This window comes from Bubalus bubalis, chromosome 4 (assembly GCF_019923935.1).
Source record: "Bubalus bubalis isolate 160015118507 breed Murrah chromosome 4, NDDB_SH_1, whole genome shotgun sequence".
Taxonomy (NCBI): Eukaryota; Metazoa; Chordata; class Mammalia; order Artiodactyla; family Bovidae; genus Bubalus; species Bubalus bubalis.
In genome coordinates this window covers 128,460,486-128,595,496 of record NC_059160.1, presented here as the reverse complement: position 1 = coordinate 128,595,496, position 135,011 = coordinate 128,460,486, and the positions used below count along the sequence as shown (strand labels likewise).

Genomic DNA, 135,011 nt, shown 5'->3' with positions numbered 1-135,011 from the left:
GCCCTGGACCTTCTCCTCGGTATCCTTGGGCTTTATTATTTTTTATTTAAATTGAGGCATTCATTACACACTCCATACCATCGAACTCACATTCTGATTCCCTATTACATTTCTCTCCTCCTATTCATTTTCCAAGTTTGCTTCACTCTTCAGGATTCAACTTCAGTAGCTGAATTTAACCTTTAAGATACACTACCTGGAATTTGTACTTAGCCTTGTTGGATCTATTCAACACGGATTTAAATGAGAAGAGGAAAATGTCCTGTATATTCCCCAATGCCTAATGTAATAATGCTTTGCATGAAGTTGACACTCTAAATGTTAGGTTAAAATGACAGGTTATTGATTAAGTGAGGAGCAACTGAATGTCTTCACAACTTTGCCTGGGTTGATTACCTTTCTCCACAAAGTTGAAATAAATATACATCAATGCTCTATTTCTTTGGTAAATGGAATTTAGGTGTAAATGGGACTGTGTAAATGGGCTTCCCCTGTGGCTTTGGCCATCTGATGAAAGAGCTGACTCACTGGAAAAGACCCTAATGCTGGGAAAGATTGAGAGCAGGAGGAGAAGGGGACGACAGAGGATGAGATGGTTGGATGGCATCAATCACTCAATGGACTGAGTTTGAGCAAACTCCTGGAGATAGTGAAGGACAGGGAAGCCTGGCTGCTGTCGTCCATGGGGTCTCAAAGAGTCGGATGCGACTGAGCGACTAAATAACAGTGGCTTAGCAACAGTAAAAAAACATCTGCCCACAGTGCAGGAGACTCGGGTTCGATCCCTGGGTGGGGAAGATCTAGGAGGGCATGGCAACCCACTCCAGTATTCTTGCCTGAAAAATCCCATGGACAGAGGAGCCTAGTGGGCTCTGGGGTCTCCAAGAGTCCAACAAGACTGAAGCATGACACAGGACTGTGAAAGGGCCAGAAATCCTGGGTTGGTGCAGTAGTGTTGGACTAAAAGGTGTGCAAATCCAAAAAATTTATTCTTAAAAAAACTTTGGTCCCTGTTTTGTTCAGTGAGCTCAGTATGTTTTTTATATCTTTAAAAATCAACAAATATATACTCAGTGCCCACCATGACAAGGCACAGTGGTGAGGAACACAAGTAGACAAAGAGCTTTGTAGTATTTGCCTTTCAGGGCCCTTCTAAATGCAGAGAAGAGATATAATATATGGAAGTCCCACCTCTTTTCCTTGGATTATTACAATAGCTTCTTCATTGATTTCCCTGCTTTTGCCCTTCCCCCCTGCAGTCTGTTCTCAACACAACAGCCAGAGAAATCATGACAACACACGATCCAAACAGTGTTACTCCTCTCTCAAACCTTCCGCTGCTGCTGCTGCTGCTAAGTCACTTCAGTCGTGTCCGACTCTGTGTGACCCCATAGACGGCAGCCCACCAGGCTCCCCCGTCTACTTTTTGCTTATTCTTTGAGTGCAAGTCTGTTACACTTCATGTTCTGGCCCCACCCCTGTGCGCTCTGACTTTTCACTTCCTACCATGCTCCTCCTCCCTTTTTCTGTCCTGACCACACTGGCCTTTGTGGTGTTCTCACCACACCTGTGTCCTTGTCACACTCCCAGATCAGAACCTTTCCTTGTGATGTTTCCTTTACCTCCTTAAAAGTCTACTCAGTGTCAATTCTCAGTGAGGTCCTTCCTGACCATTGTATTTAAAATTGTAGACACCCTCCCAAAACACACACACACAATCCCCTATCACTCTTTCTTGCTTTGTTACTCTCTAGCATTTACCATATTCTATCTAGTATGCTGTATTATTTACTTTTTTATTTTACTTCATCCACAAGACTACAAGCTCCATGAGGACAGGAGCAGTTTTGACTTCTCTTGTTTATGGCAAGTAGCAATTTTTTTTTTCTTTTAGACCTCATTGTGCAGCATGGGGACATTAGTTTCCCAACCAGGGATCGAACCACATGCCCCCTGCATTGGGAGCACGTAGTCTAACCCCTGAGCCACCAGTCTTTACCCTGACTGTTCTTGTTTCAGTGGCTCTGCATTCCAGTGGGGGACACAGGGAGTGATGCATTTTGGAGAAGATTAAGATGATATAATTGGGAGCACTTGGGTGATTACTTTAGTTGCATGCCTGGGAAAGTCTCTCCAAAAAGATGAAGTTTAAGCTACTGGTAAATCAAAGAAAGGAGATAGCTAAACAAAACGAAATGACAACTTATGGACTGGGAGAAAATATTTGCAAGCTTGCGGCTGACAAGGGCTTAAAGTCCAAGATATATTAACAGCTCATGCAGCTCAATACTAAAAAAAACAGCCCAATAGTAAATTGGCAGAAGACCTTAATAGACACTTCTCTAAAGAAGATATACAAATAGCTGACAGGCACGTGGAAAGATGCTCAGTGTTCCTAATTATTAGAGAAATGCAAATAAAATCAAATGCAATCAAATAAAAATAAATGCAAATCAAATCAAAATATAATATGCTATCATCTCTCACTGGTCAGAATGGCCATCATCAAAAAGTCTACAAATAATAAGTGCTGGAGAGGGTGTGGATAAAAGGGAACCCTCGTACACTGTTGGTGGGAATGTAAGTTGGTGCAGTCACTGTGGAAAACAGAATGGAGAGTCCTTTAAAAACTAAAAATAGACTTGCCATATGACCCACCAGTCCCACCCCTGGGCTTATATCCACAAAAGACAAAAACTAATTTGAAAAGAAACATGCACCCCAATGTTCACAGCAGCACTATTTACAATAGCCAACACGTGGGCGCAACCTAAGTGTCTACTGACACATGATGAATGGATAAAGAAGGTGTAGTGTATATATGCACATACATATGTACAACAGAACATTACTCAGCCGTAAAAAAGAATGAAATAATGCCATTTGCAGCATTGCATGGACCTAGAGATTATTGTACTAAGGGAATAATGTCAGAGAAAAACAAATATCTATGATATCCCTTCTCTGTGAAACTTAAAAAAAAAAAGGTTACAAATGGTCTGATTTACAAAACAGAAATAGACTCAGACATAGAAAACAAAGTTTTGGCTTCCAAAAAGGAAAAGGAGAGGAGGGATAAATTAGGAGTTTCAGGTTAACAGATATACAGCAATGTGTATAAAATGGATAAAGTTTCTACTGTGTAGCACAGGAAATTATATTCAATAACCTATGATGGAAAATAATCTCTCTATATATATTATACACACACACACACACACACACATATATATATATATATACACACACACACACACATGCCCTCTCCAGCACTTCTTATTTGTAGACTTTTTGATGATGGTCATTCTGACCAGTGAGAGATGACAGCATATTGTAGTTTTGATTTGCATTTCTCTAATAATTAGGTATGTTGAGCATCTTTCCATGTGCCTGTCAGTCATCTGTATATCTTCTTTAGAGAAATGTCTGTTTAGATCATCTGCCAATTTTTTATTGGGTTTTTCTTTAATATTGAGCTGCATGAGCTGTTTATATATATATATATATATATACACACACACACACACACACACACACACACACACACACACACAGGTTTTTTTGGTGGCTCAGTGGTAAAGAATTCACTTGCAAGGCAGGAGACAAAGAAGATGTGGTTTCAATCCCTGGGTCAGGAAGATCCCCTGGAGAAGGGAATGGCAAATTACTCCAGTATTCTTGCCTGGAGAATCCCATGGACAGAGACGGGCTACACAAGGTTGAAAAGAGTCAGACACAACTGAAGCAACTTGGCACATATATATATATATTATATATATCACTTTGCTGTATACCTGAAACACAACATTGTAAATCAACTATATTTCAATTAAAAAAAAAAGAGTAAAGTAATTATACTCCAATAAAAATTTTACAAAATAAAAAAGTAAAAAAGATGGGAGGCAGTCGCATGAAGATCTTGGGGAAGAGCACTGTTGACTGAAGGAATAGATAATGCAGTCTTTTGGGCTCTTGAGAACACATTGAAGGTTTTCAGGCAGAGACCACCAGCACGGCTAAGCAGAGTAAATGGGGGAGAAATGATATGTGATGAAGTCATGGACTTTGATGAGGTCACATGGGAGGGTAGATAGATGGAGAAGTTGACCTGGACAGAGCCCTTGGGAGAAAAAAAGAAGAAAAAACAATAAGAGAGACTTGAGAAGGGGTGGCCGTGGAGACCTACTGCACATATGTCATAGCAGCCAAAGGAACGAAGTGTTTTAAGAGCGTTGAACAACCAGTTGTGCTGTTAAGAGGTCAAGGAACACAGAAGTGACCGATGAATTTAGCAAATAGAGTCACTGGTGACTGACCCTGAAGTGGATTGAGGCATGTGAGGTGGTGGAAACAATGACTATAAATATCTTAAGAAGTTTTGCTGTGAAGAGGAACAAAAAGTGCTAAGGCTAAGGAAGCAGTGAGGTAAAGGGAATATTTTTATTTTCCTGTTTTGTTTCTATTTTTGTTTTTTAAGCAGAAGATACTACAGTGGTGCCTTTTATCAAGTAAGCCACAATAAGAAATACATTTACTTTGTGACTTGTTACATACCCATTTAAAAGCGTGGAAACAAAAATTTCCCAAAACCGTACTCTTGAATGAAGCACTCTCATTTTTCATTTTAAAATACTGCTTATAACTCTCTAAAATGTTCACAAGACCAAATGTTACAAATTGTAGACAATTGCCTTGGACTTCCAAAGATGAGGGATCATTTCTGGTTGGATCAATTTTTTTTTTCATCTATCTTTATTGTCCTCTTCCCTTACTCAAGAAGCCACATTCATAAAGTACAAATTTAAGAATAGTGTGATATAAAAATACTAAATACACACACAATACTATATATAAAATAAACAAGGACCAAGGACCTACTGTATAGCATGGGGAACTATATTCAATATCCTGATAATGGGAAAGTATTTGAAAAAGAATATATATTGGGTTGACCAGAAAGTTTTTCAGGTTTTTCCATGAGATGTTACAGAAAAACCCATATGAACTTTTTGGCCAACCCAATCCTATATATATATCCTATATGTATGTGTGTATATATCTATATGTATATATCACATACGGCACTGAATGGCTGAGTGCCAAAGAGATGCCTTTATATTGTGGTGCTGAAGAAGACTCTTGAGAGCCCCTTGGACTGGAAGGAGATAAAACCATTCAATCCTAAAAAGAAAATCAACCCTGAATATTCATCGGAAGGACTGATGCTGAAGCTGAAGCTCCAATACTTTAGCCACCTGATGCAAAGAGCTGACTCATTAGAAAAGACCCTTATGCTGGGAAAGACCAAAGGCAAAAGGAGAAGCAGGCAGCAGAGGATGAGATTGTTAGACAGCATCACTGACTCAGTGGACATGAATTTGAGCAAACTCTGGGAGATAGTGGAGGACAAGGAAGCCTGGCGTGCTACAGTCCACGGTATCGCAGAGTTAGACACGATTAGTGACTGAGCAACAATATATGGCACTGAATCACTTTGATATAAACCTGAAACTAATGTTAACATTGTAAATCAACTATAATTAAAGAATTAAAATATGAAGTAATATATGTTGCCCCAATTTAAAAAAAAAATCACATGATTTTAGACTTATGAATTTAAACTGTATATACCGTTCACAGGATTAATTGACTAAACAAACACCTGCCATATTTTGTCAATGATGTGAACTATGTTGTTTCAAGCCAGGAAACATTTCTGGTAGTGATTTTGCTTATTATTGTGCTGCTGTGTTATCTTTGTTATTATAGTAATTTTTGAAATGTTGGCCCTCCATTCATTAAATGGTGGTGCCACTCCTGGGAAAATATGCTCCCATATCAATAATTACGGAATACAAGTTACGTGTGATAAAACATTATAAAGAAATCTAAATAATTACTTTTTTTTTCCACCATTAATTTAGGAGCCAGAACTCTAGAACCTTTAGCAATAATGATGATAAATAAAAGCAGTATTAAAAAGTTGCCACAATACATATAGATTTATGAACTCTGAGAACACATACACTGGTTTCCATTTATTCTTGTGAGAAAATTAGTCTTGAATTTTGCAGGCTTTAAATTATGCAGTCTCTAGGAATGCATTCTTCACACTATCATAGCACTCATATTTCTTATACGTGTGTCTCCTTTCCAAGGAAATTTTTATGGTTGGTGTCATCTACTTCTTCTGACTCTCCCCACCCCCATTCTACATGGACTCATGTCCTCTTTGAATCCTCTAGCTTTGAACTAATGTCTCCCACACCCCAATACTGGTACCACGCATAGAACTCAAAGTCTTTTCTCACCCCCTAGACCCCCTGTGTTGATTGATTAGGCTTACCTCTTATGTTCTACAGGATCATGTCCCAAATCTAGTCTTTTCAGGTCTGAGAAACAAGCTTCTAGAACTATGGCTTTGTCATAAAATAAAAGAATCTTGGAGACAGGAGAGCTCCTCAGAGGACTGTGGATTAATTTATCCCAGTGGCTCCAAGAATGAGATGCTGTCCCATATTCAAAATACTTTTCTTGAATGCCTTGGCAGGCTATGGTATGTTAACTAGAACATGTTGTACTGTTATTTGATATAAGAATATATCTGAAATTGTTTAAAAGTCAAAACAAAATAGAACCCTTTAAAACTTTAAGTATACACACACACGTATATAAATTGAACAAAATGCTACACACTGGAGATACAGTGGGTAAAAAATATAGCTTTCCCAAGGACTTCCCTGGTGGTCCAATGGCCCAGTGGCTAAGACTCTGCATTTCCAATGCCAGGGGCAAGGTTCAATCCCAAGTTGGGGAAATAAGATCCTACATGTTGCACAGTGTGGCCAAAAAAAAAATTATATATATATATATATGTTTGTGTGTGTGTATGTGTGTGCATGTGTCCTCAGTTGCTCAGTCTTTGTGACCCCATGGGCTGTAGCCTGCCAGGCTTCTCTGTCCATGGAACTTTCCAAGCAAGAATACTGGAGCGGGTTGCATTTCCTTCTCCAGGGTGTCTCCTACATTGGCAGATGGATTCTTTACCACTGCGCAACCTGGGAAGATGAAATGAAGTGAAAGTCACTCAGTTGTGTCCAACTCTTTGCAACTCCATGGACTATACAGTCCATGGCAATCTTCAGGCCAGAATACTGGAATGGGTAGCCTTTTCCTTCTCCAGAGGATCTTCCCAACCCAGGGATCAAACCCAAGTCTCCCACACTGCAGGCAGATTCTTTACCATCTGAGCCACAAGGAAAGCCCAATCTTTCCTTAAATCTAGTGGGAGTTAGACATTCAGTAATCACATATATGAATTTTTTAAAAGTGCAAAAGAGTGATATTAGTAACTGTTAATCTTCATTGTGATCTTTGTTCCTTCATAGTTGCTGCAATACATAAAATCGTTAAAAGGCCTCCCCCAGTCTCCCTCTCTCAATATTTAACCAACCCCTCCTGCACACAGCTAATCTCCTTCCAGCTTGTATTTACATAGCTCATTATAAAATAAAGTGACAAGCAAAAGATCAAGGGAAGAATTTTTGTGACAGGTTGGAGCAAGTAAGAAATCCAGGTGGTTTTTCCAAATAGAAAAATGTTATTGAGTCCAAATACTTAGAAAATAAAAAAAAATTATTTTGAAAATTTCAAAACATACACATAAGAGAGAGTGGGATGAATTCACATCCACTCACAGTCTAGGTCCAGCATGGACATATCTTATCAGCAAGTCCTATCTTGTTTCATCTGCTCCTAACCCACTCTCTCCCCACCCCCAGATCACTTTGAAGTGAATCTCAGACTCCATTAATCTGAAAAAACTTCAAAACTCCTTGTTAGACTTTAATGTTAATAAGATCAGGTTCAGTTTCTTGCCCAGATGACTTCATAGTGGAATGTATTTCCAATTACAAGTCAGCAGAAGAAGCTTCAAGTCTGGTTGTTCTTCTTTTCTTTTTAAATATTTATTTATTTGACTGCACCAGGTCTTAGCTGTGGCACGCAGGATCTCTGATCTTAGTTGCTGCAGGCAGGATCTTTAGCTATGGCATGCTAACTCTTAGTTGTGGCTTTCAGGATCTAGTTCCCTGACCAGGGATTGAACCCGGGCCCCTGCACTGGGAACACGGAGTCTCAGCTGTTGAACCATTGGGGAAGTCCTCTGGTTGCTTTCCTATTAGCAATAACCACACCTCAGGGAAACCTCCTGTGAAGGCAATGGCAACCCACTCCAGTACTCTTGCCTGGAAAACCCCATGGACAGAGGAGCCTGGTAGGCTGCAGTCCATGGGGCCACTGAGTCAGACATGACTGAGAGACTTCACTTTCATGCATTGGAGAAGGAAATGGCAACCCACTCCAGTGTTCTTGCCTGGAGAATCCCAGGGACGGCGGAGCCTTGTAGGCTGGCATCTATGGGGTCGCACAGAGTTGGACACGACTGAAGCGACGCAGCAGCAGCAGCAGGGAAACCTCACTGGCTAGTGATACTTCACCTGTACAGCACTGGTGGGTTTTCTCTGTATGAAATCAAGACTGGTCAGGGGTTTGAGATGTTCTCAGCCTGATCCATCGATCTAGTACAAAGTTCCCATCAGTTATTTTTCTCCCCACCACTGCCTGGATCCATTATTTCATGAAAAACTGAAAAGTGATATATCAGTGATAACATTATCCTGCATTTATGAGCTGGATTTCTTTTATAAGGAAATATTGTTTCCTATTTGGTAACCCCAAGCTGAAGTTTATGCCAGAAAGGCAGGTCGTTTGCTTGATTCCTCCCCTTTACTTAGTTTTCTTAATAATAAGTTGGTTTCCTAGCCTCCACAAAAGGTAACCAATGAGTTAGTTTTCTAAAATATCATTATGAATTCATGAATATTAATATATTTGATATGTTTCTATTTTTCCTGATACTTAAGTTATCCCATCTTTAACCAACCCTTTGAGTTGGCTTCTGACTTCTTTTGACTCATCATAGTGATCTTAGCTTCCTTGCTTTCTGGTATGACAAGATGTCGCAAGCAACCATTTTCATTTCCTGCCAAACTTAGATGTAGTAGTTTCTCCAAGGAAATTTGTAGTGGGAAATGGCATATAGAGACTACAGTTTTGATGAGGGGTACTCATGGCATCTGGGTTGGTTTCTAGATTTCCTAGTGAATAGAGCTAGAAGAAAAGTTTTATTTTTTAAATATCTGAGTTTATACTGATTTCTTTCAGTTTAGTATTACAGTGTTTTCACTGAGCTTTTTTTATATTTATACCTCACTTTTCTTATAAAAAAGTTTCTAACAAAATTATATAATTACTTATTTGCTTTATCTTATATAATAGTTTCAGGGTAAAAGGATAAATATTATCATAACCATATGATTACAAAACCAAACCAACGTTTATTTGCAATCTTTTTCTATCCTTAGGCTATATCTCATAAGATATGGAGATATATATATATATATATATATACACACACACACACATATATTAATAATTACATTTCTGTGTTTTAAAGTAATTTGATAATACTACCCAAAGTGATCTATAAGTTCACTGCAAGCACTATCAAAATCCCAACAATGTTTTTGCAGAACAAAAAAAATCCAAAAATTTATATGGAATCTCGAGGGACCCTGAAAAACCAAAACAGTCTTGAAGAACACAAAGTTGAAGATCTCACACTTCCTGATTTCAGAAAGTAAGTTAGTAGGCAAAATAGTGTAGTACTGGCATAAAGACAGACACCTAGACCAACATAACAGAATAGAGAACCTTGAAATGAACCCTCATGTGTGTGGTCAAATGATCTTTAGCAAGGGTGCCAAGACCACTCAATGGGGGAACAACAGTCCCTTCAATGAATGATACTGGGAAAATTGCATATCCACATGCCAAAGAATGAATTTGGATGCTTATCTTACTCTCTCTATAAAAATTAACTCAAAATGGATTAAAGAACTAAACACAAAAGCTGAAACCATAAAATTCCTTGAAGAAAACTTCATAACATTGGATTTTAGCAATGATTTCTTAAATATAACACCAAAAGCACAGATAATAAATTTAAAAATACACAAATAGGACATCAAACCTAAAGATTCTGTGTATAAAGGACTCAACCTACAGAATGTAAAGGCAACCCGTGGAATGGCAGAAGGTGTTTGTAAATTACATCTGACAAGGGGTTAATATCCAGAATATATAAAGAACTCCTACAACTCAACAGCAAAAAGACAAATAATCCAGTTCAAAAATGTGCATAGGACTTTAAAAGACATTTCTCCAAAGATAATATACAAATGACCAACAAACATAAGAAAAGGTGCTCAACATCATTAGTAGTTAGATAAATGCACATCAAAACCACAGTGAGATACCACCTCACACTCATTAGGATGGCTATAATAAAATGATAATAATAATGTGTTGGCAAGGATATGGAAAATCAGAATTCTTTTGCACTGTTGGGAGTACCAAGTTGTGCAACCCCTATGGAAACCAGGATGGAAGTTCCTCAAAAAATTAAAAATAGAATTACCATATGATCCAGCAATCCCACTTCTGCGTATATATCCAGAAGAACTAAGAACAGGCTCTTAAAGAGATATTTGCATACCCATGTTCATAGCAGCATGATTCGCAATAGCCCAGAGGTGGAAGCAACCCAAATGCCCACTGACAGTTGAATGGTAAACCAAATGTCACATATTCATATGATACAGTATTACTCAGCCTTAAAAAAGGAAGGAAGCTTGGTCACATGCTACAACATAGATGAGCCTTGAGGACATTATGCAAAGTGAAATAACCCGGTCACAAGAAGACAAATACTGTGTGATTCTGTTTATATGAGGCATCTAAAGTAGTCAAATTCATAGATAGTAAAATAGTAGTTGCCATTGGCTGGGGGAAGAGGAAATGGGAAGTTGTTTAATGGGTAGAGAGTTTCAATTTTGAAAGATGACAAAGTTCTAGAGATTGGTTGTGCAACAGTGTGAATGTACTTAACACCACTGAACTGTACACTTAGAATGGTTACAATGCTAAATTTTATGTGTTAAACACAATTTTTTTTAAGTAATTGAAATACTGTATCTCTGTGAATAAGCCACCACCTTAATATACTATTTACACTCATTTGTTTCATTGTGCTTTCAATTCTTGGGGCTTGCTTTGTATTTATTTAACTTTGGTTTAATTCTGGTTTATAATTTTGTGACGTATTTACATGAATTCAAAGCCAAATTTACAAACAAGATACATTCAAGGAATTCTAACTTCTCCCCCTGTGCTCTCCATCCTAGTTCCTCCCTCTTTCTGCAGGTAACATTTGTGGATGGTTACCTCTACCTATTCATATTCTCATCTTGGACAAAAAGTAGCGCACCATGAATAGTTCTGTACGTTCCTCTTTTTACTTCACATATAGCTTGAAGATCACTCCACAGTAGTACACAGAGACACCCCTCATTTCATTTCTATAGCTGCACATTACTCCATTGTGTCAACATTGCATAGTTTACTTAACCTGTGGATACCTGGGTTGTTTCTCATCTGTCATAAGTAATGCTTCAGTGATAACTTTGGGTACGTGTCTTTGTATATAGCCACACTATCTCTTTGGGATTGATTCCTAGAAGTGGCACATTTAATATTATCAAGATGTCAGTTCTTCCCTAATTGATTGATAGACTCAATGTAATCGAAATCAAATATAATCCAAGTATTTGATGGATATCAACAAACTAATTATAAAGTTTATATGGAGAGGTAAAAGACCTAGAATAGCCCACACACTATTGAAAGAACAAAACAGAAGCGCTGACACTCCCTAGCTTCAAGACTTGCTGTAGAGGTACAGTAATCAAGAATCCCATAGTATTCTTGAAAGAATAAACAGACAGATCAACAGAACTGAGAGCCCAGAAGCAAAGCCACATAAATAGAAGCAACTGGTCTTTGACAAAGGAGCAAAGGGAATAAAATGGAGTAAAGATATCCTTTTCAGCATGTGGTTCCGGAACAATCAGACATCTACATTCAAAAAAATGAATCTAGATACAGACCTTACCTCCTTCACAAAAATTAGCTCCAAATGGATCTTACACCTAACAGTTAAATGGAAAACTATAAAACTCCTAGAAGGTAATACAGGAGAAAACCTAGATGACCTTGGGTACAGTGATGACTTTTTTGATACAACACTAAAGACAGGGTTCATGAAATAATTAACTGATAATCTGAACTTGGGTAAAATTAAAGACTTCTGCTAGCAAAAGACAGTATCAAGAGAATGAGAGGAGAAGCCCCAGATTGGGACAGCATGCTAGCAAAGAACACCTCTATTAAAGGATTTATACAGAATATATCAAGAACTCTTAAAGCTAAACAAAAGCAATAACAGACACCCAACTTAAAAATAGATCAAAGACCTTAACAAACACCAAAATACTTTTACCGTGTGTTCCAGCAATTGCACTCCCTGGTATTTGCTCAAATAAGCACAAAACTTTATGTCTACACAAAAAACTGCACATAGATGTTTACATAGCAATATAACGAAACTATAACTGCCAAAACTTGGAAGCAACCAAGATCTCCTTCAGTAAGCTGAGTGATAAACTGTGTCATAATAAAATAATCAGTGCTAAAAACATGAGCTACCATCTGTGTTCCCAGTGACCTCTCCCTCGACTTGCTCCTTTAAACCTAAAGATGCCTACATCTGTTAGTTCCTCCTTGGGTTCCTTTCACTCTTGTGATTAGTTCCTTTATTAAATTGCCCTGATGGAACTTACCATTTGTTCCCCCACAAAAATATGGACTGAATTCGAAATTCTAGCTATCAAAGATAAACTTTGGCTTCCTAACACAACAGATGCCTGTTTTCTTGTCTGTCTTCATCCCTGGATTTGTTGGTCCCTTGAGGGTTGGGGTCTATCATTGTATTCTCAGAACCCAGTTGAGGGCTTGCCCATAGTAAATGCTCGGTAAATGTTTGCTGACTGACTTACTGTGATTTCCCCTATTAGTTTCTGTTTAAAACTAGAAACAGAAATCATCTATAAGAGGTATAAGCAGCTCTTCCAAATCTGTCACTCCAGAAGAATAACCCTTTTTTGATCTGGCTTTTTTCAGAGACATACACATAGAGAAAGAACCAATTCTTGCCATTTATTTCTCTTTGTTTCCCTTTTCCAGTCAGTTCTCCCATGTTGCTACTTTATTGAGTCTACAGCAAACATGATGATTTTCTGTACCCTGGACAAATCCAACTGCTACTGCCCTGATCACTTGGCTGTCTTGGTGTTTTGGTCTGTATCTTCCTGGGAAAGAGGCTGAGGGGCCTGAAGGTAAAGAGGTGGGATAATTGGTGGTATTTGGAGCAGGGTCCTTCGCTCCACAGCCCCTCTGAGAAGCAGGATCTTCAGCTCTGCAGAGGACAGCAGGGTCCAGAGCGCTTTCAGCATCCTGGCTGTCAGGGAGCCGGAAGGCACCCTGTTTGGTTGGACTCACAGAGCAATCTTCACTGGCTTCAAGTCCAGCCTCCTCCTCACTTTCCCCTCCGCCTTCTCCCGGCTTCCCTCAGCTGCTCGGAGCTGCTGTTTTTGCCTCACTCTCCCCTGTGGGGACAGCTTTATTTTTTAAGTTTGTTTTTTTTCCTATTGGGATACATTTCACATAACATAAACTTCACCATGTGAAAAAGCACTTTAAAGCCCACAATTCAGGGGCTTTGTAGTAGGTTCACAACTCTGTGAAAGATTGATTGCCATCTAATTCCAGGAGATTTTTGCTTTGATCTTTGAAGCAGAAAATGAATGGAAGGGGATGAATCTCATTAAAATAAAAGTGTCCTGTGTCCCAGAGGCATTCACGGTTTGGTATGTAAAACCCCTCATTTGGGGTATTTTCTATTTGTAACATTTTTCCTCCTCAAGAACCATGATACTGTTTGAAATATTTTTTTAAGCTTTCACTTTATTTAAAGTATTACTTTCTTAGTTCCATTTCATTTCTTCAGCATATTTCGAATCACTCCAGGCCAGTTAGTGCTAATGATAATAGTGAACCATAAACAAGGCCCCATCTGTGGTTTGCAGCCCAGCGGGCTTGACACCAGTAATCAGGTTATTACGGCGATGAGGCTGTGGGGTAAATATAACAGGAAGACAACCAAGTCTGAGAGGCAGGGGTACTTTCCTGGTAATAGCGGTGTTAGAGGCAAGACATGGGGCCTGAAGAGGCTGGGCTAGGGAAGGGCGGCGGGACCAGGTCTGAGTGTAGCTGCAGTGTGGGGAGCTGAGGACCTCAGTCTAGTGCGGCTAAAGCTTCAGGCGCTGTGGGAGAGTGGACACGATGACAAGCCACACACGCAAGTCACGGGGCCTTAGAGGCCATGCTGCAAATTTGGGATTTTATCTTCAGTGGGAGCCCATCAAAGGAGTTAATGTGGGGGTGGCAGGATTCGTCCAGTGGTTGGAGACCACTTGGGAGGCTGTTGCAGGATGAGAAAGGGTGCTGTCTGGCTTGGGACGGTTGTGAGGATGGAGTAGAGGGAAGAGATTTAGGAGACATTTGGGAGGGGGTCTTGAGAGTGATGTACCAGCAAGGTAGATGGTCAGATAGGGAACTCTGGTGAAGAGGAAGTGTGGACGGGGGAGCCATGGGTTCTCTTCAGGACGGGTTTGATTTGAGGTACCTGGGAAGCAGCTGCATGGAGATGTCAAGCTGGTAGTTGGGGCGTATGGCAGCTCAGTAGACCAGCCTGGGCCAGAGAGAGAAAGTTAGGAGAGGCAGAAAGTGACTGTGAAAACACTCTTCACGTGCAGGTATTACAACATCCAAAACACTTCATCAGACTACTTATTCACCCGAGTTTCCTCCTACCTCGGCGATTCTCACTTAGTTCTGCCCGTTCCTGGGTGTGTGTGGCACCCTCTCCAGGAATGTCTCTCGTCATGTACAATGACTCTCCCTCATCTAAAACTCCCGGAGGGTAGGAAGGTCTTGCTTATCTTTGCATCCCTGGGACGTATTATAGAAAGTCACTAGGTTTCTGACTGATGACTGACCAAGAGAACAAAGGAATCAACGATTGTGTTAGAATCTGCATAAAAGCACCAATTAGAGTTATGGTGGACATCCATTTAATTTTGTAGCACCCATTATGATAGTTTAATTTCTATTTATAAAGGAACATATAAAATCATGCAAGACATCAAAATGAAGGCATCTTCAAAAGTACAGCATGAAGACATATAAAGGATCACAAAAATTCAGTCATATAAAGGCATTGCTGAAGAAGTCCTCCATGGGGCTTTCGAGGGTATGTCTCAAAGGAAAATGGTCATTGGAGGTCACATCAAGCAGAAGAGCTCAGCTCAGCTCAGGGACCATGAGAAGCTATAATTTTTACATTTCCAAAAGGGTTGATAAACTCAATCATTTCATTTCGAGTTGCACTGTTGACTGCTTTGATCTCTTCAACTGTGGAGTTGATTTCAGGGGTTTCCTTGGCTAAGATGGCCATGGGGACAAAGAGAACAGCCTCCCCTCCTCTGGGTCTTCCTCTAGGCGATGGGACCCCCAGGTGCAGCGCCCACTTGCCCGGCACTTGGCTCAGCATCACGGCCGCAACCCTCCAAACAAATGGGAAGCAAGATTTGCCCTTGTCCGTTTATACACAAGTGCACACATTTCAGAAGGTGGAGCTGGAACTCCCAGGCAAGAAATCACAGAATCAGGAGGGAGACTGTTTCTCAGTCACTTCCTCTAGTACACGCAGTTGCAGATGTTTTGGTTACAAGGGTAGAAAACAGTTTCAATGTTCTTAGGTCCAAAGTGTCATTAAATATGAAAGACAATCCCCTATATGTATAAGCCAAAAAAAGGAAGCCAATGTTATCAGGTCACCGGGATTAAGAAGGCCACAGGCATATCTGATTCAAAGACTGAGGAACTGGCCCTAAAACAAGCAATAAAGAGAGCAGAAACATGAACCCAGAGGAGAGGAAGATTCTAGAACAGGGAGGACAGAAGTGGAAAAATGTTATTAATATAAGGAGGATAGTCTTGCCTCGAAACTAAATGCAATATATTCACTCATCTGAAAGAAAGAAAATTTGCTAGATCTTAGTTATTAGGATTGTATTTAAAATACCGTGTTTCTTTTATGTATCACAGAGGCAGACACAAGTAGCACTCTGCCCTGAGGTCTGCTGTAACTGAGGGAGATCAATCCCTTTGCCTTTTTACACAGAAGCCACTATTCTTGTGATGTTCAAGACGAAGCATCATTAAACTGAAAACAAAAGATACCACAGACAGCTAATCTTAAATCTCCACTGAGGAAAAGTCCTACTGAGTGTTTAGGGAGAATTCCCAGAGTGAGGAACTGTAACTAGGGTTGACTGTTCCACATTTCATCTGAGTGATGGATGTTGTCATGATGGGGATACTTTCAGGGGACAGGAACCCTTATCTCAATTATGCCAGCCTCATTCCATTAATATTTGTCCGTCTGTAAAATGATTGCACTCTTCCGATTTTTTAGTGGGCTACTTCTAAGGGTTCTAACATACAACCAATAATCAAAAGAAGGTTGGTTCTAGGCTGGTCTTAGGGCTAGGTGGTCCCAGGTGGCTCAGAAGGCAAAGAATCTGCCTGCCAGTACAGGAGACGCAAGAGACAGGGGTTTGATCCCTGGGTCAGGAAGACCCCTGGAGAAGACCCCTGGAGAAGACTCTAGTATTCTTGCCATGGAGAATTCCATGGACAGAGGAGCTGGAGCCTGGTGGGCTATAGTCCATGGGGTCACAGCTTAGTGACTGACACGCACATAGGCTGGTCTTAACCAAGCCTGAAAGGATGCAAATAAGTTTCATTCTCCAGCAGAGGGCAGCACCACATAAAAATTACCCTACAAGGTAACAGGCGCAGCATCTTTGTCTATGACCATGCATTTTTTATATATTTTATGGCCATGTAGCTTGTGGGATCTTAGTTTCCCAACCAGGAGTTGATCCTGGGTCCCCTGCAGTGGAAGCACAGAGTCTGACCACTGGATCACCAGGGAAGTCCCTCTATATTATTGAATATTTATTATTTAGTGTCACAAAAATGGAAGACTTGTTCATACAAGTTATCTTGAATACTGATGGGCAATCCAGGCAAACAATTTAAGCCCTATTTATTTATTTTTTAATTTTATTTTATTTTTAAACTTTACATAATTGTATTCGTTTTGCCAAATATCAAAATGAATCCGCCACAGGTATACATGTGTTTCCCATCCTGAACCCTCTTCCCTCCTCCCTCCCCATTCCATCCCTCTGGGTCGTCCCAGTGCACCAGCCCCAAGCATCCAGAATCGTGCATTGAACCCGGACTGGCAACTCGTTTCATACATGATATTTTACATGTTTCAATGCCATTCTCCCAAATCTTCCCACCCTCTCCCTCTCTCGCAGAGTCCATAAGACTGTTCTATACATCAGTGTCTCTTTTGCTGTCTCGTACACAGGGTTATTGTTACCATCTTTCTAAATTCCATATATATGCGTTAGTATACTGTATTGGTGTTTTTCTTTCTGGCTGACTTCACTCTGTATAATAGGCTCCAGTTTCATCCACCTCTTTAGAACTGATTCAAATGTATTCTTTTTAATGGCTGAGTAATACTCCATTGTGTATATGTACCACAGCTTTCTTATCCATTCATCTGCTGATGGACATCTAGGTTGCTTCCATGTCCTGGCTATTATAAACAGTGCTGCGATGAACATTGGGGTACACGTGTCTCTTTCCCTTCTGGTTTCCTCAGTGTGTATGCCCAGCAGTGGGATTGCTGGATCATAAGGCAGTTCTATTTCCAGTTTTTTAAGGAATCTCCACACTGTTCTCCATAGTGGCTGTACTAGTTTGCATTCCCACCAACAGTGTAAGAGGGTTCCCTTTTCTCCACACCCTCTCCAGCATTTATTGCTTGTAGACTTTTGGATCGCAGCCATTCTGACTGGTGTGAAATGGTACCTCATAGTGGTTTTGATTTGCATTTCTCTGATAATGAGTGATGTTGAGCATCTTTTCATGTGTTTGTTAGCCATCTGTATGTCTTCTTTGGAGAAATGTCTATTTAGTTCTTTGGCCCATTTTTTGATTGGGTCATTTATTTTTCTGGAGTTGAGCTGTAGGAGTTGCTTGTATATTCTCGAGATTAGTTGTTTGTCAGTTGCTTCATTTGCTATTATCTTCTCCCATTCTGAAGGCTGTCTTTTCACCTTGCTAATAGTTTCCTTTGATGTGCAGAAGCTTTTAAGGTTAATTAGGTCCCATTTGTTTATTTTTGCTTTTATTTCCAATATTCTGGGAGGTGGGTCATAGAGGATCCTGCTGTGATGTATGTCAGAGAGTGTTTTGCCTATGTTCTCCTCTAGGAGTTTTATAGTTTCTGGTCTTACATTTAGATCTTTAATCCATTTTGAGTTTATTTTTGTGTATGGTGTTAGAAAGTGTTCTAGTTTCATTCTTTTACAAGTGGTTGACCAGATTTCCCAGCACCACTTGTTAAAGAGATTGTCTTTAATCCATTGTATATTCTTGCCTCCTTTGTCAAAGATAAGGTGTCCATATGTGCATGGATTTATCTCTGGGCTTTCTATTTTGTTCCATTGATATATATTTCTGTCTTTGTGCCAGTACCATACTGTCTTGATAACTGTGGCTTTGTAGTAGAGCCTGAAGTCAGGTAGGTTGATTCCTCCAGTTCCCTTCTTCTTTCTCAAGATCGCTTTGGCTATTCGAGGTTTTTTGTATTTCCATACAAATTGTGAAATTATTTGTTCTAGCTCTGTGAAGAATACTGCTGGTAGCTTGATAGGGATTGCATTGAATCTATAGATTGCTTTGGGTAGTATACTCATTTTCACTATATTGATTCTTCCAATCCATGAACATGGTATATTTCTCCATCTGTTAGTGTCCTCTTTGATTTCTTTCACCAGTGTTTTATAGTTTTCTATATATAGGTCTTTAGATTCTTTAGGTAGATATATTCCTAAGTATTTTATTCTTTCCGTTGCAATGGTGAATGGAATTGTTTCCTTAATTTCTCTTTCTGTTTTCTCATTATTAGTGTATAGGAATGCAAGGGATTTCTGTGTGTTGATTCTATATCCTGAAACTTTACTATAGTCATTGATTAGTTCTAGTAATTTTCTGGTGGAGTCTTTAGGGTTTTCTATGTAGAGGATCATGTCATCTGCAAACAGTGAGAGCTTTACTTCTTCTTTTCCAATTTGGATTCCTTTTATTTCTTTTTCTGCTCTGATTGCTGTGGCCAAAACTTCCAAAACTATGTTGAATAGTAATGGTGAAAGTGGGCACCCTTGTCTTGTTCCTGACTTTAGAGGAAATTAAGCCCTATTTAAAATCTTATAATTTTAAGATTAAGTCATTTAAATTTAACTTAATTTAAATTAAGTTATTTAATAATTTAAATAACTCTGTGCTTTATTTGTCACTCAGTCGTGTCTGACTCTTTGCGACCCCATGGACGGTAGCCTACCAGGCTCCGCGGTCCACGGGATTTTCCAGGCGAGCATACTGGAGTGGCTGCCATTTCTTCCTTCCACGTGAGTCTTCCTCTGTGTGCATACATCCTGGGTGTGTGTGTGGTGTCTACTTTGCTTTCCATTCCCTTGCAAGTAGTAATTTTCTACTGCAACCAACTAAAATGCATATTGCCACACATAACACCATGACATTTCAGGTGAGAGTTTTGTTTAAGAGAGTGTACCTTGGAACTTAGCTAAAAAGAATTCATCCTTCTAATAGAAAAAGGACCTCATCAAAAGCAGATTGGTTCATAGTGTGGTCAATTCAACATGGATTCCTCCAGAACAAAGCTTTTAAGTATTAATGAATGCAGTTTAACAATTATTTGATCAATCAGGCATAAAGTAATTCTCTTCCTTTCCACTTTGACCTTTGTAAAGTATCAGCATAGTCAGGCTAATACAGTATTTATCTACTAAAAATAAACTTTAAAGAAAATTATTTGGGATTATTACAGAATTGTGTTATAGTTCTATTTCAGTTGAGATTTACTTTTGCTATTTCTGTATGTAACACAGATGAAAGTCATCCTTCATTTGGTCAAAGTCTAGAATCTGAATGAACTTTAATTAAAAACAATTTTTGGTTAAATCTCTCTCTGCTAATATCATACTGTTAATAATTACAACTTTTCCTAAGGTAAATGCCAATGAATGTAGATGTCGATGTGTGCAAATAATGATAGAGTGAAATTAAAACAACATACTTATATCAACTCCTATTTTTTTTAATCCCTTCTACCCTGGAACTTCCGCTATGCAATTATAAAAGAAACTTAAGCTTTTATAGCCAGTGATGGAAATTATTAGCCATTAGGGCTTTGGAACTAATGCTGCCAAATGGAGAGATGAGTGGGTGGTGCTCTGTGGTCTCGTGGTTTCTCTGTAATTCCTGAACATAAAGATAAAGGAGCATTCTTAGCTCTGGCCATAGCTGAACCATCTGCACTCTTGTGTCTTAACATTTCTGATCCAACTCAAAGGTAATTTCAGCTGACATTTATGAACCATAGCCACATTCAGGTATCTATGAGGGTAAGTTCTGTCTAAGCTTGGGGGGAATTCCCTGGTGGTCCAGTGGTTGAGACTTTGCCTTCCAATGCAGGGAGTACGGGTTCAATCCCTGATCAGGGAACTAAGATCCCACACACTTCTTGGCCAAGAAACCAAAACATAAAACAGTACAATATCATAACAAATTCAATAAAACCAAATTTTAAATTCAAAATGCTTTAAAAATGGTTCACATTAAAAAAAAAAAAACTTGAAAAAAATGTCAGCTTTGAGATTGAAATCTGCAGTTTGGAAATTTGGAAACATGTCCCACAGGACATTTGTCATGCTGGGACCCCCTCCTTCTATCACAAAGGGGTGTCAGGATCCAAGGAGAGATGACCCTCTGACTTGAGGGTCTGGAACCACAAAACACTAAATAAGCACACGCTGTGGGTTCCATTTCCCTAAATGTCCATAATAAATGTGGAAGGCTCATCTGCACTTTCCCATAGTATATTTGGGCTAACGTATGAGAGCACATCACACACAGCCTCACGAATGAGAGCACGTCACATGCAGCCTCACGAAAACACCACACGTACGTGCTTGTGCACGCTCAGTCGTGTCTGACTCTTTGTCACACTATGGCCTGTAGTTCACCAGGCTCCTCTGTCCATGGGATTCTCCAGGCAAGAATACTGGAGGGGGCTGCCATTTCGTACTCCAGGGGATCTTCCCAACACAGGGATAGAACCCGAGTTCTTGCATCTCCGGCACTGGCAGGCAGATTCTTTACCATTGCTCCACCTGGGATCCCGAACATGGTACAAAATCAAATGTTCTGTACAGTGCCGAGAACACAGCAGACAATCAATGTGTAACAACCACCCCATTGGACATCAAGTTGCAAAAGAACCCAGTTTTTAAAACTTACCTTTTATTTCTGACTGCTGCTTTGGGTACCTCTTTTGATAAACGTGGCATTTATCTGCTAAATCTGGCGAGCTAGGTGTGACTAACACTGACTAAATCAGAAGAGATCAGTAGGTCTCTACAGTAATTTTGCAAGTTTAGAGATAACATTTAATGACTACATACCAGCAACCTCTGTAACTGCTGTAAACAGTGGGGAAAAAAATGTCAGTGGTTTAGAAAATAACTTTTTGAATTAATTCTAATCTTTCTTGAACTCCTATCAATGTTAGTCATCATTTTTGATTCTTTTAGTCAGGGATTTATACAGAATCCTCCCAAACTAGATGAAGTACCTTAATTTTCTAAGCCTGCAGCCAAAACCAAATAGCACTTTTATGAAACTGTCAAGTAAACCAAGGCTCCCATCCTCCACACCTTCCACAGTAAACCATCAAACAAGAATTCTGGATATTCTTTGGATCTAATCTTTCATTTGGTTTTAAATCCTCTAAAATTTGGATTTTAAAGCACAGCTCCCCTTACAATATCATCATTAAAGATTTCTCTTTCTTGGCTAATGTGCTGGGTAATACTGAGGCTCTGTCTTAAACTGAGATAGTAGGTTTTAGAGGGGGTTGCCTTTCAGCCATGGGCTGAATTGTGATGTACAATCTCTGAACTGTACAATATTGAGATGGATTTTGCCATACATCAATATGAACTGGCCACAGGCATACATGTGTCCCCTCTATCCTGAACCCCTCCCCACTCCTCCCTCCCCAGATTTTTATTTCTCAACTGAGCTTTCTCTCTGGGGCAAAACACTTGACCCGACAGAAAAGACATAAATATTAAATTAACTTTAGAAAAGTCAAGAATACTGGAAGGGCCAACTCTTTGTCAATACCTTTCCCATGGTGGTCCTTATTACCCTGCTAACTCCTGACTTTGTCTTCCCAATAACCAATTGTTTTTATAAACATTTCTTTCGAAAACACTCGAGCAAAGACCTCTTTGACAGCGCCCAGATTATGCAAGTGTTTGAATAAGAAAGACGGCACCTGTGTCCTAGAGTGTATCACTACATAATGCCAGTAACCTGTAAATTCAGTTGAGCACTTTATAACAAAAAGAGTAATAGACTAAAGGGTGACTGCTCTCTGTGGTTTTCTTCTAAGCTGTGGGAGTGTCATTACTCATCAGGGATCTTGTGGATGATGACTTTTGGGGGCCGTCAACCACCTTAGTTCCAATCTCAATCTTCAGTATTTAAAGGAGGGGAACTTTTATTTTCATCATGGCATGAATCCATTCTGATTATAGATTTGGCCCTGGTCCCTGTAGGAGCTTACAATGCATTTTCCCCAATTCCAGATTCAAATATTAAATTAAAACAGATGTGCAAAACTAAAGGAAATTCCACCACCAAAAACATACCCAACCCCTCCACAAAACTGCCAGCTCTGCGGAAAACCAATGTCCATGATTCTGGGCCCTTCTCCTAAACCTGAAAAAGAATAGAGTCAGGACTTCCCCAGCGGTCCAGCGGTTAAGACTCCACGTTCCCAGTGCAGGCGCCATGGGTTCAATCCCTGGTTAGGGAACTAACATCCTGCGTGCAGCACAATGTGGGGAAAGAGAAAAAAAAGAACAGATTCACATTGCTCCTTAACTTGTGCTTGTTTCAATGTCCGAGAGGCCAATGAGAAGAAGCGGAGGTCTAGAAGTTCCTGGGGTGCTCTCCACGCCCCCGCTTGGGCCACTCCTCGTCCACCCACCTGCGCAGCACCTTCTCCACATCGGCGCGGTGGTACAGCCGGCAGAGCTCCATCAGCTGGCCCACCGTCCTCTGACTGTTCCGGAGCAAGAACTCCAGGGTGGGGCTCTGCGGTCGCTGCTCCAGGAAGCACAGCTCGTCGTAGGGCATGCCCCACTTGCTTGCAAAATTCCTCCAGTTTTTGACTGTTGGGTGACAGGGATCCAGCTTTATCCTGATCACATCTAGTAAGTCCTGGTCATTGAGCAAGTCGCTGATGGTGGGGACTCCGAGCGAACAGGAGGGACAGGAACAGGTCTCCGTGCAGGATGCGTCTTTGCTCACATCTGCAGGGTAAACCACAGGGTGCATATGTCAGCAAGAGGCCCCAGACACGTGCTTATCTCTTCGGCCCTTTATTCTCCTACTGAATTGCTCATAGCATCAGGGTAAGCACAGCACCTATTTCAGGATACTCACTTCTACATATTCACCAATAATGCCTTGTTCTTTGCAGTCAAGAAGAGCTGCTCTGCTGGCAGCCGTGGCAAGACTTTATAAAGCCAGTGTTCCTTTCTGAGACTCGCTGTCCCCCAGGCTGCGCGTTTGTGAGCCTGTCAGCCAGATGAGGGCTCCAAAGAGCAGAGGTCTCTCCATGGGCAGATAGCCAGTGGAGGGGGGGTGGACTCAGCCATCCCAGGAGAAACCAGCCCATTCTCACCTGCTCCTCAACCCGCTCGCCCCTTCCATATTACAAGTCAGCCTTGTCAGCTTTTTAAAGTCAAGCACAGCATGTCAGAGTGTAAAGTATTACACAATTCTTCAAAAGGTCTTTATTAAAAAAAAAAAAAAAATACACGCACAATCCCAAACTGGAATATCCACTCCAAACACATATTTGAAAATAAGTGATAACTGATAATGCCAGACTTTTCAGATTTATGGCTACCTTATCATGGCTTTGCCTTTATTTATGTTTTGTTTTGTTTTGTTTTTTTTTAACACAGAGGGCTGCCTTTGAAGTGGAGCCAATACCCTGAGGTGTGTGCAGTGGGCTGGGTGAGTGGTTGGCTTTGAGCTCAGCCTCCCCAAGAAGGGGGCTTCCTTGGTGGCTCAGATGATAAAGAATCTGCCTGCAATCCTGGAGACCCAGGTTCAATCCCTGGGTTGGGAAGATCCTCTGGAGAAGGGAATGGCTACCCACTCCAGTATTCTTGCCTGGAGAATTCCATGGACAGAGGAGCCTGGCAGGTTGCAGTCTATGGGGTCGCAAAGGGTCGGACATGACTGAGCAACTAACACTTTTGCTTTCACCAAGAAGGGCAGCCTCAGCACAGAGGAAGGGCCACCTTCCCATCCATCATCTCTGGCCTCCCTGCAGTATCTGCCAGCATGTTAGCAGAGGATGAAGCTAGTAGCTAAGCAATAAATAGGTTAGAGGGAAGAGGTTAGTAGGCAAGAGACAACTCAGAGTACAGGTGTAAGCGGGTGAAGCAACCCAAGTGAATTAAAACTCTGCAACTGCACTAAATCTCCTAGCCCCTCTCACTGGGGATATTTAACCACCAAAGGTCACACTAAAGATCACTGGCTTGGGAAATTCTGGGACGTTATGATGCCTTTTTCTACACTGAACTGTGTGGACTGCCCAACTTAGGAAAGTAAAAAATTTGGAGGAAAAAAAAAAAAAGGAGTCACTCGGGTTATTATAAAATTGAGAACTAGAAAATTTGAGGCAAATACAAAGTAAAAGATAACAAAAGCCATGAAAATTATGCTCATACTCTGACCTACTAATATAACTTCTGAGAATCCAGCCAAAGGAGATCATTTAAAATATGTATGTACTTGAGCATTTTTAATTTTACTCTTATTATACATTAAAAAAAAACGTAAAATCAAAGGGGACTAATGAAATAAATTAGTGTACTATTTGAAGGAATATTATTTAAGAAATTATGAAGACTATATAGCAACCTAGAAAATGTGTGTGCTGGCATGTTAAGTGAAAAATGCAAGAAGTAAGGAATTTATGTACTCTGATTAAAACTATGGGAAAAGTCTCTGTTAATATTACCATGGAAGGAAATGTACAAAAATAATCATAGCTTCTGTGGTTAATGTAGGATTATGTTTTTATTTTCCAAACTTTCTCAGTGTGCATGTCGGGGTGTGCTCAGGTGTGAGCTGTGTGCTCAGTCGTGTCCGACTCTTTGTGACCCCATGGACGGTAGCCCACCAGGCTCCTCTGTCCATGGGATTCTCCAGGTAAGAATACTGGCGTGTGTTACCATGCCCTCCTCCAGGGGATCTTCCTGATCCAGGGATGGAACTTGTGTCTCTTGCATTGGCAGGCAGAGTGTTTACCACTGCACCACCTGGGATTATGCTTCTATTTTCCAAACTTTCTCTAGTGGTGTTTATATTTCTACAATAATGAAAACCATGTATTACATTAACAAACATATTGTTCAGCACTGAGCCGACGTATCAATGCAGCATCCCTCCTCTTTGCCAAGCTTCACTTACCCCTTTGAGGCCACCTCTTCCCACCTTCCCCATGATTTGTTTCATCAAATACCTCCTTTCTTTCCCCTCACCTCCAGACACCCATCTCTACTGATTCTCTTTCCTTTATCCACAGATAGGTATATAGCTCCTCTATCATAAAAAATAAGAACCTCAAACTGCCACTCTCTGGTTTATAGTTCATTGAAGGCCTTTCTCTTACTCTTCATTTCCTTACTGTTTTAAAAATATTTGTTATTATTTTTGGGCTACACTACATGGGATGTGGGATCTTAGTTCCCCAACAAGGATGGAACCCATACAACCTGCAGTGAAAGCTCAGAGTCTTAACCACTGGACTGCTGGGCAAGTTGCAATTTACTATTAAACTTCTAAAAGGAGAAATCAAAACCTGTTGCCTACAATGCCTCACCATGTTATTAACCTTCACCTTCTTTGGCTTTGAGCAGCATCTGACCAGCCCCATTCTTGCCAGCCCTGTAGAGACCAGACCCAGGTCCCCATGCCCCACCTGCAGACCAGAGTACAGTTCTGATGGGATAGATAAATCCAGAGAAGCAGATACCCACCTGGCTTGGAAGATCACCTGGACCCCCTGCTGCTGCTAATGCCCCCATCACACCACTCCCCTTGGGCCTGCCTGCCTCTAGAACTGAGCCCAAGACTCTTGTGCCCCTTTGAACACTGTCTATTGCACTGAAGACTCTTTTCCCAGAACTCAAGCCCCTTATCCCCAGGCACATCCTACCTTGTCCTGGCCACATCCCTTTTCTTGTCTGCCTGAGACACTGCGATCCCAGCCTGTCTCATGCCAAGTCCCTGGGAGTTACAAGGAGGTGCTTTAGTCCTGTTCTTAGCCCAAAGCTTTCCTCTTCTGCACTGCGTCCCTTTGGTCTTCTCTGCTCCCAACAGCCTCTACAAAGATCTCCCACTAGAATGGAAGACCCTTTCTTTTTGTATCTGCAGGATCTAATACAGCCCTTGACACACAGCAAACACTTAACTAATGTGGATTGAGTGAATAAATGAATGGCCAACCCTGCCAGCTCACCTGGGCCCCAGAACTGACTACGAGAAAGCGTCTCTTGATGTTCAGATGACATCTCCAACTCAAAGGGCCCAATACAGTACTTATATATTTCTTATATACTGTGCACCCAAAGCACCTCAAGTTCCCTAATGGCACCTGCAATTCTTCAGCATCCTTACAGACTTTTTTTCTCTATCCAACCAGTTACCAGGGTCCCAATCTCCCCTGGAAGTTCTCCATACCTCTCTTCCCATCTTATTTCCCATGACTTCCTCGAATATAATCTGGGCTCCAGAGAAGGGGGACTACTCACTTCCTGAATAGACAACCTGTATTTTCTTTGTTTCAAAGTTTAATAAAATGAAAAGGAAAAAATATAAGCTCAGTGTAGAACATTTAAAAATTATATTCAGTTATGAATTTTGTGTAAACTTGAACATCTAGGGTTTCCCCATAGTTGCATGACTATGAGTAATAATTTGATGCAGACACTTACATCTAAATTTTTGGCCACCTCTTTAATTATCTCTCCAGTAATGGGACTATTAGGCTGAAAAGTATGACCATTTTAAGGCTATCAGTGCATATATCCTAAATTGCTTTCCAGAAATAAATGTTGTACCAATTTACACTCCAAACAGAGAATAGTGATGGTGTATATCTCAGCTGACCTTTGTTAGCACCAAGTAACACTTTTAAAAAGATCTTTGTCAATTGCATAGGTGGAAAATAAAGATTTCCTCCATGACTTTTCTGATGTTTTCTCTCTGATCAGTTCTCTCTCTTCTTTCTCTCTCCCTCTCACTGAATTCCTCTTATTGAAATTCCCCTCAGCTACTGAACTTATCTATCCTATGAAACCCATCTCAGAAACACCTCTTCATGAAATCCCCCGCCTCTGCCTGCAATGCCGTCTCACCCACAGTCTCATCATTGTGTTTGCATCTCCTGACTTTGCCTTGCAGTGAGATATTCCATATGATCTTTGTTGTTGCACCTTCAGGGCCCTGAGAAAAGATCCATATCCTTCTTCAATGTGTACACATCTTAGAGTTCTAAAATGTCGAATTACATTTCTGTGTAATATAGTGAGAGTTATTCTTCCGCTCCATTAATAATGGTGTGGTGTATCTGGAAGTAAGACTTTAGCTCCATGATGGGACAGAAATTTATTTATAAAGAGCTTTCTAACATTGAAGGTGGCTTTTTCAGTACAAGGGGGAAACTGCGCAATTTTCTTTGCCCTTATTTAAAAGTAGAGTCAAAATCCAGGGAACTCAAATTGGGGCTCTGTAAAAACCTAGAGAGGTGGGAGGGAGGTGGGAAGTGGGACAGAGGTTCAAGAGAGAGGGGACATATGTACACCTATGGCTGATTCATGTTGATGTGGGGCAGAAACCAACATTAATACTGTAAAGCAATTATCCTTCAATTAAAAATAAATAAATTTAAAAAATAAAGGTGGGTATATGGAAAAAAGTAGAGTCAAAATAATAATCTGTCACGTAGAAAAACAAGCAGTTTACCAAAGGGTATGTATAATTCAGTTTTTGTAAAAACAAAATAATACAGTCATTTTTATCCACATAAAGCATATATTATACACACATTCATGGGCATAGGAAAAATCTAGAAGTATGCATAAAAACATTAACAATGAATGGTCCTAATTTTCTATAGTTACAATGTTTATTTGGATACCTAAAATATATTTTTAAATGTCACAAAAAAATAAACGATTTATATCTCTAAGTCCAGAATGAAATGTATTGCTTTCTGAAGGTCTGCCCTGTATTAACTCCGTAAGACTCAGGGTTTTAGCAATGTTTTCTCCTTTAGCGTCAAGAAGAATGAAAATCGTTAAGGTTTCTGTGAAGCTCCTCTAAGCCTTCTAGTATATGAGAAGCTTCTAGTTCTTTGAACACCACCACCACCCATTTATCAGTTTGTTTTAAAACACATGATGTGTCAAAAGTCTATTGTTTCCTTTTTTATTTTCAGTGACACACACGCTAAGCCATTCTCCCAACTGGAATCTACACAAACTGCCAACAGTCGTGAATTTAAAGTCGCCTTTTGAATCATAAACTATAATTAGTTCTCTGAGGACTTAAGCAGACAAACTTTTTTTTCCCCTATGAAATATATTTTGTCCTGCCCTCCTGTAAACACCTATCATGTATTCGTGTGCATGCAAGGAAAGATGGCTGATGCTTTGGGGTAAGAAAAATCATGAGAAGAGAAACATTTAGAACCGAAGACGTTTTCCTAAGAAATGGGGAGGGGGGGGAATGGGATGATTATTGGATGCTACTCAGTGGCAAGCTCAGGATATCTGTATAGGAGAAACTCAAAAACTGTTTACTAAATGAATGAATGAGAATTGTTCTTTCTCCTCTGGAGACAAGGTAGGTTTCTTATTTCTGTGTGATGCATTTTAGGATGTGAAGAGAGAATTACTAGCAAAGGAAAGAGAAATTTACTGGTGTCTGTTGGCTATTAACAGAAAAAATACAAAAGACAGATTGATTCTAGATTTGGGGGAAGGAAAAGACAGTGTTACTGAGGAAGAGAAGTCAGTTATGTACAAAAATTCACTTAGATTCTCTAACAAGTAGGGTCTTTGCTTGTCATATTTTGAGACTTGCGTATTTTCCACTGATGAAAAACAAGAACGGATTGCACCATTAAATCATAATAACTTCTTAGAGGCCAAAACCCTGGAAGGACTTGCCTTCTGTAAGTTTAGTCTGAGTCCTGGCTTGAACTAAGGAAGAATTTATCAGTGGAGGAAGGGCCAAATTTCTCAGTGGTTTTTATCATCACAGTAACTGTCATTTATCAAACGCTTAATATATAACCAGCCCTGCACTGTGCCCTTTTATATCAGGAGTCCCAAATTCTGGGATCTAATGCCTGGTGATCTGAGGTGGAGCTGATGGAATAATAATAGAAATAAAGCGCACAATAAATGTAACGCACTTGAATCATCCTGATACCATCCCCCACTCCCACCCCCGGAGGGTGGAAAAACTCTTTCACAAAACCAGTCCCTGGTGCCAAAAAGGTTGGGGACAGTTGCTTCACATGCATAATCCTGAATCAGCTGCATCAGATGCGGCTCCTCAAACCCTGGTGCCCCAGCTTTCCAGGGCTTGACTGCTAAATGGCATTTAACATCCCTGGACTTCAGATTCCTCATCTATCAAGTGGAGATGATAATATATAATAATTCCTATATCTCATGAATTAAATGAGGTGAATGATGTGAAAGCATTTTTGTCAAGTCTTATGTAAATGTTATTTAAGGGTGTTAGGTTTTACAACTTTTTTTAAGTAGAATGGGGGGGAAAAAAAGAGTGTGTCATTGTGTTATCTGGCCTCTGCTGGCACCTCCCAGCTCATTGCCTTTTCAAGTGCCCTTCACTGCCCACCATTGTCCCGAAAACATATACTCAACCCTGCCTCAGGACCTTTGCACCAGCTGGGTCTTCCCTCTGAAGTCCTCCTTTCTCAGATCTCCACATGGCTGGCTCCTTTGCATTGTTTAGATCTTGGTGCACCTTCATAGCTAACACAGCATCCTTTCCTTGCAGGCAAACCCCACTGTACACTCATTTATTTTCCTCAAGGCACCTACCACCACATGTAACTACTTGTGTTTATTGTCTGTCACTCCCAACTAGTATATAAGGTCCAAGAGGAAAGGGACTTAGATGTCTAATGTCCCCACTTAATTCCAGGCACACAGTAGGCACTCAATAATGTCTGCTGAGTAAATCTATTTAATGAAGAACATGACACAGAGAAATAATCAAATCAGAAACTTCTGGGCAGCATATGAAGAGTTATCTAGAAAGTTTCAGACAAACTGAAAGGTTTCTTGTGCTGAGTATATACAAGGCAGAAGAAGGATGACTGGTTGCTATGGAGAAGGAGTACACCATGTACCACAGAGAGAGCCACATGAGCTTTAGAGGCATGCTGACCAAGTATCGATACAAGCTGACATTGTGCCGGTATGCAGCTTGGACAGGTTACTCAGCTTGCTACGGCCATGTCCTCCCTCTCTGAACAATTGACAGGACTGAATTTCATAAAGGTGTGGAGAGGATTAAGTGAGACCATCCCTTAAAGTGTTATCCTAGTGCATGGTAGTTGGAGAAGGCAGTGGCACCCCACTCCAGTACTCTTGCCTGGAAAATCCCATGGACGGAGGAGCCTGGTAGGCTGCAGTCCACGGGGTGGCGAAGAGTCGGACATGACTGAGCGACTTCACTTTCACTTTTCACTTTCATGCATTGGAGAAGGAAATGGCAACCCACTCCAGTGTTCTTGCCTGGAGAATCCCAGGGATGGGGGAGCCTGGTGGGCTGCCATCTATGGGGTTGCACAGAGTCGGACACGACTGAAGCGACTTGGCAGCAGCAGCCGTGCATGGTAAGTATGCAACAAAGCATTAGTAGCTGTGGGTAAGGAGCCGTAACAGCAGTAGTTCTCAGGACTTTCCTGGTGGTTCAGTGGTTAAGATTCTGAGTTTTCAATGCAGGGGGTACGGGTTTGATCTCTGGTTGAAGAACTAAGATCCCATGCATGACAGGCATGAATAAACAAATAAAGCAGTAGTTCTCAAACCTTGGCTAAAAATGGAACTCTCTGCCCCCTTCCCACCCCACTCTCCCCTGGGGAGATTACAAAATCCTGATGTCTGGTTCCACCACCAAGATCCTTATTTAATTGGTCTGGGGTACAGGCCAGACACGGGAAGTTTTCTAAGCTCTCTTGGAAATTCTCATGTGCAGCAGGGTTGAAAACCATTGCCTTAAACCATATCTACTGAGGAAGTTCTCAATCAGATGGGCCAGCAAAAGTAGGTTTTGGAATGCCAGCTACTTCTCTTTGAAGAATACAGTGTGTACTTGGTGATTGGGAGTTTGTGGATAATATTTCCGCACACTCACAAGCAGAAGAATGGATTTTCCTAGGTTTTTTTTTCCTCTTCTTCCCCTATTCTTCATCTCACACACCTTTTACATCATACCTTAAAGAAGAGTTCAGAAATCAAGCATGCTCAGTGACAAGGTATGTCCATGTCATTTCAAACAAAGTAAGAAAGAGTTCACGTCCAAAGATGCAGTGCCTAACGCTCAAGCTGGCGGCTGGCAGATCATGAAATGCTGGTCAATTAACAGTTAATTGTGAATTGGAACAAGATGCAGAGCTCACAGGGTCGTGATTGGCTGAGCCTGGAAAATGGCTCCAGTCAGGGTGCTGGCAGGGGATCACAGATTGACTTAATGTGTCTCCCTGCAGGGGAGGTGCCGTTTTATCTTGTACACCCTGGCTTTTCGGGAGCTATTACCACACGAGTGTTTCCCTCCACAGCGCTCAGTGCCACTGAGGGCTCTCAAATCATTTACAATAATGTTCCCCGTGATAACCAGGTCTTCAGTTGGCAAGAACAATTAAATAGTAAACATTTTATATTGGCAGCTTCGCAAATAGCAAAACATGTTCTATTCTAAAATAACTAAAATAACTCCTCAGTTGGGATTTCTTTGGAAGGAATGATGCTAAAGCTGAAACTCCAGTACTTTGGCCACCTCATGCGAAGAGTTGACTCATTGGAAAAAATAACTCCTAGGTGTCTGTAAATTATGAGATTTGGAAAATACCAGCAAGTGTCAAAGTAGTGTCAAATACTTCCACAGTTGTGTTTGTTAATGGTGTAAATTCAGGCTTTTTCCTGCGTGTGGTTTCTAACATGGCTGGAAATAAATATATTTAAAATGCCAGTTACGGCTTTGAGAGATCAGTGGGGTGCGTGCATACCACATGACTCATCAGAGGTAGTTATTTGCTCTGAGCTCAAAAATGGTGAAGAATTATTTTTATCTACTAAGAAACTGACCCCAGGGCTTTCGGTGGGTGTTTGATCTCTTAACCAAAGGGGAAAACAATATGATTTCATTTTCCCTCTCTGAAACACCCTTTTAAGAAGACATCAAGTTGGCAGCAGCACTAGGAAATCTAACTGACAAATTGGATGGATCTTGGCAAGTAAATCACACTGGGCCACTCTGTCATCTCACAAAACTGAGGCATAGAAGGTATGTTTAAAAAAAAAAAAAAAACACACATATAAGAAAGGACCCAGGTTAAAATTTAGCAGAGAATTTTATGTGAGCTTGCATTCTGAATTACGTGACACAACGTATTTACTAAGTGTCACTGTATAGACCTCAGTTGAAAAAAAAGAAAATCTTTTTGCACATTCATTTCTACAGGGAAATTAGGTTTGGAAGAGGCAAGTGCTGAATTATGCAAGGTGGTCAGAAAGTCAAGTCTTGCAAAGCTGGCAACTGTGAAGAGGTAGGGAGGGAGTCATGGTCCAAGTGATAAATAGCGCCACCAGAGAGGAGAACAAGAGGTTATTATTTGTTTTTTTAGTTTTTAAAATTATTTATTTGTTTTAATTTCTGTAGTTTACAGAATTGACATATCTTTTTTGTATCATCTTCCCCTTGCAGCATGTGGGATCTTAGTTCTCCAACCAGGAATCGAACCTGTGCCCCTTGCATTAGGAGCGCAGAGTCTTAACCACTAGATTGCTAGGTAAGTCCCTAGAAAAGGTTTCTAACTTTCCAATTTGTGAGGAGTTTTTTGTTTGTCTGGTTTTTATAACTGAGTCATACTCTTTTAATGCCCAAATGTTTTCATTTTGAAAAACTGCATGAAAACACTGTAAAATTTTATGACTCCTGGGGTCTGGTTTCTGCATTCAATGGTTCCACAAGGGGGCTTTATTTTTCTGGTAGTAGCTGATTCTGAATTGTATTCTTATTCTTCCCTTGATTACACACTGTCAGCTGTCATTTCTCACTCTGGTTGAATCCCTCCTTTTATCTTAGAGCCCTCCATCCTCCGCACATTGCTTACTTTTACCAGATATAAACTGGATGGCAGATAACTAAGGTTTTCAGATTTTAAGAATTAAATAAAAGCCAGGCTCTGAGTTAAGTAAGGCTACACCAAGGGCCTGATTAGGGGAAAGTAGCAAGCATCTGCAAAAAGTGTTTCAGTGGCTCAAAGACTGACTCTGGGGGAAGGGGGTGGACTTTGGCTTTGTTCCAGCCTGCGACTCTGAGCTGGAAGTCTGACCTTCACCCCCCGGGTATGACACTCAAGCATCTGACATGTGTGCTACACAGGCGATGGGTCTGACCAGTAGGGAGACAGCATGGTGTGGTGCTGGTGCTGGCGGTGGGGTGGTGGTCAGGCCAGGCCTGGGGCTTGAATCCCACTCAGGACCTATGCAATGGAGCACCAGTCACATGACCAGCGCCAGTCATGTGACCCAATGGTACTTCTGTTGTATCCACCTGGTGAATAACTGAACCCACAGAGTTGTCATTAACACTTTTTTCTAAGGGCATCTCTAAAAAGAGCAGACTCATTGGAAAAGACCTTGATGCTGGAAAAGATTGAGGGCAAGAGTAGAAGCGGCAAGTAGTAGAGGATGAGACGGTTGGATGGCATTACCGACTCAATGGACAAGAGTTTGAGCAAACTCCGGGAGATGGTTAAGGACAGGGAAACCTGGCTGCTGAAGTCCATGGGGTCGCAAAGAGTCAGACATGAATTAGCGACTAAACAACAACAAAAGTACTTGAAGGAGATCTGGTTCGTGGCAAATGCTAAATTTGTGCAAGTACAACAGTAAGTAAACCTTACTTAGGTGGCTGCTCTCATTCAAAGGGGAAATATGGCAGGACTTACCTGGTGGTCCAGTGGCTAAGACTCCCAACGCTGGGGTCCTGGGTTCGATCAAGGAACTAGATCCCACATGCCACAACAAAGAGTTTGTGTGCCACAACTAAGTATCCCCATGCACTGCAACTAAGACCCGTTGGGGCCAAATAAATAGATATTTAGGAAAAAAAAAAAAGAGGAAATAATGGGGATTTGCTTTTGCCCCTTCTTCCAAGAGCAAAGCCCTGAAGTCACTGTTTCTCATTTGCTTGTTTATTGAAATAAAACACACACACACACACACACACACACACACCCCCAACCAAACATCTGAACATTCCTCTGGGCAAAGCATCATGCTGGATGGCAAAGATGCTGACTTCGGCAGCACGGGTTCTGCTCTAGGTAATGCTACCTGCTATCACCGTGAAAAGTTTGTTCTCTCTGAAAATCTTTCATTTCATTGACACAGGTAAAGACATCTAGAGACAAACTGTAATTTGAGTAATCTAGTAATGACCTGACCTCATAAGAGTCTTGGAAGGGTTTACAGATATTACTAACCAACTTACTTGATTCATTCTCATTTTAGCTGATGTTTCACATTGGTAGGCAGGATGTTAGTCTTTAAAAAGTTTAACTGTAGATTTTTTTTTAATTAGAAAAGAAATATGTGCTTGTCACAGAAAATCTAAAAACTCAGATGAGTATAGGAAAAAAATTTTCACATTCTCACCACTCAGGCTTATCACAGTTCACCTTTTAGGTTATTTTACTACTCATTATATGTATGTGCCTACACCAGATCATTGGTTATATATAGGTTTGAATATACAGATTAAAGTTTTGCAGGCAGGTTTTTCTGATACCCAATCATGCTAGAAATTTTTTAAATACAGGGGAGTGAAAAAAAAATTAAAACTGCCTCTGCTTGTATGAAAAGATACTTTCCGTTCCTCCACCTCACTCAGCAAGGTGCTTCTAATGTGAGCCTGTGTCCACTGGAGCATTTGTGGAAGAGGATAATTCTTAGCCGTGGTCTTAGCCTCCAGCAGGGGAGGACTGTGGTCCAAGGAAGACGAGTTCCATGGGTTCCTGGTTGGGACCCCAGATGTTGGGCCTGTCCCATGAAAGCTGGTGGGTAGGTGCCACCGGATGTTCTCCTGGCCCAGTTTCTCCCTGATTTCTCTAATCACAGTAGGACAGTGGCTGAGCAGGATAGTGGCTGAACTGGAACCAGCATCCCAACTTTGGTCTTTCAGAACTGTACCTTTGCCACTTGGCCTCCTCAGAGAGCCTGGCACACAGTGGGTCTTTAAGAAATGAAAATCAGTTGAATGAAAAAACAAACAAAAAAAAAACACCTGGAATCTCACCACCCAGAGATAAAACTGCTCCTAACATCATGTATCAAGAGTTGATTATGCATCGCAAGTTCTGATTTTCAGCATGGTTACCTGGGCACAGCTTGGGATTGATAATAGAATATCCTAAGACTTTTATGAGTACCCCTATCCTTCTTTAAAAAAGAAATGAACAAACCCCTGATGATTTGGGTCATTCAATATGTGTTTTAAAAGATATTTTAAAATGTTGGTGAGGTTTTTTTTTTTTTCCCTAATTATTATTTTCATAGCTTATTTTAGTGCTCGCTCCATATTTTCACCATGATTAATTAATGAGAAATCTAAATATTGTAATTTTTTTTTGTTTTTGTTTTTTCATTTTTTTGGCCATGCCACATGGCACATGGGGATCTAAATTCTCTGACCAGGGATCAAACCAGCAACCCTGCACTAAAGTGTGAAGTGCCAACCCCTGGACTACCAAGGAAGACCCTTAATACTGCCAGAGTTTCTGTCTTACAATGAAGAAACAAAAAAAGGTGGTGGGGGACGAGGCAGTGGAGACAAATGAAATGTTTCTTGTATATTAATGCATATATGTGGAATCTAGAAAAATGGTATAGATGATCTTATTTGCAGAAATAGAGACACAGACATAGAGAACACATGTATGGACATCAAGGAGGGGAAGGGGAGAGGTGGGAGGAATTGGGAGATTGGGGTTGATTTATATACATTATTGATACCACATATAAAATAGATAACTAATGAGAACCTATTGTATGCTCAGGGAACTCTACTCAGTGCTCTGGGGTGACCTACATATACATATGTATATGTATATGTGTATATACATGTATATGTATATGTGTATATACATGTATATGTATATGTGTATATACATGTATATGTATAACTGATTCACTTTGTTGTGCAGTAGAAACTAATGCAACATTGTAAAGCAACTATACTCCAATAAAAATTAATTTTAAAATGTTTTTTGGTGAAACACATTAGAAGCAGAAAACGGTGGGGACCAGCACATAGCCTGGCTCCCTAAGGTGCGGAGACGGAAGGGAGGCAGTGGGTGTCTGAGCGGCCCTTCTTACCATGACTGGGTTTGCCTGCATCCCATCATTTGCTTCCTCCTGGCAAAGTTCTCTACCAACACTGTGGCCCCTGGAACTTGGAGGGAGGGTCAGTTCTGACCCTCATCTGATCCTAAAGCCATCCAGTTAAAACCCCTGCTGTGCCTTACACAAGCAAAGGGGGGTTAAGATGAGAAAATACTCCTTGTAGGCTTTTGTGAAATCCTGCAAGATTTCTTTGCAGTTCACCATGGCGTGTGGTTGGAAAGTTTCTCTAGTCGGTAATACAGATTTTGAAAGTTAATGATAAACACCTTCTCAAATGATCTTGAATTTAGCCATGCTAGCTAGCACTGATGCCCGGATACCTTTAAAGTCAATCATTTACCTGAAAGGGGGTCTCCAGTACTGTCTCGAAAGCCATTTTCTTCTCCCTTAAAAAACAAAAATGCAATCTTCATTAAAACGGTACCCATATGTGATTAGAGATGTTATCAATTTTCCAATGTAGTTAAATTTCCACCAGATCCTGGGAGGGGGGTATGGATCTTAAGAATGGTACTTTACTGAGTACTAAGTCAGACAGAGAAAGACAAATATTATATGATATTGCTTGTATGTGGTATAAAAAAAATGGTACAAATGAACTTATTTACAAAACAGAAAGAGAGTCGGAGACATAGAAAACAAACTTACAGTTACTGGGGGGAAAGAGAGAGGGGACAAATTAGAAGATTGGAATTGACATGTTTACACTACTAAATATAAAATGGATAATTGATAAGGACCTACTGTATAGCACAGGGAACTCGACTCAATACTTGGTAATGATTTATATGGGAAAAGAATTTTAAAAAGAGTGGATATATGTATATGTGTAACTGTTCACTTTGCTGTACAGTAGAAACTAACATAATGTTGTAAATCAACTATCCTCCAATTAAAAAAAAAATGGGTAGTAAATGATGTGTCTCTCCCTAGAATATAAACTCCCAGAGGGCAGGAACCCTTGTCTATTTCTTCTCCGTGCTGGGTCCTCAGCGGTCAGAACAATGCCCAGCACACAGCAGACACTCAACAGATGTTTGTTAAATTACTGTCATTTTTTAAAAGTAGAAATGCATACAAGATGCCATTTCTTTTTTTTTTAAATTTTACACTATAGACTATTTCTCTTATTTTATTCTCTATCTGCTTTTTGTCGGGCTTGTTGTTTGTCAGTCCAAGTTATAATTCTTGCCTGTATCTATTATACTTTTTTTATTGTTGTTGTTCAGTTGCTAAGTCACAGAAGCAAAGAAAAACTGTTAAAAACAGTGACTAATTCCCTTTAGAAGCAATGTATTTCTGCCCATCTACTTGAGGTTCTATTTTTACCAAGGCCGTGCTACCTGGAGGGAGTTACCTGATCTCCTCGTAGGGTATGTGTGGGTGTGTGTTTTCAGTGCAGTCAGCAGAGGAGAATGACCCCACTGTATATCTGTTCATGTTAACTCTATGTTATTTTTTAAATTTTTATTTATTTATTTATTTTGGCTGTGCTATGCAGCATGTGGGATCTTAGTTCCCTGATCAGGGATCGAACCTGCATCCCCTGCAGTGGAAGTGCAGAGTCTTAACTACTGAACCCCCAGGGAAAGCCCACATTAACTCTATCTACATACAACTAAATCTCTCTCAGCAGCTAACGGTACCCCCTCCATCCACAGTACTTCAGAAAAAGCACTAGGAGTTGGGTCAAGGCCCCGGGTGTGAGTCCACCTGCGTTCATAACCACAGGGACCTCACTCACCTGGAGTCAGAGCACTGGCCTCTGATTTCTCATTTGCATGCTGAGGGGGCTGATAGATGACCTTATCCCTAAGAGGCTCTACATTCTCAGGTCTCTGAGAGTTTCACTTAAAGATGTGCTAGCTCCCTAGTGTCAAACATTTTAAACAGTCTTTTCCTCTTAATCCCCTAAGAATTCTTGCTCCTTGCTCTTGAGTTCATAAATTCCCATGTTTCAGGGTTTTCTTGGTGGTCCAGCAGTTAAGACTCCTAGCTTCTACTGCAAGGGTCATGGGTTCAATCTCTGGTCTGGGAACTAAGATCCCACATGCCACAGGGTGTGGCCAGAAACAAATTTTATCCAAAAATAAATGCCCATGTTTCTGCAGAATACAGACAGTGGTCTAATTACAAGCCTATTTTTTTTTCTTTTACACAGAAGCACCCGTGTGTCTTACCAGCTAGATTTTGTCCCCTAACTCATCTATTTCTCGCTTTGTTTGAATCCTATTCTTTCTCACTGTCCTCACTAGAACAAAAAGCAACCTGTTCACCATACCGTACATACAGTTTATAAGAGTTAGGGGCAGTCTCTGAAAGAACAAAAATTCCTCTCTCTGCAACTTTTAACTTCTACAAGACAAAACCCAGGAGCCCCGCAACGTTAAGGCCACTATTCAGTGTTCACCGGGTCGTGTGGGGACCTGCCTTTTCCCATCTGTGCAGCTCCAGCAGGACCGGGCAGGCTCGCCCTCCCACCGGCACAGTCACGGTTCTGCTCACTGAATTGGAAACTTTCGTGGGGGAAGCAGAAACCGGACCTTCAGGTAGTGTCAAGAGACACAAACATTAGCACCGGACAGATTTTTGTGGTACTGCCGAGTCCTGCTAAAGCATGGGCTGTTCTTTAAGTAAAGATGATGTTACGTGGCATAGCTGATTTGATTTCTCATCATCTGGAGAAAATGTTACCAAAATCAGTGTCCGGCTAGCCTCACCCCACTGATGTAGATGAGGGACAAGACTCGGAATTACTTGTGACAGTCAATGGGGACACAATTTAGATTTTTGTTCTTGGCCTTGATTAATATGTTGTGCTACTTTTAAAGATGGTTTCCTAAGAGTGAAGTCAGAAGAGACTTATATTTGGTGGTTTCCAGGGTCTTACTGAAACCTCATTTGGCACCTCTTTTCTGAGTAACTAATAGGTACCAGCTCCTGTGGGGGAACCCATCTACAAAGGTAAAGGGGCCTGAACCCTGACCGCAAGGCTCAGAGATGCTGGGGAAATAGAGGCACACCAGGCTAACTAAAACGTAAGGCAGAAGATGGTGTGTTCTGATATGGAGGAAAAGGTCAAGTCAGAGGGGAGAGGTTTCTTCCAACCAAAACACATTCTGATTCTTCAAATCAGAGATGTCTGAGATAAGCCTTTTTGAGGGCCTGGAGAGGAGGAAAGGGCATTGAGCTAGAGGTCCATGGGAGCCCAAAAGGAAGTGAAAACACACGGGGCCCCTGCAGGGCATTTTGTCTGAAGCAAAGGCGTTGAGGGTGTGATGGAAGGAGATGAGATGGGAAAATGGGCTGAGGTCTGAGACCTGGTTTCAGGCAATGGGAGTCACTAAGAGGCTGTCATCAGAACCCGGGCATCCTTGGAGCTGTCAAGGATCAGAGCGGGAACACCTACCCGACTGTAGGAGGTAGGGACACATGGGTGGCCAGGGAGAATGGGGCAGCCAGGCAATCTGATGAGGGGAAGCATGACTGGCTCAAAGGCAAGGATTAGGAAGTCTCCATACCACTGCTTTGGGAGAGGAAGGATAAAGCTAGAGCCATGGCAAGGATACAGCCTGCATGGGGGCAGGTGAGCGGAAGTGAGACGAAGAGTGAGTCCAGAAGATGATGGATGAGACCACAAGAGCTTGGCGGAAACTGAAGACAGTGCTGGTCCTCGGGAGAGGCTGGGTTAGGAGACTAAGACACGGACGCTGGGAGAAAAGTCAGGCAGTGGTGGGCATGTGGTGAAGTCTCAACTTTGAGGAACACCCAGGGCCTGCATTTCAGTAGCAAGGGAGGGAATGAGAAAGGAGGGAAGTCAGAGGGGAGGAGTGAAAAGGTCAAGGGCCACATGAAGATGTGGTCTGGCAAGGAAAGGAGCAGGTTCTGAGAGCAGCTCTAGTAGCTTCTGCCAGGCGGGCGGTGAGGATGTGGGGAATCCTCTCCCCCACCCCTCCTTGCTACTTCGCTTTCTCTTCCCTTTAAGGCCTCAGCTTAGGCATCACCAGCTCTGGGAAGCTGTCCAAGCTCACAATCAGGGTGATGTGCCCTGGGTGCTCCTACAGCCTTCTGGACCTGCATGACACTTGGTGACACGTAAGGTCAGTACCAATAATCCTCAGTGGGGAGCCTGGTGGTGGGAACCTAACCAAAGTGCAGCTCTGGGGACAGGAGTCCAGGGCCGAGGAGCTGTGACTCGGGCACGGAGGCCAGCCCTGCAGCGTCCTGGGGGCGCTGAATCCAGGTCGGAGGGTATGAGTGTGATTGAGCACTTGCTGCTCCATTAAAACTGATCCAGGAACAGAGGACAGAGTCACGGGTCAGAGCAGCAGTGGGCTTAGCTGTGAGCCACACAGGATGGCAGGGGACATGACACAAAGGCTAATCCTCTCCTTTTCATGTCTGTCCCTTCCCCTCCACCCCTGGGTCTTTTCTGAACCAACTCCCAAAACCAGTTCCTCCATCCTGCTCCTTCCTCCTTCCGAACTTCTCGATGGCTGACTTTTGCCGAGTGCATACTATGTCCCAGGCAGATGACACTTTTTTTGGGGTGGGGTGGGAGCATGAGGCATGCGGGACTGTAGTTCCCTGACCAGGGATCGAACTCATGCTGTCTGCATTCAGACTGTGGAGTCTTAACCACTGCACCACCAGGGAAGTCATCCCCAGGCCGATAATCTTTATTGGGTTAGCTCATTTCCTCCTCGAGATGCCAAGGAGCTGAGAACCACCACACACAAATGATGAAACACTGCAGATTTCTGTTGGGAGGACTTGTTTTAATTCTGAGTGAAGTTCAAGTGCAATGCATTGGTTTCGTGGAAGAGAATAGTTTCTGGATACCATTGGGTCTGTGTGCCAAAGGGAAATAGTCTAGATAAGAAAAAAGGTAGAAATGACCTAAATGTCCATTGACAGATGACTGGATTAACAAAATGCGGAATATTATTCAGCCTTAAAAAGGAAGGGAATTCTGACATGCTAGAATAAAGATGAACCTTTACTGCATGCTAAGTGAAATAAGCCAGTCACAGGTGGACAATACTATATGGTTCCATTTATATGGGTCACCTAGAGGAGTTAAATTCAAAGAGACAGAAAGTAAAATAATGATTACCAGAGGGTGGAGCAAGGTGGATGGAGAGTTAGTGTTTTTAAAATATCTCCTTAGGAAATCTGAAGGTAACCACAAAACTGAACACCAGTGTTGTACAAATTTAAGCCGGCTAAAGAAAACACCCATTTTGCAAACCCTTTCCATTGTGAATATGTGGAAATTACCTTACATTTGGGCAAATGTGTTAACTGCTGCCAAGAATTCTTTGAGTAGAAAGAAAGTTGGCTAGGTGACATCAATTTTGCATTTGGGTGAGTTTATAACCTAGTCGTTGGGTCCCATGTCTGCTTAGGGAGCTGCAGGAATCAGGTAATGAACAAGAGTCTGCCCTGGGGACTTACACGTGGTGACTTCACACCAGGCTCCAAGCAGCAGCAACCCCGGGGCCAAGAAGACACTGGGGGGAAGGAGAGATGAACACACGATCCATGCGCCATCCACACATGGGGATGGACAGACGGGCTGAAGATGCTGACAGATTGATGAGGAAGATACAAACCCACACCTAGGAGCTAGGTACCAGTTTTCAGGGAAACACTATCTGTTGGACTCTTTCGTCCATCTTTCTTCCTTTCCTTTCTTTCTTTTCTTTCCTTTCCTTCCTTATTTCCTTCCACAGCACTGCACAGCATGTGGAATCTTAGTTCCCTGGCCAAGGATTCAACCCGAGCCCCCTGCACTGGAAGCAAGGAGTCTAAACCACTTGACTGTCTGGGAAATCCCAGTTTGGCCCATCTTTATGTGTCTATGCTTAGCTCACTAATAGAGAGTCTCATCTTTATGACTTGTAAAACTAAGAAGATAACTGAGTGGGAAAGCCCTCAACAGGTTGGTTAATCCAGTTGTAGCCTTAGTCTGATTGGAAACCACCATAAAGACCAAAGTAGTCATTGTCCACCTGTTGGCAGCAACCTACACTACAGGCAAAGAACCTAAGAAACGCCTCCTTTGAATTAACTAACTTCTTTGGGAGAACAGCCAATGCTAAAGCTAGATGTCTCTGCTTCATGAAAGTATTTTAGTAAATGGCTTTGAAAATGTGATTTTAAATGCCTGAGTGTGCCAGTGAAATAGGGCTTATATAGCATGGGTTTAGACTGTTCTAAATTTTCTCCCATCACTTGCCACTGCAAGCAAGCACCTTTTGGTGCTATAAATTCCCAAGATAGACCTGTGTTCTGTGTAACTCTTCAAATGCATTTACTGATTATTCACTTCTAAACATTAGGACTAGACTATCAGAGTCTCCTGTTGGCTTTTTCTAAAGCAGTTTATACTCAATTCTTTTTCTGCAAATTAATTACAACTGTAATAACTGTTTAGATTTATTTTTATTTCTTACTGAAGTATAATATACATATGGAAAGCTGGACATATCTATTTGAAAGTATACAAGCACAGTCTGAAGATATTGCAGGTTTAGTTCTGCTGCTGCTGCTAAGTTGCTTCAGTCGTGTCCGACTCTGTGCGACCCCATAGACAGCAGCCCACCAGGCTCCCCTGTCCCTGGGGTTCTCCAGGCAAGAGCACTGGAGTGGGTTGCCATTTCCTTCTCCTAGGCCACCACAATAAATTGAATAACTCAGTAAGGTGGTTGTTATTGTTTAGTCACTAAGTCCTGCCTGACTCTTGGCAACCCCATGGACTGTAGCCCACCAAGCTCCTCTGTTCACAGGATTTCCCAGGCAAGAATACTGGAGTGGGTTGCCATTTCCTTCTCTAGGGGATCTTCTAGACCCAGGGATCAAACCCACATCTCCTGCACTGGCAGGCGGATTCTTTACAACTAAAAGCCACCAAGGACACGCCCTCAATAAGGTAAGTCACATGAATTTTTTGGTTTCCCAGTGCATATAAAAGTTATGTCTATACCATCCTGTAGTCTATTAAATATGCATTCTATCTAAAAAACAATCTACATACCTTAATTCAAAAATACTTTATTGCTAGGGAATTCCCTGGTCCAGTGGTTAAGACTCTGCACTTCCAAATGCAGGAGGTGTGGGTTCGATCCCTGGTTGGGGAACAAGATCCCATGTGCCTCATGGTGTGCCAGAATGTAAAAATAAAAATTTTGTAAATACTTTATTGCTAAAAAATACTAAACATTATCGGAGCCTTCAGCAAGTCATATTCTTTTTATATCAGTGGCATCAAAGATCACTGCTTCCAGATCATCATAACACATATAATAAAAATGAAAAAGTTTGAAATATTGCAAGAATTACAGAACATGACACAGAAACATGAAGCGAGTAAATGCAGTAGGGAAAATGGTGGCAACAGACTTCCTGGACACAGGGTTGCCCCAATTTGTAAAAAATGCAATCTCTGCAAAGGCAAAGAGGCAATAAAGGCAAAGCACAATAAAATGAGGTTCGCCTGTATTTCAGAACCGGCTTTTAGAAATGGGTTTCAGTCGATATGTTCATCAAGCACCTACTCAGTGCTGGAAACAAATCCCTGATGCTGCTGGTTACGATCCAGTAATGGGACCAAGACACACATAAACATCCAAACCACAAGGAAAAATGTGTGAAAAATGTACATGCAGAGTGAGTGCCAAGGGAACACAAAGGTGGGCAGGAACCCAAGTGAGACCTCCAGGAACAGGGCAAGTTTTGCTAAGGATGAAAGAACTGAATCTGGAAGGAAGGGGTTTTGAAATGAACGTTACAACGCTTCGCTAGGATGAGAGCAAATCTGTGGGTTTGTGTACATTTAGTTCTTTCTTCTCTTTAAGGAGATCTCTATCGAATGACAAGGAAGACCTGCTACTTGTGGAGTTGAAGTGAAGGTCAAAGACTGCGGGGGCTCTTTCCATGACTTCAAGGCGGGGATACTCAGGTGTAATTTCATACCTCGGCTCTGGTTTCAGAGATAAAGAGGAAGGGGTTTTCCCTTTGTGTATAAAGCATTAGATGATTATCGTTGAGAAATATCACGAAGTATTTTACAGGAGATTATGGCTTGCATGTGCAAATGCCAGCGGACAATGAAGATATGGATATTACTTCGAGGCAGGGAGGTTCTGCCTGTGTTTCTTTCATTCACAAATCCTGGGTTGGAGGATACAAGCGATGCTAGAGCACAGACCAGTTGAAGGTTCGAGACAAGGAAGTGCATTTGAGAACTCCTCATTTCAGTCTCTGATTTTCCTCTCCTGCATAATTACATTGCTAGCTGAAGAAAGACTGCTTGGCTTCATATGCAGGGCCAAATATGAAAAGGTTACTGAACCAAAATACCATCTAAATGCGTATGTGATTTAACCCATCACTTTTCTTTGAAGAAAATTCCAAAAACATGAATAACAAGTATTCAAAACTATATTATTTTTCAAAACAGCAACAAGTGAAACGAAAATTTTTTGTTCCCTAATCTCTCATCCCAGCTCCTTGCCCAGAGACCATTAGTTACAATCTGGAGTGCCTCCTTCCTCATTCCTTATTGATAGCCACACTCAAAACCTACCTAGAGATGTTGTTTAGCCCAAAACCATATTAGTCTACAATTTCATTTATTTAACATTATATTGTGAATATCTTTTAAGGCCAGTGGTCTTTCCTCTTTCCAATGGCTTAGTATTACTCTGTGTCAAAGTATACCATCATTCATCAAACACCTCCTACCTATGTGCATGTAAGCTACCAGCAACTCTTCTCTGCTTCAAACACACTCTGCAAAGATGTCTCCAGTATCAAGTCCTTAAAGGGGGATCACTGGATCAATGAGTAACAGACGCTGCCAAATAATTTCCTGAAAATTCTATCAGTTTACACTCTCAACTGTGTATGAGGGCAGCCTCCATACCAACCGGAAGTTTAAGTGAAATTTAGCACACTTGTGAGATTTAAAGTCATTATAGTTCACAGAGCACTGAATGATAATGAGAATAGAAGCCACTAAGTCAATTAGAGCGGATAAAGTAAAGAACTAGGGACTTCCCTGGTGGTTGAGTGGTTAAGATGCCATGTTCCCAATGCAGGGGGCACAAGTTCCTAAGATCCTACATGCTGTGTAGCACAGCCAAAAGATAAAAATAAATAAAAAATAAATTAAGAAAAGTAAAGGGCTGTACAATTTTAATGGTTAGTAAACTCTTTATGCTGCTCTCAGGATAATAACTATGAAGCTAGAAAGTAGGCATGTTTGCTCTTTAGCAAGTACCTGTCTTATCACAAATATTTTCTTTTGACTTGGTACCAAAGTATAAATAAATCAAAGACACAGATATTCATAGGTTCTATCAAATTAGAGTACTATGATTTTTCTTTTAAAATGTCATATCTGGAATATTCACTAGAGACAAAAGGACTCAAGGTTCTGAGATGATGACTGTGGCTGGGTGGCATGGGTTTGTGGTGGGAGGAATAGTTCACATTTCATCATTTTCCAGGAATCAAAGACAGAGAGAGGAGGTGGTCCTGGTTCAGCCAACCTAGGACTGGGCCAGACAGGTTCCACCCCAAATTAGCAAGAGCATCACCAAAATGCCTGATGAGTTGAGACTGTTGCCAGCTAAGTTGATGGATAGAAGCAGCAAGGAGGAGGTAAAAAGAAAAGAGACCAGGCTGGGTCAGAGACGTGGGAGGGATTATCCTCGGGGATAATCCACCACAGACGCAATGGTTCCCATGGATGGCCGAGCACAGTGAGGAGGCAAGCAGGTCACCATCCAGGATAAATAAATTACTGGTTCAAGAAAGTGCAATCTGTTTGAACTGGGAGATGGTGATTGTAAAGCTAAAGGGAGTCCCTCTCATGAGAGTTAAAAACACCAAGTGTAAGGGTCCTCCTGGGCAGTCCAGTGGTTGCAACTCCGTGCTTCTACTGCCAAGGGCCCAGGTTCAATCCCTGGTCAGGGAAATAAGACCCTGAAAGCTGAGCAGCACAGCCAAAAATAAAACAAAGGAACTAAAAAAAAAAAAAAAAGAAAATCCAGATCAATAATGCAAAATTCACAGTGTTTGTGATCCAATAAAAAAGTTAGTAAACAAACAGGGGACTTCTCTGGTAGTCCAGTGGTTAGGATTCCCTTTCAATGCAGCGGGGTGCAGCTTTGATCTCTGGTCCGGGAGTAAGATCTCATATGCCTCCAGGCCAACAAATCAACACATAAAACAAACAACATTGTAATAAATTCAATAAAGACTTTAAAAATGGTCTACATAAAAAAAAATCTTTAAAAGAATTTAAAAATCATACAAAGAAGTAGGAAAATCTGATTAATAACCAGGAGACAATATCGGACAATTTAAAAAAAAAACCTGAAAAATGCCAAATGTAGGTTCTGGGCAAAGTTCTCTAGTTTTTTCTGGTTCCACATCTCTACACTTCACATCAGGGTGAAGTAAGGAACTGAATATTTTCTAAATGCAGAATGATCTGATTTTCCCCTAAAGAACAAACAAAAGGACTCGCCAATCGATCAAACAGATCTTGTTGGAGCTTGAAAGGATTGCTGCGTATCAAGGAGGGCAGGTAGGGGCCTGCTGGGCTGACTCACAGAAGACACCATCCGCAGCAAGTGCTGGTGGGCCCGTTCCCTGTTATTAAAACACATGTAATTGCTTCAGGTTTGCAGATGGTCGGATGGTCTGCTACCTCTGCCAAGGCAATGAGGCTGCTGGATGGGATTCTGCCAGCCACCTCTCAGGCTAATTTCAAGAAAAGAGCAACTCCTCCATTTACCAATTTTGTTTCCGAAGTTTTTCACTAGCGGTCTGCCAGACTGACAGCATTGAGAACTGTGGAAAAGCCTAAAATCTCCCCTGGTTTAAGCCAGGAAGGAGGCCCAGTAACAACTGATAACACCAACCGCTGCTGATCAGAAATGCTAGGCATAGGGACACTGATGAGGAAGGCTCCAGGTCCCAACTCTGCCACTCAGCCGCTGGCTCAAGTCCCCTCTGTGAAGCGATGTGATTTCTATGCCCCCTTTAGCTCTAACAATGCCAAGTTGTCAAGCTGGGCATCTAAGTCCAAACCCGCTATCTAAATGGTCAGGATTAGCAAGGCCAAGCCTTCTCTCTGATTTAGTATCAGGTGGCAAAAAGCTCAGGACATAAGGTACAACATAGACAGGACTCCAGCCTCTGTCACAGTGGAGGGTGTGTGGAAGGCCTGGGAGGAAGGGGGGAGTCCAGAGGGTATTATGAAGGGTCAAGGCTATGGGGTGGGGGGAGAGTCCTGCCTAAGATAACAAAGCATGTGTCCTTAGAAATAAAAGACTTTTGTTTGGTTAGTAAATTAATAAGATACAAAATTAATCATCATCTCTAGGGGTGGCTATTCTAGCATCAGTCAATAACTGAGAGTTTTTAGGCTTCAGTGTCTTGGCCATCGTATTGTACTCTGTGTAACACTATCAGCGGGCTAGCATGCTTGGAGTTTCTGTGCTTTAAAACTGGGTGGATGTTCCCTGTGCCCCCACCCCCTCCACTGACTCTGAGTAACATAACGAGGAACATTAACTTTGAAAGGCTTGTTTAATTTTGAAGAAATCAGTTAGCTGTTGTTAGGCTTTCCATAGAGAAGACAGCATGTTTTTTAAAATTTGGTGGTATTTATGACTAGAAATAGACTTCGAGCCCTTATAGCTTGCTTAGTGGAAGAACTGGCAGTGTGGTCTATTAGGTCTAACCTAACAGAGATGTAAATGGAGTCTAAGGAAATATATAGCCTTCAAGGTGGGGACCACCATAGCAGTACTGAGAAGAGTAAAACAACCTCAAAGTACCATAATCAGGAAACTCAAGTAGCTCTATGGCATGGAATATAACAGGATGGAGGATGGGAAGCACCTCCCACAGAGAGGGGTCCAGTTAATCCCGAAGGACCAGCCTTCAGCTGATAGAAGAGGGAGAGGTTTCTTTGAAGGAATCAGTAGAAGAACTGAGAGCTGGGGCTGCTTTCCTTCCTCTTTCTGTACGGCTCTCTGTCCCACCCTCAAGCCAGGTGAAGGGGGCCTCAAGATCACCGCTTGTCAGGGGTGCTTGCCAAAAGGAGGAAATGTTCTCTCACTCTTAGCCTGATGCTTGTTGATCGGTAGATGCTCACAGTCCCAACCACTCTGCCACTGGGAGACCTACCCTGTGTGGGACCTTTTGCCCAAGGTAAGAGGTGCAGAACATACTCCTGAGACAGAAGGCCCTGGGGTGAGCTGTTGGAGGCAAATGTGAACATTCAGCTGGGGATGGTTTGCCCATATCAGGTAACTGCAGGGTTGAGTTCCCACTTGCTGCAGACGGGGAGGAGAACCAAGGCCACTCGCCCCTCTTTGGGGACCTCAACATTTCAAATCAGGCTTGAGTTGGAAGTGAAGAGAAAAGGTTTGAATTGGATGAGAGATTTAACTACTGTATGGAGTTCACTTCATTTAAATATACTAACCAGACATTTAAATATACTAACCAGACCACTGGATGCTAGGAGACATATTACTATACTCATTTTTCAGAGGTGGTAACTAACAGAGAGGTGAACTAACTGTTAGAGGTTAGAGGTGAACTAACTGTTCAAAGTGATATAGCTCAGTGGCAGAGTTAGGGACCTGGTAGGTCTGTCTAGCTCCAAAGACCATGGTAAGGCTGGTTACAGTTCCAAATATGGATGCTAGAGTCACACTACCTAAGGCTCTACTATGCAATAGCTGTGTGATCGTAAACAAATGATTTAACCTCTCTGTGCCACAGTAAAATGGGCAGAATAACAGTATATCCCACATAGGGTCATTTTGAAAATGAAAGTTCACATTGCTGTGTTTAACATAGATAACCAACAAGGTCCTATGTATAGTGCAGAGAACTCTGCTCAACGTTATGTGGCAGCCTGGACGGGAGGAGCGTCTGGGGGAGACTGGATACACGTACACGCATGGCTGAGCCCCTTAGCTGCGCACATGAAAGCATCACAATGTTGTTAATCGGCTGGACTCCACGATAAAAAGTTAAAAAAAGAGATATTCCCCTCTCCAGCTGTCAGAATTTTTTTAATTATTAATATAAAAAAAGAAAAAGAGTTCATGTGAGTGCTTAGAACAACACTTGACCTTAAAAATGTTAATGGTGATGCTTCTTTAAGGCAAAGAATGCTGAAGATGGTGTCACCCACCAGAAGCTAAGGGAGACAGCTGGGACAGATTCTGCCTTTCGGCCTAGAAGGAGCCAATCCTGATGACACATGGACTTCTGCCTCCAGGCTGACAGATCACAAATTTCTGTTTAAGCCACTCAGTCTGCAGGATTTTGTTACGACAGCCCTAGGACACTAATACACATGTGATATGTTCATTGCTTCTGAAATGGAAAAAAACAACTTTTGGGACCTCTGTTTTCTGATAGCAGCAAAGTGAGAAATGGATCCCAGATACAGCTTCTTCCATCTCTGTCAGGAACATCTGCATAATCTCTCCATCAGAAACACATGTATTTAGGTGAAGAATACATCTAAAATAACCTAAACTCTTATTCATAAATACAGCACATCAGCATTTCCAATGTGTGTTTCTTGGATTATTGGGCCTAAGAGTTGGAGAACAGGCTTCAACAGTCAAAGAACCCTCTTCCTCATGCCCTCCACATGCAGCGAGCTGTCCCCTTCCAGCTGCGCTGACCAGCCACTGTGAGGGGACCAACTCACGGATCAGCACCACCCCCACCCCCTCAGGCTGCCCCAATTCTACCTCAGCTAACCAGCCACACCTGCTGGCAGGAAGGAGCAGTCTGCATCTGTGCCAAATGCAGAGGTGATGCTGAAGATGTGTCTGGGTTATTTTACCCTGTGGACACATGGTCTACCCCAGCCCTTCTCACCCCAGTTACACAAAGTCCTGGAACACTGAGAAATATCAGAGGTTGGAGCCCATTCCAGACCACTTCAGCAAGATTCTGCAAGATAAGAGCCAGCCATCGATATTCTGTAAACGTTCTCCAAGTGATTCTGATGTGCAGTCAGGGTCCAGGACCATTGTCTATGCAGATCACAGGTGGGCACTAATAACTTTTGGGCTTCCCAGGTGGTGGTAGTGATAAAGAACCCACCTGCCAATGCAGGAGACACAGGAGATGCAAGTTTGATCCCTGGGTCAGAAAGATCGCCTGGAGGAGGCCGTGGCAACCCCCTCCAGTATTCTCGCCTGGAGAATCCCATGCACAGAGGAGCCTGGTGGGCTACAGTCCATAGGGTCAAAAAGTGCCAGACGTGGCTGAAGTGACAGCATGCACGCTATAGATAGCTTTTAGTGAGAAAAGTAAATTTAAATCTGTTTTTTGTGGGAGCTTTCTTCTAAGTTGTTTGTTTGTTTTAATTTTTTGGTCTTGCAGCATGTGGGATCTTAGTTTCCCAACAAGGAATCAAACCCATGCCCCCTGCACTGGAACACCGCCCCCCCCCCCCCCCACCACCCCCGCCACACTGGGCCACCAGGGAAGTCCCTCTTCTAAGTTTTAAAATCTGTCCTCAAGGATTCTCACTGCTGCCTATAGTGCTGGATCAAATAGCAGCCAATGGACGGTATAAGACCCTGCTCCTCTCCAGAGCCAATGTTTGAAGTACTTTCTATGTGCAAAGTGATGTGCCATGCTCATGTGACGTCGCTCAGTCATGTCCGACTCTTTGTGACCCTATGGACTATAGCCTACCAGGTTCCTCTGTCCCTGAGATTTTCCAGGCAAGAGTACTGGAGTGGGTTGCCATTTCCTTCTCCAGGGGATCTTCCTGACCCAGGGATCGAACCTGGGCCTCCCGCATTGCAGCCAGACGCTTTACCATCTGAGCCACCAGGGAAGCTCCATGCCATGCTCATAGGTTACCCACAAATGGCCAAGAAGGGTAGGGTGGTGAGAGAATATACCAAATGAAGGATAAGAGGGTCATTTGAGACTAATCTCATGATAACTGTAACTACAGATTTGTGTTACGTAAATTAAAATTATTCAGACATCAACCTAGCTGTGCAATAGGTGAGCTTAACCCATGGCCAGACACTTTCTCCCTTCCATTCAATGATTTCATTTGGATGGAGGCAGTTGGCACATCAGAATCACCTATGAGGCTTGTAGAAACTACTTCTGGGTTTGGGAAGGTTCTGCTCTTCCTCGTGCTGTTTTGGAAGCTCAGAGCTCCTGCAACACGGCCCAGTTCCCTTCCTTCGCTCACCTGCCTCTCTATTTCATGATGGCTGGCAGGATGGTCTTGCTGCTGCTGCTAAGTCGCTTCAGTCGTGTCCGACTCTGTGCGACCCCATAGACGGCAGCCCACAAGGCTCCGCCATCCCTGGGATTCTCCAGGCAAGAACACTGGAGTGGGTTGCCATTGCCTTCTCCGATGGTCTTGCTAATGCCCCCCAAATAAGAGGACTGATTTTATACAGAAGAGAGTCCTGGGAACCCCCAACAGCCTAGATGCCCATGCGCATGTCCAGCCCGCTCAGCCCGTATGTGGTTTCTGGAGGGAGGAACCTTGCTGGAGAGGCCTCTGTAGATCACATGGATACACCGTGGCCTCTGGGGCTGTGGAGGAGGGCAGGCCATGAACCTGGACTAGCACATGCTCTCCGTCCCTGGGGACTTCACATCTACAGCCTTTCATGCTGCTTCCTGTAACACTTTTCAAAAATCCACCATGTGCTCTGGCACCCTGAACACAACACAGCTTGTTTCTGATTCCCTGTTACAAATGGCAACTCCCACCCAATCTGGACACTCTCCTTCCAGTGATTTTCTTTCCCTGTGTGATTTTTTTCTCAGCCACACTATTACCAGTAGAAAGATTCTGTATTGTATAGATTCATTCACAGTAAATCTTATTTATTTGTTACATACCCATAAAGCATTTATGATGTGCTTGATGGCATCTTTTAAAGATTTTTTTAAAAGTCTTTATTGAATTTGTTACAACATTGTTTCTGTTTTAAGTTTTGGCTTTTTGGCTGCAAGGCAAGTGGGATCTTCACTCTGGACCAAGGATAGAACGCATACCCCCTGCATTGGAAGGCAAAGTCTTAACCACTGGACTGCTAGGGAAGTCCCTTGGGGATATTTTAAGAGCTTAAAAAAATACGAATTCACTTTTTTTCCTAGTTCCCAGAGAAGCTGTTTTCTTAGTTTTCAACAGTGGCCCTACTAGGCACTGCTCACCTGCTGGGACTCTCTGAAGCAGATCTATAATCCTTTCCTCCTCTGCAGTCTCAAGTCCTATCAGACACTGAACCCCTGACATCTCCAAAATGTATTATTTTGTTCTTTCTTCCCCCAAGGATTCTTAGAGGTTGAATGATGTCCCTTAAAAGATATACAGTGGAGTCCGAACTCCAGCACCTCAGAGTGTGATTGTATTTGGAGACAACTCTTCATAGAGGTAATTAAGTCAAATGAGGTCATGAAAGTAAGTGCTAAATCAGTATGACTGGTGTCATTCCCCATTTACCAAATGGGGAAATGTGAAAGGAGAGAGCCACACTCAGAGGGAAGACATGGAACAGACAACTGGCTACAAACCCAGGAGACAGACCTGGCACGTCCTCATGGCTCTCAGAAGGAACCAACCCTGCCCACAGCTTGATTTCAGACTTACAGGTTCCACACGGTGAAACATTTCTGCTGTTACTGCCACTGTCTCTGTGGTGCTTCACGACAGCAGCCCCAGCAAGCGAACACGGATGTCTTGGAATTACACTCCCCACTCTCCATTCTTCCCTCCACAACCACACCCAGGCCCTTGGGCAAATGATCTTCCTGGGTGACTGCGATAGCCCCTTGGTGTCTCCTGGCCTCAGTCTTTCTTCCTACTAACCCCTTGGACAAGCCACTTATGAGAATAACATTTCTAAGAGTCTATTTCCATCCCATCATTTCACAGGAAGACTCTTCCGGGACCTTCCAAGTGCCTGGGAGATCTGGGCCCTCCAGACCTCCTCTGGAGCAGCACCTCCTATGGTAGCAGTTAGAGAAAACATGGACCGTGGAGAGACAGGTATGCTAAAGTGGGAGAAACAAGTCTGTCCCTCTTGAACAGGTAAGAAGCTTGCTTACCTATTGAACGAGTTCAATCAGTGTCTTCTCTCTGTTCTTTTCTCTCTATATTCCTGTGCTGAGACGCTCTGAGAATCTAAGGGAGAGGCTCTTAGCTTAAACATTCTGATTCAGCTTTCCATGGGGGAGATTTAAAAATGCTCAATTTCACTGAAAGCTCTAAGTGTGCATCACTGCACACCCCTAGCACTTAACAGTAGTGCTCATACATTCTTGGACTCAAATACTGGATGGATGGGTGGGTGGATGGGTGGATGGAAGTGTCATCATCTATCCTCTTGCAATCTATTTCCCATTTATCAAACACTGTCACACCACTACCAAGTTCAAGAAGGCCTATGGCCTCAGTGCTGTATCAGTGGAACAAACTCTTTAGTCCCCTGATATCTTTGCTGGATTTCCTTTCTTCCTGCTCCACCCACATGTCATCATTCAAGGCACAACTCAAATTTGACACTGACTAAAAAGCAGAGGAACCAGAGATCAAATTGCCAACATCTGTTGGATTATCGAAAAAGCAAGAGAATTCCAGAAAAACATCTATTTCTGCTTTATTGACTATGCCAAAGCCTTTGACTGTGTGGATCACAATCAACTGTGGAAAATTCTGAAAGAGATGGGAATACCAGACCACCTGACCTGCCTCTTGAGAAACCTATATGCAGGTCAGGAAGCAACAGTTAGAACTGGACATGGAACAACAGACTGGTTCCAAATAGGAAAAGGAGTACATCAAGGCTGTATATTGTCACCCTGCTTATTTAACTTCTATGCTGAGTACATCATGAGAAACGCAAGGCTGGAAGAAGCACAAGCTGGAATCAAGATTGCTGGGAGAAATATCAATAACCTCAGATATGCAGATGACACCACCCTTATGGCAGAAAGTGAAGAGGAACTAAAAAGCCTTCTGATGAAAGTGAAAGAGGAGAGTGAAAAAGTTGGCTTAAAGCTCAACATTCAGAAAACGAAGATCATGGCATCCGGTCCCATCACTTCATGGGAAATAGATGGGGAAACAGTGGAAACAGTGTCAGACTTTATTTTTGGGGGCTCCAAGATCACTGCAGATGGTGACTGCAGACATGAAATTAAAAAACGCTTACTCCTTGTAAGAAAAGTTATGACCAACCTAGATAGCATATTGAAAAGCAGAGACATTGCTTTGCCAACAAAGGTCCGTCTAGTCAAGGCTATGGTTTTTCCTGTGGTCATGTATGGATGTGAGAGTTGGACTGTGAAGAAGGCTGAGCACCGAAGAATTGATGCTTTTGCACTGTGGTGTTGGAGAAGACTCTTGAGAGTCCCTTGGACTGCAAGGAGATCCAACCAGTCCATTCTAAAGGAGATCAGTCCTGGGTGTTCTTTGGAAGGAATGATGCTAATGCTGAAACTCCAATACTTTGGCCACCTCATGCGAAGAGTTGACTCATTGGAAAAGACCCTGATGCTGGGAGGGATTGGGGGCAGGAGGGGATGACAGAGGATGAGATGGCTGGGTGGCATCACCGATTTGATGGACGTGAATTTGAGTGAACTCAGGGAGATGGTGATGGACAGGGAGGCGTGGCATGCTGCGATTCATGGGGTTGCAAAGAGTTGGACACGACTGAGTGTCAGAACTGAACTGAACTGAACTCAACTCAACTCAACTCAACTACTTGCCTTTACATCTAAAAAATAAGTTTCTATCTTTCTCCCATCTAATCCTTCTTTTCATCTTACCTCTGAAAAAGAGCTGAAGTTCTTACTTTTAAAATACAACTCCTCTCTCTGTGTTTTTGGTATCTTTATTTATCTAACATTGGTGTACATATATCTCATTTGCCAGATTACAGATTCCTTGAGGGAAATCAATGTGCTGTGTCTTCTCCAATAGAAAATGCTAAGGACTTATTGGTAGATAGTTGCTAAGAAAATTAATTCTCTCTGCCTTCTCAGGGAAAACAAATCCCATTAATTATTCCACTTCTCTCTCTTTTCCCTCTTAACATTTAATCTCTACACTCCTGGTGACACCATATCCTTTAAAATCTGTTGTTTCCCATCCTTAGAAAAAGAAACTTTTGCCATGTTTTCCAACAGCTTTAAATAAAAGCTTACTACTTTTCCTTGCTACCTTAGTAAATCTGACACTTTATCACCTACTCACTCCTCAAGCCTTTTGTAATTATGTTTTTGTCCCTATAACTGAGTTCCTTCCTAAAAGGTCCTTCCTGAAAGTAAGGACAAATGCAAAGGTGTCTTTGTAGGGCCTGCCCTTGATTACAAGATGCTGCTGACAGTACTTTCCTTGGCACTTGAAGCAACACCCAACCCTGACCTTTTTCTGTCTTTATTCAGTGTACATACATTGAGACTTACTATGTGCTCACACAGGACTGGAAAAGGTCAGTTTTCATTCCAATCCCAAAGAAAGGCAATGCCAAAGAACGCTCAAACTACTGCACAATTGCACTCATCTCACATGCTAGTAAAGTCATGCTCAAAATTCTCCAAGCCAGGCTTCAGCAATATATGAACCGTGAACTTCCAGATGTTCAAGCTGGTTTTAGAAAAGGCAGAGGAACCAGAGATCAAATTGCCAACATCCGCTGGATCATTGAAAAAGCAAGAGAGTTCCAGAAAAGCATCTATTTCTGCTTTATTGACTATGCCAAAGCCTTTGACTGTGTGGATCACAATCAACTGTGGAAAATTCTGAAAGAGATGGGAATACCAGACCACCTGATCTGCCTCTTGAGAAATCTGTATGCAGGTCAGGAAGCAACAGTTAGAACTGGACATGGAACAACAGACTGGTTCCAAATAGGAAAAGGAGTACGTCAAGGCTGTATATTGTCACCTGGCTTATTTAACTTATAGGCAGAGTATATCATGAGAAACACTGGACTGGAAGAAACACAAGCTGGAATCAAGATTGCCGGGAGAAATATCAATAACCTCAGATATGCAGATAATACCACCCTTATGGCAGAAAGTGAAGAGGAACTAAAAAGCCTCTTGATGAAAGTGAAAGTGGAGAGTGAAAAAGTTGGCTTAAAGCTCAACATTCAGAAAACGAAGATCATGGCATCCGGTCCCAACACTTCATGGGAAATAGATGGGGAAACAGTGGAAACAGTATCAGACTTTATTTTTATGGGCTCCAAAATCACTACAGATGGTGACTGCAGACATGAAATTAAAAAACGCTTACTCCTTGGAAGGAAAGTTATGACCAACCTAGATAGCATATTGAAAAGCAGAGACATTGCTTTGCCAACAAAGGTCCGTCTAGTCAAGGCTATGGTTTTTCCTGTGGTCATGTATGGATGTGAGAGTTGGACTGTGAAGAAGGCTGAGCACCGAAGAATTGATGCTTTTGCACTGTGGTGTTGGAGAAGACTCTTGAGAGTCCCTTGGACTGCAAGGAGATCCAACCAGTCCATTCTGAAGGAGATCAGCCCTGGGATTTCTTTGGAAGGAATGATGCTAAAGCTGAAACTCCAGTACTTTGGTCACCTCATGCAAAGAGTTGACTCATTGGAAAAGACTCTGATGCTGGGAGGGATTGGGGGCAAGAGGAGAAGGGGACGATAGAGGATGAGATGGCTGGACGGCATCACTGACTCAATGGACGTGAGTCTGAGTGAACTCCGGGAGTTGGTGATGGACAGGGAGGCCTGGCATGCTGCGATTCATGGGGTCGCAAAGAGTCGGACATGACTGAGCGACTGATCTGATCTGATCTGACTATATGCTAAGCATTGAGGATACACTTATGAGCCAAAAGACATAGGAGTCCCTGGCTTGTGGGGAGAGACAACGAGACCATCAGCAAACATTTAAGTATAAACTGGGAAAGTGTTACAAAGTACAGATGCCTCCACCAAAGACAGCGTTCTTCTCTGGCCACTCCTCTTTCTGCCTCTCAGCTCCTTTTCTTCCTCTGGACTCCAGATGGAAGTGTTCCTCAAGGCTCCATCCTTGGCACCTCTTTTTGCTTTTCAATAAGGACTCTCTCCTTGACAGTCCCATCCTCCTCTCGGGCTTCAACTGTAACCTCCTGAAGCAGGCATCTTAAACCAATCACTTCCTGCCACACATCTCAACTCTACAGACTTCAATCTCCGTTTTCTGCAGTCCATAAACAGACAACTCTCAATCCTGAAAAGTGAAAGTTGCTCAATCATTTCCAACTCTTTGTGACCCCATGCACTGTAGCCGGCCAGGCTCCTCTGTAGATGGGATTCTCCAGGCAAGCATACTGGAGTGGGTAGCCATTCCCTTCTTCAAGGGATCCTGATTCTGAGATCAAACCCAGGTCTCCTGCATTGCAGGCAGATTCTTTACCATCTGACCCATCTCCCACTCTCAATCCTAACAAAACACAAATCTTATCTTCCCCCTTAATCCTCTACTGAAATTGTTAGTAGCATACCTCTCTGCTCACAGGCCAAGTCTCATCTCTCTCCAGTTCCCCAGGGTCCCAGATTTGGTCACAGAACAGTCCCTGAAAGCCACCAATACTTTCCATCTGCCTCCTTCTGGCATTTAAGGTTCTAGGGTCCTGGATCCAAATGATCTTCCAGCCTCACTGCCTCAATCTGCCAATACTTCAGCTCCAGGCAAAGTTAGTTGTCGCTGACTCTCCTCAGAGCATTCCTTCTATGAGGCCTGCTCTCAACCTTCCCCTAGGCACACATCCTCAAGTCTATTTCTGTGATCAGTAAATATCAGAGGTGACAGTATCCTGCAGCCATTGATGGACGGTAAGGCTGTGCAGCAAACTGGATGAAATGAGATCCAGTTTTCAAACTGGATGAAAACTTGTGAGATCATATTATACAACAAAAGCAAGATGCAAAATTGTCTGCAAACAGGTTTTTTAAAAAATAATTATCCAGATAAAAATATATAAGGAATACATCAAAATGACAAAAATAATTATATTAGAGTGGTGGAATGTTGGATGAGTTTTTTCATTTTTCTAGATTCTAAATTCTATTTAGTTTGGTTTTTAAAATATGTGTATGTTTCAGGACTTCCCTGGAGGTCCAGTGGTTAAGATTCTGTACTTTCCCTGCAAGGGGTGGGGTTTCCATCCCTCATCAGGGGAATAAGATACCACATGCTGTACAGCACAGCCAAAACAGAAAAATAAATTAAAAAAAAAATTATATGTGTGTGTGTATGTATGTTTCAAAATAACTTTAGATTTACAGAAAATTTGAGAAGATAATATAGAGCATTCCTATATACCTTACAGTGGTTTTCCTTATTAGCAACATCATATATTAGTATCACACTAATAATACCATATCAATATGGTATGGTATCAATATAATATCCATAATACCCTACCAATATCAATAATTTAATGTGGTTTTTAAAACTTAAAAAAAATTACAGTTTGGTAAAACCAAATAACCAGCATAAACAGAGGAAAAAGTCATTTTTTCATAACCTCTAACTCCAACTTAGCATCCTCATAGTTACTATTTTTCTTATTATCTTGGTCTCCTTTTGGCATGGATTCTTAACTAAAAACTGAAACAAATTTTGCTCTGCTATCATTTGCCACACATGTGTGCATGTAGTTAAAATTTTATTATTTGATTTAAAGGTTCTGGGAAATATTTTCTATAAACATAAAGAACCATGAAATTTTTTTTAAACAGCTGAACCAGAGCCACATCTAGAATCTAAGCTGTGTACACTGCTGTTCAACAAGTCTAGAAGCTCTGCTTGGGTCTGGTCTCCTCCTTATTCCCCCCACTGCCTCAACCCCTACCCTGAGTATTACACATCTAAGAATATCCAAGCTCAGGACACAGACTTGGTAAGTACCAGCTATAACAAACTGGACAAGTAGGATAATTCTAATTGATGGGGTATTGATTTCAAATTACTAAAAGAAAAGGATTCTTTATGAAATTTTATGAGATGTCAGTTTTCCATTTTTGATAAAAAAGACATCACAATGTTTTCCCTTGACATCATTCAAAAAACCTGGTTAAAATTAGATCTTACATAGAAATGGATTTTAGTTTATAAATTAGAAAAATCAAAGAAACAGCAAATGATAAATATTCTAAAGAATGCATTTTCAACTTGCTTTTAAAGTCTGAGCAGAAAATGAAGTGTTGTGTTGTTGTTTTTTTTTAACATTTCTCCCCTAGTGAGTTTTCTTTGTTCTAACTGCCAAGTTGGTTTCAAAGATTCTTTCTGGATACCTAGCGGTTAGAACAAGTCCTACAGATTATTCAAAGAAATAACCAACTGAAGTAGTACTTTCTATAGGAAATAAAAAGTGCTACTTTTTATAGGAATATATGACATCCTGTTTTAAAACAGAACTTAAATAAAAATCTCAAATAGGTCCCCCTATTTGGGATGGGGGACCTTCCCATGTGGTTCAATGGGTAAAGAATTTGCCTGCAATCCAGGAGACGCAGGCAGATATGAGTTTGATCCTCAGGTCAGGAAGATCCCCTGAAGGAGTGCATGGCAACCCACTCCAGTATTCTTGACCGGAAAATCTCATGGAGAGAGGAGCCTGGTGGGCTACAGTCCACAGGGTTGCAAAGAATCAGACACGACTGAAGTGACTGAGCACACACCCTGCTTTTTTAGTTGAAAAATCTTTTTTCCATCTTTGAAGATAGTCTATACTTGATCAAACCAGAACTATAATACTAAAATTAGAAAATATACTGAACAGTGTCCTAAAACATATTCTGTATCTAATCTTATATGATTTTGGAAAATCCCTAAAGCTAAACAAACAACATAACATTCTTGTATCTTGTCGCAAAAAAATGTGAGGAGCAAAACTTTGTTAAACAAATTAAGGATTGTAAGAAAGGAAAAACTTATACTAAGTTTTCAGTGAACCTGCTGCTAAGTCGCTTCAGTCGTGTCCGACTCTGTACAACCCCATAAACGGCAGCCCACCAGGCTCCCCCATCCCTGGAATTCTCAAGGCAAGAACACTGGAATGGGTTGCCATTTAAGTTCACTAAAAGAGTTAAAATTCAGTCACTGTCGAAGTCCAGCATCAGGTTATAATTCCAAGGAAAATGCTGAGTATCAGGATTAATAAATAAGAAAATGGTATTCCCAATTGGTGACTAAAGACTGCCAAGTTAAAGTTAGAAGTTAGCACCATTGACAATTTTCAAGAGAACTGTGTTTATGGTTAAATTGCTTATCTTATCAACTACTGTATAAGTCTACGACAAAAGTGACTTGATTATCTAAGAATATCACTATTATTGATTTATTACTGGCTGATGCTTTAACAGCAAGACTAAAAAAAAAAAAGTTAATCACTCAGTCGTGTTCAACTCTTTGCGACCCCATGGACCACAGCCTGCCAGGCTCCTCTGTCCATAGGATTCTCCAGGCAAGGCAAGTTTCATATCAGTCTTGTTAATAATTAACTTGGTATTACAGAGAGAGCAGAACCCAGCCAGTCTGTCTTGAGGCAAGACATCATTTTGGAGACTTTTAATGTCCTAACTATAGTTAGGCAGATGTGAGGAATTGTGTAGTTTTGCCAATGAGCTTTGAATGAGTAAACAGAGATAGACTGGAAAGTATCAGAAGTAACTGAAGCACATGGTGAGCCAAAGAAGCTTCTGGAAGGATGTACAGTACGTCCCCTCCATATAAACCTTCACGTTGAGAACTTTCAAAGATGTGAATGTGCGTTCACATGTCCAATCACATAAATTAGTGCACGTGTCTGACGTACATGGTCACGTGTGTGCATCTTCTACAATGGGCTGTGCTTTTGTGTGCTTTACTGTACGGGACTGTATGCAGTCAGGAGTACAGTACCTTTATTTCAAGCCCAGGATGTCGGAAGCCAACGTAAAAGCAGCAGTGACATAGCTGGTAGTGCTAAGAAGCGTCAGCTGTTGTACTATATACTGCAGTACTTTTCAAAGTACTATACTGTAAGGTTAAAAATGTTTTATTTTTCGTGTTTGCTTTGTTATATATTATTTGCGTGAAAAGTATTATAAAACTATTACAGTACAGTACTATACAGCCGATTATGTTATTTGGGTACGTAGGCTAACTTTGCTGGACTTATGAACAAATCACTTACAAATTGCTCTCAGAACAGATCTCATTCCTATGTAGGGGACTTACTGTCCCTCGCAAGCTGAATAGTAGAAGGTGCCAAGTGATTCTCAACATTTTGGTACATTTTTGTCTGATCTGAAGTTTCAAAAAACAAGCACTCTTCTAAAAGCAGAAAACAACAGCTGTATTTTGTAAAAGGACAATTAAATAATATGTTAAAACTTGGTATATGAATGAAGTAAAAGTTTTATAAAACATTACAAAAATGTCTTGAAACTACCCAGTTTTGTTGAGGCTTTAAGAAAAAGTTCCCATCCACTGCATACCAACGACAGGCAAAAGAAAGCAACTTTCCTTTCTAACTCAATAACACTGATGGTCTGTTGTTGGCATATGGATAATATTTATTTCAAAGAGTAGAGTAAAGCTACCCAGTTACTAAAAGTCACAGAAGCTATATAGATACACCACATTACTGGGATGCTTAAAGATCATTTCCAAACTTATTATCCAAAAATCCTGTTCTTTATTTTTAAAGCTCTAGAAGATAATTACTAAATAAATTCTAGTTGGATTACCATGTGCCTAGGGGTAAAAATATAACTGACATTATTCTTACCTGGTGCTGCACATCAGAATTTGCTGGGCAGTTCAAAGTAATTGGATCGCACTCCTCTTCTATGGATTTAAAAAAAAAAAAAAAAAGATGCTCAGCTTGATGAAGAAAGCACATGCTCTGTAGTATAAGGCCTAAAATGAAGACTTAATATTACGTTCTCTTTACATCTGGTAAAACCAGGAGGACCTTGAGCAACCCGGTTACAAGTTCCCCTCCTCGCTCTGCTCCTGTGGACAAGACCCCAGCTAAACAATTCTCCTTCTCAAGGGGATCAGGCACAACCCTTGCTTATTCCTGAGCTGTGGGTTTCGGTTCCCTGCCAGACCACTGAATTATTCAGACAATTCCATCCTTCCCCAGGAGCCCTGGGGCACACACCCATTTATAGGACAGCCTTGTCACCTGCAACCCCTGGTTGTTCACTCTGTTCCCAAGCGCAGCCCCTGTATGACCCTGCATGGCGTGCGGCATCGTCCTCCCCCAGGCCATGAGGCTCCGTGACTCATAAGCTGCTGTCAGTCTCACCTGCCAGATGTCCTGTGCGTGGCCATCCTCATAACCCCATGGCAGGATCCCTCCCTGGCCAACGCAGTGAACAGGAGGTGATTCAAACTTTCCCCTCTGATCATCTTACATCAGACTCCATAGTGTTTGCTCTTTGACTGACAGTTTACTAAGCCCTTTAGAGATCAGGGAGTGGGATTATACTTATCTTGATAGCTCAGCCTCCTAAAAGTCAAACTGAAACCATTTCAGTTCTAAAGTGGGGATTGCCAGTGAAAGTCAAAGGAACATGATAGATATGTGAAACATCTAATACTTGCCATAATTAATTGTGAGGAAGGAAATTCCATTCTTACGCTGTCTTACATATGTGTTAACTTCACAGTTCCCCAATTTGTGGTGAAGACAAATACATTAAAAGCTTATCTGGGGGACTTCCCTGGTCGTTCAGTGATTAAGATTCTGCACTTTCACTACAGGGGGAACAGGTTCCTTCCCTGGTCAGGGAACTAAGATCCCACATGTCATGTGGTATGGCAAAAAAAAAAAAAAAAAAAAAAAAGCTGAATTTTTCCATTAGATTTTATTCTTTAACCATAGAATTCAGTATCACACTAACCTTGAAAGCTGACAGAAATACAGTATACTATGAAACAAAAGTTTAGTGGCATGTAAAATTTTAGAGTTATAAAGCCTTACATAGAAAATCACTTAACTCAAGGTTCAAAAGTTAGGACTGAATGACAGATTGATTGATTCATCCGTTATTTATTTTCACATTCTGTAACATGCATTGACTTACTACAGATGGTATCTTTTTCTTTTTTAAATTTATTTGGCTACACTGGTTCTTAGCTGCAGTATGCAGGATCTTTGGTTGCAGCATGAGAGATCTAGTTCCCTGATCAGGCATAGCACTCAGCCCCTGTGCGTTGGGAGGGCAGAGACTTAGCCACTGGGCCACCAGGGAAATCCCTACACCATATCTTTCTAAGCTGGAGCAATGGAGATCTCACCTAGGCTTGTGTTCCTCATGATACAGTTCCAGTTCTCTTGCATGGGAATCACTTGACTGTTAACAATACAGATTCCTGGGCTCTACCTCCAGACTTTCTGGTTTGGAACTTCAGGGAGTCCAGAAATCTGACACCTAACAAGCACCCCATAGAATTCAGATGCATCCTACTAAAGTGATTTTTCACAGTGACAGACATTTGATTTCAGTCATATTAATTCTCACAATGGCCGTGCGTGCTGGGCATGCTCAGTTGCTTCAGTCGTGTCCAACTCTACGTGACCCTATGCACTGTAGCCTGCCAGGTCCATGGGATTCTCCAGGCAAGAATACTGGAGTGGATTGCCATGCCCTTCTCCAGGAGATCTTCCCAACCAGGGATGGAACCCAGGTCTCTTATGTCTCCTGCATTGGCAGGTGGGCTCTCTTCCACTAGCACCTGGGGAGCTCCTCACAACGGCCAGTGTCAACAATGTTACCCGAGCACTTTTGAAAAGGCAGGGCTTTTTATTTCCCAACACAATGTTAACTTGAAATTAAAAGGCAACTTTTCTTACATGGCCTCCCAAACACTCCTGTGGTCATATCCTTCTCACTCCCATCCACCCTCCAGTAAAGAAAAGTCTCGTAGAATGGTCACCTTTCTACTGGGGGAGGGGATTATAAATTGGGGGAGGGGATTTAACTGTTGGTTTAATTTGGGGGAGGGGCTTTAACTGTTGGTTTGCTGTAACAGGAGACTGCCAAGAGTCTGGGTCAAGGTTGGGTGGGAGGCAGTGAGCCGGTGGGATGAGTGGGACCAGGCAACATCATATCACGCAGACGAGAGAGGTTTTCAGTTTCATTTTAAAACAAACTTAATAGCAAAATACCATCAATTAATTGGCATAATGAGAAATCATAAAATACAATACATTGGCTTACTAGTTTGGGGGCAGACATTTTTATTGGGTTGGCCATAAAGTTCGTTTGGGTTTTTTTGTTACCGGCTATGGACAAACCCAAACAAACTTACTGGCCAACCCAACACTTCCAAATTATTTTAATGATTTCCTCAGTACTTGTTTATTTTCTCCTAACTTTTCCAAACTGAACTACTATATTTTGTTAACAAAATTTTCCAAACACCACACATGTTGAAGTTCAAATTACACAAAATTATTAACAATAAAATCAGTCTATTTCTTTCACTTTACATTCGCTATATAATTTTTTTGAACAATGAAACTCAGAGAAAAATGAAGGTGATAAAATTTTGATTAAATCAAATAAATTTTTGTGCAATTTCCCTTCACTAGGAATAGCAGCTGAAATATCAGAATTCTTCTTCAAAAGACATTTTTCTCTCAAAATGTGAAGAGCCACATTCCCTCTAGAATCCTCAAGCCAGTAGTTTCTACAAGATATAGGAATTCATGAAATAAAGTGAACCCCAATCTTAAATGAGTCCTGAATTTAGTGCCTAAAGACTCTCATGCTGCTAAGTCACTTTAGTCGTGTCTGACTCTGTGCAACCCCATAGATGGCAGCCCACCAGGCTCCCCCGTCCCTGGGATTCCCCAGGCAAGAACACTGGAGTGGGTTGCCATTTCCTTCTCCAATGCATGAAAGTGAAAAGTGAAAGTCAAGTCACTCAGTCGTGTCCGACCCTCAGCGACCCCATGGACTGCAGCCTACCAGGCTCCTCCGTCCATAGGATTTTCCAGGCAAGAGTACTGGAGTGGGGTGCCATTGCCTTCTCCAAAGACTCTCACAGAGAACCTATAGCAGACACTTGACATAATGAACCGCCTGAAATCTCTAAAATCAGGGGAGGCAGAAGCTACACATTTGTTCCCAAGAAAACAAGTATTATAACATGTTTTACCTCAAAAATATGCTGATCATTGAAATTACACTGGATGCCTACAGTTGATTTATGGTAAAAAGCACAAAATTCAGACCCTTTTTTGTTTGGACCATGTTGAGGAACAGTATTATATTGTCCGTAGGGAAACTAGGAATATACTAGAATTAGGATGAAGATTTTGTGAAACATGCTTCTTTTCTTAAGAAAATATATTTTGAGGACTTTTTAATCATACGAAAATGGTTCAAGCTAATTACAAACAACTCCTCTATTAAATATAGTTCAGTTCAGTCACTCAGTCGTGTCCGACTCTTTGTGACCCCATGAATCGCAGCACACCAGGCCTCCCTGTCTATCACCAACTCCCGGAATTCACTCAAACTCATGTCCATCGGGTTGGTGATGCCATCCAGCCATCTCATCCTCTGTTGTCCCCTTCTCCTCCTGCCCCCAATCCCTCCCAGCATCAGAGTCTTTTCCAATGAGTCAACTCTTCGCATGAGGTGGCCAAAGTATTGGAGTTTCAGCTTTAGCATCAGTCCTTCCAATGAACACCCAGGACTGATTTCCTTTAGAATGTACTGGTTGGATCTCTTTAAATATAGTAGCCCCCTAGAATTCACTTATGTGTCAGAATCTGAATCTGTACTTAATATAATTTGATTACATTTACTTTTAATCTATAAATCAGCCTCTTCACTAATTTATGTGGGCTTTGTGTTCCTAAAAACAACATTACCATAATCATTTAACACTGATATTGGCTCCATTATCTTTAATAAAAGATATCTTTAACAAAATACTGCAGACATTAAATTGTTGTATTATCAAATGCAAATGTCGGAGTAAGTTTTCAAACTTCCGGACATGGTTCATTACATTTAAGATCATGTATTTCTTGGAGAAAAATTATGTGCTTCATAATGCTCTTTGACCCCATGAATAAAGACAGAGGAAAGGTCTAGAGTATGGTTTTTAATAGTCATGTTACTTGTCAACTCACCATTGTTTTAACTGAGGTTTTGTAAAACTTAAATTATTGAAGAAACAGTTACAGTACAGTTACTATATTATCAGGTTTCTAAGCAACAATCTTTTTCTCTTAAAACAGGAAATCACACTCAAGATGATAAAAAAAAAAAAAAAGATTTCAGACGGATCAAACCATGGCAATGTATTCCCAGAGTCACTGTGGCTCGGTTTGTGCTTAAAACAATGGGTCCACTCTCACCTCTGCTATGAGAGCTTTCCACAGTCCTCAACCCTGATTGATCACAGTCCTCTTGCCAGACTTCCCTCCACCCTGCCTGAAGCTCCTAGGTGCCAGGCGCTACTCTTGTGTTTGACTCTCACGAGCACCCTGGGAGGTGGGATCTACCTTGTTCTAAGCTGTGAAGTCATCTGCTGAGTCCTCTCAGAGCTGGCGAGGTTTGTCAGCCAGTTCTCTCCTACATGTCCCATTGGAGGGTACACCACATTCTTGAAGCTTCTTAGGCAGGCTCCCAAAGGGAGGTCTGAGACCCACTCACTCAGGTATGCATTAAAACACAGGTTTTAATCCTAATCTCCCATGTGTCTCACCCTCCCCTACCCCACACCCATGTGTAAAATAGCTAGCTAGTGGGGAAGCTGCAGTATAGCATAGGGAACTCAGCTCAGTGCTTTGTGATGACCTAGATGGATGGGATTGGGGTGGTTTGGGAGGGAGGTTCAAGAGGGAGAGGATATATGTATACACATAGCTGATTTGATTCGTTGTACAGCAGAAACTAATCCAGCATTGTAAAGCAATTATCCTCCAATTAAAAAAACAACAAACTCATGAAAAACAAAAAAAAACCTACAGGTTTCTGGGCCTGATCCTAGACCCACCACATGATGATTTTGGAGAAGCAGGGCCCAGAATCTGCATTTTAAACTAGGTCCCCAGATAATTCTTCACTGCACCCTCCCTGAAGTCCAGTGGATACTTACTGCCCAGGACAGTTTCCTATCTATGCTGATGTCTTGGCCTGAACCTCTCACTTTCTTGCTGAACTAGACAGTCACAGGGTGGGGAACTCAGGATGCTGAGAAGTCATTCAGGGAGAAGAGGAAGGGAAAGGAAACAGGCAGGGAGCCAGCCTCCCCTAGAACAACCAGGAATTGGGCTCAAAGGTGGCCTTCAGGCTCTTTTCCTTATAATACTGCCATTCCTGGGTGAAATTGTGTTGATGTCATTTCAGGAAGCAGGGGGAGGAGTCTGGTGAGTAAAGAATGAGAGAGGGGGACTCAGCAGAACCACAGACTTGACCACAGATGGGCCCTGGCAGGGAATTCCCTTCCGACCTGCAATCTGGCGGTCCTGTGATACCCATCACCGCAAGGAGGCTGCGGAAACCCACAGCAGGCTGTGCTGGGAAGTCCTCTCTCTCCAGGAAGCTGGGGAGGCCCTGCCAACTCTGACGCTGGTCAGATCTGCTTGCTCCCAACCCCACCCCTTCACCCTGGGTCGTCAGCAGAACATAAGGTAAGTGCTCCAGTGTGATAGCCACCAGCTAGTTCTCCTTACTGGATACAGCCTTGCAGACTATAGCCTTGGACAGGCTCAGGCGCCTTTCAGATGCGTCTGCACCACATCTGAGATGTTAATCTGTGGATCATGAAAGAAAGCTCTTTTTGCTTTGGGACCTGACAAGCATCCCATTCCCCTTGTCTGGCAATGGAACCTGTGGTTTGAGTAGAACTGTCTCCATGCCCTCCACACACACCATCTAACCTCAAGGCTCAGACCTGGTCAGCCCTCCATCCTCTTGGACCACAATCAATATGATCGCCACATGATGAAACTGCTCCTGCCTCAACTGCCCCTAAAACTGAGCCACGTGTGCTGGGGGAAAGGCTCCCTCTTGTTCCACTGTCGTAAGCAGCACCAGGTGAAGCTGGAGGTGGCAGAGACCATCTTTCCCACCACGTGGGGAAAACTGGCCCGAGAACTGAGTCAACACAGAAGACTGAGCCATGAGAGTCAGTGAGAGGGGTGGGGAGAGAAAGAAGAAGAAGAAGGAGATGAGGAAACGAAAAAGAGAGAGAGGCAGAGAGAGAGCCTGAGACACCATTTTAAACGTTTGGATTTAACAGACTCAAAGACGCTAAACCACCAAATCCTTCCTCTCCCCTTTTTTGTTTTTATTGGTTTGGGGCCGCACCATGCAGCATGCAGAACCTTAGTTCCCCTACCAGGGATCAAACCTGTGTCCCCTGCATTGGAAATTCAGGGTCTTAACCACCGGACTGCCAGGGAAGTCCCTGCTCTGCCACCTTTTTAAACTAATTTGAGTTATATTTCTGTCACTTGCAACCCACAGTCCTGGTTGTCTCCATTTTAAGCATGCTAAAAACACCATAGGAACTTGAGGTATCATTTGATCTAAAATCACTTCTAGATTTTAATAAAAAAATCCATACTACAGATGATCAAATCAGGCACTAAATTATCAGTATGTTTCTGTTCCACAATTTTAACAAATGAAAACTTAACTCTGACTAGCGCTTTGTTCAGGACAGGAGAATAATCACAAGCACAAGTTGTTGCATTCACTATACATACCTTTAGGGAGTCCTGTGTCTTGAATGGGATACTTGTCTGACTGTAGAAAACCAACAAAAGGGGAAAGTTATTTTTTTAAACACCATAGTCAATTATAAGATCAAAGTGAAAAGAAAGCTTTGTCTTGGGAAAATCATGATTTTCCTTTAAAACCTTGCAAGTTTTTAGCCTTGAATTTATCCATAGGCCTGACCCATGACTTGTTTTTATTCTCAATTTTATAGAAATGAAATCAAATTTGATGAGATGTCAATGGTAGAACATGGAACAGAATAAGCCTTCAGCTCTGACCACTAAACCACACTTCCTCTCTTGTCTGCAGTGTTATTTTACTTCCTGCAGCTCAAAATTGAAGGACTGTCATATCTTTTCTCACCATTTGTGTGACATGCATTTGGGTCAACAAGCATGTATTCTGGGCAGCTCTCACAGCTGGAGAGCTCTGTCCTGGGTTGACAGGATTGAAAAGGTAACTATCCCGTAAGTTGCACAAAGATCAGTCACCTATTATGCACAATTATGCACAGTTCCTCAATGCTTTCGTTGAGGGCAGTACTGTCTCAGGGAATTCAAAAGAGCAAATGCTCTTGCAATCACGTATTTCTTTGTTGGTACTGATAAATATGCAGGTATCTAAGCTTCTGGAAACTTCTACTTCAGATTACACAATGTAGTTGTTTTCCGTAGATTTCTATGAGAGAAGCTTGAATGTGCCCAGTTTCCCTAGCCTGCCCCTGACCCTGCCTCAGTTCCACCATCATCTCCTCTGGGCCTTTGAGTCCATGGCTCTCCAGCTTAAACAAAGCTGCCCCTCCCAACTCTCCTGTAGGTCTCACCACGGTCTTCCCTGGACAGAGGAAGAAAAGAAATGCAGAACCAGGGATTCTTTTTTTAATGGGAAAAAAAAAAACCCTGAGTTTATTAACATTATTAAGCTTTAAAATTAACATGACTTCCTTAACATAGTCCAATATTCTATGGATGTTCAAGTTTACATGGTTGTCATCTATGTATTTAATTTTGCTTATTGATCAGGAGTTAAAGGAAGGCTGACATGCAGTCGTCACTCAGTATCCTTGAGGGGCTGATTCTAAGATCTTCCCATGGATACCAAACTTTGGATGCCCGAGTGGGATTTTAGTTCCCCGACCAGGGATGGAACCTGTGCCCCTCGCATTGGGATCATGTAGTCTTAACCATGGAGAAGGCAATGGCACCCACTCCAGTACTTTTGCCTGGAAAATCCCATGGATGGAGTAGCCTTGTAGGCTGCAGTCTATAGGGTCGCTAAGAGTCGGATATGACTGAACGACTTCACTTTCACTTTTCACTTTCATGCATTGGAAAAGGAAATGGCAACCCACTCCAGTGTTCTTGCCTGGAGAATCCCAGGGATGGGGGAGCCTGGTGGGCTGCCATCTATGGGGTTGCACAGAGTCGGACACAACTGAAGTGACTTAGCAGTAGCAGTCTTAACTACTGGACCACCAGAGAAGTCCTATGCCATTTTATGGAAGGGACTTGGGCATCCAGAGATTCTGTTTTCAATGCCTTTCTTTGGAGTTTCTTTGGAGCAGAAGCCTCCAACCTCTTTCCACAAAAGAAATTAATCTTCTTTATGTTATCAATTCAACCTTTGAAGGGCCTGGGGTTTAAGGTCAGACACACTGGTGGTCAAGCATGTCTATACAACTGAGCCCCAAGAACACTTTGGACACCAAAGGCAGGATGAGCTTCCCTGGCTGTCAGTACTCTGTGTATCATCACACACCCTTACTGAGACCAGTAAACACTGTCCACACAGCTGAGAGGGTAACTGAAAGCCACCCGCTTACAACTCTCCTGGGCCCTGACCTACGCTCCTCCTCCTTTGGCTGACTTTAATCTGAATCCTTTTGCTATAATACACCACAATCTTGAGTCGAGAAAAAATAAACATCAATCAGAAAGAACTTAAAAGTCAAATACTTTCCCCCCAGACTAAATCCTTCCCCGTACTCTGCCCCCTACAACGTGGAAAACACACCTATACTGTAGTACTTCTCAGACTCTTTTCAAAGTATCTGTCTCAGACTGTGAGTGTTTCAAGAGAAGGGACCATCCCAAGGTTTTGACTAAGTTCAGTCTACAAGAACGAACAAGTGTGGGTTCCCCGGACAGACTGACAGTTGAGCGGGCCTAGAGGGTGCCCAGGACTCAGCATGGCCATTGCAGATGGTGGACACAGAGGATCAAGGCCAGGTGGCTGGAAGACTGGTCAGCCTGCAGCAGAGACAAGGCTGGGGGTGGAAAAGGAAGACACAGTTGGATATGAAATAATGGAGCCGGTTTCCATGGAAGACCCTGGAGGTGAGGTGAAGGGACTGAGGTGCCATTCTAGGATCTCAGGAAGCTTGGCTCACCAAACACTGCTGCCTGCTTGGTGCCCACCTCTGCATACAAGAGCATGGTCGGCATAGCCTCGCAGAAAGCCAGGCAAGCAAATCATCCCCACACAATAGCATAAAAAAATAGAGAAGACAACAGCTGAAGGCCCCAGGATAAGGCAGAGAAGGCTTTCCAGGTAAGGAATGCTTAAGTTGAGTAGCAGGGTGCATAGGAGCTCACTACATAAGGAAGTGGGCAAGGGCCAGCATTAGGGGTATCCCAGGATGGCGAGAGGACGTGGGGCATCCGAGGAGCAGCAAATAGCTGCACACGACTGGGACGCTGAGACAAGAGGACCTCATGTGCCATGTCAAGGACTATAAATTTAATCCTGAGAGTGGCAGGAATGTTATGGCTGAAATCTGTGCACACCCCGTATACGTCAAAGTCCTAACCCCTAGTCCCTCAGACTGTGACCTTATTGGAAATAGAGTCAATGTAGACAGAATTAGTTAAGATGAGGTCACACTGGTGTAGGGTGGACCCTTCATCTAACAGGACAGACATTCTCGTAAGAAGAGAAGAGACACAGACATACAGGGAGAAGACGGCCACATGCCACTGAAGGAAGAAAGAGGAGGGGAGCATATACAAGCCCAGGGACACCATGAACTGCCGACAACCACCAGAAGCCAGAAGACACAAGGCAGGATTCTTCCCTGCAGGTTTCAGAGGGAGCACAGCCCTTGATTTTTAGTCCATTTGCAGGACCTTGTCAGGCAGCCCCAACAAACGAATACAGGGAAGCTGCAGTAAAGGCAATTTGTCTTGGAGTCAAAGAGGAGTGAGGAGAGGCAGCCAGGACTCAAGGTGAGCCATAAGGAGGGGGCCCCCAAGGAAGGCAGACCCTGGTGTCAGGGGATCGAGTGGACAGCAAGACAATCACATGTCAGGCAGTGTGAAGGGTGGATTAAGTAACCCGTTGGCGGGTCCCCAACCTCTGGGATCTGATGCCTGATGATCTGAAGTGCAGCTGGTATAATAATAACAGAAATAAAGTGCACAATAAATATAATGCACTTAAGTCATCCCCAAACCACCCATCCCCACCTGGTCTGTGGAAAATTTGTCTGCAATGAAACTGATCCCTGGTGCCAAAAAAGTTGGGGACCGCTGCTCTATAGAACCCATGGCTTTAGTAACAGGCTATGCCTGAGAGGATCATAAGACCTGGCCACGGGGTCATTGTGTACTCTGCTTTTACAGGAGTTCATAATTGCAGTGTCTCAAAGTTTGATTCCCTATGCTGTCCACACTTGTTAAACTGTGCTGTAGTTATAAGGCCATGAAAACAAACATTTCAGGTTTTGAAGACATTAAGGTGCCTTGTGAATCACCCCTTTTTTTTGGCTGTGCTGGGTCTTAGTAGAGGAGTGCAGGATCTAGTTCCCTGATCAGGGCTTGAACCCAGGCCCCGTGCATTGGCAGCACGGAGTCTTAGCCGCTGGACCACCAGGGAAGTCTCCACCAAAGACTTAAAGACATTGAACTGAAATATCTTGAGAGCATTTTATGCCATTCTAACTAAATTAATACAAATTCTTCATGACTCAACAGATCGCATCCTCCGGATACTTTGAAAAACAGGAATGTATCTCACACTGCATGCACAGTCACACACGCGATGCTATCAAAGGCATTTATTTGGTCATAAGTAGGAGGCTGAATCGAGTAGGGGAGCAGGGCTTCTTCAGTCTGGCTGACTTTCTACAAATCAGCTAATTGCCATATCCTCATCTCCAGTAGAATAATAAAATCTTTTATCACAGTAGACACACCACAGAGTGGTTACGGGATGGTGGGGCAGGGATCCGAAGCCAGCTGACGGGTTCGAATCCCACCTGGCCTGCTTCCAAGTTTGGCAGCTCGCCTCACCCCTTGTGTCTGTTTTTCATCTGTGAAGCAGGCAATGCCTACCTTTCAGGACTGTTTCAGGGGTAAAAGAGGTAATTGACAATGTATGCCCACCTACACATGGCCAAGCCCTCCAATACTGTAAGGTGTTCATATTTTTTCTTTCAATCTCAAGCTATATATTTTGATTTCTGAAGAAGGAGGTCATTAAAAATAGATAGTATTAAAATTAGACAAGCAGAGACTTCTCTGGTGGTCCAGTGGTTAAGAACTCGCCTTCCATTGCAGGGGACACAGGTTCCATCCCTGGTGGGGGAACTAAGATTCCACATGCCACATGGTGTGGCCAAAAAAAATGATAAATTTAAAATAAATAAAAATACATATTTAAAAAGACAAGTAGATAAAGACCTCACATAATCTAAGAAGAACACTCCTGACATATGCAAAACAAGAACAGAGTCTAACACCAAAAACAAAGGAGGGGAAAAAAAACTCAAGTCATCACTATTAATGTAAAATGCGTAACCTACCGTATTAAGGGATATCGTGCTAGGGTCTGTGTCTTCCACTGGTTCCTTTGCCAAATGATCTGTAAACAAAACACAAGGAGAGAATTTTCTTTAACTTAAAAGCACAAATGTATCCTTTGATAACTATCTTCATATAAATGCAAGCTACCCCCATCAGTTTGGAGAGAAACTTACTTTCGATCATTAGTAGAGACAAAATAAGAAAGAATGGGTTCAGTCTGCATCAAGAAAGTGATTAAGACAAACTACATTAAAAAATATATATATATATATGTATATATATATTTGGACTTTGCTGGTGGTCCAGTGGTGAAGAGTCCATCTGCCAATGCAGAGAACACAGGTTTGATTGCTGGTCCTGGAAGATCTCACATGCCGCAGGGCAACTAAGCTTGTGAGCCACAACTGCTGAGCCCACATGCCCTAGAGCCTGTGCTCTAGAACAAGAGAGGCCACTGCAATGAGAAGCCCGGACACCGAAACTAGAGAGTATCCACTGCTTGCCACAATCCACTGTATCCACTGAAAGTCCACCAGCAGCAGTGAAGATCCAGCACAGCCAAAAATAAATAATAGTAAAAAAATATATATTTTGTAACAGTTTACTTACAAACGTCTACAAACAGAGGTACAAATAACTACAAATAATGCAAACATGATATTAATTAATGACTCTTTTACACTTCGGATTTTGAGACAGACTGGGACCTGGGACTCTTTACTGCAGGGCTCACACCTGACAAATATCTCCTTGAGCAACAGATACAAAGAAACTATAAGGGACTGAAAATAACTGTGTGTATGTGTAGTTGGGGCAAATTATGAACAGCATACAAAAAGGAACACAAAAAGGGCACAAACCAACTGCTATTTCTGAGGCGCTGGGAACAAGGCAGGGACCTGCATATGATCCCTGCACACAGCACCAAAACGGGGGTGGGCAGATCACTTAAGCCAGCCCTCTGGTCCATCCCCACCCTCACCCCACTTAAGGAACTAGCCTGCCCTCTGTAGAGAGCAAGGGCACCTGTTTTCTTGTTTTCACTCCAAGTAAAGCCTTGCCTGAATTCCTCATCTGGTCTCTTATCAGTTTCTATTGATTAAAAGACAGGGAAGCCTTGCGTGCTGCAGTCCATGTGGTCCCAAAGACTCCAGACACGACTGAGTGGCTGAATAACAACAATTGATTAAAGAGTCCAAGGACCCAGGTCAGCAGCGATTTGATTATGACTTTGAGAAAGAAAATGAGAGAGAGAAAAGCTCCCCCTTTACTAGACACTTGAGGAAACATCTGCTGGAAACTATCTTGCTCAACAACCATATCTGAGTGGGATCCTCAGTACTTCTGCAGTCAGCACACAAGCTGCAAAACCCTAAGTGGCAGCCTTAGACCAGTCCAGATTCAACTTTCACTTTTCTCCCAAATCATCATGAAGTACATAATGTGGCCCAGGTCCTAGGTCCTGGGAATGCCTTGGGACATCCGAACAAACAGGACAGGACAACCTGTGGAGGTTTGCTCCTTCTCCCTAGATATCTTTCATTGAGAATGTGTCCGGACTTTTCACATTCTTCTCCCTGTGGGTGTTGACAATGCCCATAGTCATGTGGAGGGAACATCTCTTTACCTGTTTTATGATAGGCTACAGTCAATGAAGAGATTAAAGGAGGTGGCCCAGAGGAGTGGGTGCAGACGGAGAGAGCTTTTGCCAGTGTCCCCCCATGGAGCAGGGGACAGACCCCTGCAACTCCACAAGTAGGGACTGTGCCCTTGTCCCTGGCAGAGCCCACAGGTGGCAAGATCACATCACAGAATGCACAGAGGGGGCTAGCCCCTGGGTCCCAGGGTTTCCAGCCCCAGCAAAGAAATCTCATGATGTGGGTCTGGCACAGAAACAGAGGGCTCCTAGATCTCAGTCTTCTCAGGCTTAGACTCTGATGCACAAAAAATTCAAGGCCCCTCCTTTTCCAAGCGCCGTATCATCCTCTTAGACTCCTGTGTTACACTAAGGAAGGAGCCCAGTTCAGACTGAAATGGAATTTCCTGCCAGCCCAGCAGACAGACTCAGACTTGAGTTTAAATCAATATAAAGACAGTAAGAAGAAACTGTGTTGCTAACTCCATTCTGAGTTTACAGAACTCCTGCTGCCCAAATAACAGACAATTATAACACAGAGCACATGGTATGAAGACAGTAGAAATGCAGAATGACATGGAAACACATGGGAGGAACACAAGCCTGACCTGGGGTGCCTGGTGGAGAGAGAAGAGCCTGCACAGGAAGTGATTCCAGAATCTGGAAGGTTGAGTTGAAGCTAGCCAGGAGAAAGAGTCAGGGAGGGGAAAGCATTCTAGACAGAGGGAACAGCATAGGCGAAGGCTTAGAGATGAAACAGAACATGACACATTAGTGGACTTCAACTAGGTCTAGCCAGACACTTGCATTTGCTTTTCCAGTTTTGTTTTTCCATCCTTCCCATGTTCTGGTTCTTGGATAGGGAGTGGGTAGCAGAAGACACACTGAGGAGTCTCAAGTCCCTTCTTCCCTCCTCCAACTACAGCCTAGTCTCAACCATTTCATTTTCCCTAAAGTGTATCTGAATGACAATACTTTTTTTTTTTTTTTTTGGCTGAGTGGCTTGTGGGATCTTAATTCCCCGATCAGAGATCAAACCTTTGCCCCCTGCAGTGGAAGCACAGAGTCTCAACCACTGGATGGCCAGGGAAGCCCTTGGATGATAATACTTTAAATGATTATCTCCACCATGGGTGTGGAATTTTAGCAGGTATCCTGTGCAGGTATCCTATGACACGTAGGGTTTCTTTCCTATAGAGACATTAATGTGAGAGAAAGTAAAAGGAAAAAAATAAAGAAGAAAATGGAGGAGACAGCTGGGAAAAGGCAGAAATACCCGCAAAGCAGCAGTGAGGATGCAAGTAGAAGCAGTTAAAGGGAAGGTGCACAGAGATCTGGGAGAAGGCGTGGGTCTCGCCACCACACCACTGAGACCTAGTGGTCTGAGTAACACCATGAACCTGCATGACTCGCATAATTGTTCTCAGCCTCAGGCTCTTCCCCTGTAACACGAGGGGGTCCAGGTGGCTGGTTTCCACACCCAGCTGATCAGTGTTACTCTGGTCCAGGTTTGGGAATGACTCCCTTTGAGAATCTGCGCCTCAGAGGGTGATGGGATGAACAGGAAAATACGGGCTGCCAACAACAAGTGTTTGGAAGCCCAAAGGCTCTTGCTTTGGTCTGAAATCTCTGAGAATAAATGAAATTTAAGATGAGAAGGGCAAGGAGAATTTAATTTTTGTCGTTGTTGTTTTCGGAAGGACAACAGCAGAGCGAGAGGGCAATCCAGCAAGGCAATGGGTTTCAGTTCAGTTCAGTTCAGTCACTCAGTCATGTCCGACTCTTTGCGACCCCATGAACCGCTGCACGCCAGGCCTCCCTGTCCATCACCAACTCCCGGAGTTTACCCAAACCCATGTCCATTGCCTCGGTGATACCATCCAACCATCTCATCCTCTGTCGTCCCCTTCTCTTCCCTCAATCTTTCCCAGCATCAGTCTTTTCCAATGAGTCAGCTCTTCCCATGAGGGGGCCAAAGTATTGGAGTTTCAGCTTCAACATCAATCCTTCCAATGAACACCCAGGACTGATCTCCTTTAAGATGGACTGGTTGGATCTCCTTGCAGTCCAAGGGACTCTCAAGAGTCTTCTCCAACACCACAGTTCAAAAGCATCAATTCTTCAGTGCTGACCTTTCTTTACAGTCCAACTCTCACATCCATACATGACTACTGGAAAAACCATAGCCTTGACTAGATGGACCTTTGTTGGCAAAGTAATGTCTCTGCTTTTTAATATGCTATCTAGGTTGGTCATAACTTTCCTGTCAAGGAACAAGCATCTTTTAATTTCATGGCTGCAATCACCATCTGCAGTGATTTTGGAGCCCAAAAATATAAAGTCAGCCACTGTTTCCACTGTCTCCCCATCTATTTCCCATGAAGTGATGGGACTGGATGCTGTGATCTTAGTTTTCTGAATGTTGAGCTTTAAGCCAACTTTTTCACTCTCCTCTTTCACTTTCATCAAGAGGCTCTTTAGTTCTTCTTCACCTTCTGTCATAAGGGTGGTGTCATCTGCATACCTGAGGCTATTGATATTTCTCCCAGCAATCTTGATTATACCTTGTGCTTCCTCCAGCCCAGCGTTTCTCATGATGTACTCAGCATAGAAGTTAAATAAGCAGGGTGACAATATACAGCCTTGACATACTCCTTTTCCTACTTGGAACCAGTCTGTTGTTCCATGTCCAGTTCTAACTGTTGCTTCCTGACCTGCATACAGATTTCTCAAGAGGCAGGTCAGGTGGTCTGGTATTCCCATCTCTTTCAGAATTTTCCACAGTTTATTGTGATCCACACAGTCAAAGGCTTTGGCATAGTCAATAAAGCAGAAATAGATGTTTTTCTGGAACTCTCTTGCTTTGTCCATTATCCACCGGATGTTGGCCATTTGATCTCTGGTTCCTCTGCCTTTTCTAACATCAGCTTGAACATCTGGAAGTTCACGGTTCACGTATTACTGAAGCTTGGCTTGGAGAATTTTGAGCATTACTTTGCTAGCATGTGAGCTGAGTGCAAATGTGCAGTAGTTTGAGCATTCTTTGGCTTTGCCTTTCTTTGGGATTGGAATGAAAACTGACTTTTCCAGTCAGATGGTGAATGCTGAGTTTTCCAAATTTGCTGGCATATTGAGTGCAACACTTTCACAGCATCATCTTTTAGGATCTGAAATAGCTCAGCTGGAATTCCATCACCTCCACTAGCTTTGTTCGTAGTGATGCTTTCTAAGGCCCTCTTGACTTCACATTCCAGGATGTTTGGCTCTAGGTGAGTGATCACACTATCATGATTATTTGGATCATGAAGATCTTTTTTGTATAGTTCTCCTGTGTATTCTTGCCACCTCTTCTTAATATCTTCTGCTTCTGTTAGGTCCTTACCATTTCTGTCCTTTATTGAGCCCATCTGTGCAAGAAGTGTTCCCTTGGTATCTCTAATAGTCTTAAAGAGATCTCTAGTCTTTCATATTCTATTATTTTCCTCTATTTCTTTGCATTGATCGCTGCTGCTGCTGCGTCGCTTCAGTCGTGTCCAACTCTGTGCGACCCCATAGACCGCAGCCCACCAGGCTCCCCCGTCCCTGGGATTCTCCAAGTAAGAACACTGGAGTGGGTTGCCATTTCCTTCTCCAATGCATGAAAGTGAAAAGTGAAAGTGAAGTCGCTCAGTCATGTCCGACTCTTAGTGACCCCATGGACTATAGCCCACCAGGCTCCTCCACCCATGGGATTTTTCGCATTGATCACTGAGGAAGGCTTTCTTATCTCTCCTTGCTATTCTTTGGAACTCTGCATTCAAATGGGTATATCTTTCCTTTTCTTCTTTGCTTTTCCCTTCTCTTCTTTTCACAGCTATTTGTAAGGCCTCCCCAGACAGCCATTTTGCTTTTTTGTATTTCTTTTTCTTGGGGATGGTCTTGCTCCTTGTCTCCTGTACAATGTCACGAACCTCCATCCATAGTTCATCAAGCACTCTGTCTATCAGATCTAGTCCCTTAAATCTATCTCTCACTTCCACTGTATAATCATAAGGGATTTGATTTAGGTCATACCTGAATGGTCTAGTGGTTTTCCCCACTTTCTTCAATTTAAGTCTGAATTTGGCAATAAAGAGTTCATGATCTGAGCCACAGTCAGCTCCTGGTCTTGTTTTTGCTAACTGTATAGAGCTTCTCCATCTTTGGCTGCAAAGAATATAATCAATCTGATTTCAGTGTTGACCATCTGGTGATGTCCATGTGTAGAGTCTTCTCTTGTGTTGTTGGAAGAGGGTGTTTGCTATGACCAGTGCGTTCTCTTGGCAAAACTCTATTAGCCTTTGTCCTGCTTCATTCTGTACTCCAAGGCCAAATTTGCCTGTTACTCCAGGTGTTTCTTGACTTCCTACTTTTGCATTCCAGTCTCCTACAATGAAAAGGACATCTTTTTCAGGTGTTAGTTCTAAATGGTCTTGTAGGTCTTCATAGAACCATTCAACTTCAGCTTCTTCAGCATAACTGGTTGGGGCACAGACTTGGATTACTGTGATACTGAATGGTTTGCCTTGGAAACAGAGATCATTCTGTCGTTTTTGAGATTGCACCCAAGTACTGCATTTTGGACTCTTGTTCAGTATGATGGCTACTCTATTTCTTCTAAGGGATTCCTGCCCGCAGTAGTAGATATAATGGTCATCTGAGTTAAATTCACCCATTCCAGTCCATTTTAGTTTGCTGAATGTCGACATTCACTCTTGCCATCTCCTGTTTGACCACTTCCAATTTGCCTTGATATATGGACCTAACATTCCAGGTTCCTTTGCAATATTGCTCTTTATAGCATCGGAACTTGCTTCTATCACCAGTCACATCCACAATGGGTTTAGAACTAGTCTTTGAAGCACTTTGAGGTCTTTTATTATTATTATTATTATTATTTTAATTTACTTATTTGGCTGCATCAGGTCTTAGTTGTGGCACACGGGATCTTTCATTGTGGGGTGGGGGTTCTCCAGTTGCAGCTCATGGGCTCAATAGTTACAGCAAGTGGGCTTAAGTGCCTCTTGGCATGTGGGATCTTAGTTCCCCAGCCAGGGATCAAACTTGCACCCCCTACATTGGAAAGCAGATTCTTAACCACTGGACCACCAGGGAAGTTCTATTTTTGTTTCTGTTTTTTATTATTTTCATTCAAATGGTTGGAACTGTATCAGCCTCTGACTTGGACCAGGCTAGGGATGATGTTCTTCCTCACATGTTAGGGTCAAATCCACCCACAGACCCAGAACCAGGCCCGAGGTGGCCCCCTTCGTGTTTGTTCTCCCAGGCTCATGTTGTGTACCCAAAGATTATCTGGAGGAGGGCTGATCCTGGTTATCTGAGACCAGTCTAGCAGTAAGCATTTGTCCTAAAGTATTTTCTTAGAGCTCTTGGACCCACATGTTGACAATATTATTAAGTATAAAATAAAATTATTATTTTGAAGCTTTAAAATGTTTATTTTTACAGGCCCCAGGTAACAGCAGGCTGGGCCCCCAGACACGGTTCTGATATCAGACAAGACAAGGGCACAAAGGAGCTGACACAAAAGGAAGGACCACGTGAGCTCCAAGGTGGCAAGGCCAGCAGGTCAGTGAGGGGCCAGTGGGGCCCAAAACTCTCCCAAAACTGCCTCCACTCTCCTGGATCAGTGACTCTACACGAGGCAGTGAATGCTAAATTGCTTCAGTCATGTCCAATTCTTTGCAACCCTTATGGACCATAGCCCATGAGGCTCCTTTGTCAATGGGATTCTTCAGGCAAGAATACTGCAGTGGGTTGCCATTTCCTCCTCCAGGGGATCTTCCCAACCTAGGGATCGAACCCCATCTCTTACATCTCCTGCACTGGCAGGCAGGTTCTTTACCACTAGCACCCCACACAAAGCAGAGATCACCCCAAATGAGCTGGTAACTGACCAAAGTGGATTTCACTGCTGGCAGCGAGAAGATGTTTCATGCATATGAGCATCTCCTGGGGAGCTCCTCAAAAGGCATGAGTGGAACCCAATGGTGAACTGATGCCACTGGGCAGCTGGAGGGACGCCCAGCCTGGCTCCCAGAGCCCCAGGGGGGAGCAAGCGAGGCTGTCACTTACTTCTCTGAGCCTCAAAATCCCAATCTTCACTATTCAGGGGTGAACAGAGAGCCTCCACATGCTCTTCCAGCTTTGTAAGTCCATGAGTGGGGACTTCCCTGGTGGTCCAGGGGTTAAGACTCCACATTCCCAATGTAGGGGGCATGGGTTCGATCTCTAGTTGGGGAACTAGGATCCTGCATGGCACAGACAAAATAAATAAATATTCTACATATATGTATATAATTTTTTTTAAGTCCATGAGTAGTGAGAAGTACAGGCCCCACAGGGAAAGGAGCATCTTCAGGTGAAGGTCACAGGAAGCCCAGTTACAATTACACCTCCCTCTTATACAGTGCCCCCCGGGGCTGCCTGGTTTACACAGAGTCCCAGTTCATTCTCAGAGCTACTCTGAGAAAGGACCATGCCTCTCCTTTATCCATACTGAGTGCCCAAAATCACAGGGCAAAGGAAGAGCCAGAATTTGGATCTGGGACTTTCTGACTTCAAAAATCTGCCTGTTTTCCACTACCTTCAGGGTGCCAGAAGTGGTCCATGCACTGACCACCTGATGACACGCTTTCCTGGGGGGAGGGGGAGGGGGAATCTCTGTGCCCAGAATTTCCCTTCTTATAAGGGTACCAGTCACATTGCATGAGAGCCCACTCTAATGACTTCATTTTGACTGCTTCTGTAAAGACTCTATTCCCAAATAAAGTCACATTCTAAGTTATTGGGGGTTCAGATGCCAAGAAAATTTGCGGGGTGCAGGGAAGAGTTCAACCTGTAACGATTCACTCTCAGGCCCTCAAATTCATGTCCTTCCCATGTGCAAAATACACTCACCCAACATTCCCCAAAGCAGTCATCATTCCAGCATCAACTCTAAATGCAAAATCCCATCTACCCACCATCCACTCAAAGACCCAGCTCTCATCAGCTTCCAGATGAGAATTCCCAGGAGCCCTGGAGCCTGTGGACTGCAGCCGGCAGCCTCTCCACCAGGAATGACGGAGGAGAGCTGCCCAACACAGAAACACAGACACGGGTGAGTTGCCCAAGAGGGGCCTGGTCATGTCCAGACATCTCCCCTTATGAATCACATTAGATAAGGGCCAAAAGTTCCTCGAGACAGTTTTTCAGAGGAAGTTCAAAGATCTCCCCTAAAGATGTTCTTTCAGGGAAACAAAGAGGAAAGCGTGTCACAGCTTACTGGCTTTCTCAGTTCTCAGGAGCCAAGAGAGTGAGGCCTCTTATGCTTCTTAGGGAAGAATTAAAGGCAATTCTTTGAACCTGTGATATCAGAGTTAATTTATTTTTCCTTTGTTATTATTTTCGTACCTAAGCTTTTCTTTTGACCTACATCTGTTTTCACTCCTGAGTCTAAAGAAGCCCTAGAGCCCTAACCGTATTCGGGATTACAGAAGCTCTCAGGGTAGGAGAGCTGTGTAATCTTCTTCCCCGTCTTAGGCAGCAGCCCTGCTCTGTCATCCTTGGACCTCAGAGCAGGGGCTGAACAAGCTGAGAAAGAGCCAGGGATCAAGAAGGTGTGCCTCTGGATGGTGGCCAAGCTGAGGGGGTCCAATCGAAGAGGGCAAGGGAAGCGAGAGGAGAGGAAGAGATGAACCAAGGGACGGAAGAGGAGACACAGACAAGGGGAAAACACTTGGGTAGAGAGAAGAAAACTTAGAGGCACGGTGAGAAAGGGAAAGAAATGAAGTGGGCATTGGAAAAACCCCTAGGAAGGGTAAGGGGAAAAGGAAGAAGGAAGGAAAACCGCAGCCTGTCACCACTTTCTGGTGGATGTGGAGGAACCAGCCCTGGTTTAGTGCTACTGGTGTTTGCCAGAAGGACAGGGTGCCACCTCAGACCCATCCAAGCCAGGAAGGCTCAGAGGGGTGCAAGAGAGGTGGGAGGCCACCCAAGGGGCTGTGCTGAGCCAGTCTCTAGGGCCAGGGCTCCCAGAGAGCAGCTCCACTGTGCAGTACAAACAAGATCCAGAGAACGAGCAAAGGCAGAATGTAAACTGATGTGCTGTGGCCCAGGGCACTTAACTCACTGCAACGAAGCAATGAACTCTTCTACCTCCCCAACTCCCTTGACTTTCAAAGCCTCCTTCTTTCTCTCCTTAATATCTGTATGAACGCAAACCAGATTTTATTCACATTCGGCAGGCAATTCTGACTCATTCCATGTTGGACGGTTTATTAGTGGTAGAGATAGAGACTGACTACACTGTAACCAGCATGACTATTTTCCTTCCACTATAAATTTTTTTAGTGTAAAGAGTTGTTTTTTAAATTAAGATCATACAGTATAATACTATTCACCTTTGTTATATGCATGTGGATATACAAAGATTTTTATTATTTTTCAACTTTACAAGGTGAACCCAGTTAACACATCTAACTCAATGAATCAGTTTCTAAGATGCCAACATGGGAAGAGCTTTTGCTGCCCACAGTTTGAGGCATTGTGCAGTTGCTAAGTTGTGCATGGTTCTTTGAAACCCTATGGATTGTAGCACGCCAGGCTTCCCTGTCCTTCAACATCTCCCAGAGTTTCCTCAAACTCTTGTCCATTGAGTCGGTGATGCCATCTTACCATCTCATCCTCTGTCATCCCCTTCTCCTCCTGCCTTCAATCTTTCCCAGCATCAGGGGCTTTTCCAATGAGTCAGCTCTTAGCATGAGGTAGCCAAAGTATTGGAGCTGCAGCTTCAGCATCAATCCTTCCAGTGAATATTCAGGGTTGATTTTCTTTAGAATTGACTGGTTTGATCTCCCTGCAGTCCAAGGGACTCTCAAGAGTCTTCTCCAACACTACAGTTCAAAAGCATCAATTCTTCAGCGCTCAGCCTTCTTTATGGTCCAACTCTCACATCCATACATGACTACTGGAAAAACCATAACTTTGACTATAGGGACCTTTGTTGGCAAAGTAACATCTCTGCTTTTTAATATGCTAAGTTTGTCATAGTTTGAGGCATAGGTAGTTACATTTTATATTTTCCATTCATTTGCCTACAAAGGTCTGTACAGTCAAAGCTATGGTTTTTCCAGTAGTCATGTACGGATGTTAAGAACTATACAATAAAAAAGGTTGAGCACCAAAGAATTGATCCCCACAAACTGTGGTGCGGGAGAAGACTCCTGAGAGTCCCTTGAACTGCAGGGAGATCAAACCAGTCAATCCTAAAGAAAATCAACCCTGAATATTCACTGGAAGGACTGATGCTGAAGCTGAAGCTCCAATACTTTCGCCACCTGATGGGAAGAACCAAATCATTGGAAAAGACCCTGATGCTGGGAAAGATTGAAGGCAGGAGGAGAAGGAGACGACAGAAGATGAGATGGTGAGATGGTAGGATGGCATCACCAACTCAATGGACATGAGTGTAATCAAACTCTGGGAGACGCTGAAGGACAGGGAAGCCTGGTGTGCTGCAGCTCATGGGGTTGCAGAGTCGGACATGACTGAGCGACTGAACAACAATTCATTTACTGAGATGATAAGTATTTAGCCAAGGCTTACTATGTGCTGTGTATGGGCCCGGGTGTTGGAGATAAACTGTCGAGGCTTCTGTCTAAGAACTCATAGTTTAATGGGGGAGAAAGACAATGGTGAAATTTCACGGCTAGAAACGGTGACAAGCGCTGGAAGGGTGCACCAAGAGTGTGTAACATGGAGCCAGATCTATATCCATTTTGATCTGAAATCTGAATGGTAAGCAGGAGATAACTGGAGTCGGGTGATGAGCAGACAGGAGAAGGAAATGGCAACCCACTCCAGTATTCTTGCCTGGAGAATCCCATGGATGGAGGAGCTTTGTGGGCTACAGTCCACGGGTCGCAAAGAGTCGGACACGACTGAGCGACTTCACTTTCACTTCTATGTGCAAAGGCCAGGAGGCAGGTGGTCCAGGGTTCTCAAGGAAACAGAGGAGGTGGCATGGCTGCAACGCAGAGAGACAGAGCAGGCTCACCAACTGAAGGGAGACCTAGAGGTCCATGTACAGAGTACACTGTTAAAGGACTGAGATACATGGGAAAGTCAGCTCAGGTTTCTAAGTAGAGGAAGGACAGGTCTGAGTTGATATTAAAAGGTCACTCTAGCCACTTTTAGGTGATCAGGTTGGTGGAAAGCAAGAGTGGGTGTGGAAACACAAGTTGGGAGGTCAGTGCAGGAAATTAGGTGAGAGAGCATGGTAACTGGGTTTGGGGTAGAGATGGGAAAATTCCATTTAACAAGTTCCACATTATCACCACTTGTGGCTTCACTACAGAAATGAAAGGGGCAAGTGGGTGTGTCCTGGTGGTTTTAGAAATGAAATGAGATGTCAGAAAGAAGTCATTTTTAAATCTTTCTTTTTAATGGAAGAACTCTATCTAATTGATAGAATTCCAGAGTGGGAATGGACATGAGGGTACATTCAGATGCCTGAAGATGTTCTCAAGCATCTCTGCAAGTGACAGAGACATCTCTACTTAGGAGGGCTCCCCATTCTTTGTAGGAAGCCAAAAAGAGTCCACTATAAGTTTAGGTTCTACCTTTTAAAAGTCAAGAGACAGGTTTATACCGAATGACATCCTTGGCTCTCTCGTCCTACCACATGCGCTGGGATTTCCAAGCCCCTTTGTTTCCGGTTGTATGCTTCCATCTTGGCTGGGCCACACAGACTAAGTACCATGACTGAAACTCTAGATCCTGAGATGCTATTGCTGCCATCTAAGATCCCACTAGTTGCCCCGGTGGCCTCATCATACTTTTGACTCACTGACGCTTTTATACGTGATGCTGTGTCCCAGCCCCCACCTTCTCCAGTGCCACTGACTCGGGGGGAGTGGGGGGCCCAAGCAGACTTCCTATATATCCCCATTCAATGGGTTCCTATAAAGATATTTTTGAATCTCCCTCACCATCATCATTTAATAAGATCTGAAACCACCATTCATAAAATCTAGCTTAACATCTCTTGTACCTAGTCAGTTAGGTTTTCAGATGAGGAGGTGGATGTGGAGGTGAGAGTTGGGGGGCAGGGGCAGAATTTCTCCCTTAATTTCCTCTTGTTTTTTCAAACAATGAAAATGAGGGAGGAGAAGGATATCCAAACATTTATTTTCCATTTCTTATGGATAAAATGTTTACCATTCCCCACATGAAGAAGAATTTAGATCTTCCTTTAAGATCTCCAGGAAGCCCTCCCAGACCCAGCACATCACAATGCCAATTTAGTGATCTCCTGACTCACCTCCAGGTACTTTCTGTCTCCTCCTAACTGCTCAAGCCCCAAGTGAACAATGAAACAGTCAAGCTCCCATGCTGCCCAAGAAATAAAACAGGAAACACGTCTTTAAGCAGCTCCATATATCTGGGTTTCTCCCTAACCTTTCCTGCCTCAACAAAACTAGAAACAGCCCCAGTGTGCTCTGGGGGATACATCATTCATCCATTTGGGTATTCAACAAACATTCATTGAGGATTAGCCAAGGTTATGGGAGAGGAAGGACAGAGAATTCTGGAAGGTGAAGTCTGAGAAAGATTCTAAATTTAAGTGAGATTAACAGCTAGATCCTGACCTCAGGTACAACACAGTGTTTTACGGTTCTTAACTTCAAGTCAGATGGAAGAAAAGGATGGACTCTGGCTTCAGGTACAAACAATGTTTAAAGATAAGGACAGAACTAGCGGCCGTTCTAATCTAAGGCCTCTACAGGTGGGATCCCACAGGTGGGATCCACCGCTTGGTTTTGCGGTTTACGAAAGAGCTCCAAGAGCCAATATTTAGAACCCAAAGCATTTAATAAAAGTGAAACGAGGAGAGAGGAGGAGAAATGAAAAAGCACGTGAGTGGGGAGAAAGAACGAGCTCGGGAGGAAGAAAAGCACCCCCACCCACCCCTTGCGCTCTCCTCTGCCTGAGAGGTTTGAGAGGCTTGTTTCAACCTGGCACCCTGGGTCCAGAACAAAGCGGCTGGGGCCACAGAGTGGGAAGAGGAAAGGGGAGTCTCAGGCATCCGAGGGGTTGACGAGGGCTGCGGGGGGCGCAGGAGGCGGGTGCCACCAGCAGCCGCTCCCTCGGGGCCCGGGCGCCTCCGCCGTCTCCTGATCCGACCTGAGCGACCCTGGGTGGGGCGCCGCGGTACAGGGTGGTCCCAGGTCGCCCCTCAGGGCTCGCAGGGAGCTCGGCCCCGACAACCCTGCCGCAGCCGCTGGCGCCTCCAGATCTCGAGACCCGCGGTCCCCGCTCCGGTGAGGGCGCGGCGCGGTGTCACCTTACCTGCGCGCAGAGGGTCGTCCGGAGAAGCCATGGGGGCGGGGTGGGGCCGACGGGCGCCCGAGGGGCCTGAGCGGCCTCCGGGACTGGGGAGGAGAGCCGGGTGCTGAGCCAGGGAGCCCTGCAATTCCGACGCGCGGGGAGCAAATCTCAGTGGCTCCGCGCGCCCCTCCTCCTCCAGCGCCTCCTCCGTCTCCTCCTCCCTCTCTCCGCAGCTCTTCCCCGCGCTCACTTCCTGCTTGGCAATTAGCAAAGCCCCTGCCCGCGCGTCCCGACCCCCCCCTCAATTCTCCGGAGGCGCGGCGGGAACCCGGGTCCCACAGGCCGGGGCGTGGGGAGGAGTCCCCGGCTGCCCGGGACTCCCAGCGCCCGCCACGGGCTCCCTTCCAGTCCCGCGTCCGGGTCCCCCCGGCAGGTCCCGCCGCGGAGCTCGCGTGTCTGCTGCCCGGCACCGGCGGAGAAGCAATTATTAATTAGTCTTAAAACCTGGCTGCAGTCACGGGTCGCCCTACGGGCTCCTCATCTTGCCCTGAATCGGGACGCAACTTTCCTCCGCGCACAGGCCTGGGCTGAGATGCCTGGCGGCGATCTGATATTTAAACCATTTCCTGATCTTTAGGCAGAGAACGCCGCTGCATGATGGCACACGCTAATAATTTCTGTTTTGATTTTTCTTTGGCATTGGTTATTGCGTGACCTCCAGGTTAAGTGCAACACAAAAGGAGTGAAAAGAAGAAGCCTGATACACGGTCGCACAGCCTCGCTAGAAAAATAGCTTAGCACTCCCTTAGAAATGCCGAATCGGTTCTTTAGTAAACGAAAGTCTAAATACAACTTCTGAACTTAAATGTTATTTTCACCCCCGCCCCCCTCGCCCCCGACCGGCAGCTCTTAAATCTACATTTCAGTATATCCCCCCAGAAGTGAATTTCAAGTTTTTGTCTCAAAACTGGGGGTAGCACACGGTACCCCAAAGGCCGAGACTGGCCTTTGTGTTTGGAAGATTGTGTATGGGTATTTTTGTATTAAAAAATATTTAAAAGCAAAAAAAAAAAGGTCTTTTAAAATTTTAATTTTCATTTCATTTTATTCCAGTTACGTGCGCACGACTGGAATCGTTTACTAAGAATATATATGATGGTTATATTTTTAACTAAATCTAGCATCAATCATAAATCTTTTATTATACAGTGGTTACAGGTAATTTAAAAGGAATCTCTTAAGGGTTTAAAATAATCTGTCTTTCTTCGCAGGTAAGAATTGAAAGGTAGAAATTAACTGGAAAGAGATAACTAATAGCTTTTAGTCAATTTATCAGAAAGGTTTTAGCCTCTAGCTAAAACCCAGCTCTAAAAATGTGGGAAAGCAAAAAGTATCTATCATACATACCTTCTTGGCGACCAGAGGCCTGCTTAGTGCCTCTCCCCATCTGTTTAGTCGTCCTGAGGCCCATGGCACTCTCCAGATCGTTGCCTTATTCTCTAGAATATGCCATGGGAGGAACTAGAGGCTCAGAGAAGAGGGTCACGCTGAGTGTGGACCTTCTGATGGAGAGCTTGCTGGGGAATTTGTGGGTGGGAGGATGAACTTCCTTTTGGTCTGCCTTCTGATAGGAAGGGAAATTTTTTTAAAGGGTGTTTTAGCATCCATTCTGAGGTTTGGTTTGTGGTTCTTTACTTCTCATGAAGGTGGAATAATTTCTGAGGTTGGTTGTCAAGAACCACATATCAAGTCAGGAACACAACCTCAAGCGTTGCTCTAAAGCTGGTTTGCTTTTCAAAACCCTGAATTCATTGTTTTATTACTCCCAGTCTTATTATATCAAATAGAAGGCGGGTCGCAGAAACACACTTTAAGGTTAATTTTTTAAAAGAAAATGCACTATATGTAATAAAGGTTATTATTCCCTTTCATTCTATTTCCTTGTACCTGATCTTATGAATTGCAACCATAACCCTTCATTACCTTATTTTTCCCGTGTGTTTTGTAAACTCTAAAGGCTAATGCAAATGGAACTATTTTTTTTAATTTACAAAAAACTAACTAAAGAACAACTATCATCCACCAGAGTTCCCAAAGTGCTCCCATAAAATCTATTTGTTGTCACACTGTCCTGCTTTGGCTTCTACTGATGCCTGCAGAGTGTTTTAAAACATTCTTTAAAATAGACATTTTTTACTTTTCTTAATAGCACCTAAATTAACTCATGAATCTCAGAATCACAATAAATCACAAAGAGTCAGACATGCTGGGTTTGACTCATGGGTCTCTCACCAAGAGTTTGTGTAACTTTAGCAAGTAATTGAAACTCCAAATCTGTAAGAATGTGTAGGGTTGTGAAAGTGAAATGAAATCATGTATATATAAAAATCCCCTTCATGGATCACAGCCTTGTCATGGTGAAAGGGCTTTTGTAACTCAGATCAGATCAGATCAGATCAGTCGCTCAGTCGTGTCCGACTCTTTGCGATCCCATGAATCACAGCACGCCAGGCCTCCCTGTCCATCACCAACTCCCGGAGTTCTCTGAGACTCACATCCATCGAGTCAGTGATGCCATCCAGCCATCTCATCCTCTGTCGTCCCCTTCTCCTCCTGCCCCAATCCCTCCCAGCATCAGTCTTTTCCAATGAGTCAACTCTTTGCATGAGGTGGCCAAAGTACTGGAGTTTCAGCTTTAGCATCATTCCTTCCAAAGAAATCCCAGGGCTAATCTCCTTCAGAATGGACTGGATGGATCTCCTTGCAGTCCAAGGGACTCTCAAGAGTCTTCTCCAACACCACAGTTCAAAAGCATCAATTCTTTGGCGCTCAGCCTTCTTCACAGTCCAACTCTCACATCCATACATGACCACAGAAAAAAACCATAGCCTTGACTAGACGAACCTTTGTTGGCAAAGTAATGTCTCTGCTTTTGAATATGCTATCTAGGTTGGTCATAACTTTCCTTCCAATGAGTAAGCGTCTTTTAATTTCATGGCTTGTAATTATAATTTGTAACTCAGTGAAGTTATAAATCCACCCAAGATAGATGATGAAGAAGGCTGAGTACCAAAGAATTGATGCTTTCAAACTGTGGTGCTGGAGAAGACTCTTGGGAGTCCCTTAGAGTGCAAAGAGATCAAACCAGTCAATTCTAAAGGAAATCAACCCTGGATATTCATTGGAAGGACTGTTGCTGAAGCTCCAATACCTTGGCCACCTGATGCGAAGAGCCGACTCATTGGAAAAGACCCTGAAGGGAAAAGGAGAAGGGGGTGGCAGCGTATAAGATGATTAGATAGCATCACCAACTCAATGGACAGGAATTTGAGCAAACTCCAGGAGATGGTGGAGGACAGAGGAGCCTGGTGTGCTGCAGTTCATGGAGTTGCCAAGAGTCAGACACAACTTAGCAACTGAACAAGAACAACAAACAAATATATAAAAATACTTAAAAGTGCCTTGCTTATAGTAGGTACAAATAAACCAGCTACCTTCCCGCCTTCATTCTTTCCTTGGAATTTAACTTTACTGTGAGAAGCTCCTATTCCCTTTGTTACAAGAAATGAACCAATATTTGTTATAGTGTTCACACATAGCATGGATCGATGGATTGATTGATAGCTCTGTATGCACCAAAGAAAATGCCAAGCCCTGGGAAACCAAAGTAAGAAAGCCCTGAAATTTTAGGAGTCAGATTTGCAAATACTCATCCACATTAGAACTGAGATGATGAAAGTTTAAAACAGGAAATGACATGTGTATAAAAAAAGGGACTGAAGACATGTAAGCCCAAGTGGCTTGGTGGTTACCACCCTCAGACTGACAGTTTGCCATGGAAGCTTTCAGGCAAATTTTGAGACTTTCATTTATAAAGCTTTGAGTGGAGGGAAAACTGCTGGTCTTGTGTCTTTGCACAGACAATGACAGTGATCAGAAATGTTATCTTCAAAAGGGGAAAACAGCAACTCAAAACACAGCTTATTTGATTCTTCACTGAAATATGTTGCTTTTTCTCATTTTACATTATTTTGGGTGTTATTAAATTTATGCAACCTGAGATAAAAAGTTATACTTCCTTATTTCAAAAAGTATGCATATTGTGAACAAATGAACCCAGTAAACTGGTTAGACCTGCAATGACAGCAGGTGGATTTAGGACCATAGGAGGCTCCTTACATTCCAGAATGGGACAATCCCTCAGTTGAATTGATTTGATATTTGTATGTGGGTGGAAGAGGGCCAAATGAGCGTTAGTAAGTTCATTTGAACAGGTATTTGCTGATTTTTGACTAGAGTATGTTAAGGCAGTGGTAATGGGTCTCTGTTGTTTTTGCTATATAACTTCTCATAGGATTGTCAGTTTTCTCCTGGAGAACCATCATTCCACAGTCAATCCATGTGATTAGGCAATGGCACCATCACCCCTGCCCCCTGACTCTAAGGGTTGGCACATGACCCAGAAACAGCCTTTCTAAGCATTGCTGAATGAGCCAACAAGCCTGGAAGATGCATGGGGCCCTCAGTGGGACAGCTGGGAGATGGGTTTTGGGTTTTTTTGGCCACACAGCATGTGGAACCTTAGTTCTCAGACTAGGGATCAAACCCCAGCCCCGTTCAGTGGAAGTATAGAGTCTTAACCACTGGACCGCCATGGAATTCTCAAGATGGGTCTTTACATACCCCAAGATCACAGAGCCTGTGTGCAGTGGAAGAAATAAGCAGGAGTGAAATGTTTGGGAGGGGGAGAGCCTTGAATGCCAGACAAAAGCACCTGAAACTATTTTTCAGTGACAGGAAGCCGGGAAGCTAGTTTTTGAAAAGTTGCATATGAAAATTGGTGTTTTTAGAGGATTAGTCTGGCAGCTGTGTGGAGGATAGGATGGGGTGAGGAGAGAATGCAGGCCAAGAACCATTTCATCTTTACAATACACTGTAATTTACTACAGAGGTGAATTTACATCCTTGTCCAAATGTGAGTGAAATTCACATTTGAAATTTTAAAATGTCTTTTCATGGCCCTTTATTTTTGGTGACCTTTTTAAATATTCATTGTCTCACACCATTTGATTCCCTTGTAGGTTTGCATATATGCATAAAAATGATGTATTCCAAAATGTTAACAGAGGGACTGAAAAACTTAAATAAGGACAATATTATCATTTTTGCTGATGTGAATACTGTTTGACAGGGACACAATGTCCTGCTGCATATGTTAAAGCAGAAATAGTTCTTTTTTATTGGAATACAGTTGATGTACAATGTTGTGTTAACTTCTGCTGTACAGCAAAGTGATTCAGTTATACACATATATATTCTTTTTTATACTCTTTTCCATTATGGTTTATCTCAGGATATTAAATATAGTTCCCTGTGCTATACAGTGTAGGTGTGTGTTAGTCCCTCAGTTGTATCTGACTCTTTGCGACCCTATGAACCATAGCCTGCCAGGCTCCTCTGTCCATGGAATTCTCCAGGCAAGAACGCTGTAGTGGGTAGCCATTCCCTTCTCCAGGGAATCTTCCCAATCCAGGGATTGAACCCAGGTCTCCTACATTGCAGGCAGATTCTTTGCTGTCTGAACCATCAGGGAAGCCCGTGCTATTCAGCAGGACTTTGTTTATCCATTCTGTATGTAATAGTTTGTATCTACCAACGCCAAGCTCCTAGTTCATCGCTCCCCTAAACCCTCCCTCTTGGCGACCACAGGTCTGTTCTATTGTCTATGAGTCAGTTTCTGTTTCATAGCTAGGTTCATTTGTGTCATATTTTAAGATTCCACATATAAGTGATACCATCTGGTATTTATCTTTCTTTTTCTGACTTATTTCACTTAGTATAATAATCTCTGGTTGCATCCATGTTACTGCAAATGGCATTTCCTTCTTTTTATGGCTGAGTAGTTAGTATTCCATTGTATATATGTGCCACCTCTGCTTTATCCATTCCTCTTGTCAATGGACATTTAGGTTGTTTCCATGTCTTGGCTATTGTGAATAATGCTGCTATTAACATACAGCTGCATGTATCTTTTTGAATTTTGTTGTTGTTCAGTCACTAAGTTGTGTCCAACTCATTTCGACTCTATGGACTGCAGCACACCAGGCTCCCCTGTCCTTCACCATCTCCTTGAGTTTGCTCAAATTCCTGTCTGTCCATTGAGTTAGTAATGCTATCTAACCATCTCATCCTCTGCCACCCTCTTCTCCTTTTGCCTTCAATCTTTCCCAGCCTCAAGGTCTTTTCCAAGGAGTTGGCTCTTCACGTCAGGTGCGTCAAAGTATTGAAGCTTCAGCATCAGTCCTTCCAATGAATATCCAGGGTTGATTTCCTTTAGGATTGAATGATTTGATCTCCTTGTAGTCCCAAGGGACTCTCAAGAGTCTTCTCCAGCACCACAATTCAAAAGCATCAGTTCTTTGGAGTTCAACATTCTTTATGGTCCAACTCTCACATCCATACATGACTACTGGAAAAACCATAGGTTTGACTATGTGGACCTTTGTTGACAAAGTGATGTCTCTGCTTTTTAATACACTGTCTAGGTTAGTCATAGTTTTCCTTCCAAGGAGAAAGCGTCTTTTAATTTCATGGCTGCAGTCACTATCAGCAATGATTTTGGAGCCCAAGAAAATAAAGTCTGTCATTGCTTCTACTTTTTCCCCTTTTATTTTCCATGAAGTGATGGGACCAGATGCCATGATCTTCATCTTTTGAATGTTGAGTTTTAAGCCAGCTTTTTCACTCTCCTCTTTTACCTTCATCAAGAGGCTCTTTAGCCCCTCTTAGCTTCCTGCCAATCATAATATCATCTGCATATCTGAGGTTGTTAATATTTCTCCCAGAAATCTTAATTACAGCTTGTGAGTCATCCAGCCCAGCATCTCATATGATGTACTCTGCATAGAAGTTAAATAAGCAGGGTGAAAATATACCAGTTTGTTGCAGTCCTTTCCCAATTTTGAAACAGTCTGTTGTTCTATGTCAGGTTCTAACTGTTGCTTCTTGACCTGCATACAGGTTCCTCAGGAGACAGGTGAGGTGGTCTGGTATTCCCATCTCTAAGAATTTTCCAGTTTGTTGTGATCCACGTAATCAAAGGCTTTGGTGTAGTCAATGAAGCAGAAGTAGATGTTTTGCTGGAATTCCCTTTGAATTATAGTTTTGTCCAGATATATGCCCAGGAGTGGGATTGCTGGATCCTATGATATTTCTATTTTTAATTTTTTAAGGAACCTAGCTACTGTTCTCCATAGTGACTGTACCAGCTTACATCCCCACCAACAGTATAAGGGGGTTCCATTTTCTCCACACCCTCTCCAGCATTTCTTGTCTGTAGACTTTTTAATGATGACCATTCTGACCAATGTGAGGTGCTACCTCACTGTAGCTTTGATTTATGCATGAATCATTTTTAAAGGTTCTTCTACTTTTCCCTTATGCAATGCCTGCCCTTCTACATACACAAGATTAAATCTCTCTTGTCTACACCCATAAGCTTACTTTGAATTATCTATACATCAAGATGCTTGAGCTAGAAAACCACAATTTTTGTGCTGTGTTTGGTTTCCCCAAAAGGGAACAATACAGTATGGGTGATTCTTAATATGGTATTTGGCTAAAACACTTAGAATGCCATGGGTCGGGTATGAGAGATGGGAAGAGAAAAAGAGGGACAAGGAGAAAAGCTGAGACTGGGCAGCGAGCACTAAAATTTGTTCTAAAAATCCTTACTCACCACACACATGTGTCATGGTGCCTTGACATGGTATGATTTCCAGCTGGTTTCTTATCTTTATATATAACAATTTATTTCATGCTCCAGATTTTGAGAGAAAGTCTATACAAAGAGATGAACAGGTATGTTAAAACCTGAAACCCAACTAACGAAAATCAGCTAGAGGAGATCTTGTTTTGTTTTCGCTGTGAGAAGGCAAATGAGCGTTATCAGTGATCAACTAAAAATGCACAGTCAGCACCGGAGTGCATGATTTCCTGTGTTTTGTACCCTGAGAATATAGAACACAGGCTCAAATTGGTGACTCTGGAATCTACAAAATCACCAATCATTTTAAAAATTAATTTAACAACTTGTCATTTAGAATTTATTCTAAGCTAAAGCACAAAGGTGGATCCAAGTGAGTCAGTTGAGAACTTTCAGAACTAATAAGTCAATCTAGGTCAGAGGAGAGAGAAAGTTCCACAAATGGAACACCAACAGCTTTCTTGTATACCAATGATACCCAGCCGGGCAGGAATGATCTCTTTTACAGCAGAAAAGAAAGCTATAGAATAACTAGGAACAAATTCATGACTGAAGGGATTTAGCATGCATGCAAGGAATCTAAAGGTCCTATATAAACTGAATCACACTAACAAGACCTTTTCCTGGAACATGAACCTGATTGCAAATTCATATGGAAAGGTAAAGTCAAGATCACATTGAAAAAGAAGAGCAAAGAGAGGGAATGTCCTTCAAAGACGGCAAGATCTTATACATCAATAGTGAGTAACAGTGGATTGATGAAACCTGCTATATGATAGAGACAGTTAAATGGCGAAAAGATGGACAGTTCAAGAAACAGTATTAGGAGGATATTTTGCTATTTATAGGAACAATACAATTTGTATTCCTGCCTCACTGTATATACAAAACTAAAATTCAAATAGATTAAATATCTCACTTTAAAACATTTTTAAAATTATTAAGAGAGAATATGTGAGAATCTCTAAATAACTTTTGTAACAGGAAAAGCTTTCTTTAAGGAGAAAAATCATAAGACATAAAATTCTGATAAACCTGAACACATAAAATTCAAATTCTGTGCCATCAAGACAATAGAAAATCATAAAACAGGGTATAAACTCAGAGAAACTAATTCTATAAATAATGTTCTATTTTAAAATTATAAGATACAAAATAAAATGTAATTATAAAATATTTTATTTATAATTATAAAATAGAATATTATATAATATATAATGCCATATATAAAATAAGATTATTATCTAAATTTTTAAGAATTTATTCAACCAAATTAAAATACAATAAAAATGTAAGGTTAGGCAAAGACTAAATAGAAAATTCCTAGAAGAAACAAAAATGGTCAGTAAAACTATGAAAAGGGACTCAACTTTCTAAAAATAAGAGAAATACAAAAGAAAACAATAATGAACTAGCAGGTTGGCTTAAACTTAAAAGGTTGCTAATATAAATTATTGGTAAGACTGTAGAGAAACAAGTCTTCATACACTGTAGAAATGTAAATTCATATGATCACATTGGGAGCAATTTGACCTCTGTACATTCCCTAAAGGCACTCTTACACATCATGCAAGGAGACATGCATGAGATTGCTGGTTGCAGCATTGTTTGTAATAGCAAAGATCAGAAACAACCTAAATGTCCATCAACAGGAGAATGGATAAATACGATATAATCATGCAATGGAATATTTTACAGAAGTTACCAAAAATAAGCTTAATTTTTTTAAAAAAATGAAAACAACAAGTTGCAGAATGATGAGGGGTAGACACAAACCAATCTCTGCTTTCTATAACAACAGATAAAAATTTTTAAACGGATACATGTCACCTTTGCCTTACAGCCAAGATAGAGTAAGAGGGTGCTGATTTACCTTCTTGTCTGAAGCAATAACAACAGCAACAAAACAGACAAAATATATGAAATGACGGGTTTTTAAGGTACTGCACATCAGACAAAGTGATCCACAAGAGCTGGCATATAAACAAGGTGATTCCTAAGACTGCCACAGCTTACTGCCTTGAGAGAATTTCCAGGTTGCAGTGAAGAGAAAGGGAACGCAGGCAGAGCCCAGTAGACTCCCTGATTTGAAGAGATGCAGCTAGAAGTCTGGGGAGACCAAGGCTGTCCTGTCTAACTCACAGGACAGAGTTCTATAGAGACTGCACAGAAAGATGCTGGGAGATCATGGCATGTCCCCCTTGACTCCTTAGCATAACATTGACTGATGGTAGGTACAATCGTGTTGGAAGTGACCCCAAACTCAGGAAAGGACCATTAGAGGGAATATGTGAGAGGATTAGAGGGAGCAGTACCTGGTGCTCACCCAGGGCCAGTAATAGTGCTGTTCGTACCAGTGAGACTGAGAAAAAACCTTACATTTCATGGGCGTTTGGTAGCGTGCACAAATGTTTTGCTTCAGTAGCAGGGCAAAACCTAGTCTCTAGACTAAGCAAACACAGTCTCAGTTCAGCTAACAGAGCTTAAAAGTAAGACCCAAAAGGATAAAACTTAAAAAAAAAATTTAATTGAAGGATAATTGCTTTACAGAATTTTGTGGATTTCTGTCATACATCAACAAGAATCAGCCATAGGTACACCCATGTCCCCTCCCTCCCATCTCCCCCCCATCCCACCCTTCAGCCTGTCACAGAGCCCCTGTTTGAGTTCCCTGAGTCACACAGCAAATTCCCATTAGCTATCTCTTTTACATATGGTATTGTAAATTTCTATGTTACTCTCTCCATACATCTCCCCTTCTGCCTCCTCTCCTGCCACCGTGTCCATAGGTGTGTTCTCTATGTCTGTTTCTCCATTGCTGCCCTGAAAATAAATTCATCAGTGCCCTCTCTTCAGATTCCATATATATGTGTCAGCATACAACATTCATTTTTCTCTTTTAGACTTACTTCACTCTGTAAAATAGGCTCTAGTTTCATCTACCTCATTAGAACAGATTCAAATGTGTTCCTTTTTATGGCTGAGTAGTATTCCATTCTGTATATGTACCACAGCTTCTTATCCATTCATCTGTCAATGGACATCTAGGTTGCTTCCATGTTCTAGCTATTGTAAATAGTGCTCAGTGAACATTGAGGTATATGTGTCTTTTTCAATTTTGATTTCCTCAGGGTATATGCCTAGGAGTGGGATTGCTGGGTTATGTGGTGGTTTTATAGCCATGAAGGGTTTTATACCCAGACAGGTATGTGCATGATATCTGGAATACACAGATGGCCAGGTTTGCAAGAAGAAGGAAAATACAGGCTCATACCCAGAAGAAAAATTAGTCAATTGCAACAGAACCAAAATTGACACAGATGTTAGAATTCACAGAGAAGGACATTAGCACTTTTATCATAACTGTATTCTACAAGTTCAACAAGCTTTTAAAGGAGTCTCCATCCTCCATAGTGGCTGTAACTGTTTACATTCCCACCAGCAATGCAAGAGTGTTCCCTTTTTAAAAAAATTTTTTTTATTGAAGGATAATTGCTTTACAGAATTTTGTGGAATTCAGGATAAAACATTTTTCAAGAAAACTTAGCTGCATCCCAGAGCTAAGTTACATTTCAAGTAACTTAGCTGCATGCTCAAGAAATACAGACTACAGAAACACAGGAATGTCCAGTATCCATAAAGGTATGTGCATGATATCTGGAATACACAGATGGCCAGGTTTGCAAGAAGAAGGAAAATACAGGCTCATACCCAGAAGAAAAATTAGTCAATTGCAATAGAACCAAAATTGACACATGTTAGAATTCACAGAAAAGGACATTAGCACTTTTATCATAACTGTATTCTACAGGTTCAACAAGCTATTCAGAGATGTGGTGGTGCATAGAAAATATTAAAAACCCAAAATAGAACTTTCAGAGATTAAAGCTGTAATACCTAAAATGAAGTATACACTGACTGGGATTAACAGCCGATAAGACATTGCAAAAGAAAGATTAGTGACTTATGTATGTGCTCAGTCAATGATTTGTGTCTGACTCCTTGCAATCTCATGGACTGTAGCCTGCCAGGCTCCTCTGTCCATGGGATTTTTCAGCAACAATACCGGAGTAGGTTGCCATTTCCTCCTCCAAGGTATATTCCCGACCCAGGTGTTGAATCTGTGTGTCTCCTGCATTGATAAGCGGGTTCTTTACCACTGAGTTACCTGGGAAGCCCTTAGTGACTTGAAGACATAGCAACTGAAAATACTGAAAATGAAACTCGGTGAGAAAAATAATTTTTTTAAAAAAGTGAAAATTAAATGTGGGACAGCTTCAAGTCACCTAGTAAATATGTAACTGAAATCCCTGAAATGGAAGGAAGAAGGGGGACCAAAAATGTTTAAGAAATAATGGCTGAATGTTTCCCATATTTGATGAAAATCTTAAACTTAATCTCAGGGAATCCCAAGCCCCAGAAATATGAACATGACTTCACCAAGGCACAGCATAATCAACTTACTCAAAGCCACTGACAAAGATAAAAATCTTAAAGCAGACACAGGAAAACAATGTGCATTACAGAGAGACAAAAATAAAGATAACAACAGATTTCTCATCCATGCAACCCAGGAGACAGTGAAACATCTTTAAATAATTGAAAGAAAAATCTGCCAATAGAAGTTTATACCCAGTAGAAATGCTTTTCAAAAATGAAGACAAAATAAACTTTTTGAGACGTACAAAAGTTAAGTTAGTTTATCTCTGGCAGACCTGCATTATAGAAATTGTTAAAGAAAATCCCTCAGACAGACAGAATCGCACTAGATGGGAATTTGGATCTATGCAAAGAGTGAAGAGCACCAGACGTGATGAATATATAGTTAATAAGAAAAGGAATTTTCATCTTATTAAGAGTATTTAAAGGCTCATAGATTTTTAAATCAAAAAAGTAACAATGTATGTGGAATTTATACCATGTGTAGAGGTAAAATTAATATCAACAATGGCTCAAAAACCTGGAAGAGATAAGTAGAAGTATATTCTTCTAAGGTTCTTAGAATTGTTATGTCATTTAAAGATATACTGTGACATGTTAAAGATGTGTACAATAAACTCTAAAGTAACCACCAAAATAACACAGATAAGATTTATAGCTAATAAAGCCAATAAAGAAGGTAAAATGAAGTTCAGATATAATATAATTTTGCAGTTTCCTAAAAATTAAATGTACATCTACCATATGATCCGCTACTATATGATCCAATTATTCCACCTTTAGTTATTCACCTAAGGGTAATTAAAGCATATTTAAAAGAGGTGTTCATAAATATAAAAGCTAACTGTAAAATGTCTAGAAGAGAGCAGAAGAAATTTTTGTGGCTTTGGGTTAAGCAAAGATTTCTTAAGTACAATACCAAAAATACAACATCAATTAAAAAATTGAATTATTGAGCTTCATCCAATTTCAGAACTTTTGCTTTTCTATAGAAACTTAGAATAATGCAAAGACCAGCAACTTCCGGGAGAAAATATTTTCAAGAATGTATTTGACAAAGGACTTTTATTCAAAAATAAAAAGAGCCCTCAGCACATAAGGAACCATACAACCCAAAAACAACAAAAGAAACTGGACAAGACATACAAAGAAATACTTCACCAAAGAAGATGGTAAATAAGTACATGAATAGATGGTCACATCACTAGTCTTTTGAGAAATTCTAATTAAAAGCATAATGAGATACTATTTAACACTTGCTAGAATGGCTAAAATTTAAAAGACTGACGATATCATGTGGTGGTAAGGATGTGGAGAAACTGTAACCATCCTTCCCTAATGGCTGCCGTGTTAAGGGGTACTATCTCTTCAGAAAACCATCTGGCAGTTTCTTAAAATTTTACATATACACCTACCACATGATCTTGCTGTTCCATGTATGATATTTACCCAAGTTTTTAAGAAGCACATGTCTAGACAACAACTTGAACACAAATGTTTACTGCAGCTTTATTTGTAATAGCTCTAAACTGGAAACAAATGTTCATTAACAAGTGGATGGGCAAAAATATTGAGGCTTATCTTTATAATGAAATATGTATGTGCATGCTCAACTCTGTGATCACATGGACTGTAGCCCACTTGGCTCCTCTATCCATTGAATTTTCCAGGCAAGAATACTGGAGTGGGTTGCATTTCATACTCCAGAGGATCTTCCCGACCCAGGGACTGAACCCAAATCTCTGGCGTCTCCTGCATTGGCAGGGGGATTTTTTACCAGTGGTGCCACCATAATGAAATACTGTCCAGCAATAAAAGGAATGGACTCTTGATACTCATAACAACATGGATGCACCTTCAAATGGTCATGCTCAGTGAGAGAGGCCAGGAAAAAAAAGAGTACATACTGTATGACTCCATTTATATAAACCTATTGAAATTCAAGCTATCTATAGTGACAGAAAGCTGACCAATGGGTTCCTGGGCCTGAGGATGGGAAGGAAGAATAGATTACAAAGGAAAATGAGTCGACTTTGGGCATGATGGATATGCTTGCAACATGGTATTTGTGGTGATGGTTTCATAGGTATATGCATATGTTAAAACTTATAAAATTGTATATTTAAAATTTGTACATTTGATTATCAGGCAATTGTTCCTCAGTAAAGCTGGTTTTTATTTAAAGAATGGATATGTGTCAAACTCATACAATGGTTGATAATGACTATATCTGGGCAACAGGAAAATGACCAGGAATGAGAAAAAGTAATAATTAAAAGGAGACTTTAGCTTTGCCTATAATGTTCTAATTATAAAATTAGAATATATAGTATATATATATTATAATATATAGTAGACTATTAGAATATATGGTATAAATATTAATTTATATATACCTCATTTAATTAAAAATTTTAAATAGAAAGTTTGGAAATGATTTTCATAAAGGTACCTGCTTAACAAAATCAATTTTGATCCAAGGGAATGCTCAGTTACTTCAGTCATTTCTGACTCTTTGCGATCTTATGGGCTGTAGCCCACCAGGCTCCTCTGTCCACGGGATTCTCCAGGCAAGGATACTGGAGTGGGCTGCCATGCCTTCCTCTAGGGGATCTTCCCAACCCAGGGAAACCTGGGCTTCCTCAAACGCACATCTCTTACTTCTCCTGCATTGGCAGGCAGGTTGCTTACTACTAGCCCACCTGGAAAGCCCCCTGATACTCTTGCCCCTCCACACACTGTTTCACAGGCTGATCTGTTTGCTAAGCTTCAGTCACCTGAATGGTTTTCATTCTTCTCATTTTCCAGACTATGAAATGTTCAAATAAATAAGTAATAGTTGATTTTTTAAATCCGTTTTACAGAATAAGTGTTGGTTAGCATATTTGATGGAGAAGGAAACGGCAACCCACTCCAGTGTTCTTGCCTGGAGAATCCCAGGGACTGGGGAGGCTGGTGGGCTGCCGTCTATGGGGTCACACAGAGTCGGACACGACTGAAGCGACTTAGCAGCAGCAGCATATTTGACTTTAGATTTTTCCTTCCTTCAATTACACCATTGGCATTTTGTTCCTTTGTGTTATATTATTTTAATCCCTTTTCAAAGGCAAACAGTTTTATGCTATTACCGATTAGTTTTATCCAACCAGGTTTTTCTCTGGGGAACATGGGAACATTGTGAAAGGAGGGAAAACTGAAGAGGAGTCAGGAGATGGAAGTTCATAGAGAGGGAAGGCAGGGGGCACCAGAGGCAAACACAAGTGCAGAGGACCTCTGTGTGAATTACCATAACCAGCGCCGGGACATAGCAGTCTCAGCGGAAAAAACCAGTACTTCCTCATCAGTAAATTACACTGGGCACCATCAGCATGAAGAGAGGTATAAATCAGTTAAAACAGAAGGGGAAGTTTAGGTTGAACATTACATAATAGAATTTCTCATAGGTTAATAGAAATGGATGGACCTTACTTGCATCTTGGAGATGCCCATCACCAGTAATTTAATAAAAGCTCTCTCAGTTTCACACCTTCTCATTTCTTTTGTAGAGCGAGGGGATTGTACCATTAATTGTTTCAACAGGCAACTTCTTGTGATGTTCAGAGATTTTTCATTTTAATTCGTGCAACTGCCGAAAGAGACCGGTACTCATCTCTCTCCACGCCGCCCCCCACCCCTGCCCCGGATCCAATCGATTATGAATACTTTAGTCATTTTTTAAAAAATAGAGTTTGGGATTGAGGATTATGGATGTGAATTTTGAATCTAAGAAGAAAACTATACAAAAAAGTAATTTTCAGTGCAGGAAGATAATCATTTCAGCTGAAGTATAAAAAAGAGATAAAGGAAAATGCTGCTGCTGCTAAGTCCCTTCAGTTGTGTCCGACTCTGTGCGACCCCAGAGGCGGCAGCCCACGAGGCCCCACCCCCCCACCCCGTCCCTGGGATTCTCCAGGCATAGCACCTAAATGTTGAATGATAAGAGAGTGGTTGAATTATGATCCGTCAATGATGACCACAAAAGTAGGTCAATACAACAATAAAATAGTTATTTTGCTTTCAGTTATGTAAAACTTTATAATGGCAAGCAGGTAAAGAACTTGGAAGTCGCCACTCTTTCCTAACAGAAAGTTCAACAAACTGAAACATCAACAATTATCCTTTAATTGATCAAAGGAGTGATGTCACGGAGAAACTGGAGAGACCAATGGGTGAATACAGAGAATCACAATTTACCAGAACAGAAGCACATAAGCAGACACCTCCATAAGCCAGTACCAGGATAGGAAAACCTGAACCGCAAATGACAAAAATCCTGAAGGTCTCAGTGTAGACCAGTCTGAGAGATAAAAACTCTGGGGAGGTGGTCAGGGGCCACATTTATGAGTTTTACCTCCAAGGTTTTTTTTTCTTTTTGCTGCACTTCACAAATTGCAAGAACTTAGTTCCCCATTCAGGGATTGAAACCAGATCCTCTGCAGTGAGGGTACTGAGTCCTAACCACCGGACCACCAGGGAATTACCCTACCTTCAGGATTTTAGCCAGGTTCTTACAATGAATATAAGCAGGGGAAGCAGGAAAAGGAATGATTTGAGATACCCAGAGTGAATGAGTAAAAGTCAATCGGTCGTGTCTGACTCTTTGCGACCTCGTGGACTATACAATCCATGGAATTCTCCAGGCCAGAATACTGGAGTGGGTAGCTGTTCCCTTCTCCAGAGGATCTTCCCAACCCAGGGATCAAACGTAGGTCTCCTGCATTGCAGGCAGATTCTTTACCAGCTGAGCCACCAAGGAAGCCTTGAACATTCTGTTTTTAGCAAGATCTGCCCTCCAGAGAAACTATTCTACCAAAGCCCAAACTACTGGGGTTTTATGAGAGCCTCACCAGCCTGGGAGAAGAAAGGCCCAAGTCAGGCTGCCTCTAACCTTCCACATGAGGGAAAGGAAATACCCAACTCCAAACTATCAACAAAATCCACCAGAGCTGCTTCTTGTTATCAAAATCTTAATGATGGAAGGCCATGTGAACTAAGCATGATGACGATGACAATGCCTAAGAAATTAATTAGCAAATCTTTTTGTTTATAAAATGAGTGATAATTTTAAATTTAATTATCATTTCATTAAAGAGGCATATCCCTTACCTGAAAAAACTTACATATTCTTGGGAAGATATGTACAGATAGTGAAATGAAAATATATAAAGCTGGATAATGAATTGTCAAATGAATGATACAGACAGTAAGTGCTATAAAAAGTTTAGAGAAAATAGAAATATGACAGGAAGAGATCCTTGTGAGTTGTAAAGTTCACAAAACTAACAAAAGTATTGTTAGCCCTTGAATGAATGGGAGCTGGGGTGAGGAGAGGTGGGAGCAAATATACAGATGAGAATACAGTGTGGATCATCATATAGTGAGAAATCAAACAATGAGGGCAGATGCCTATTAAAGTAAAGGTTCTTGGGACTTCCCTGCTGGTCCAGTGGCTAAGATTCTGCACTCCCAATGTGGGGGGCCGGGGTATGATGCCTGGTCAAGGAACTAGATTCCACGTGTCACAACAAAAGGGTTTCCATGCCGTACCTAAGAGGTCCCACATGCCACCATGAAGATCAAAGATCCTGCCTGCTGCAACTAGAACCTAGCAGAGCCAAACAAATAAATGCTTGTAAAAATTAATAACAAAGTAAAGATTCTTATAGGAGGTAAGGTTGGAAAGGAGTGGAAGAGTCCGAGAAGACTTTAAATGTCAGCTGGAGACTTGTTTGTCTTTTTGAAGATGGTAAATATTATGGGTTATATGATAAAGTTTTAATGTGACAGAAATTAATTTTGTTTGGATTATGAATGCTTTATAATTAAAATTCTATGTCCAGAAAAATATCTTTCAAAAATGAAAATGAAATAAAGACATTTTCAGTCGTACAAAAAGTTGAAAGAAATCAGTAGCAAGAGACCCATACTCTAAGGAATGTTAAAAGAAATCCTTTACATAGAAGGAAAGCAACTATGGTTGGAAATTTAGATCTATACAAAGAATGAAAATCAGTGGAAATGACAACTACATGGGTAAATATATAAAACCTTTTCTTTGTGATTTAAATCCTTTAAAAATATAATTGGCTGTTAAATAAAATTTACAACTATGTATTATGGTAATGCTGGGACAGTGGTAAAGAATCCACTTGACAATGCAGGAGACATAGGAGGTGTGGGTTCGGTCCTCAGGTTGGGGAGTTCCCCTGGAGAAGGAAATGGCAACCCACTCTTGCCCAGGAAATCCCATGGACAAAGGAGCCTGGCAGCTACAGTCCACGGGGTTGCAAAAGAGTCAGACGTAACTGAGCACATTATGATAATACAATGTACATGTATGGGTAAGTAAAATAAATGACAGTAATGTCTCTTGTCATGTAGGCCAGGAGGAAAGTGGAAATGTATTACTGTAAAATATACTGTGCATAAAATGGTGTATCACTTGAGGGAAGACTGTGGTAAGTTAAAGCAAGCAGAATATCAGCAACAATCCTGTAGACTGGAACAACACTACTCACCCTCTTGACCTAATTGACATTTATAGAACACTCCACTTCCTGACAGCAGAACACACATTCCTCTCAAATCCACACAGAAAATTTTCCCAAATGGATCACATTGTGTCCCATAAAATAAATTTTAAAAGATTCAAGTCATATGAAGCAGATGCTTTGACAACAATTAGATTAAGTTACAAATCAAAACCAAAAACATCAGGCTTCCCTGGTGGCTCAGTGGTAAAAAATCTGCCTGCCTATGCAGCAGGGAGACTCAGGTGTAATCCCTGGGTCAGGCAGACTCCCTGGAGAAGGAAATGGCAACCCACTCCAGTATTCTTGCCTGGAAAATCCCATGGACAAAGGAGCCTGGCGGGCTACAATCCATAGGGTTGCAAAAGAGTCAGACATGACTAAAAAGCAACAAAGACATCACTGGAAAGTCGCCAAATACTTAGACATTAAAGAACACACTCCTAAATAACCTAAGGTACAAAACAGACATCAAAAGGGGAAAATTAAAACATTTGGAACTAAGTTAAATTGAAAATGTAACATATCAAAATTTATGGGATGCCATTAAAGCAGTTTTTAGGGAGAATTTTATATTACTAACACCTAAATCAGAAAAGAAGAATGTCTCAAATCTATGACTTTTTTAAGAACCAGAAAAAAGGAGCAAATAAAATAAGTAAGCAGAAAAAGGAAATAATAAAGATTGGAATGGAAATTAATGAAATAGAAAAGAAAAACAGCAGAGAAAATCAGTGAAACCAAAAGCTGGTTCTTTGAGAAGATCAATAAAATTGATAAACCTGTAGGCTGAATAACTAGGAAAAATTATCTTCTCTTTGAAGATATAAATTGCCAGTATCAGGAATGACAGAAGTGACATCATTACAGATTCCAAATATAGTAAAAGGAAAATGTGAATAATTTTATGTCAATAAGTTCAACAGTTTAAATGGCTCAGAGCCATTTATTAACTCATTTTTAAAAATGAAAAATAAGTTCCTGCGTGTTAACATAAATAATATATATTTTGCAAAACACAACTACTTTTTTCTAAAACAAAAGAAGTCGTAGAAGTGTAGCAATGTTTTAAATGTTTACAAATCTCCTTGTGCCTGGCTTAGACAGCAGGATTCTTGTATTTGCCCCTGTATTTAATCTCTTGTGATATGTTTCAATGTAAATTTATGAGGAAAACCCAGCCTCACATAGATGTATGGTAGCAAAATGAAGGGTTATTTTAATTGTATTCTAAAACAGTTTTGAATACTCTTTTTTGATACCAGATCAGAACTTGTAAAAAGAAGCCTATGTTCAGTAATTAATGTTACAGTATCTTATTTTAGTTGGGAATGACCTAGCTATTTAATAAACTTCTACCATTTAGCTTAATTTCAGTTCAGTTCAGTTCAGTCGTTTGGTCGTGTCCGACTCTGTGACCCCATGAACTGCAGCACACCAGGCCTCCCTGTCCATCACCAACTCCCGGAGTTTACCCAAACTCACGTCCATCGAGTCGGTGATGCCATCCAGTCATCTCATCCTCTGTCGTCCCCTTCTCCTCCTGCCCCCAATCCCTCCCAGCATCAGAGTCTTTTCCAATGAGTCAACTCTTCACATGAGGTGGCCAAAGTACTGGAGTTTCAGCTTTAGCATCATTCCTTCCAAAGAACACCCAGGACTGATCTCCTTTAGAATTTAGTGAACTCTAAAGTTTCAAGTTATCAAAATCTGGAGAGATGATTTTTTAATTTTTATTTTTGGCCGTGTGGCTTGTGGGATTGTAGTTCCCTGACTAGGAATTGAACACCAGGCCCTGACAATGAGAGCACTGAGTCCTAATCTCTGGACCCCATGGAATTCCCTGGAGAGACTATTTTTAAGTAGATATTCCTAAAACATAATTATTCCCAACCAGTTTACCTAAAAGCTTTTATGTCATTTATATTAATTTACTTATAAAAATTTCATTATACCAAGTTTTTTTCTTTTTTTAAGACCAATCATTTTTTTTTATTGTAGTAAACTACAGGTAACATTAAAATTTACCATTATAACCATTTATAAGTGTACAATTCAATGGTACATTCATATTGATGGGTAGTCACCACTACCATTCATCTGCAGAAGCCTTTTCATCTTGCAAAATTGAAATTCTATGCTCATTAAACAATAACTGTTTATTCTATCCTCCCTCCAGCCCCTGGCAACCACCATATTGATACTTTATGCCTCGTGATCTTGACTGTAAGTGACTCTATAAGTTTCTCACATAAGTAGAATCATACAAGTGTTTATCTTTTTTGTAACTAGCTTATTTCACTTAGTATAATGTCCTCAAGGTTTACCCAAGTTGTAATATATGTCATAATTTCATTCCTTTTAAGGGGTGAATAATATTCCATTGTATGTATACACACATTTTATGCTTCCATTCACCTATATAAGTTATTTTTCTTGCTGACAAATTTTGAAACAGATATAATAAGATCTTATTTGGCTTCTATAACCTAAAAGTATTATGCTTAATGTCTGTAATAATTAAAGCAACAAACTTTAACTTTATTACTAAACATGGCCCCGCCCATCAGAACAAGACCCAGTTTCCCCCTCAGTCAGTCTCTCCCATCAGAAAGTTTCCATAAGACTCTTATCCTTCTCCATCAGAGGGCAGACAGAATGAAAACTACAATCACAGAAAACTAACCAAACTGATCACATGGACCACAGCCTTGTCTAGCTCAACAAAACTATGAGCCATGCCATATAGGGCCACCCAAGATGGACAGGTCATGGCGGAAGGTTCTGACAACATGTGGTCCACTGGAGAAGGGAATGGCAAACCACTACAGTATTATTGCCTTGAGAACCCCATGAACAGTATGAAAGGCAAAAAGATATGACACTGAAAGATGAACTCCCCAGATCGGTAGGTGCCCAATATGCTACTGGAGAAGAGTAGAGAAATAACTACAGAAAAAATGAAGAGACAGAGCCAAAGCAAAAACAACACCCAGTTGTGGATGTGACTGGTGATAGAAGTAAAGTCTGATGCTGTAAAGAGCAATATTGCAAAGGAACCTCAAATGTTAGGTCGATGAATCAAGGTAAATTGGAAGTGGTCAAACAGGAGATGGCAAGAGTGAGCATTGACATTTTAGGAATCAGTGAACTAAAATGGACTGGAATGGGTGAATTTAACTCAGATGACCATTTTATCTACTACTGTGGGCAAGAATTCCTTAGAACAAATGGAGTAGGCTTCAGAGTCAACAAAAGAGTCTGAAATGCAGTACTTGGGCGCAATCTCAAAAACGACAGAATGATCTCTGTTTGTTTCCAAGGCAAACCATTCAATATCATGGTAATCCAAACCTATGCCCTGATCAGTAATGCTGAAGAAGCTGAAGTTGAACAGTTCTATGAAGATCTGCAAGACCTTCTAGAAATAGCAACCAAAAAAGATGTCTTCTTCATCATAGGGGACAGGAATGCAAAAGTAGGAAGTCCAGAGATACCTGGAGTAACAGGAAAATTTGGCCTTGGTGTACAAAATGAAGCAGACAAAGGCTAAAACAGAGTTTTTCCAAGAGAAGGCACTGGTCATAGCAAACACCCTCTTCCAACAACACAAGAGAAGACTCTACACAAGGATGTCACCAGATGATCAATACCGAAATCAGATTGATTGTATTCTTTGTAGCCAAAGATGGAGAAGCTCTATTAGTCAGCAAAAATGAGACTGGGAGTTGACTGTGGCTCAGGTCATCAACTCCTTATTGCCAAATTCAGACTTAAATTGAAGAAAGTAGGGAAAAGCACTAGACCATTCAGGTATGACCTAAATCAAATCCCTTATGATTATGCAGTGGAAGTGACAAATAGATTCAAGGGATTAGATCTGATAGAGTGCCTGAAGAACTATGAATGGAGATTGGTGACATTGTTCAGGAGGCAGTGATCAAGACCATCCCCAAGAAAAAGAAATGCAAAAAGGCAAAATGGTTGTCTGAGGAGGCCTCACAAATAGCTGAGAAAAGAAGAGAAGTGAAAGGCAAAGGAGGAAAGGAAAGGAATACCCTTTTGAATCAGAGTTCCAAAGAATAGCACAGAGAAATAAGGAAGACTTCTCAGTGATCAATGCAAAGAAATAGAGGAAAACAATATAATGGGAAAGACCAGAGATCACTTCAAGAAAATTAGAGATACCAAGGGAACATTTCATGCAAAGATAGGAACAATAAAGGACAGAAATGGTACAGACCTAACAGAAGTAGAAGATATTAAGAAAAGGGGGCAAGAATACACAGAACTATACAAAAAAGATCTTCATGATCCAGATAATCACGATGGTGTGATCACTCACCTAGAGCCAGACATTCTGGAATGCGAAGTCAAGTGTGCCTTAGGAAGCATCACTACGAACAAAGCTGGTGGAGGTGATGGAATTGCAGCTGAGCTATTTTAAATCCTAAAAGATGATGCTGTGAATCATCCAGAAATCATCCATCAATATGCCAGCAAATCTGGAAAACTCAGCAGTGTCCATAAGACTGGAAAAGATCAGTTTTCCAACCAATCTGAAAGAAAGGCAATACCAAAGAATGCTCAAATTACCACACAATTGCATTCATCTCACACACTAGCAAAGTAATGCTCAAAATTCTCCAAGACAGACTTCAACAGTACGTGAATCGTGAAGTTCCAGATGTTCAACCTGGATTTGGAAAAGGCAGAGGGACCAGAGATTAAATTGCCAACATCAGCTGGATCATAGAAAAAGCAAGAGAGTTCCAGAAAAACATCTACTTCTGTTTTATTGACTACACCAATGCCTTTAACTGTGTGGATCACAACAAACTATGGAAAATTCTGAAAGAAATGGGAATACCAGACCACCTTACCTGCCCCTGAGAAAACTGTATGCATGTCAAGAAGCAGCAGTTAGAATTGGACATGGAACAACAGACTGGTTCCAAGTCAGGAAAGGAGTACGTCAAGGCTGTATATTGTCACCCTGCTTATTTAACTTCTACGCAGAGTACATCATGCAAAATGCCAGGCTGGATGAAGCACAAGCTGGAATCAAGATTGCTGGGAGAAATATCAATAACCTCAGATATGCACCCTTATGACACGACCCTTATGGCAGAAAGGGAAGAATAACTGAAGAGCCTCTTGTTGAAAGTGAAAGAGGAGAGTGAAAAAGTTGGCTTAAAACCGAACATTCAGAAAACTAAGATCATGGCATCCAGTCCCATCACTTCATGACAAACAGATGTGGAAACAGTGGAAACAGTGAGAGACTTTATTTTGGGGGGCTCCAAAATCATTGATGGCAATGACCGCAGCCATGAAATTAAAAGACACTTGCTCCTTGGAAGAAAAACTATGACCAACCTAGACAGCATATTAAAAAGCAGAGACATAACTTTACTACCAAAGTTCCATCTAGTCAAAGCTATGGTTTTTCCAATAGTCATGTATGGATGTGAGAGTTGGACTATAAAGAAAGGTGAGCACCAATTGCACCAACGAATTGATGGTTTTTAACTGTGGTGTTGGAGAAGACGCTTGAGAGTCCCTTGGACTGCAAGGAGATCAAACCAGTCCATCCTAAAGGAGATCAATCCTGAATATTCATTGGAAGGACTGATGCTGAAGCTGAAACTCCAATACTTTGGCCACCTGGTGCGAAGAACTGACTCATTGGAAAAGGTACTGATGCTGGGAAAGATTGAAGTCAGGAGGAGAAGGGGATGACAGAGGATGAGATGGTTGGATGGCATTACCGACTCAATGGACACGGGTTTGGGTAGACTCCGAGAGTTGGTGATGGACAGGGAGGCCTGGCGTGCTGTGGTTCATGGAGTCGCAAAGAGTTAGACATGACTGAGAGACTGAACTGAACTGAACTGTTTATGAAAGACATTAGGCCAGCCTCCCACCTAATCACCCCAGTCCAGACCTCTCATTGTGCTTCAGTTGAGCAAATCCCAGAGTATTCCAACCAGGTTCCCTCAGTATTTTTTTCAACTGGGAGGCATTTTCCCCTAGTGTCTTTCAACTGGGTTCTCCCAGTATCTTTCAACTGGGGAGTCAAGTACTTGTGTTACATCACCAAATAAGATCATGAACAATAGTTGGGAGATCGGAGAACTAGGGAAGACTCATCCAAGTTCATCTGGACTTGCCAAGGAGTCAGATGGGCGAAAGAGCCTGCTGGTACCTTGTAGAGTTCAGGCAAAGGAGAGAAGTCTGCTCTAGGTCCCTTCACAGTTGCCGAAACTTGTCAACTGAAATAAAAATGCACAACATGAAGCTGCGAGTTTCAGTTTCATTGAGGAACTTACTGAGGAATATAGCCCAGGATACAGCCTCTCAGATAGGTTTCAGGCACTGCTCCGAAGAGGTAAGGGGAGAGGTCAGTATATTCGTGATTTTGGAGAAGGGGTATGTGCAATTAAACACATGTCTCAGTAGAATGCTACTGCTAGTCATGGGGCACAAAGATCTCAGTTAATGATTTTAGTGCTTTCTAAGTATGGGAATATACAAAAAAAAAATTGGGTTCATAACATTTTCTCTTGAAAATATCTGACTATCTGTAGCCCTTTTCTGATAGTTTTCCCAGTGCACAAGAGTGCCTCATTCCCAATCCAGGGGGTGTTGAAGGTCAGTGACTAATGACCTGGTCCTTATAGAGCTGAATGGTGAGTGACAGTCTCCAATTGGCAATGTATTACACTAAATGTATATTGCATTGTTCTTCACTTGGTCCTTAAAAAAAACTGTATAATTTATTATTATAATTTTATAGATGGGGGAACTTGGGCTTAAAGGGGTTAATTAATTTGTCCAAGGTCACACACCCAACAAGTGATAATGCTGGGGTTTGGCCCTAAGTATGGCTTCCAACATTCTAGACTTCTCTCTTACTCTGACATTTTCAACTAAAAATCCCTGGGTTTCTCATGACACTTTAATGTGTGTGAGTCATTTGTGCACAATCCAGGATGTGTTTCCTGGGTAGGAGATGCAAAACCTACTTGGCATTTGAGGTCAGTACATTGTAGGAATAAATTGTGCTTGTGTCTAGGCTTTTAAGTATCTAAATGACTGAGAGTTTGTCTTCAAAGGGGAAAAATAACAGCCTTGTAAAACAGGATTACCAGTGCAGAGCTTAGTGTCTTAGAATCTTTAAGCCTCAGAACACAGAGAGCAGAAGAGAAAAAATGTTTCTAACTAATGAGCTCCAAAGGGAAGAGCCTGTCCTTTTGCTTAGCAACACCAAAAGCTGATTATTTAGTGCTTTCTCTCTGGGCAAAAGGCAGAAAAACAAAGTGATGAAAAGATACCACCTCATTTAACAGGCACTTAAAGCTTTATCACACATGCTACTTTACCTAAAATAGTCTCCATTTTAAACACTAATCTTAGTTGAACATCAAGTGTCTCATGCATGCTGCGTGCTCAACAGACCCACAGTCTCAGAATAATTTTTATCACCACCTAACAAAGCTGTGTACAAATACAGATGAGAAAGCAAGGCCAAGAGATGAACAACTGGCCTGAGGTCACGCAGTTCTTTTCAGTAAAGCTGAAACAGCCTAGGTCTGTGGCAGGTAACAACCCTGGACTCCGAAGTCAGACTGCCTCAATAAGTTGAGGCAAATTTAAGAGTTGAGGGTTCAGCTCTTACATTTAGTGATAGTTACCAGGCCAATGTACTTATCATGCCTGGCTTATAGAGTTATAGTGAAGACTAGGCACGTGGTACATGAGCTCTCTGTAAATTCACTACCCTTAATGCCATTATTACTGACCAGATTCTCTGAGCACCCTCTGCCACACAGCTTGACAGTTCCACACAGCTTGACAGCTCTTTCTTTTTTTACAGATTTTTTTTGTTTTATGTGGATGATTTTTAAAGTCTTTACTGAATTTGTTACAATATTGCTTCTGGTTTTTGTTTGTTTGTTTGTTTTTTTAAGTTCTGGTTTTTTAGCTTCAAGGCATGTGGGATCTTAGCTCCCCGACTCAGGATTGAACCTGCGCCCCTTGCATTGGAAGGTGAAGCCTTTACCACTGGACCACCGGGGAAGTCCTATGACAGCTCTTTCAATAATGTCTTGAAGGCTACCAGACTAGCCACTCCAAAGTATGACTATTTGGCACATGGATTATTTTGAGCTACAGGGGGCTTCCCTCACAGCTCAGGTGGTAAAGAATCCGCCTGCAATGCAGGAGACCCTGGTTCAATTCCTGGGTCAGAAAGATCCACTGAAGAAGGGATAGGCTACCCATTCTAGTATTCTTGGGCTGCCCTTGTGGCTCAGCTGGTAAAGAATCCACCTGCAATGCAGGAGACATGGGTTCAATCCCTGGGTTGGGAAGATCCCCTGGAGAAGGGAACGGCTACCCACTCCAGTATTCTGGCCTGGAGAATTCCATGGACTGTATAGTCCATCGGGTCACAAAGTGTCCGACACGAGAAACTTTCACTTTCACAGGGAATTAAGAGCCAACAGATGTAGGAAAAGTTCCTTACCTCCCCTTAACTGACTATAATAGAGTATACATTTCCTCATAAAGGAAATTTCTGGGACTTCTTTTCAGTCCAGTGTTTAAGACTCTACAATTCAAATGCAGGGCAAAAGTGTTCCATCCCTGGTTGGGGAACTAAGATCCCACATGCCACGTGGTGAGGCAAAAAAATAAAAAGAAAAGAGAAAAATGCATATATATGGAATTTAGAAAGATGGTAATGACGACTCTATATGCAAGACAGCAAAAGAGATACAGATATAAATAATAGACTTTTGGACTCTGTGGGAGAAGGTGATGGTGGGATGATTTGAGAGAATAGAACTGAAACGTGTATATTACCATATGTGAAATAGATGACCAGTCCAAGTTCAATGCATGAGACAGGACGCTCAAAGCCAGTGCACTGGGACAATCCAGAGGGATGGGAGGGGGAGGAAGGTGGGAGAGGGGTTCAGGATGGGGGACCCATGTTCACCCGTGGCTGATTCACATCAATGTATGGAAAACCCACCACAATACTGTAAATTAATTAGCCTACAATTAAAATAAATTAATTAATTAAAAAATAAAAGAGGAAATTTCCATTTGTAAAGTTGCTTCACTGTCAGGAAGACGACCACCCCCAGACACAACTCTGATCATCTGAGACCTTTAACTGCACAATATATTTTCTCCCTTCAACTTCTCCTAGTTTGCCTTTACTCTCCCAGAAGTGCTGAACTTTTTTCCTAAGTTTAGTCTAAAACAGTATTTAAGCCTCATTCACTTGGCCATGGCTGAAGTGACTTAGCAGCAGCAGCAGCAACACTTGGCCACAATCTGGAGTATATTTTCCTTGTGAAACTCAAGCACATCTTAATTCCTACAAGTCTTTTGTCAGTTTAATTCCCAAGGTCCTTCTCAGGTGGCATAGTGGTAAAGAATCCACCTGCCAATGCAGGAGACCCAAAAGTCATAGGTTTGATCCCTGGGCTGGGAAAATCCCCTGGAGTAGGAAATGGCAACCCACTCCAGTATTCTTGCCTGGAGAATCCTGTGGACAGAGGAGCCTGGCAGGCTACAGTCCATAGGGTCACAAAGAGGTGGACATGACTGAGCAACTGAACACACACACACACACACACACAGCTGGAGAACCTAGCTGGGTAGAAGAAAAAGGTTTTTGCCTCCTGTATGGTCTGCTTGAAATAAAGTATTTGTTGGGCTCACCTATTAAGGAGAAAATTCTGGGTTCTTTTTAAATACTCCTGCCAAACTTGTAACCTAGCAGGACCCTGTGGCACCCTCCTGGAAGAGGACCACCCACTCCCCCATGTCCTCTGCCTACTTCTTATCTGCAGAGAAACTTTAGCCTCCTAGGTCTTCCCTAAGTTTTAAAGAGTGAATTTAATCAGAGAAGTGAGAAAATACAGAAAAAGGAAAACAGTCAAACAAGACAAAATAATAATAGTTTAGTCATTAAATAAAGTCAAGGAACTAAAGATTCCTTTAGTTTCTTCTCAAGGGCTACAGATACTATTCTGAGCCATACACTTTAAGTTATTTTGCGGATACTGAAATCCTTACCAGGTAGAAGTTAACCATGTGCTGCCAACAAGCACATAGACCCCAGACTGGTTGGAACCAGAAGGCTGATGACGGTAACTCCCAGTTTCCTCACCATCAACCAATCAGAAGAATGTATAGGAGCCAATCACAAACCCCACAACCCCTCTCCCTCACCCAGTCTTTAAAAACCTTTGGCCAAAAGCCTGCAGGGAGTTTGGGTCTTTTAAGCACTAGAGGTCCCGGACTCCTTCCTAATCAGATCAGATCAGATCAGTCGCTCAGTCGTGTCCGACTCTTTGCGACCCCATGAATCGCAGCACGCCAGGCCTCCCTGTCCATCACCAACTCCCGGAGTTCACTCAGACTCACGTCCATCGAGTCAGTGATGCCATCCAGCCATCTCATCCTCTGTCGTCCCCTTCTCCTCCTGCCCCCAATCCCTCCAAGCATCAGAGTCTTTTCCAATGAGTCAACTCTTCGCATGAGGTGGCCAAAGTACTGGAGTTTCAGCTTTAGCATCATTCCTTCCAAAGAAATCCCAGGGCCGATCTCCTTCAGAATGGACTGGTTGGATCTCCTTGCAGTCCAAGGGACTCTCAAGAGTCTTCTCCAACACCACAGTTCAAAAGCATCAATTCTTCGGCGCTCAGCCTTCTTCACAGCCCAACTCTCACATCCTTCCTAATAAGCACCTTATATAAACACTGCACTTTCCTTCATAACCACTAGGTGTCAGTAGATTGACTTTACTGCTAAGCTCCTGCAGGCTAGGGGACCCAAGTTTGGTGCCCTAACAAAACCAGCAGAAAGTTGTCAGCAACCAGAACTTGAAATTGGAATTTTGTCACAACCTAAACTTGAACTCGGTTCATTCAGGGATGTTATCAAGTGAAAGACTGCAGAACGGGGCAGACAGCTTCCTTACAGGAGGTTCATGTGTGGCAGTTTGATCCAGCAGTCCTGTGAGCCAGGCAACTTGTAAGTAGGTCTTGGTCCTTGTGCTTGTAAACATGGACTACATAGGTGCCCGGTTTCTGAAAGCAGCCTCTGTTTACAGTAAGACGAAGGACCGGAAGACAATCCTATTTTCCAAAAGATCAGGCCAAATCCTGGGCCCTCAGGGCTGTGCAAGTTCAGGGCAGAAGTACAGTATTTAGAGCTTCTAAAGGGACTCTTGAGAGTCCCTTGGACTGCAAGGAGATCCAACCAGTCCATTCTGAAGGAGATGAGCCCTGGGATTTCTTTGGAAGGAATGATGCTAAAGCTGAAACTCCAGTACTTTGGCCACCTCATGCGAAGAGTTGACTCATTGGAAAAGACTCTGATGCTTGGAGGGATTGGGGGCAGGAGGAGAAGGGGATGACAGAGGATGAGATGGCTGGATGGCATCACTGACTCGATGGACGTGAGTCTGAGTGAACTCCGGGAGTTGGTGATGGACAGGGAGGCCTGGCGTGCTGCGATTCATGGGGTCGCAAAGAGTCGGACACGACTGAGCGACTGAACTGAACTGAACTGATGGGAGGGGATGCCGTGATCTTAGTTTTCTGAATGTTGAGCTTTAAGCCAACTTTTTCACTCTCCTCTTTCACTTTCAACAAGAGGCTTTTTAGTTCCTCTTCACTCCTTTCAGTTCAGTTCAGTCACTCAGTCGTGTCCGACTCTGCGACCCCATGAATCACAGCATGCCAGGCCTCCCAGTCCATCATCTACTCCCGGAGTTCACTCAGACTCACGTCCATCGAGTCAGTGATGCCTTCCAGCCATCTCATCCTCTGTCTTCCTCTTCTTCTCCTGCCCCCAATCCCTCCAAGCATCAGAGTCTTTTCCAATGAGTCAACTCTTCGCATGAGGTGGCCAAAGTACTGGAGTTTCAGCTTTAGCATCATTCCTTCCAAAGAAATCCCAGGGCTCATCTCCTTCAGAATGGACTGGTTGGATCTCCTTGCAGTCCAAGGGACTCTCAAGAGTCTTCTCCAACACCAGAGTTCAAAAGCATCAATTCTTTGGCGCTCAGCTTTCTTCACAGTCCAACTCTCACATCCATACATGACCACAGGAAAAACCATAGCCTTGACTAGACGGACCTTTGTTGGCAAAGCAATGTCTCTGCTTTTCAATATGCTATCTAGGTTGGTCATAACTTTTCTTCCAAGGAGTAAACATCTTTTAATTTCATGGCTGCAGTCACCATCTGCAGTGATCTTGGAGCCCCCAAAAATAAAGTCTGACACTGTTTCCACTGCTTCCCCATCTATTTCCCATGAAGTGATGGGACCAGATGCCATGATCTTCGTTTTCTGAATGTTGAGCTTTAAGCCAAGTTTTTCACTCTCCTCTTTCACCTTCATCAAGAGGCTTTTTAGTTCCTCTTCACTTTCTGCCATAAGGGTGGTGTCATCTGCATATCTGAGGTTATTGATATTTCTCCCAGCAATCTTGATTCCAGCTTGTGCTGCATCCAGCCCAGTGTTTCTCATGATGTACTCTGCATAGAAGTTAAATAAGCAGGGTGACAATATACAGCCTTGATGAATTCCTTTTCCTATTTGGAACCAGTCTGTTGTTCCATGTCCAGTTCTAACTGTTGCTTCCTGACCTGCATACAGATTTCTCAAGAGGCAGGTCAGGTGGTCTGGTATTCCCATCTCTTGCAGATTTTCCACAGTTTATTGTGATCCACACAGTCAAAGGCTTTGGCATAGTCAATAAAGCAGAAATAGATGTTTTTCTGGAACTCTCTTGCTTTTTCCATGATCCAGTGGATGTTGGCAATTTGGTTTCTGGTTCCTCTGCCTTTTCTAAAACCAGCTTGAACATCTGGAAGTTCATGGTTCATGTATTGCTGAAGCCTGGCTTGGAGAATTTTGAGCATTACTTTACTAGCGTGTGAGATGAATGCAATTGTGCAGTAGTTTGAGCATTCTTTGGCATTGCCCTTCTTTGGGATTGGAATTGCCTTTTCCAGTCCTGTGGCCAGTGCTGAGTTTTCCAAATTTGCTGGCATATTGAGTGCAGCACTTTCACAGCATCATCTTTCAGGATTTGAAATAGCTCAACTGGAATTCCATCACCTCCACTAGCTTTGTTCGTAGTGATGCTTTCTAAGGCTGCCTTGACTTTACATTCCAGGATGTCTGGCTCTAGGTGAGTGATCACACCATCGTGATTGTCTGGGTCATGAAGATCTTTCTTGTACAGTTCTTCTGTGTATTCTTGCCACTCTTCTTAATATCTTCTGCTTCTATTAGCTCCATACTATTTCTGTCCTTTATCAAGCCCATCTTTGCATGTGAGGGTTGGACCATAAAGAAAGCTGAGTGCTGAAGAATTGATGCTTTTGAACTGTGCTATTGGAGAAGACTCTTGAGAGTCCCTTGGATTGCAAGGAGATCCAGCCAGTCCATCCTAAAGGAAATCAGTCCTGAATATTCATTGGAAGGACTGATGCTGAAGCTGAAGCTCCAATACATTGGCCACCTGATGTGAAGAACTGACTCACTGGAAAAGACCCTGATGCTGGGAAAGATTGAAGGCAGGATGAGAACATGATGACAGAGGATGAGATGGTTGGATGGCATCACCAACTCGATGGACATGAGTTCGAGTAAGCTCTGGGAGCTGGCAATGGACAGTGAGGCCTGGCGTGCTGCAGTCCATGGGTCACAAAGAGTCAAACACGACTGAGCAACTGAACTGAACTGAAATAATGCAGCTATAAATATACATATATGCCCTCTTCTTTGGATTTCATTCTTATTTAGGTCACCACAGAGCACTGAGTAGAGTTCCCTGAGCTATACAGTGAAGTGAAGTGAAGTCGCTCTTTCAGATCCGAGTCTTTGCGACCCCATGGACTGTAGCCTACTGGGCTCCTCCGCCCATGGGATTTTCCAGGCTAGAGTACTGGAGTGGGTTGCCGTTTCCTTCTCCAGAGGATCTTCCCAACCCAGGGATCGAACCTCGGTCTCCCGCATTGTAGGCAGACGCTTTACCATCTGAACCACAAGGGAAGCCCAAGCTAAACAGTAGGTTCTCATTAGTTATCTATTTTATCCTGTTCATGTTAGTCACTCAGTCATGTCCAACTCTTTGCAACCCCATGGACTATATTGCTTCAGGCTCCTCTGTCCATGGAATTTTCCAGGCAAGAGTACTGGAGTGGATTGGCACACCCTTCTCCAGAGGATCTTCCCAAACCAGGGATTGAACCCAGGTCGCCTGCGTTGCATTGCATTTACTGTCTGAGCCATGAGGAAAGACCTGTCTATTTCATGCATAGTATCATTAATATCTCCTGGAGCTTGCTCAAACTCATGTCCATTGAGTTGGTGATGCCATCCAACCATCTCATCCTCTGTCATCCCCTTCTCGTCCTGCCTTCGGTCTTTCCCAGCATCAGGGTCTTTTCCAATGAGTCAGTTCTTCACATCAGGTGGCCAAAACATTGGAGCCTCAGCTTCAGCATCAGTCCTTCCAATGAATATTCAGGGTTGATTTCCTTTAGGTTTGGCTGGTTTGATCTCCTTGCTGTCCAAGGGACTGTTTGAAGGCATCAAAACCACAGTTTGAAGACATCAATTCTTCAGCACTCAGCCTTTTTTATTGTCCAGATCTCACATCTGTACATGACTCCTGGAAAAATCATAGCTTTGACTAGACGGACCTTTGTTGGCAAAGTAATGTCTCTGCTTTTTAATATGCTGTCTAGGTTGGTCATAGCTTTTCTTCCAAGGAGCAAGCATCTTTTAATTTCATGGATGCAGTCACTGTCCTTAGTGATTTTGGAGTCCAAGAAAATAAAGTCTGTCACTGTTTCCATTGTTTCCTCATCTATTTGCCATGAAGTGATGGGACTGGATGCCATGATCTTAGTTTTTAAATGTTTTTTAAATGTTAAAAACATGATCTTATTTTTTTAAATGTTGAGCTTTAACCAGATCACTCTCCTCTTTCACCTTCATGGAGGGGCTCTTTAATTCCTCTTCCCTTTCTGCCATTAGGGCGGTGTCATTTGCATATCTGAGGTCATTAATATTTCTCTGGGCAATCTTGATTCCAGCTTGTGCTTCATCCAGTCAAGCATTTTGCATGATGTGGTCTTTTCTGAATATTATTTTAGAAAAGCCTAAATTTAGGATTTCATCCTAGCAATTTGTTAGCACACTTCCTAGAGTGGGGATGAAAGAAAGTACAAATGGTGATAAGAATGTCTCATTCCCGAACAGATCATGTTCTAAGGAGCAGAGTTTGGTAATATAGCCCACCACATACTCCCTCACCTACAAGCTTCCTCATCTCTCTAGCTCACAGATATCAAGCAGAAACCCTGATTTTAGACTTTATTGCACTTTTATTTTACAGATTATATAGCCACATTAACAGAAGTCTTAAAAAGGTAAAAGTTGCCCTAACATTCTGCAAACAAATTAACTCTTGTTTGAGGTAATTGGTGTTTTCTTTCTAGATTCCACATTCATATTATATGATTTATGTAGTTTTACTTGTAGTTGAATTTGAGAACTGTCCACTAACTTATGCTCTCTTTCTAAAATTTTTGTTGTCAATCTAAGAGTAGAAAATCAAAAGTATATTGCTTTGCAGGTGAAACTTCTCTTGAAATTATTCTATGTAAACTAATTATTGAGAAGTTGTTCATTAATGTAAAATTAATGGGGCTTCCCTGGTGGCTCAGAGGTTAAAGCGTCCGCCTGCAATCAGGGAGACCTGGGTTTGATCCCTGTGTTGGGAAGATTCCCTGGAGAAGGAAATGGCAACCCACTCTAATATTCTTGCCTGGAGAATCCCATGGACAGAGGAGCCTGGTGGACTATAGTCCATGGGGTCGCAAAGAGTCAGACAGGACTAAGCGACTTCACTTTCACTTTCTTTCAATGAACAATGAGAGAAGAGAAAATGCCATCAAATTTCCCATTCAGAAGGAATTTCTTTGAGGTTATATTATTCTGATGTGAGAGAGAGGAGAGAGAATAAATGACCAACTTAGAATAAGTTCAAACCTATGTTAGAAAATCAAAAGCCCTTTCTAAATGCCTCTTATAAATAATTATATTAAAATAGCAAAACCAATAGAGTACAGATTTATTTGTTCCCAAATATATACCCTTGAACTTCTGTTATCATGTAGAAAATTATCCATTTGCCATTGGTTGGAATTTTGAAAGGAAGCTAGTGTACAGAATAGGATGGTTTTTGGCATTGAGCGAGGGTGAGGAAATGGGTCCCTTAATACTGCCTGCAGAGTGTAGCAGCAACTTTCTGAGGTCACATTCTGATTCTGGATGGCCATCCTTTTCCTCAAGAAGATCCAAGATTCTGGAGGTGTGCCTATCTCATTCAGTAGTGAATGAGACTTACCTTTGCACGATAGACTCTAGTTAAAATCCACCACCAGCTATTTACAAATTATTACAGGCACTGGACCTTCAGAGACCTTTGAAACCAGGAACAGTCCTGGCTGTTAAGAACATAGAACAGGTATTATATAGCATACATTATGTGAAAAAATGACATTAGTATTCACTCAGTGGTTTCAGTAAGTTGTTGTCCACTAGATTGTAGGGTTGAGAAACATCTGGAAGGTTCTCAGGAAGTAATGGTTTAGGGGGAAAGAAGATGAGAGTAGGATTACCAGATTTAGGAGGTAATAAATAAAACATGAGAGGTAGGCTTGCAATCATGAACTTTTGCTGTTGTCTTGGCAGGAGTTGAGGTGTAAGAGTGTCCTGGGGCTGCACTGAAGTGAGTCGACCACGGGGAGATGGTGAAGTGACCACACAGGGGAATCACCATTTGGGTTTGGTATCAAGAAACAATCAAAGAAGAAAAGTAAAAAAACAAAAGAAACTTCCCTGGGCTGCCCAGTGGTTAACACTTTGAATTTCCAATGCAGGGGGTGCAGATTCGATCCCTTGTGAGGGAACTGAAGTCCCACAGGCTGTGAGGAAAGGCCTAAAAAATTAAAGAGAAAAAAGAGAAAAGAAAACATCAAAGTAATTTAGCCAGAGAATCCCATTTGCAGGGTGTGTCTGTGTCTTAACTCTTCATAGCTGAGGTACTGTGTTGGATGGTTACAGATTCCACTTCCAACATTCCTCATGTCTGGATTTTGTTCTGCTGTCAACCAAACGTGAGACCTCAGGCGATTCCTCGACCTCTGATTCTATCACAGTGTGATAAGGTCCTGTGTCCCAAGCCCCAGGGTCTGTTTTATCTGTAACCTGATGCAGTCCTTTGGTCCCTAATCTGTTGACTGGACTGACCATCACTGTGCAGAAGATGCGGGTGAGAAGAAATGGTTCACTTCCCCTTGAGGAGAGTGGACAAGCTCAAAGAGAGGTCAAACCACAAGGGGAAATCCAGCCAGCTCCTGGGGGCACAGGGAAGCGTGTGCTGACAATAAACACAGGAAGGAGGGCAGGAGGGGCCACCACTGGTTCCACTGCAGTCGCAGAACCGGGGTTGGGGGCAGAAAGGGGAGGAGTGAGGTGATGGAACAGCATCAGGCATGCAGAATGACTTAGCTGAGTAATTAGAAGGGAAATGTCTTGTTATCATTTTTGATTTTATGAGTATGTATATGTGTGTGTGAGCGAGAGGAGAATGTGTTACGGTTTTAAACAAGAGAGATAGGTGATATTTACTTTTGTTTCTGGTAAGATCTTTTCTGTGATTAATAAGAAATTCACATGACTGTAAGTGGAGTGCTGGTGCTGGACCTCATTCACAGTTTCAGAGTTGAAAGAGGGACATCTGGGGAGTCATTCTCTTCTTTAAAATATTTTAGTTTTGTTTTATTCTGATTTTTATTTTTAATACAGCATGTGGGATCATAGTTCCCTGCTGCCACTGCTGCTGCTGCTAAGTTGTGTCAGTCGTGTCCGACTCTGTGTGATCCCATAGACGGCAGCCCACCAGACTCCCCTGGGATTCTCCAGGCAAGAACACTGGAGTGGGTTGCCATTTCCTTCTCCAATGCGTGAAAGTGAAAAGTGAAAGTGAAGTTGTTCAGTCGTGTCCAACTCTTGGCGACCCCATGGACTGCAGCCTACCAGGCTCCTCTGTCCATGTGATTTTCCAGGTGAGAGCTCTGGAGTGGGGTGCCATTGCCTTCTTTGCTTTTCCCTCATAGGTTATTACAAAATATTGGAGTTCCCCATGCTTTACAGTAGGTCCTTGTTTACCTAATTTATATATATATCTAGAGAGCCATTCTCTTAATAAGAGAGGTAAACGCTAGTCACAGTAAGATCAGAGGTCCTACATGACTGATGTCATCTGGACCTTGTTACACAGGTCTGGCTATTTCTAATCTAAGCATATCATTCTTCATTGTGTTAAGTATAACGGATCTTGCTGCAGTGGACTGAGGGAACCAGGGACAGCTGTGCCATAGGGGCCTTTGTGGAAAGTACTTGGTAATATGAACAGCAGCATTATCAGTTTTGGAGGTACTCTCATCTTTTCCTTTTGCACTGCCTTTATTTGGGATTAGAATGAAAAATGAACTTTTCAGTCCTATGGCCACTGCTGAGTTTTCCAAATTTGCTGGCATATTGAGTGCAGCACTTTCATAGCATCATCTTTCAGGATTTGAAATAGCTCATCTGGAATTCCATCACCTCCAGTAGCTTTGTTTGTTGTGATGCTTCCTGAGGCCCACTTGACTTCACACTCCAAGATGTCTGACTCTAGGTAAGTGATCACACCATCGTGGTTTCTGGGTTTTTGAGATCTTTTTTGTATAGTTCTTCTGTGTATTCTTGCCACCTCTTCTTAATATCTTCTGCTTCTGTTAGGTCCATAACCATTTCTGTCCTTTATTGTGCCCATCTTTGCATGAAATGTTCCCTTGGTATCTCTAATTTTCTTGAAGAGATCTCTAGTCTTTCCCATTCTATTGTTTTCCTGTTTCTTTGCATTGATCACTGAGGAAGGCTTTCTTATCTCTCCTTTCTATTCTTTGGAACTGTACATTCAGGTGGGTATATGTTTCCTTCTCCTTTGCCTTTCACTTTTCTTTTCTTAGCTATCTGAAAGGGCTACTCAGACAACCATTTTGCCTGTTGCATTTCTTCTTCTTGGGGATGATTTTGATCATCACCTCTGTTTATAGTTCTTTAGGCACTCTATCAGATCTAATCCCTTGAATCTATTTGTAACTTCCATTGTATAATCCCTGGTGGTTCAAACGGTAAAGAATCCGCCTGCAATGGTGGAGACCTGGGTTTGAAACCTGGGTTGGGAAGATCCCCTGAAGAAGGGCGTGGCAACACACTCCAGTATTCTTGCCTGGATAATCCCCATAGACAGGGGAGCCTGGTGGGCTATAGTCCATGGGGTCTCAAAGTGTCGGACACACTGAGCAGCTAAGCACAGCACTGTATAATCATAAGGGATTTGATTTAAGTCATACCTAAATGGTCTAGTGGTTTCCCCTACTTTCTTCAACTTAAGTCTGAATGTTATAATAAGGAGTTCATGATATGAGCCCCAGTCAGCACCTGATCTTCTTTTTGCTGACTGTATAGAGCTTCTCTATCTTCAGCTGCAAAGAATATAATCAATCTGATTTCGGTATTGACCATCTGGTGATGTCCATGTGTAGAGTCGTCTCTTATGTTGTTGGAAGAGGATGTTTTCTATGACCTAAAGGAAGTCAACCCTGAATATTCATTGGAAGGACTGATGATTAAGCTGAAGCTCCAATACTTTGGCCACCTGATCTGAAGAGACTGACTCATTAGAAAAGACCCTGATGCTGGGAAAGATTGAAGGCAGGAGGAGAAGGAGACGACAGAAGATGAGATGGTTGGATGGCATCATGGACTCAATGGACATGAGTTTGAGCAAGTTCTGGGAGATGGTGAAGGACAGGGAAGCCTGGCATGATGCAGCACATGGTTCGCAAGGAGTCAGACACGACTGAGCGACTGAACAACAACAACTCCTCTTTTCCAGGCACTGTGCTATGACCTGGGTTTATAGAGGTGAAATAAAAGCAGAAATAAAAATAGATGTGGGCTCTGTTCCCAATGAAGCTGAAACCCATCTGTTTATTTTATGTTTTTTTACTATCCATTCTCTCCTGGTCTTCTGTGGGCACTGTGTAGCCCCATTAAGCACTTACCCGGGTGAAGTGCCTGATTCTGCAAAAGGATTTCACTGTCCTGAGTGTGTTCACAAGGATGGCTCTGCCTTGGTTTTTTTTTTTTTTTTTTTCCGACTGCACCCTGAGGCATGTGGGATCATAATTCGCCAATCAGGGATTGAACCTGTGCCCCCCTGTATTGGAAGTATGGAATCTTAACCACTGGACTGCCAGGGAAGTCCGAGGATGGCTCTGCCTTTGAACCATGGGATAAGATGCAGGGCATTTCTTCTTCATGTTTGTTAGTGATTTTATCATCTGGTGGTGGTTTCTGGTTGCTGCAAGATGGGGACATTATCTGGTGTGGTCATGTTTTTAAGTGCAAGATAAGAGTGTTGGAAGATAGATATTGTGGAAGAAGAGCAGTCCCTGAGGGGTCCCTTGCACTCACGGGAGAGAAGCAGATTCCAGGAATTTGATTAGTGACCTGAGATGGCAGGCGTGCTATGTGGAGTGGGTGGGAGATAAGAGCACTAACAGCCCGGTTCTATGACCTGATTTTCTGAGTGCATTTATGGGAAGCGCCTTGTGCTAGCAGAAGACAGTTTGTGGGACAGAGGGGCAGCTTTAGAAAGGACGTGTTACCAGTCATTGAATTTATTGCATCTTTCCATCCTGGGCTCAGCACTCATTAATCTCTAGTCCAGTCAATCTGTTGGTTATAAAAATAAGCTCTCTTCTAACTGGTATTTATCATTTTGTAACCTCTTTGAGCAGTGTGAATCATTCTAGCTTTATCTCCAAATATCTAATACTGTCTAGTAAAGAAAACTTGAGAGTTTTATAACTCCATAAACATTTAAGAAAAACAACAGATTCATTCTAGTTATTTTTTAATTCTGTTGCTATGCCAAAGAAAGGAGATCAGATCAGATCAGATCAGTCACTCAGTCATGTCCGACTCTTTGCGACCCCATGAATCGCAGCGCGCCAGGCCTCCCTGTCCATCACCAACTCCCGGAGTTCACTGAGACTCACATCCATCGAGTCGGTGATGCCATCCAGCCATCTCATCCTCTGTCGTCCCCTTCTCCTCCTGCCCCCAATCCCTCCCAGCATCAGAGTCTTTTCCAATGAGTCAACTCTTCGCATGAGGTGGCCAAAGTACTGGAGTTTCAGCTTTAGCATCATTCCTTCCAAAGAAATCTCAGGGCTGATCTCCTTCAGAAAGGAGATAGTAAGTATCAAAAGTCTTATTACAAAGCACAAATTGCAATTTATACTTGTCAAGATGTCATCAGTAAATAAATATTCTGCCTTCTCTGAAGGCTTTTACCCACCTTCTAGTATCTCTATTATGCCATATAAATAAAAGCGGTTACCAGTATCCAGCTGTCATTAACCACAACTCAGCTTTCTCCCAGAAGTACAAATAAACTGTTCATTATGTTTTTATCCCATCACTTTGCCACTGTTGTGGAATTGTTCATTAGCTGATTCCTAAAATCAGGAACCACAAAATTTTAATAGAACAGCAATATCCTTGATGGTATCATGGAGATGTAAGTGCCCAGTGTAATTTCCTTAATTCATAAAATTACATTAAAATTACAGCCAAGGCCATTGTCAAACCTCCCTGAAGAAGTGTCATTAATTTGAGAAATACCCCCTTGTTTTTAGGGTGACAGCCTCTGAGTTGTGCCATTAGTTGGCACACACGTTTGAGAGCCGTGTGGACTTTTTGACAACTGAACAGCATATCTGTGTTTAAAGCATTCTGATCTGTTTTCTTAATATCTAAATGCCAGTTTTTTCACCTTTCATGTTTACTATCCTCATCAGCAAAGTTCTTGCCTCAGAAGGTTGGACCAGGTCTCCAAGGGAATTTTCAGGAGAACTACCTGCAAAGTGATCCCCTGAAATATCTCTAAGATAAAGCTGAAATTCTAAACATCTATAATAACTTTATTAATATTGCTAAGGAAAGGATTTTCCCCTTAATACCATAATACTACATATGTGTATATATGGAAAGATTTAAAAAAAACAGAGCAGCTTGGTTAATGGAAGAAAGAATAAACACAAAAATTCAGAGTGACACACTTGTATATGACTCCACGAGAGCAGGATTTTTGCCTATTTTTTTTTTTACAATACTATGTCACCAGCACCCAGAGCAGTGCCTGACACAGTAGCCACTCAAACTTAGATTGTTTTCAATAATTTACTTTGGCCTTTGATAGTGAGATTGTTCGTATCCTCAGGCAAGGGGTGGGATCTGGGGCGGGTCAGAGTACATTTCAAACGTGATTCATAATGATTATGGTCTGTTCACATGTTGATTATTTTCTTTCTTTTAAGATTTTTTTTTTTTGATGTGGGTCATTTTTAAAGTCTTTTAAAATTTGTTACAATATTGTTTCTGTCTTTATGTTTTGGTTTTTTGGCTGCAAGGTGTGCGTGTTTGTAGCTCCCCGACCAGAGATGGAACATTAGAAGGTGAAATCTTAACCACTGGGCTGCCAGGGAAGTCTTGATTACCATCCTTTGAAAATGTGAGGCACACAGATGTTGTCCACATTGAATCCTCTTTGTTCATATACAGAATCACAAAACAAATCATTCTGACTGGCCTCAACCCACACACTCCAGGATTATACATATCTCTCCCCATGTCTTTCTGGGAAACTGGATTTTGAGGATTCAAATCAAAGATGAAAAAGGATTGATGCTCCCTTATTCTGATGGCCCATTCATTTTTGCTTTCTTGGTTTTGGGATCTACTGTAGTTCTTGAGTTTCTGAAGACAAGGACCACTTGACTGAGAATGATGTTCAGGGAGTCCCTCTTCAGTGGCCCATGTGGGTCAAGGGCGGGGAGCATAATGGATCTCTGGAAGTTTTTGAAAGATGCCTTTGTCCCTGTTGTAAAGGGCTATTCAAGACAAAATTTCAGGTAGAGTAGAGGATGATTAGAAAAGGTGAAGTTACAGCTGCTTACTGATTTTGTGGTTGATGGAGGGACAGAACTACACCCAGCTACCGGGCCGGGGTGTAGAGGTGCAGTGAGGTATGGGAAGGGAGAGACATAAATCGTCTTTGTCTTTCAGAACAGCCCCTGAGATCTTCCTCACAATGGAAAATGCTGCAGTGAGCTTCTTATAAATTCTGGAAGATGACTTAAATTGAACTGACTACTGGGTCTGCCATCCCTGGCCAGATAGCCCAGACCATGATTTAATTACCATCCTTTTTTTTTTTAAATTATGCCTCACTGCTTTAATTTCTATTTGCAGAGACATTTTGGGATGGTCCCGTAAAACAAGTGAGAAAATATAGTATGTGAAGGATCCCACTCTCATTTTAAAATGCAAGAGGTCATCTTTGTGGTGATTTGCTATAGCTATTAGATGCATTTTATCACAATTGCTTAGACTGAATTCAATTCAGCAGACATCTGAAAAGATTCATCAAGTATTACTATATTACTAAATATAAGTATTACTAAATACATCAAGTATTACCTGAAAATATGAAATAAAAGACATACAAAGTTAATGATGAATTCCATATGCATAATTGTAACATTAAGAAGTGAACTGTTACCAAAAAAAATTTTTTTAAGGTCATACCCAAAGCAATAATTCATTATAGGGATAAATTTTGAATACATGTAATGAAGTTTTTGAACTGTTTCCTGCATGCGCAGTCATGTCTGACTCTTTGTGACTCTATGGACTGTATCCCACCAGGCTCCTCTGTCCATGGGATTTACCAGGCAAGAATAATGGAGTAGGTTGCCATTTCCTCCTTCAGGGGATCTTCCCGACCCAAGAATCAGCCATGTGTAGTGTGTCTTCTGCATTGCAGGCTGATTCTTTACTGCTTGAGCCATTGGGAAAGCCTTGCATTGTTTGATAACCCAATTAGGAAAGAGAGTGAATCTAGACCTAGAGGATAGACATCTGGTTGCCATTGGGGAAGGAGGCTGAGAAAAGGCTGGATTGGGAGTTTGGGATTAGCAGATGCAAACTATTATATATGGAAGAATGCCATCCTCTTAACCCGATGGAGGAGACCACCAGAAACAGCAGGGAATGCCTTCAGCTTCTGCACCTCCCATGCAACCCAGCTGTCAACACCTGTGGACATGTTGCCCACCCCACCCCCATTCCTATGGACATTGCTCATTCTATGAGGTGCACAAATGCTCTGACTGGTGGGGTGGACGAACTGGGCAAGCTGGGCTTGCACCAAAGCAAGGACGAGACTCATTACTGAAGCTGAACTAGGAACTCTAGGGCTCACCAGCCTGCCAGGAAATCCCGTGGGAGGCACTTAACCTGTGCTCTTCCACTGATACGGGTCACACTGGGGGTTTCCAACAATTGTCGACAACACTCATTCTGTTGCCACCATGTGGGCCTTCCTGGGCCACACTTCTTGTGTAGAAGCCAAGCATTAATTTACCTCCTTTCCAAAACCATACAGCCTAAGAGACCCTCAAGGATTTAAGGAAACACCATTAGGAGGTCATGTAGTCCTAAGGTGACTGCAGAGATCTCCCCCAAATGAAGCTCAGGGAAACCTTCCAGAGGATTAACGGACTCATTAATTATACTCACATTGCAGATGGTTTTCCCTACAGTGAGTATCAGCCAGTTAGAAAAGTTGATTAGAAAAGATTTGTCCTGACTTTGATGAAGTGATCACTAGTTTGGCCCAAGGAGGTCATCAGGTCAGCCTCAACTCACTGGCCAGGGTTACAGTGGGTGTCAGGATTTCCCTAGACTTTTTCCTTGTGGGCCAAGGCAGAGACTGTGGAATCACTATTACATATGCTGCACTCTGGGGGAATGCCTTGCACCACGTAGAAAGGTCAATACAGACCCTTAATGCAATGATGGCTTGTGAGATTTGTTCAGCGGGTTGGATCCAGGAGCCTGAGGGTACATGCTTAAGGTCAGCATTATGGGTTGGTCTCATCCTGCTGCTTGGGTCCTGTTGATCATAACTTTAAATGTTCTATGAGACAAAATGAATGGATTTGATCCCCATCTCTACTGGTCAGAGTCATCACAATGTCTCATTCATCAGAAAATTCCCCAGAAGCCAAGAGAATGTAGAAATAAGGAGTGGATATTGTTGGGAGACAATTTTCCATGGATCGCTCTATTTCTGCACATCTTGTGGGCAGAGGCACTGAAAGCCCTTGTTCCAGACTGCTTTTCAAAGTTGTTTATGTAGTGAACATCCTTGAGATATAGAAGGAATGTCTCTTTGAAGAGCAGAAGACAGGTTTGCTTACTGGCCAGTAAGACAAAGTTAATGTCTCCATCTAGGGAAAGGTCAGCCAGATTTAAAATCCATTATAAAAGATTTGGGGTCCCTATGTTCAGGGCTCCTCAACTGTAATGCAAACCTACTGAGTGCCCAGCATCTGCCTGGCTGCTCCATGTTACCCGCGAGGCACCTGAGGATTGAAGGTTGGAAGCAACATGAGCATGAATCTCATGCCCCTTGCTGTGCCTGAGTAATCAAATCCTTTGTTATTTTGACCTAAATATTGAGAAAGCTAATTCTTTGGTAGGTTGATAAGGAGTCCAGGGCCCTCAGAGAGGAAGGGATCCAGGGCCCTTGAGGAGGAGAAAGGGACAAGCATTTTTTTCTACGCTGCTTTGTCTTAGTCACATAAGACTGACTTTCTTTAAGTCCAGAGCTAATGATTACACAACAAAACAACTCATCTTGCTCAAGGGTATGTTTTTCCTTAAGCTCTGTACTAATTATTAGATAGCAATAATGTATATTGCTCAAGGACATGTTTCTCCTTAACAAGAACCTTCTGGCTAACCTTGTTAATTTAAGATGTATTTTGTGGGAGTGGGTCTGGTAAAAGTATACAAGGCCTTGATAAGACTAGTGAGTGGGGCACTCTCCATCTCCCTTCTAATGTCTACGTCAGAAGCTTTCTCTGCTCTTTTTCACTGTAATAAAACTTCTGCCCCACAGAAGCTCTGAGTGATCAAGCCTGGTCCCTGGTCCTGAAGCTAACTCTTCTTCAGAGATCATGAATCTGACATCTTTCACTGTAAGCTGTCCATATATTGTGTGTTCTGACAACATCCATGAAACTGGCCGGCTAGTTTCCAGGTAGGGTAAAATTTCAGACGCTTGCAGTTCTTGGTAAAAAGTCAAGGAGGCAGTTGAATGTGCAGGCATGGAGTTCACAGGAATAGTGTGGAAGGTGTTAAGTCCTGGAACATCTCTAATTTGTGGACGAAGAACCTGACCGTAGAGATGGATAGCTTATCCTTAGTTATGGCAAGATTACAGCAGAGCTGAAACTAGAGTCGTGTCTATGTGCGGTTAAACCTGACTGTAAAGTCCAGCTGTCTCCAATCTTGGTTCTTTTGCCACTTCTTATTCTCTGACCCTGTTTTGTAACTTAGGAAATAAGGGTAATAACAGTACTTGCCTTAAAGGGTTATTCTCTCTCTTTTTTTTTCCTTCTTTGGTTGTGCTGCCCAGCATGTGGGATCTTAGTTCCCTGACCAGGGATGGAACCCAGGCCCCCTGCACTGGAAGGGCAGAATCTTAACCACTGAACCAGCAAGGAGGTCCCTAAAGAGTTATTCTAGTTTTTTATGTTTCAGTCCTTGTCAGACATTTGCCGCAGGGCTTAACACATGCATGGAAAGTGCTTGGCCCTCAAAAAACTGTTATCCAATATTGAGACTACTTATCAGTGCACTTTGTACCCACTGCCAATTGGCTTTTCTGCCAAGAACTGATTAAAGCAGAATTGTCATGTGAGAAACTTCTAAGCCAAACAGTGAAGGCTGTGAGAACCCGGCATCTGGGAGGTTTTGTGTTGGCCGTGTACCCATGGTTAGAAGGTGGCAGAACAGGCCTCAGAAACATAGTTCACCCCTTCAGGAGCCAGTCTGTCAGGGACTTTCTAAGACTGTGAAAGCCTCAAGTTGCAAAGACCACCAGGACAAGGCTGTTGTCTGTTAAAATTAGATGTACTGACTTAATATAGTGAGAGGAGGGACTTCCCTGGTGGTCCAGTGGCTAAGACTCCATGCTACAAATGAGGGGTTCTGGATTGGATCCCTGGCCAGGAAACTAGATCCCACATGCCACAGCTAAGAGTTCTCTTGCTGAACTAAGATCTAGTGCAGTCAAATAAATTAATTAAAAAAATACAGTGAGGGGTCTTCCCTGGTGATGTTGTCCAGTTGCTCAGTCATGTCCACCTCTTTGTGAACCCGTGGACTGCAGCACACCAGGTTGTCTGTCATTCACTATCTCCCAGAGTTTGCTCAAACTCGTGCATTGAGGCAAAGACGTACTCTTT

General features: G+C 42.1%; 1 protein-coding gene across 3 annotated transcripts; it reads right to left on the bottom strand.

The window, feature by feature from the left end:
• Window positions 1-22,798: 22,798 nt before the first annotated feature.
• EDARADD (EDAR associated death domain) lies at window positions 22,799-90,173 on the bottom strand. 3 transcript variants are annotated; one of them, XM_044942052.2, is made up of 7 exons: window positions 90,095-90,173; window positions 74,700-74,758; window positions 69,886-69,925; window positions 62,929-62,987; window positions 51,021-51,086; window positions 37,420-37,465; window positions 22,799-23,633 (listed from the first exon to the last, which is right to left on the bottom strand). In XM_044942052.2, the coding sequence occupies exons 1-7, from the start codon at window positions 90,156-90,158 to the stop codon at window positions 23,251-23,253; spliced, it is 717 nt and encodes a 238-aa protein (XP_044797987.1). In that variant the 5' UTR covers window positions 90,159-90,173; the 3' UTR covers window positions 22,799-23,250. The 3 variants fall into 3 exon arrangements, with proteins under 3 accessions (XP_044797987.1, XP_044797988.1, XP_044797989.1); XM_044942053.2 differs by lacking the exon at window positions 90,095-90,173 and adding an exon at window positions 88,709-89,245; XM_044942054.2 differs by lacking the exon at window positions 51,021-51,086.
• Between the last annotated feature and the right edge of the window lie 44,838 nt (window positions 90,174-135,011).

What these genes read in the sequence shown, in the direction of transcription:
- EDARADD (XM_044942052.2), bottom strand. Translation starts at nt 90,158, where the DNA reads ATGGGCCTCAGGACGACTAAACAGATGGGGAGAGGCACTAAGCAGGCC. An exon ending in ATTCTGATGTGCAGCACCAG is followed by an intron (nt 51,087 to 62,928) that starts GTAAGAATAATG and finishes CTTATCTTGCAG; the next exon opens with AATCTTGCTGAAGTGGTCTG. An exon ending in TCAGTGTTCCAGGACTTTGT is followed by an intron (nt 37,466 to 51,020) that starts GTAACTGGGGTG and finishes TTGTTTTTTAAG; the next exon opens with GGAGAAGAAAATGGCTTTCG.